Source organism: Pararge aegeria, chromosome 3, assembly GCF_905163445.1.
Source record: "Pararge aegeria chromosome 3, ilParAegt1.1, whole genome shotgun sequence".
NCBI lineage: Eukaryota > Metazoa > Arthropoda > Insecta > Lepidoptera > Nymphalidae > Pararge > Pararge aegeria.
Genome location: NC_053182.1, coordinates 6,684,228 through 6,792,575, shown reverse-complemented (window position 1 = coordinate 6,792,575; position 108,348 = coordinate 6,684,228). Strand labels below are relative to the sequence as shown.

At 34.6% G+C, this 108,348-nt stretch overlaps 4 protein-coding genes across 7 annotated transcripts; 3 read left to right on the top strand and 1 right to left on the bottom strand.

The window, feature by feature from the left end:
- Nucleotides 1–4,798: 4,798 nt before the first annotated feature.
- On the top strand, nt 4,799–10,508 carry LOC120637378 (general transcription factor 3C polypeptide 5). Of its 2 annotated transcripts, none has more exons than XM_039909196.1 (8): nt 4,799–4,991; nt 5,236–5,443; nt 5,733–5,847; nt 6,141–6,435; nt 6,922–7,132; nt 7,753–7,931; nt 9,275–9,457; nt 10,396–10,508. In XM_039909196.1, the coding sequence occupies exons 1-8, from the start codon at nt 4,878–4,880 to the stop codon at nt 10,498–10,500; spliced, it is 1,410 nt and encodes a 469-aa protein (XP_039765130.1). In that variant the 5' UTR covers nt 4,799–4,877; the 3' UTR covers nt 10,501–10,508. The 2 variants fall into 2 exon arrangements, with proteins under 2 accessions (XP_039765130.1, XP_039765132.1); XM_039909198.1 differs by having other exon boundaries at nt 7,753–7,875; nt 10,396–10,497.
- Nucleotides 10,509–13,499: 2,991 nt separating this feature from the next.
- On the top strand, nt 13,500–46,267 carry LOC120636170 (clavesin-1). Of its 2 annotated transcripts, none has more exons than XM_039907514.1 (6): nt 13,500–13,596; nt 17,083–17,325; nt 29,040–29,196; nt 32,105–32,247; nt 42,070–42,231; nt 43,700–46,267. In XM_039907514.1, exons 2-6 carry the CDS (start codon nt 17,098–17,100, stop codon nt 43,883–43,885), a joined length of 876 nt encoding a protein of 291 aa, XP_039763448.1. In that variant the 5' UTR covers nt 13,500–13,596; nt 17,083–17,097; the 3' UTR covers nt 43,886–46,267. The 2 variants fall into 2 exon arrangements, with proteins under 2 accessions (XP_039763448.1, XP_039763456.1); XM_039907522.1 differs by lacking the exon at nt 13,500–13,596 and adding an exon at nt 16,303–16,430.
- Nucleotides 46,268–50,878: 4,611 nt separating this feature from the next.
- LOC120636162 (alpha-tocopherol transfer protein-like) lies at nt 50,879–66,882 on the top strand. The gene is made up of 6 exons (XM_039907500.1): nt 50,879–51,425; nt 58,994–59,088; nt 60,293–60,446; nt 62,929–63,122; nt 63,975–64,236; nt 65,585–66,882. Exons 1-6 carry the CDS (start codon nt 51,248–51,250, stop codon nt 65,626–65,628), a joined length of 927 nt encoding a protein of 308 aa, XP_039763434.1. The 5' UTR covers nt 50,879–51,247; the 3' UTR covers nt 65,629–66,882.
- A 136-nt stretch (nt 66,883–67,018) lies between these two features.
- Nucleotides 67,019–103,792, bottom strand: LOC120636152 (clavesin-1). 2 transcript variants are annotated; one of them, XM_039907489.1, is made up of 7 exons: nt 103,471–103,792; nt 76,366–76,545; nt 74,551–74,645; nt 73,058–73,211; nt 71,645–71,838; nt 70,782–71,043; nt 67,019–69,896 (listed from the first exon to the last, which is right to left on the bottom strand). In XM_039907489.1, exons 1-7 carry the CDS (start codon nt 103,520–103,522, stop codon nt 69,865–69,867), a joined length of 969 nt encoding a protein of 322 aa, XP_039763423.1. In that variant the 5' UTR covers nt 103,523–103,792; the 3' UTR covers nt 67,019–69,864. The 2 variants fall into 2 exon arrangements, with proteins under 2 accessions (XP_039763423.1, XP_039763415.1); XM_039907481.1 differs by lacking the exon at nt 103,471–103,792 and adding an exon at nt 85,253–85,380.
- Between the last annotated feature and the right edge of the window lie 4,556 nt (nt 103,793–108,348).

Here is a 108,348-nt window from a genome sequence, read left to right as displayed (position 1 = left end):
TGGGGCTGGTGAAAGGAGTTCCCGTGGACTGGTCGATGGACGAGCTTGTTGATTCGCTAGAGCTCCCGCCTGGCTGTGGTGAGGTTCTGAAATCAAGGCGACTGAACAGAAAATCTGTCACAGAGGGTGTCATCACTTGGGTGCCTACCCAATCTGTTGTCCTAACCTTCAGGGGGCAAATGCTTCCTGCTAAGGTATATTCATACCACACCTCACTGCCAGTTGAAACATATAAACTTCCAACAATACAGTGCCAGAACTGCTGCCGTTTTGGCCACATTAAAACAATCTGCAGATCTAAGCCCAGATGCTACAGATGTGCTCAGCCCCATACAGGTGACTCATGTTTGGTCATCAAGGAATTATCTACATGTTTACACTGCTCTGGTAGTCATTTTGCTACTGATAAAGACTGCCCAGAATTCTCCAGGCAGCAATCTATTAAAATGGTCATGTCTCAGAATAATAAATCTTACATTGAAGCATCATCTCAGTTTCCTCCTGTCCGCAGGTCCTATGCTGAGATAACAAAAGAAATGTTTACTCCTACTAATGTAACTTCCACCAAAACCTCCTACCGGCAAACAGTTTTCCGCTCTCCTCGTCCCCGAGCTCCTCTAGCAAAGGGCTACGATAAAAAAGCTGTTCAGACTATTGTCGGTGATTACTCCTCATCCCTTCCTAATGGATGCGCTCTCAACAACAATGTTGAGAACCCTCCCTCCCAAGGTAAAATGCTTGAGTTTATCTCCGAATTTCTACTTAGTATTGTCGCTCCATGTAGTGAAATTCCCTTACCGCCCAACGTTGCCAAAAACTTAAGCCAACTTTTTAAACTACTCCAAAATGGGCCCAATAACCCTGCTACAGTGGAACTGTAAAAGTTTACGTCCCAAGAAACATGAGTTAATCTCTCTGATTAACCTTCATAATCCCACCATTCTTGCCATCTCGGAGACATGGTTGAGGCCTGGTTCACGATTACGGGTGCCGGGCTTCTCCTGTTTGAGGGATGACAGGAGTGATGGGTATGCAGGCAGTGCTGTATTTCTACGGCACTCCCTCCCCTACACCCAAATCGCTCTTCCTTCCCACAGTCAACAGATCAATGCTGTTGCTGTCCGTACCCTAGACATATCTTTTGTATCTCTGTATATTCCTCATCCCTCATCTTCTATTATTCCCGAATTACAAGCAATCTTGTCGTCCCTTCCCAGCCCTATCATAGCCATGGGTGATTTTAACACCCACCACACGATGTGGGGGTGCCATGCTAGTGACGGGTTTTCTCCATTGCTGATTGATTTACTTGATGATGTCAGTCTTTGCATCCTCAATGACGGTTCTCCTACTCGAAGGGTATACCCCAATCAGAACCCTAAATCAGCGGTTGATCTCACCCTATGTTCGGCTAACCTAGCATCGCGCCTGACTTGGAACGTGCTACAGTCAACCTGTGGCAGTGATCATTTTCCTATAATTGTTACATTAAATAATAAATCCTTACCTACCCCTAACTATGATCCCCTTTTAAAGTATAAACTTAAAAAAGCAAATTGGGAAGATTATGCCCTATCAGTTGATTGCATTGTAGACACTCTGCCCGATTTGGAAAGTGATGGAAACATTCTGGTATGCTATGATCTCTTTTTAAAATCTCTTATATCTTCGGCCGATTCCCATATTCCAAAAAAACACCCTGTGAAAAATCCGCTGCTTTCCTCTCCTTGGTGGGATGATGAATGCAGCGATTTATTAGGTAAAAGATCTGCTGCAGAAGAATTATACTCAGCCTGCATGACTCAGGATAACTTTAATAGTTACCAAAAACTAGATGCTAAAATTAAAAGATTAGTCTTCAAAAAGAAAAGAGCAAGTTGGACGCAGTTCTGTGAATCGCTTAGCCCTCGTTCACCCTCCACCATTGTGTGGGAAAATATGAGGAGATTCCGTCGCTCCCTGAGCCACGTTGATCCTTCCTCAAATAATCCTTCTGACTGGCTTAACAACTTTGCAGACAAATTAGCTCCACCTTATGTTCCCTATGTGGACTCATTTCTAACTACTACGCCAGCTCCAGCTACGGATGAAATGGATGCCCCCTTTTCCTTTTCTGAGCTTCAAATTGCTCTCAATGGTCTAAAAGATACAGCTCCAGGGGAAGATGGCGTTCCATATTCATTCCTGGTTAACTTAAATGACAAAGCTAAAATTTATTACCTTAAAATAATCAATAAATGTTTGGAAACTGGTTCTATCCCAAACTCCTGGAAATCTCAAATTGTTATTCCTATCCTTAAACCTTATAAAAATCCCCTTAATTCAAATTCATATAGACCCATAGCTTTGTCATCTACTTTAGCTAAAGTTACAGAACATCTCCTTAAAAACCGACTGGAATGGTTAATGGAAAGTAGAAATATTCTCCCCTCCTCCCAATTTGGGTTTCGGAAGGGTATGAGTACAACAGACAGTCTCAGTGTATTAACAACAGATATAAGATTAGCCTTTACAAAAGGAGAGTACCTTGTGGGTGCTTTTCTTGATATTGCTTCTGCATATGATAATGTCCTACTTCCGGTGCTCAGGCAGAAACTACTTAAGCTGAGTGTTCCCTCAAGGATGGTTCATTTCATATGTAATCTGCTGTTTTGCAGATATGTTCTGGTAAAGCATCAGAATAATTCTCTTCCCCCCAGATTAATCTGGAAAGGCCTCCCTCAAGGCTCTGTTCTCAGTCCTCTGCTCTATAGCATATATACCCACGACCTCGAATTGTCTGTTTCTAGTTTTTGTACCATTTTACAATATGCTGATGATATTGTCCTCTATCACAGCTCAGGCAGTATAGAGGAAGTATCCTGTCGTATCAATTCTGCTTTGTATTATCTAGGCCAGTGGCTGTCTGACCATGGCTTGTCCCTATCAGTGGGCAAATGTCAGGCAGTGGTATATACAAAGAAGAGATACCTCCCGAACCTCAACATCTCATTTGAAGGTCAAGCAATCAATCTTGCAGTTAAAGCTAAATTTTTAGGTGTTTATTTAGACACACGACTGAATGGAATTGCTCATTCTGAACACATTATCAAAAAATGTGAAAAAGGCATCAATGTACTACGAGCAATAGCGGGAGTTTGGTGGGGTGCTCACCCCTATACTTTAAAATTATTATATAATGCCTTAGTACGTAGCCACATGGATTACTGTATGTTTGTTTTAGAGCCTTTTAATAAATCAGCTGCTGAAAAGTTGAATAAAATTCAGTATAGATGCCTTAGAATTATTCTAGGTGCAATGAAATCCTCCCCCACTAATGCTTTGCAGGTAGAATGCGTTGACCCTCCTCTATCCATCCGTCGACAATATCTATGTGACCGCTTTATCAGCAAGATGTTACAGCTGTCATCCCATCCTCTTTGGCACCGACTAAGTCAACTATCACACGCACCTTGCTCCCGTAACTCTTCTTCCTACTTGCTAGATAGTTTCCTAAAGTATACCAGCCTTCCTAATCCCCTGACATCTTTCACAATCAACCCACTATATTCAACCCCATTTAAAGCATTAATATACAACCCTTCCATCATCACAGATCTAGGTCTGAGTAAAGGATCCCCAGATACCAATATCAAACTAGAAAAGCATATTAGTCAAAATTGGTCAAATCATCTTATTATATATACTGATGCTTCAAAGCTGTCTCCAGAAGGTTGTGTTGGTGCTGCATGTTGGGTTCCTGTTTACAGAATTGTTTTAAAATTTAAATGCCCTCCCGAGTCTTCTGTGTTTACCGGAGAGGCCATTGCTCTTTTGGAAGCAATCCTGTTTGCACTGTCCCATAACGTACAACAGACGGTTATTCTGACTGACTCTTTAAGCTGTTTAATGTCTATTAAAGAAAACCCCTTTCGCAGCAAATCACGATTTCCCATTATCTTAAAAATCCGGAAGGCTCTGCTCTCTTGCAATCAAAAAGGACTATTCATCTTACTGGTTTGGATTCCAAGCCACTCAGGTATTCCAGGAAACGAGACTGCTGACTCATGTGCCAAAACAGCTGTTGAGTCAGGTTCTCTAGATCATTTTAAAAATTCATCGCAGGACCTATGTACTCTTGCCAAAACATATATGGAAACAGCCTGGAAAATTTTTTGGAATGATTCCAAATTGGTTAAGGGTAAGTTTTACGCTACCATCCAACAAAACATACCAAGACAACCCTGGTTTTGTCACTCTCGAAGTACAAATCGCTGGACTTCATCCACAATTTCCCGATTGCGTCTTGGTCATGCTAGCACACCTGTACATCTGGCCAAACTCCGGATAAGGGACAACTCCATCTGTGAGTGTGGCTTGGATGAGGGCACTATAACTCATATTATTTTTAACTGTCCCAAACTTACCTATCCCCTCTATGACGTTCTTCCTCCCAAAGTCCCCCGTCCTTTGAGTGTTAAATGTTTTTTAATGTTTGTTTTCAGTCCTTATTGTAGATTTTTATGTAAATATATAGTAAGTAATAAAATTAAAGTATAATGTACAAAAAATATCCGTGTTAGATATATATGCATGTGTTGTCTGTGCTGCCTTAGGTTAAAGAGCTAACTAGCTAATAACAACTATTTCTTGGTACAAATTCAAAATTAACTTTTCATTAGTTTCACCGATCAATCTCCTTCGTGCCTTCTTCATCTACAAGACATTGGCGAAGTACCTTGTGCCCAGTTGGCACAGACAAAAGCCATAAACAAGAATTAAATTAATTAAATAATAAACATAGTAGAACTATGATAGGTTAATTTATCTTGAACAGGCATCGGATATTATTATCATATTTTATATCAAAACAGATTTTTTTTTTAAATTAAAATAATATGGATGAATGTAAAAATTTGCATCGTGATCTTTTCTGTGTGTTGTTTCCCGGCATTGTTAAAAATGACGAAAAGGCGATTGATTGTTTGGGAGGTTTGAAGACAATGTCACAGGTATGAGCAGTAAATTTGAATTACGGGAAAATGGGACAGTATTTGGCACCAAAAATCTCGCTGCCGTCAAGACAAATGTCTTCGATCAGTGCATTCTACCACTAGAAGTAGAAAAGTAGACACTGAACTTGCTTTTGACAAACTTCAAGTAGTTCACAATATTGTCCGTTATGGACAAAATCTTTCTTTTCTTCTTGGATGTAAAGAATATTAATGTTTAAGTACATATTGCTTTACTTTTCAGTGCTATTCACAAGCCAATAAAAAAAGACTCTCAATGACTTTCCAACCTGATAATCCATTCATGAGGAAAATGTATGCCGATTCAAAGCCCACTGCTGGTGTTCTGTTGAAGTTAAAGGTAAAGAAAACTAGAACTGGCAATGACATAAAAAGAGAAGTTGTATCAACATCAATAGTTGGTTCTGTGAAGAAAATCAATAAATTTGAGTGTAAGGATAAGTACCTTTTTACTATAAATTTTGTTTTAGATTGCATTTAAACTGTTAACTGGTTTGGTTACAAAAGATATAATTTTATTTTAATATTTAGAGGCCTTTTGGGAAATGCGCTTACTGCTTCCACATCACATAGTATAAATAAGATAAGGAAAATGATCGCAACTCAGTGCACTGCCACCATTAGAGCCTTAAGCCCCAACATTGACTTCCAATTTTGGTTTTCCAAGCTGTGTGTACATTAGTACAGTTATGTTTTATTTATTCCAATATTATGTTTCAGCTATGTGTGACTATCAATATCTGCCAGTGTCAACACCTGTATCAAAATCAAATACACCACAGTGTTTTTTGGAAGAGATACTACCAACTGGAGAAGACCAATTGAAATTTATGGTGTTAGTAATCTTTTTTTAGATGTATAAAATAAATATTTCATGTCATTAATTATTTCATAAAAAGTGTTTGTATTTAGGTAGCATGTTCTCCTCTGCTCAATCTGGTGTGGTCAAAATACCAGCAAATATAATAAATATAATAATAATAGGCATAGTTTCTGACTATATGAAACCAGATGCAGTAGAAATTATGTGAATCAAAACATAAATAGTTTAGCTTATCTTGTTATCTTTTGGATTTTTCTAGTATTTTATATTGTATGTATAGGTATGTGGGTGTTAATTTCTTGCAGAGAGCCAGCACCAATGTTTATCATCCCTTCAAATTTTACACGATCAGACAAACCAATCAACTATTTCTATACAGAGAAGAGGTATCAAACAAAAGACACAGCTAACGATGAATCTATGAGCGCAGATGATGAAGTTCATAAATGTAGAAGTGATCGTGCTTTGCCAATCCCGCGATATATATTTAATATGTCAGAAGATTTGCCATTGGAACCCAATGAATATTATCTAAAGAAAAAAGATTCTCGACAGTCATTGTATCCACCCCTGCAAGGGGAATTTGAAGTTGTTAAAAAGGTAATTTTTTCATCTCAGATTTCAAGAGTGAGAAATTTGACTTTTGTATAATATACTACCTTAATATATTTATATATCTTTAAAACATTTGAAATAATACCAGATTTACCAGGAATATTAAACTAGACTATGTTCATTAACTGTACTTATAGAATTAAAGAAAATTATAAAAGATGTTTAATTTATTTTTTATAATATATATTGTTATTAGTATAATAACAATTAGTTTTATTAAAGATCTTTGTGATCATAAAAAAAAATGTAGATTTGAAGCCAAAGCTTAGCATCTGGTGGCTTTGCCTGTGGTAAGTTTAAGCATTCTGGTATGACGTTGTGTAGAAACAGTTTATTATAACTGCATCATCACTTACCAACAGGTGAGATTGCATTCAAGAGTTCTTGTAGTGTTCTTGTATAAAAAGAAACAAGCACTATTTGTATAACAGTTGCTGTTTCAATATTACAAAATAAATATAATTTTTACAGCTTTTCGATGACAGACCTATATGGTCGCTGAACTTGATAAAATATCAAACCAAAATAAAAATTAACTCACTTAAAGTGATAGTGCCGTGTTTGGCAATTTACATGAAGGAGGGGCCCTGGAGAATGATGTGGGTAAGGTACGGCTATGATCCTAGAAAAGAACCTGGAGCACGGATATACCAGACGTTAGACTTTAGAATGAGGCATGCAGGTAATTTCAATACATTCTAAGTTGCTCTTTTATTACCTACCATTGAACTTTGAGGCAACGTCTGCACAATCACTTAGTTGATAGTCCAAGGACGCATTCCTTTTTTTGTTGGTTTATTTTTAAAATAAAACAATAAACAAAATTTTAAACTTAGAATAATACAAGTCAAGCCTGCTCAGAATGGTGCCTTAAATGCTGTCTGTATTGCCGGCCTTAACAGTCAACTGCCAAGCTGATCTTTTAGGCAAACTATGAGCCAGCTCCAGATGTCTACAGATTTTTCAATTATATAGTTTGGCTTTAAAGTAAGAGTACTGATACTATACTGTCAAATTTGCCATTCCAATATTTTTAATTCTCTTTTGATCCTTTAATCCTGTTGACTAATTTGCTTCAATGTCGTTATTGAAAAGCAAGATAGCAGGATAAAGATAATTTTCTACCCACATCAACTCATTTGATCGGGTGAAAGTTAACTACAATTTACATGGTATCGAAAATACTGGGAAATAGGCACTAGATGGCGCTGTCTATATCCCATATATAAATCGAAGGTAGGAAATCTCACACATCCCTCTGTAATTTGTTCATAGAATTAAAAATTTCTTGACGATTTTCAGCTGGAGTTCATTCGATGGTGATGACTCGTGATCAAGTTGTTCACTGCAAGAAAACTGATCGCGTGAAGAATTTTAAAAAGCACGCAACAGATGCATATACTTTGGATGACATTGTATACGAAGGTGCGGTTTACTTCCGCCCAGGGATGGTTCCATCCCAGCGGCAGGTCTATTATCAGGTCAGATATAAAATATTCTTGAAGGCAATAACTCTAGTAGCTGCTGCCTTACCCAGTAAAATGTATCCTATGTATGCAAACTACATTCAAAATTTTACCAAGATAAGTTAAACGGACAAACTATGCATAGGTAACAGATATGGTTTTTTTTTTCAGCGGGAACTAGCAACTTTTCTCGGATAAATATTATCCTATATCCATCTTCAGTATGCAAGCTGTGCCAAATTACACAGAGATCAATATAATATAATAATTAATATAATCACAGCCTTTATAAACAATCTTATAAATTACATTTCACCTTATTCTACTTAACACTACCAAAATATTTGTTTTATATTTATCATAGGTAGGTAGTATAGTGGCTGAGAACCTAGTTAACAAACAAACAAACAAGCAGACACACGATCGTTTTTTAATATTAGTATGGATATGTACTTGAAAACCGGCATGGCTGAGTTCTCCAAAATTTTCTCAAGGCGTGTGAATTCTATCAATCCGCACTAAGTCAGCGTGGAAGATCACAGCCTAAACCCTTCTAATTATTTAAAGACACCTGTACCCTGTAGTAGAGCTTTGCGTGTAGTACTTTTAGTAGTATTCGGAGCTCCAAATACTACTTCGTGACAGCACATGAAGCTTAAGAACTACGCCTAGCAGGTCATGTTTCTCGCATAACAAGCGAAGTGTTTTTATCTAACCGTCAGCCATTTGTTTTGTCCGTCAATTATTACAGTGGACTCCCGGCAATCCGAATAACATTTTGCAGGACCATGTCAAACTATCGGATAATATTGGATAGAAGCAGGCGTTACTTTGCGGAATTTCATGATATAATATATCCGATAATAGAGTACTTTCTAAGACCCCTTTGGTCCGGATTGATTTACGAAAGAGTAACTTGTAATCCGACAAATTAAAGATCCAATGAGAGATTCTCTATGTATAAAGAGTTTAATCTTGCATTATCTACATAAGCTAATATTGTCAGAAAAACGCAGAATTTAAGAACTATTATTGTATGCAGTTCATTGTTTCAAAAAACACTGAAAACGCCTTACGCACATTTCACTTTACACTCGCGGAATGTTGCTAGCTCACTAACCTTTTCCCATTTTATGGTAAACTTTTAGAAAATTAGAGGTAAAATAATTACTGACAACTGCTAAACGGTAAGAAGTGACTTCGAGAAACACTATTAATAAGGAGTGGTTTTTTATGCTTCAATATTAGTTGTATACACTGTTTCTCTATTTTCTTAATTCTTAGTGCAAGACATGTGAGATTACAGGGGTGGGGTATTAGACTGGGCAGGATTACCGTATGTTATGTTCCTGCGGTAGTACTGCGACGTGGAGCTGCCGGAGGTACAACAGCTGCTGGCGTTGGAACCTCCGCAAGGGTACTTGTGCCATGCGAGACGCGGCTGGCTGCCCCCCGATGCCGACCAGTTGTGCCGGGACCACGTGTTCCGCAGCGTCAAGCAGACATTGCTCGATACACACAAGGCGGACCTGAAATTTGAGGTGATTGTTTGATGCATTTTAGAGACGCCGCTCATTGTCTCTTATTGTCGCCAAGGAGTGCTTTGAAGATACATGGAAGTGCTTCCACAGTAGATTCGTGACAATACTGCGACCAATTTTTCCAGCAACCGATGACTCTAAAGTGCGCGCGTCGCGTGACTACAAAAAGCGTCAATATTTTTGAAATCCATGTAATAAGTCAGCGCTTTAAGTCCCTTAAAGAAAGAAAAAGTTTTTTTCTCAATCAAGCTTCGGAGTTTGACCATTATTTTGACAACCTTCTTAGAGAAATATAAATTGTTGTACTGGCCGAGTACTACATGAGAGCAGTGGCCAAAAAAAAGTTGTATGAAATTCACTTTATGCGTTAGGCTGCTGCGCGCCGTTTCCATTACTTAAGCACTTATATAAAATGCTTAAATAAATAAAATACGCGCTGTGACACTCAATGACACGTGTGGCACGACCTAGTAAGAAGTTTTACCTCAGCATTGTGCTATTTGACCTACCAAGCGTACTTAACAGCGTGCAAATCTGTCGTAACTGATTTTTGAGGAGACTGGGATCCAGCTCAAGTTAGGTCTATGCCAAATTTTGACATGTTTGGTGCAGTGGTTGAGTCCAATTCCAATAGGTAACATTGGCCTAATGTAGCTCGTTTTAGAATCGCATACCTTTACTTCAGGTTTTTGTTTTACAAACGTTCTCTCTGGGCTTTTGAGCCCGAGTTAAACAAATGAAGACAAATTTGAGCATTAACAAAATTTAAGTAAATAAGATCCATTTTACTTATAATGTTCAATTATTCCCTTACTCGAATACGACTTCTTGAATGCGAGTGAGCAAATCTTGTACTTAGCCTTCTGCGGTAAAATTCCTGCGATTTATCAGTGATCTGGCAACACTGTACATACAATCTTTACATAGGATATTATTAGTTCCAGGACAGCAGCTCAGCGGAATCAGAATCTGAAGAAGAGGAAGCGGGTGGTGCGAGTACGTCCATGAACGAAGCAGACGAATCACTTAATATAAACGAGTGAAAACTTTACTGGTTTTATTTTCTTTCCCCCTGATATTTTTGAATTTGAATCCTCTTTGAATCCTTTTAAAAATAATATATATGAATAAATACATTTTTTTGGTACTCAATTATACAGAAATTCTTAGGTCGTCAAAGTAGTAACATAGTTCATATATTACAGCAGACATATAAAATTAAGTACTCCTTATTAAACCATTTCAATAAGGAATTTCCATAGGAACATGTATGTTCCTATGTTATATATTGTATATTACATTTATCTTTATATTTTAAAAACTTAATCTTTAAAAAGAGAAACTGCTGATTTTCTTGCTGCGGGAGGTAATTCTTAACTCAAAATAATTTAAAAGCATTTGTGTACATACGGAGTTTGTACCTACTAGATATTTAGCGTTCCGGTACAGTGTCAGTAGGAAAGTTAAAATTAGTTTGGTATATTGACTCAACGCTATTCTTTATACTTACACTAAACTAAGGCGATTACACATTGCGCTATAACAAAAGCGTCGTTTTTGGTCTAGTGTATTTATTGTTCTAGTATTATTATTAATAAGAACGACGAGAAGCCAATTACACTAAATAAAAAAAAAATATACATTGCGCTATCACAACTGCCTCGTTGATCTAGTGGTTAGCATTTATTTATTTTTATTGAGTATTAACATTAATGAATGAAGTCGCTAATTAAAAAAAAACTGCACAAAAAGAGGAAAAACAACAAATAATCAATTAAAAAGAAAAGAAAACAATTTGAAAGATATAGATATGTTATAAAAATCAAAATTATATTAAACTAGACTATTGGCATATTCGACTATAGATTCTGAGGCCTCGGATTCGATTACATAGGTCGGATCAATCGATGTTTTTAGAATTATCCGTAGGTATACCTAACGGATAATTCGGAGCCCATGCCAATAAAGAATATATTTATATACATGCCATCTCTATCAAACAATATACGGTGTTCGAATATTATGCGAATGAGATAGCACGACATCGGCCGGCTTTTTTAAATCTTATTTTTAATGGCGCGGGTTAGACAATCTCGAATCGAGATTTTTTAGCTTCAATCGTACGCTTACAAACTGAGAAGGACCTCCGTGCCATAGAAAACCACAATAGATCCCGGTAAGTATCACTAAAGTAATATTAAGCCTGCCGACTCGCATTGGAGCAGTCCCGGGACGAAGCTCTTTAATCATTCTTTATTCTGATAGAGGAGGCCTATGTTCAGAAGAGTGGTATTGATAGGTTAACAATTATGAACTTTAAAAGTGTTAGCAAATCTGCCTTTGTATGTAAATTTGTTTAAAGATATATTCGTTCAGACTGATCAAAATTATGCATAATCTGTGGTCGGTATAAGTTAGAGTTGAAATTCAAAATGACAGAAACCCAGTCAAAAAGGAAGGTCATATTAAATGGCGGGAAAATATTGGTACAGAGGCGTGCAGACAGAAGTGTCAAGGGAAGATTGAAAAAGTTATCTCTTTGTTGTTAATTAACACTGTGATATAAGTTCAGGTAGATTGATGTTTGAGTTTATAGTGTGGCATGTTATAATTAGATATACTTAAACGATTAAACGTTATAAATTGAATATGGGGTTTCTTTTAAAGATAATCAAATATTGTCGAGCATTTAATTAAAGTTTAGAACTTATTTTATTAAAGTTGGTAATTTATTTAATAATTTAAGTTTGGTGTTCATTTGGAATAATTAATATCCGTCGACTGTAATTAAAAATTGTGAAGACAGTAAAATTAAGTAACTTTTGTTAAATTGTAGTTGTCGAAAATATTTGGTAAAAAAAATACATAATCTTAGAACTATCTTAGCAATTTATTTATCAAAAATAACCACCCTTTAGTTAAAATGGCGCATACATAGCTAACGCAACGGCCAAATTTAGTCAATGGTTTGAATTCAGACTACCATTGATCTCCCCTAAAGGACAAACAATAGGCTTTAAGTAATTAATAGCCTTTATTTTTAATAACTATACCTACTGGACTTTTTGAAGGCAAAATGCAAAAAAGTAACTTACCATACGTACTTACAAACCTAATCTATCGTCATTATTGTATTTTACTATCTGGACTTTGGAGTTTCGACTGCAAACCATATCTTTGAACCGACAAATACGATTCACTCACGTGAATCATACCTACAATGGTTACTGCTTTATTTTATGTCTACTATGGAGTCACAATACTTACATTATTAATATCCAGTTGTCAAGTACTTAGATAATTAGGGCTGTAACGGGCATCCGGTATCCAGTCTGATAACAGATAGGACCTTTGAAAAATCAGTGAATAGATCAATCATTGAATGTTTTTGTGCTGGCTAGCTTATCAAGAGCTCCTGGGCTCTTTGCCAAGAAAATAATGGGTAGTGCGTTTTTCTCCCAACCTGCATTGGAGCAGTGTGGTGGGTAACAGTTCTAACTTTATATGATGATAGAAGCAGGCTGTGCACAGCTGTGGAAAGTCAAGTCTGAGGAAATTGAGAATTGGGAACTTTTTTTATAGTTACTATTGATGGACTCAGCAGATGACCCATATGGTAAGTGGAAAACACCGACTATAAACAGAGTAATTCTCTGCAAGACATGCAAGAATAACAAGTTATTTGGTTAAATAAAGACTGATTCAAAAAAAAAGTTGTTTGTTTTACTTCCAAAAAATATGCTATTTTGTTGTACGAGTATGTACTAAACTTACAAAACCCCTAAAATTTTGTCGGCAATTTCATGAACGATAAAGACTATCCGGTGTCCGGTATAATTAATCTTACAGTTATTACATTGAACTTTCAATTCTCATTTACTTGTTCGTAAAATTTTGGCTAGCTTTATTATTAGGAGTAATATAATGATGTTTCTTATCTCAATTTCCGCCCCTTGCACGACCTCTTAGTACAAAGAGGCGCTAACGGCTCGAGGGCACAAAGCGGCTGTTATCAAGAGTATATAACCGCTGCGTCGTTGCGCGCGCGCACACTCGCTTCGCTCTTTCTCACGCTGCACGATCGATTTCCCGCCCCTTTGTCTTTACCCCGGCGCGCGAGTTTCCACCGCGCGAGTGAGGTTAGTGTGTGATTTTCATAATATTCCGACAATTAATTATTTTGTGAACAAACTGGAGCGTAGCCTTACCAGTTTATATTGTGTTGTGTTTACTACGTTTATGTGCGTTTAAATATTTTGCAAGTCTAATTGTGAATTTGCGTGCGTATATTATGATTTTGATTATTTATAACTAATTTTTTATAACTTAATAAATATTTTTCTTATTTATACAGCTAGCGACTAGCAGTTTTTTATTATTGGAATTACGCTGGTAGGTAAGATTTAAATATAAACAAATAATCCGTGGCAATGTCCAGTTTGGATAGAATCTGCTCTATTTTATCCGTAGCAAAATTAGAGTTGTTCATAATATTAAGTAGCTATAATTAAATGGTTAGCAAGAAAATAACTGCCAAGGATAAAAAAAATTGCTCATCAGGAAATAGAAAAAAAGGGAAAAATCAACGAAAGTAGCAAAATACATTGTCCGTTAATGCCTGAAAATTGGACACAGAAAAATTTTCATTTTTCGTAACGAACTCTGAATACCTCCTTGTTACGTTGTTGATGGTATATATACAAGCAGCCCAGGGGGCCATGACCGTGGATTTTGGAACGCTCTACAAAAGTCCTAGGTTGTAGGTCAATAATATTGGACGCCAATCGGTTGGGTGATGATGATGATGATACTTTGTTGCGGCGATGATTATGACATACAAACCACTCAAATCGTGGAATTTTATTAAGCTTACAAAAACTTTTTTGAAGAATTTGAAACTTTAAATAAAAAATACTAGTGGTTACCTATCTTATTAATTATAATTAAAGATACTTAAAATGTTGCCATATTCAGTATTAAAAATGTTTTCAATAACAATTCAATTAAATGCATACCTACCTTAGTTAGGCGTTTGAATTTTTTAAGAGGTAAAATATTATGACCTTTTTTGAAAGATAGAAAATTTTTAAGTTAAGTCGTTAACTCAATACTAAAAAAAAACAGTCGTTAAGTTTTTAGTTATCTAATCATGGCCTTTAAAGCACAATGATAAAAACGTGCCATTTATTCATAGTTATTTTTATTTTTACTCTTACTCATAACTTTCAGCTCTAAGGTGTAGTCATTGTAATAAAATACAGTGTCACATACGCAATGCAACTGAAATGTATACCATTTCAGTTGCATTGCGTGATACTTTTTAAAAAATAACAATATTCGGTTGCTACGTAAACTTGTTTGCTTAAATAAGTTCAAAGAGTTCCGAGGGTTATCTGTCATGCGTATATTTACAAAACAAATAATTTTAATTTCCATTCTATCTTCCATTAGCTTTTACATGCATCTTTGTTCGTTTACAATAAGAAACGTGTATTTATTTAAAACAAATAATAATAGTAAATTATATTTAAAACCAATTATATTAATCTTAGTAGGTAACTAGTACCTACGTCAATTTAAAGGCATTAGTAATTCTAAACAAATAAAAATTAAAATACACAAGGTGTGTACTTTCCAAAGTAAAAGTAAGTAAAAAAAATCGTAGGATGTCTGTAACTGAAATTCAGAACATTCAGGAGGAATTAATATTAGCCAATATCTAAAAAAGTAATGACATATCAGCTATTTTATGAGATTAAGAAAAGTGTAATACAAATTAAAATATTATCTGTGGATAAATTAGTGATAGATACCATAGTTTTCCGCGTTCGTTGATACCTACTGATAAGCACATGTTGCGCTATTGTTATTCTTACCTAGTTTAGTAATTAAATTATTTGCTCCTAAAATTAGGGCTAAAAGTATTCTCCAATGTTACTAGTTAGTTACCTATTTTACGTACTAGACTTTAAGACGGGTTTAGATTATTTAAGACGGGGAACCTAAGTTTCGTGCCGTTCGTTTTACATTAATAATGCATACAAATAAAAGGGGGAAAAAAGGAATAGTATAGATCTATGTACTGGGACACCATGCATAAAACAAATATTATCAATGTTTTAGAGAAATTATTTATTTATTATTGAGAGAAAATATTATAGTTATAAATAACTTATATAAAGTTATAGTGTAGCTTTCATATAAAGCCTAAAAAACTAAATGTCAACCTTTAATAAATGAAATCATATTTATGCGTCTACGTGTGAGCGTATGAACGTATGTTTACGCGCGAGTTTTGTTGTGATATCTAGGACCGAACCTTTTTCTTTAGATGCTTTAATCTGTGATCTGATTTAAGCAAACTGACAAATGTTTTATTATTTACTTACCCACTTTATGAAAATTTATATAACATAAGTAAATTTTACTCTATGGATAAAATACTTAAATAAAATTCCAATGCAAAAATTCCATCTAATTTATTAAACAAGTACCCGAGTAACTAACGTATTGGTTATTGTTTTTAATTTGCTTATATTTTTGTATATGTGCCAAAGTATAAACTTTTCCCACATAATCAATAAGTTTATTCCCGAAATAGTAGATCTGCAAATTGAGGGTACAATATTTATAAGTTAAAGTAAAAGTTTGACAGATCGTACAATATTTACTTAACCGAAACACGCCATAAAACCAAGAATTGAATTGAATTGAATATTTACTTAGAAGTTGTGAAATATCTGCCGTTAGAACATTTTTGTTGATAGTTTATAGACTTGCAGTTTTCTTTCTACCGTTAGCTTGTATAGTTATTTTTAAAGGTACGGATTACTTCAGATACCTACCTAAAAAAGCGGGGATTGCGACTCATTAGTAATCTTTGAAAACCAACGTTTATCAATGTTCATTGTTTTAAATAAAAAATGTGTCGAGTTAAGAATAGAGGTCAATACGGTTTAGGTGTGATTACCAGGTAAGCAGGCTTCTTAAAGTTATTCAATTATATACTTCTGACCTAATGTAAAAATAAGAAAACCGTATATCAGTTTTTATTAATAATTTAATACTTATATTAGTTTGATTCTTCCAGCTCTCTTAACTAATTTCTTGTTTTCATGTTTCATAGAACTGATAATAAAGTTGATGCTTAAGACAAAAAGATGAAATAGAAATAGTTTATGTTCAGTTTATATAAAAAATATAATTCTAATATATTCATGGATAAAAAACCTAAAAAAACAAATCGAATTTAACACATATAATTTTGAGATTAGGTACGTAGTATGAAAATTAACATATCTTCCCATGGTCCAGCCACCAGGCGACTGGTTGTAGCTACTTGGGGTTTTAGCCGGTACGAGTCCGACATATCAACTCTGCCTTCCACCACCTTGAGAATGAGGATTTCCCCACGAAAAAAAAAGGTTAGGTTAGGATTGAGTCCACCAATCCGCACTGGGCCAGCGTGGCGTGCCCTTAAGTGAGCCGGTAATGATTTATATGATGATTGATGAAGGTTGATGGAGAGCGAGACGGTCACGATTGGGGCTCAGTGAAGACTCCAGAAGTAACATCTTACTTCAAAGATTAATTAGGTACATCAATTTATTATAGCTTTGTTTCAGGCACAGTGAACAAAGATGACTTCCAATGACTTTAGAATTGAAAGAAATGTGGAGTTGTCAGAAGAAACTAAGGCTATAGCAGAAATAGAACTCCGCGAAACTCCAGAGAGAGTACGCGAAGCTTTAGAAAGGCTCAAAGAGCTTCTCAAAGAAAATAAAGACTTACATTTTGGTGAAGATGACGAGCTACTCACAATATTTTTGCGCCCTTGCAAATGGTATCCGGAGAGCGCTGTGGCATTGGTAAGTACTTTGAAATTTGATTTTTTTTCCTTAATGGTTTTATTGACAGACAGGTCAAACCGCCTGTTGCTGTCACACAGGGCGTACGTACATTATAGGATTTTTAAAAATGTAATGTACATTCTTACAGTTCAAATATATATCAAAATAATGATTTAAAAAAATACATATTAATTTCGTATGTCATATTTATTTTACTATCAATAAAATTATTCAAACCAGATAAAAATCCGCTACGAGATCCGTTAAGAGGAGTTAAAGGATAAACAGACCAACGCGGAAAGCGACTTTTATACTATTTAGAGATACTAAATAGTTAGTTTAGTTTTAGTTATCTAAAATTCTTTTTCTTAAAAAAAAACGAGAAGAGTTGCATATGTTCGTCGGCTCTAACTCAAATAATTTTGATTAGTTTCAAGCTACTTTTGGTGACTTTCAAAAATTCTGATTATTTATTATTATGTTTTGTTTTATTTTTATTGTTATTATTGGCCCAGTTTATGGTACCTACTCTCGTTCAAATTGCGGAATTTAATGATGGAATAGTGTCAGCTAACTTGTGACAATTAAAACCCTGCAAAGATCTTATTTTGTTAACTTGCAAAAAAATAAAACTTTTTTATGCTTGTTAAAGCGGCGATAAATATAATCTATATTACTAAGATACTATAATTAAGATAATATATCTGCTTTTTTTTGTGACGGCCTATTAGCGCAGTGAGCAGTGACCCTGCATTCTGCTTCTGTTATGAATATGAATGTTTTTCAGTGGCTGGGTTTTTATCTGTATATTATAAATATTTATGTATATTATTCATAAAAATATATTTATCTGTCATCTTAGTACACATAACACAAGCTACGCTTTCTTTGGAGCTAGATGGCGATATGTGTATTGTCGTAGTATATTTATTATATTGAATACTTAATTTGCTAATTAATGGTTACATAATTCAAGTCTATTAAACGATTATTACAATATTGAGTAGGACATTAATTAAAAAATCTAACTATACGGAGTACAGCCATCTAAAACATAATTAGAAACTAGCGCGCACTCCGAGAAATGCGTACCTATACAAAAATAAAGGCAATGTTTTGCAAGTGGATACCCAATGTTCTCTTTGCGTAACTTACAAAGAATAATGATGGTACAGTTTGAGCAATGGCTCAATTACGAGCGGTTAACGACTCGTTGGGTGCGACGTACCTCCTTTACGTTTTTAAGGTTGTTGTATGACATAACATCACGATTTTTGACATAGTACGTAGCGAGTTTCAAAAATACGATTTTCTATTGTTAACTTTATCTGAAATCAAAGTTTTAACGGATGTTAGTTGGACGGAAATGCTATGTTGGATATAAAGCTCTCTTAGGGATTTCCACACAGGATTTGGTACCGCTTGTGTCCAGCGACACCTTAATGACGTCTCTCCATATAGTGGGGAGTCGACCAAACTTTTTGTTGGTGCTGGGTCCCCGTTCATGCCTTTAAACTTGAACGAATAACATTAGTCCTTTGAGCTACGTATCCAATTGCCAATTCGTTTCGCAACTTATTTTTCCTTGGCAGTAATAATTCAGAACCTTCTGATACCTGACGATATTTTAAAATAGACAATTTACTATATATAAAATCCATTTACGAATTAGTAGTATTTCTAACAAGATTTAATAGTATAGCATTTTCTATTTCATTTCCTTATTCCAAAAACCCATTTGTAATGTAATAGGTTTCATCTATAAGAATTTTTATTGGTCCTATTTTTGCCGTTCTTATTTTTGACACGAAGATAAACGATTAATTTTATAGTAGGTATATTTATTCAGTTAAAAGCATTTCAGTATTGCTAGATTCAATAGCGGTAACTAAAAAGCTGTTTATTTATGGTATATGTTATATTAATGTGCAAGGACGTCAAACATGCAAATTATATATTTTTCAATGGTGTTTAGAAAGTTGAAGCTTTCATACTTTCTTGTATATTATAGGGTACCAGAGAGGTCCGATTAAGCAAAGTCGGACATAAATTTCTCTCCAGAGGGAGGGGAAACGTAATTTATTATAACACTTTGCTTACATGAAGTTAATTTAAAATGCATAAAACGTGCAGTTAAAGGTCGTTAACCAGTGCAGATAATAGTGGCAATTGTTTGCCCTTATCATATTCATAACAGATAAAGGTGACACTGTATTTCGTCGAAATTGAAAACAGTAGGTTGATTGCAAATAATTAATATCGCATTATTCGATTACTTAATATATAAGTAGGTAAGTATTAACTTATTATATACGTAGGTATAAGACTTCATATTATAATGTTTTAGGTCCATTTGAATAGAAGTAACGAGTGAATATTGGTGCGATTTCTCTAGTACATAAATCTGTAAGTTATTAGTTAGGTTTTAATGTTTTATTAAGTTTTCACACGAAATAAATGAAAAATAAAATTGGCAACCCTAAGAATTGTAATGACTTGGAATGGTTTGAAAACTTGTAGTGATGTGTGTACATTAACATATATCAACCAACATATAACACAATATAATCAATAATAATTCACACACAACCATGTGTTTGTGCATTATTATTTTAATATTATTTAGGACCATAACGTTATAGCCGTTGTCACTTGTCATACCGAGTCATAAGTGCCCCCTTTTTGAGCTCGAATAAACACACAGCTGATGTTGGAAGATAATATTTTGATCAACTCTGTACGGATATTTCTCTTTGAGGCACGAATGTAGGTATGTGAAACAAAAATTTTGAATACCTCATCGGCTTAGAACCCCCTTTCCAGCTAGCTATGTATGAACGAAATACGTAGACATATTGTATTGTTTTCATTTATTTAAAAGTACTTGCACGGAAGTAAGTAATTGATTTCCTTTTATTTATTAAAAATTTTTTTGTATTGTTATTTTTAAAAAAAACATACTTAATATAAAAGGCAGTCATAACTAGGCAAAGGTCAAATTCATAAAAGTACATATTTTACGAGATTATATATATTATGGATCCGGTGAACTTTGAGCATAGTATTAAATATCCTAACATGAGATAATTAGGTACATTGATATTATCACGTATACGTACTTATTTTAGGTTGGTAGATAGGTAAGTAGCACAGATAATAATTTTCCATTTATAATCAATGATTTTATATTATTTAATTAATTTATTGATATACATTTTATTAAAGACAATTTTAATATTATTATTAATAACTTTCATTCAAGATACTAGTAGACTACGTTGAACTACTAGAAGCCTTTGCTGTATTTGCATTTTAAAATAGATACAAGGAGACTATTTTAAATTTAACTTGACGGACGACTGGCGCAGTGGGCAGCGACCCTGCTTTCTGTGTCAAAGGTTCGATTCCCACAACTGTTGTTGTGAAAGTGTTGTTGTTATAAACGTGAATATTTTTTAATGTATTATTTATGTATTTATTATTTATAAAAATATACATCAGTCATCTTAGTGCCCATAACACAAGCTATGCTATACTTTGGGACTAGATGGCGATGTGTGTATTGAAGTAGTATATTTATTTATTTATTTAATAGCCTTATAGGACGCTTCGATTATGAGTCCTAGTTGGTGCAAATTTGGGAATTCATAATTTCTAAGAGGCTTCGATTGTGGCTAGGAAAGATGGGATACCTATAAGTAGTTCTTAATACACCCTAGCCTGTAGCCCTGCTAGCCCTAGGGCCTGCGTCCCGGACGAATCACTTTTCCCGTTGAATAGGTTATCGATATAATCGATAGTAGGTATTAATGAATGAATATTGTTTTATACATAAAAGTACAGAAAGTAGAAAAAATATCGCTTATCGCTACATAGCGATCTCCTCCATGCAACCAATATCGTAAAAGAAAGCTACAGATGAGAGGTTTTTGGTTTATATAAATATATTTACTGCCACCATTTACCATAAATCATTTTATCAAGAGTCTATTTGAGTTAAGAATAGCCTTTTCTAGATAAAAGTTTTACCATTTTCGAGATCGTATATTGTCTTTAGAGCCTAGACATCGCGGTCTTTCAGGTGCTAGCTTTTAATCGAAAGAAAAAAGGAAAAAAAATAGTGTTGCAACATGTTTGGAGAGAACCATTCGTCCCTAAGCGTCTGTTAGGTTAGAGATAGGCAAATGAAACAAATGTCAAAGGGCACTGCATATTATCAGCGCCTGATAACACTATCGACATCGCTCTGTGACATCAGTGAACATACTCGTAAATATCTCAACATTATAATATCGTCTATGTAACGTATTATACATACAAAAACATCATCTTTAACATAAATAAGTATTTTAATATTTGATGACTCCGAAAAAAAAAGTACCTACTCAGTTGCAAAGACATAAGAAATACGTAATAACTACGTAGACGTAATATAGAAATGAAAAATATTACAACAAAGTGACCGTGTTATAATATATTCGTGTGTTATTTTATTGTTGCTGTTGTACTAGATAACTAAATTACCTATGTCACGACGTAACTTTCCTCGATGATACGTCATTAATTTTTTTGTAATTTAGCTTAATTTTATTATTTATGGACTGTGAATAATTAAGTTGACAGAGGTCAAATTATGATAGTTGTTACCTTTACTACTACTAATATTATAAATGCGAAAGTGTGTTTCGTTTCTTTGTGCTAGCTTAACGCCCTAACTAAGCAAACACAAAACAAGCGGGATTTGTAAAAAAAACCATAATAAACGTGTACAAAAAAGCGGGCAATAGCTAGTTTTATTATAATTTTAAATTGCCCTTACTTCCGCTCTCAACTATCACAATAATTATTCTATTGCGATAAACATACATAGTCAAAGCCAATAACTTTAAACAAATTTGTCTATTCTAGTATTTTGAGAGTCTTTCAATCCTCGCAAACAGCAACATCAAGTGAAGCGGCGTGGTGAATGTAAGCTCTATAAACCTCTCTCCTGTGAAAGTAGAGCCATGCACCTTTTATTGTGAAGTTAATTTGCGTCAAATGTTTTTTTTCTTTCGTACCTGTTTGGACAGGCAAAGATCATTGATACAGCCTATTCAGTCGTATATATATATACGACTGAATATATATTTTATAATATAATATAAAATATATTAAACGACAAATAAGAAAAACAATTACCTACTATATTCCGAGACGGTTCTTTATGTGAATGAACTATCTAATATAATATAATTTATGATATAATTCAAATCTTTCAGACATTGTTAATACTACTAACTTAACTAAATACTTACCATAAAAAAAATATAATGATTTGTTTGAACTGCGTGAGTCATTCGGAAGATTTGCAATACTCGCGGCGTCGGTTGCCGTTCTGAATCGTTAGTGAAAATCAACTTCAAGGCTCCTCTGCACAATAATTATGAGTTTCTGATATACTAATGTGTATAAGCGGTGATAGCCCAGTGGCTTTGACTTTACTTTCGGGGGACCGAGTACGAATCCCAGCACGCCCTTCTTTTCTCAGTTATATGCGTTTTAAGCAATACAAAAATATCATATGCTTCAATGGCGAAAGAAAACATCGTGAGGAAACCTGCATGTTCTCAAGCGTGGTGGACTACGGCCTGAACCCCTTCTCATTGTGGGAGGAGACCCGTGCTCGTAGTGGGCCGGTAATGGGTTGATATGATGATGGTGATGGTGCTTAATGTGTATAGTGTTTCTTTAGACAGATTTCAATGAAAAGCAAGCAAAGCTTTTCAGTTCAAAATAAAACGCAGGTTATCTTTGCAACGCCTTTACCGCAAAATAAAAAAGTATGAATTATTACTTTATTTTTTTTTGCGGTCAATAAGAAAAAGTGCGTGCGACCAATAACAAGATTGGCTTAGATCGGCGCGTTTTCCATTTGTAGCACGCAGTAATTAGCACACTAAATATCTCTCGAACTCAATATAGAAGTTTTCTTTGGAAATGCTGTTGAGTGCTGTGACAGCTTTGTCGTTAAATCTGATTATGTGCATCATAATCATCATCTGAATGTGTATCATCAAATAGTTAAATACAATCTTTAACTAAACTTGAATAAGTTCTCTCCCGATGGAGGGTTTTTCCGTAATCACCACGCTGCGCGCTTGGCAGACAGGTTGTTAATCGCACTAGAATGAAGTTGTGGCAGAGATGATGCGGCTCGTTCTCCGTAATACACCCTACGTCGCCTCGTTCGGCAGCTGCGGGAAGATGACTGTTGGTGTTAACTGCATTCTCAACAGGCGTCCCCACACGGACCAAATAAATCAATATGATTAATATAAATAAAATGGATCGATTAAAAACAATTATTTTTCTTAACAATTATTCATTGTAAAGTCAACGTCTCCTGATATGGATGCTCCGGTTTCGGAGCGAAACTTGCGTAGATAACATTGCCGAGGATCTGTTTGGTAATAAATAATAATAATAAATATAAATATACTACGACAATACACATATCGCCATCTAGCCCCAAAGTAAGCGTAGCTTGTGTTATAGGTGCTAAGATGACTGATGAATATTTTTTTTATGAATGAATATATAAACACCCAGACACTGAAAAACATTCCTGTTCATTACACAAATATTTTTCAATAGTGGGAATCGAACCCACGGCCTTGGACTCAGGAAGCAGGGTCGCTGCCCACTGCACCAATCGGCCGTCACGTCGTCGTTTGGTGTGGAGTTTACGGATTTAAGTAATTATAAATTACACCATACAGATTCCCCTGCTGTTCGGGGAGTATAGCAAATAAAGCTCAATTTTCATAATAAAAATACTAACAACTTTTTAAGGTAATTTTATTTAAAACCAAATGTTTATATTACTTAATTTTTTGGACGGCGCGGCGCGGCGTGCTTTAATAACTACAGTGGGCCCTCTATGCACACCACTGCAGTCATAAGTACCCTTTATCCGTTTAACATTAATCATTATTGATTAGTATTACTCAAAATGCCCTCTTTTGTCTTCACGTTGAATAATTTCAATATAAAAACCCCTTCAAATATTACCAAAGCAGGCAACTGATAAAGGCCCTTAGCAATAGAAATAAGTACATCATATTTATCGACCTTAATCGCCAATAATTATGTTAGCTAAAGATAACAAGCAATTAAAGCATCTCTACAAATAAATACGATTAGTTTAGTTACTGCACTTTGTACACTTTTAATGTTATCTTGGTTTATCTTTTGTTGATAAGAAGATGACCGAGGTTTGTCTGATAACCGAGATCCGGTATCCGGACAAATGTATCGATACATCTAAAGCAATAAACAAGGGTCTGCCCATTATTTTGTTTGCACGTTTTAACGTTTTGCTCAATGTTATTTGTTCTTATAAATGGCTAGGCAAATTCCAAATGTAGGCAACTATGGTTTTTTTCCATTTTAATATTTTTTTGGATTCGTCCTCTATGGCAAAAATCTATTCACTCAACTTGTTCGCTTGTTTAAATATATTATTAAAAAAAAAGTGCACCTCTTCATAGTATTTTTATTTTTGTATTTTGTTTTCAGTGTGCTTAAAGACTAGGGACAGCTTGTCTGGAGTTATCACATTTTAGCAATAATCAATAATTTAACATATATTTTGCTATAAAAAATGCTAATATATAACTATGATAAGCGAAAAATAATGTTTAAACGTAAATTTTATTCGTTTATTTTTATTACAGTTCGCTAACCATAACATACTAAGCACATTTTGGAATAGAACTCTACAATTTCACTGCTCCCTTCTTCTTTATAATTTGTACTAAAATATGTTTTTGCTTTTGTATAAACTTATTGAAGCTGTTTGAATATTTATGGTATATAATTTAGTATCTCTTAGTGGTCTGTTGACTGTCTTGTTGTGTTTGGATTACATTTGGACCAAATTTTGGATCGTGATAGCCTATACTTACCTAATTTGAATACGAGACACGTCGTTTCAAAAGTTATGTATAATGCATGTCTTAATAGTAAGTATTTGGACATAACTGAGATTGATGGCAATATTCAGCTCGTGTCCACCGTCGTACCTACCTGTCGTATCTACTTTGAATATGTATTAGAAAAGCTTGCTTTTAGACTTTTTAATCACTGAATATAAATTAAGAACTCTATAGTAACTTTATTAGTTTACCATTTATTCACCACGCAGATCATATTATGTATCTATTGAGATTCAAGAATTTTCAACTCAAAAGATACGAGGAGATCTGCCTTCGAAGTGTAAAGTAGGTACTTATTTCTAGAATCACGCAAGGGATGACAATCCCTACTAATATTATAAAATTCAATGTAAGTTTGTTTGTTACGCTTTCACGCAAAAACTACTTAACCGATCTTCATGAAACTTTGTACACATATTCTTCAAAGTGTTAGAAGTAATATAGGATACTTTTTATCCCGACATTAAGCTCGTCTCCTTTGGGAGAGGGGATGAAAGTGTTTGACGATTTTACACCATAACTCCGACAAATTATTACCGATTTAAATAATTATTTTTGTACTATAGAGGTTATAATATGTGTTTAATTTTGCCCAAACTTTGTGTAGATCTGATGAATGTGGTTGGAGATAGAGGACAGAACTCATCAGCGGACAGCAGCAAATCCCTAATTTAAGGCTTAGCGATACTGAATGCTTTAAAAACAAAATCAAACGCAGATGAAGTCGCGGGCAATAGCTAGTATTCTATAATTAGGCTTTTACTCGTTATGGTTTAAATCTCAAACCATATCATGAAACCAATTTCGCCATCGCTTACGATTGTTGCTGACCAGAGTTTTCGGATTTATTCTATCGGGTATCCAAATGATTTTCATATTTTTTAGTTTGTAACGAATGAAGATTAAATAGCCAAAAATATTACGTTGTATTTATAGTTTTCAATTTACGCATTAACAAAACTTACTTAAATACGTTGATAATCACCTGGTAACACTAGGTTTGGGACACGATACGTGCTCGCTAGTTTATTTGCAATCAGACGTTAACCTGGTCTGTTGGGCAACTAATTCATGCTCGCTACAGAGCTCTGCCTTTTGAGTACGGCAATCGTAACAATTATAAAACTGTTGCATATGGTCAAGGTTAATTTGTATTCGAACGCAAAATGTTTTTAAAGAGCCAAGATACCTATTAAATGCAATGCAAGATGTGGAAAAAGGTATACTTAGTTGCATCTATACATAGAATACTTTTTCTTGTATGATGCCTGATTTGCTCATTCTTAGATGAGATCTAGGGAACAGAAACAAAGTTTAAAAAGAAACCTATTTTATTAATGATCGCTTGTTTACATTATTCAAATTTTTTGTATGTTGATTTAGTTCGCGCTCTTGGTCCCTGTTATCCTAACGTTTAAACCTACGTGCCAGTTTCCTTAGATATTTGTGAACTTTTTCGCTGTATGGTTAAATATTTTCAATAAATCGACTTCAAGCAGAGAGAACCCGTTGAAATACTAATTGAGGCACTTAAGAGTAAGACTGTTGCTACCAATCTGTATACTTTCATAGAATGATAAAAAAAACAAAAGCTATGTTGTCTGAAAACGTAGGTACCTATTTGAAAGTTGAGCCTGCTTTCCTCCCAAATGTCTTGAAAAACGTCACATGAAGAGAGAAAAATACTTGTGCATTGATCATTACATGCGACGGTGTATTATGCATTCGAGCCGCAGGCAAGCGTGATAAGCTGAGAGTTTTATATCATAGCACCCGAGTATCATAATCTACTTTTCTATAAGAGATTTCCCCTTAACAAGATCTCGTAGAAAAGCCTTAAACACATGATGGTCCTTCAATGTAGTTTTACGGGCTTAGATTAATAAGTAATGCGACACTGTGTTAATAAAGGGTAAATATCTTGTCCATAAACAGTGAAAAGGCCCTGCGCACGTCTCACCCGCGGAATGTTGCTAGCTCACAAACTTTTTCCCATTTTCCCATTTTATGGTAAATGTTTAAAACATTAGAGATAAAATAACTACTATCAACTGCTAAATAGTGTGAAGTGACTAACCACCAGTTCTAGTGGAGTGGTATTTGATATTTCAACTTTAGGTGTGTACACCGTGTCTGTATCTTCTCAATTCTGTTGGTTTTACTTTCACCTTCTTACATCTTCTAGGCACAGAAGAAAGGTAAAGGCCAAAATCATAATGAATAAAAAATAGGAATTGAAACATCAAGGTCATCATTGACTTCCTCAATAATTCAGTCAAATTATTCACATGCAACTGGTAGGGACTGACGATGTTTGAAAACGATGAAGATGATATTAACAAAGAAATGATGCTATTTACATGAATGACATCAATTTCCATTGTTGAACATAAAGTTCTTTGTGCGTATAACAAATTACTCACCAGTAGGTGGTTTCATTATTTTCTCGGTTTCCATATCATCGAAAGTAACAAGGAAATGAGGGGCATTATGTGTTTTGCCTGCAAATGTAAGCTATTCAAATATTATGATAACAACATCGGATAGCATTTGTATGAATTGATAATATTTTTGTTTTTGAAACGATCCGAGTTTATTATAACTGATTAACCAACTCCTACAGAGGAGACTCAATCAATGATGATTATGAATTATGATTAGTTTAATTCCACGCTGGATAAAGAAATCAAGATTTCCGGATACTTGCTTGGGTGAAAAAACGTAGTAATTGCACTGAATTTATTTTTATATTGTCTGCGAAAAGGGTGCAACTTTGATAGAAAATACTCCGTGTGTTTCAAGAAAAAAAGTCAGTTAACAGTGAATCCTACAATTAAAACATTCCGTGTATCATAATGGTAAACGGACTTGCTTGCTAAGTTTTGCAATAGGTAGGCGACTTTATTTTGATAGCGATCATAATATTATAGCAATCATAGTAGTCACGCAAAAAAGAAAAGGTTTATGTTGAAGGTCATATTCTTGATAGCTATGCCTACAGATACTAGAAAGTTTCCTAGAGATTTTCCAACATATAGAATTTACATAATATATAACTTACCAATTTGTATATATTCAGAAACAAAAAAAATCTAAACGACTGCGCTCGTTCTTTCGCTTCAGTGTTATTGTCTGATAAAGTGCTGCAATACCTAGCCTGCAAATGCTTTTTAAGTTTTAAAAGCTAATAATCAGTCTTATCCAAAACGATTAAGGAACTCTTCCTACTTTTAAATTTGATTTGAACATTTTGGGTTAGATTGTATTCAAAATTAACTTCGGGTGTCAGCCATTATCGGCATTACATACCTCCTATTTTATAGAAGAGAGGAACATATAGCTTAGCCACAACATTTATCCAATGTGAGTTCGCAGTCTATATAAGGATCTTCAACTTCTACTTGATTTAATAGATGGACAAATTCAAAGTCCGACAGCTTAACATGCGCTTAAAGCTGCAGATAAACTAGTCGGTTGATCACTCATGCAGTTCCTAACTGTACTCAACTCTAAATTCGGGGCAAAGGGCAGGTAGATACAACGCCTGCCCATTTAGACCAGTCTGCAGACACTGAGCTTCTGCTAGTTTGTACATCAGAGGTGTGATGTGGCTTTACCCTATTGGTGCTAATAGAGAGCTTGGTAATATGGCCCTGGTTTCTACGTATGTCCAAACTACTTCATCTTGCATCGACTTCTTTTGTTTCTTATTGTATTAATAACTCTAATTAAGGCAAAATTGATTTGTTTTAGATGCGTCGGGTGGCAGAGTTTAAACGTGACAATGCCAGCCTCCTCGACGGCCTGCTACCAGAACACGAGAAGGTAGCCTTCCTAGAGCACAAAGTTGTGAACGTTTTGAAGGGCCGCGACGATAAAGGCAGAAGAGTTCTTATTGTTAGCGTCGGAGGTAAGTACGCCAAAGTACCCTTTTTGTTTTTCATGTAACTGAAATTATTTTAGACTTTCTACTAATTCTATTCGATACAGCAGTTTTATTAATGGAACTGCAACTGGTAATTGAACTCTGACCTGTGATTATAAAAACTACAAACTGTAAACCTATGCATTATGCAATTATAGATTTGTTGTTGCAAGCTAAATTCGATTCATAGACAATACAAGCTATGACGCATTTCATTGCGTAAACATTCAGTAAACTAAGTTTAAAAATATTCAATTTCCCAATTTTAGCAGTCTTAGAAAATTACTTCCGACACTATTATTGTTAGGTGTACTAGCTCGTGGAAGTTTAGCTACTTATGTTTTTCGTTATCTATCTATCTTCGTTAAATATTCTAATTTAATCGTTGTTAATATGCAGCACAGTATACTGTCCCCTCATAATGTAACCATTGCAGTGCAGTAGTCCCATTTTCTGAGATAAGTCAAGAAAATGATCATCCTCTGAAGTTATTGACTGGATATAACTTCAGACTTCTCTATTAACTTCCCTCTTAGGGGTAGAAGAAAAAAAAAATCCTATTGAACATATTGAAAAAATGAACATATTCTAAAAATTTCAAATTATGATAATGAAAATAATTTGGGTTTCTAGGTTTTCTGGCAGTTAATCAGGACAAGCCCATTTTTGCTTACCGATGTATTAAAGGCCTATTCGAATAAATAATGTTTTGACTTGACCACAATGCGTAGACACCGTCATGAAACAGGTACTAGTAGTAAAGCCTTATTAAAACGAAAGTTAAAAATAGTCTTTAATAATTTTCATTTCTGGAAGTTGTCTTAAGTAAAAATTTACCCATTATGTCCAAATAAACACATGTCAATTTCTTATTCTTTATTCAATAAAGAATGAAATCAATGAACCAAATAATTAACAAGTTAAGCTTTATTATCAGATAAAGTAGTTTTTTATTTTAAGTATGTTTGATTCTAGCCGTCCTCGTGCTTAATCTTCCAATCCAAATGTAGTTTCTCGTTCATGCATACTTAAGGTTTAAGTTTAGCCTCCTTCAACTTAACCTTTTTGCCTTCAGCCAGTCAGGTTTATCAGTTTTGCCAGTTATATAAATTATATTTTCAGCACGAGTTACTGGCAATATTAGTGGGATGTGGAAGTAAACAATGGACATTAAGCTCTATTTACTATACCTACTCCGCGAAAAGCTGGAGAATCGGTTCAGTGTATCATGACAATCACTGTAAAGTATTGTCGAATTTATAAACTCCATACCGATTCGCCTGCTTTTCACGAAGTATAGAAATTCAAGCTTAATATTAATTCTATATCATGGAATTTCGCAAAGTAACGCCTGCTTCTATGCAATACAATGTCAACAAAATTATAATGTAGGTATCAAGTGTGTATGTTTGCAGTGTTCATAAATCTCCATAATACAATGACATGATGACAATAATCCACTTGAATAAGAGCGGATATTGTTTCGCATGATAATAATTATTGATGTCGCTTAGACTTTAGTCGCAACAGGATTCTGTTTGAAAACATTAACGAGAGCAGCATTCATAAATAATTGTGAACTATTGAACACGTTTTATTGAGTTATAGGTAGGTACCTAATGTTGTTTAGTAGATGAATAGATAATAAAATTCACATCTGCTTAACTGTGCATATGATTGCAAACAGTAGATAATTAAAATATTAAGTATAGTGTAATGAACCTTCGTTTGCATAAACCGTCATTAAAATTGGTTGTCAAAGCTTTAAAGCGGAAGAAGTATTTTTCATTCCATGAAATAGGTGGGTAGGCGATTCGAACATTTATCGACGAGAATTGAGATTCGAATTTGGAGATTTAAAATTTCGTTAAACGAGTCGAGTTAAAATTTCGTTACTTAAAATAGAGAAAAGAGACGAATACGATTCCTATAGGGAATGAGAGAGAGAGACAGCTATAGAACACATATTATGAAATACAACTGGGCGCATACGCGATTGTCTTGCGCACGTGCGCAACAAGGCACCAAGGCATGGACATAAAGTTTGAAGAGTAACTAAACAGAGATTTCATTAAAAGGTTTTACTTTTCTTACGTGTACGGTGCTGTGCTTCAAGAGTCTGTACCTATATCCTGAAATAACCATTACTAAACCTCCGATATCTGTCTGCCATTTTGCCTGTCTCTCGGCTATATCTCATTAACCGAAATACGAAGAGAGATACATTTTTTACATTATGTGTATTTCTACTGCCGTTTTAACAGTAAATAATGAAAATAATATATAAGGGCCTTGGTGATAAAAAACTCTCCATCTTAGTCGGTCAGAAGCAGTTTGAAATTCCAAACTCCGAACAACCTCGTTCCCCCACTCCCTACATCTAAGTATCAATAGGCCTTCTTTTGCCTCAATAAACCTAAACATGGCATAACATCAGTATAGTTATGCATCGTTTTGTCACATTTCAACTGGCTCCACCACACAAATGTCGGGGTGTGAAAAAACACTGCATACGTATTCCAACGTTATGCCACGGTTATTAATAATGTTCTTAGTAATTCTAGTAACTAAGGGAGAAACAGCTATTCGTATGTATTATTATTTAGACCAAAATTAAAAAAATTCAAAAATTCTCATAAAAAGTATAATAACTATAAATTTGGAAAAAGTCTACTTTGTCATCATTTTCTCATAACCATCTTACCTGTTCACTGTTTTCGAAGAAAATCCGCAGCTATAATGAATTGAGCAGCAATTCAAAATTATGATAGAATACACGATATTTTTGCGACAGCAATCGATAACTTTTCGGAAGCTCGATGCATTGTTGCCAATCCGCTCACCTATAATCTCCTATATCAATTAAATTAAAGGAGTATTTTCTTCTCCCAAGGTACGTGGGACCCAAAGAAAGTGACCGCAGACCAGTTGTTCAAAATGTTCTATTTGATCCACGAGGCAGCCATGTTGGAGCCCGAGTCTCAGGTGCGAGGGACCGTCGTTCTCATGGACTTCCACAATATGGGGTGGAGTCAGGTATGTAGTCTCATTTTTGATTAGTGTAAATTTTAATAATTTGTCAATAATTCTTCCAAGAATAATGGAGGAAGGGAGGTCGTCTACACGTGGCGAGACATTATGTCTCACCACGCATAGACTACCTTCATACCTTCCTAGCGAGTATTGTAGCTGAGCTTGAGCTTCAGTCCCCGGCGAAGCAATTCTGGCCTGGCCTTTGCTAGCTACCACCCTACCGACAAAGAAATGCCGCCAAGCGTAACAGGTTAGCCCGTTACCATCTTAGACTGCATCATCACTTGGCATCATGTAAAACTGCAGTGAAGGGCTCGATTGAGCCGACTAGCGGTATGGGTTTAATATAACTGCCATACCCTTAACAGGTTTGCCCGCTACCATTTTTGAATGCATCACCACTTACCACAGAGCATGCAGTCAAGGGCTAACTTTTAGTGGATTAACAAAAATGTTGCTTGGTGCAAGCTATTTACACCAAGTAACATGTGCATATAGAAGCGAGCTAACCTCTTAGGGTTATGTTAAATTAAGCACATATAGGGATATGGGCTTTTAATATATAGCTTATCGGTAACTACGTCCGGCATCGTCGCGGAATGCTAAATCGCATGGGTCTTTGTCGGTAGAGTTGTATATAGCCACGGCCGAAGTTTCTCACGGGACTAGATCGAAGAAGATTACGTATTCAGATTAATATAATTATCAATTTCATAACTGCCTCTATGGAACCCGGGAAACTCCAACTTATAAACCCACACGTGCTGAATACTGTGCCGGCGAGGTCGACATAGTTCACTGGAAATCACTTGTTTATTTTTTATAGACTTTATTATGGTTAAAATTCACCGTTCATCATTCTAGACGTAGGTATTAAATCTCAGCACTTTCACTGCGCGTGCGCATAACGCAAGCTGATTGCTAAATAGCCGTATGCATAATGTGTCTTTGCAAACTTGCATCAACTTGTGTTCTTTGTTGGTGTCGATTTTATTTAATTAACTAGGCAGATCACCCAGCTTTGCCCTAATACATGTTATGAATGCGAAAGTTACCGCGTGAAAGATAGACAAACGAACAAACTCTCTCATTAATAATATGGCAAGTGTATCGAGTAGTAGTAGTAGTAGTAACAGTCAAAAGTAACTTTTATCATCATCATCATCATCAATATCAATCGGCCTACTACAGAGCACGGGTCTCCTCGAAGGATTCAAGCTGTACTTAGTCCACCACGCTAGCTTTCCAAATGTGGATTGGGTGAAACATGTCTTTAAGATCATAAGAAATAGTTTGCATCCTATAGACGGCCATAGGATACATTTTATCCCGGGAAACATATGTGAGTTTTTCTTGTTGCACGTCAAGTTCGAGATATTAATTTTTGTTTAAATTTTGAAGGATTGAAATTGATACTCCCCAACTTCTTAGTTAAATTGGTTTTGGTTTTCAAAAAACTATATATTTTAGGCGTAAATCACATCAATTTTATCTACCTTTAGTCAGGTCGAAATAAGATTAATAGCTTTATATTTAATTAAAATAATAATTTCTCGGCTTTAGATTCATTTACTCTTACTCTTCCTCAATGAAATAAAAAAAACAACTTAATTCTTAACACCTTAGCTTTTAGAATGTTTATATGTGTGTATATATTACTTAAAGGTATATCTATATGTTTCATATATCCACCTTGATAGAATAATAAAAAAAATAAAAAAAATGAAAGGGATTGAGGGATTTTAAATACCAAACATAGAGGAGGGCGAAGTCGCTGGCCACCGCTAGTTTATTATATTAGTAGAAATAACCTAAAATGAGAATTTAAGTAGGTATCAGCCGTTTTAAATTGGTTAATTATGATATTTTTATACGAAATATTTTTGGCAGAAATTTTACTGCCTTATAGATTGAAACTGTCGAGTATCTGTTACATTGGCAAAAAAACAAAATGAGTGCTATATTAAGTATGTTTTTTCTTCCGTTTAAGGAACTCTTTTGTGGAAATAATCGATGCCCTTTGGTTTGTTATTCGTATGAATCACTAATCCTCAACAAAGTGATAGGTAGGGCCAAAGTACAAAATTACACGTATAAAAGTATGTACCAATATTAGACACTTGTATAAGTACTTACTTCTCGTACTTAAATGTAGATATTTTAAGGACAAAGATAATACAAAGAGCATTGCTCCATTGTCTCTTTATCGTTTTGTTTTGTTAAACTGTTACAAAATACTTGTGCGCTAAAGATTTATTTCCAACGGGGGCACGTAGGTCTTCTTATTCTACTGAAACTTCTTTGTGAGAATAATTAAATATACAAGTTATTGTATGCAATTACTCACCTGAGAGAGAATCTTCGTCTAATCGAGCACAATATTTTTTTTTAACTCTTTAATTAATTTATAAAAGCGATACTTAATAATAATAATAATTCTAACGAAAACAAATTATAGAGTTTAGTTCCTACATACTTTAGTATTAGGACGTCGTGACCTATATCTGTATAGTTTTCTTCTCTTTGTCACGTAATATCCTCCGTATGCAAAAAGTTAGTATCATTAATTAAAAAAAAATCTGAAGTGAGCCCAGTGGATTTTAGTGCGTGGTCCCGGGTTCGATCCCCGACTGGGGAACTTTGGCAATTTTCATTTTATTATTTCAGAATTTTCTCTAGTCTGGTCCGGTGGGAGGTTTCTGCAAAAAGCAGTTGAATCTGTATGGTGTAATTTATAATTTCTTAATATAATAATTTTCATAATATATCATGGATGTCCGCAAAGTAACGCTTGCTTTTATCCAATATTTCAAGAAGTTATTAAGTATTTTAAAATGAAAAAAAAAACTTTTTATTTTTATACGAACTCGTGTAGAAAATAGTTAATTGTTATTAAATGTGCCTCGCCTCTTACTTTTTTTATTATTGCAGGTTACGTTACGTTAGTTAAGGTTAGGTAGGAAGGTAATCGTGAGAAAAAAAAACAGTGGGAACGGTTCGATATTTTCTTCAGCTTTGCTTCAGAAAAACATGCGTTTATTATAACAGAGTTGCAAAAAGTGTAGAGTTTCTCTATTTTTATTGCACATGCCGGTTTTTTCAGCGTCTTTTGGTCGATTTGCGTGTTTTATTTTATATTATATTACTTAAATACCTATTTACTTCTCAAATCAAAAGCCTAAAAGTCCAGGGCCTTATCTTATTTCCATAAACGGTATATTTTGCTGTGTAGTTTTTCAATACTATAAAAGTTTTCATATAACATTTACTGAAATGATTGTGTCACTTGCTGTAAGTCCTGTCTACATAGGTTGCCTGTAAGAGATTGCTTACAGCAATAAGGCTGCCTTTGCAAGTCTACTTTGTGTACTGTATACTTCTTACTGTTTCTTTTCCTGTATGTTATACGTGCAATAAAGTGTTTCTTCTTCTCCTTAAATTGTAGAGGGCGCAATTTAAAATTTTATTTCGCTTTTGCCTGGGGACGTCTTAGCCTTCTGTGTATTTACTCCTTAGGTTATTGCGTAGGAAGTTTTCAAACAGGATCTGATATCGAATAACCTTGACTTATCTAAACTATTCCTGCCGCAATAATGATTAACAAATTATAGATTACACTTATCATTGAACAGTGACGAAATTTTTAATCTCTACTTATGTTAAATGCATATCACGTAAATAGATATCTGTAATAAATTATAAATACAATTCAATTTATACATAAACAAATCTATGCAGAGCAGACTGTATGGTATAGATTAAAGTATATGATAGGTGTATACGAAATGGTGTTTTTTTTTTATTTTATTTATTCCAATGAGTCAAGACTTCGAGATAATATGCTCTACTTAAGATTTCTAAATACAAAAAAATGATCCAGAAAAATGCCAAATAGATTGAAAATGAACAAGAGCTGGTGGAACTTAATAAAAATCAATATTTCATTTTCCGCCACACGATCTTTTGTTCCTCACAAGTATCTGGTGATAATATTTAATATGTGGCTAATGTTTACCATTCAAATAGTAAAATGTGTGAACATGCATTATTAATTGTCGTTGTTAATGATGTTTTGTCATCACTCTATTTGCTTACAGTATTTTAATCTATCGTAATATTTGCATTTATGGAAAGATAATATAGGTGTATACAATATTATATTTCTATTGAATATTTCCCAATTGAACTTTTGGTAATCTGTATGTTGAAAATTAAGAAGGCAGTAATAAAGTTTCTATTTTGGGGCTATTTACGGTTCTCCCTGTAGAAAAGGATAGCCAATCCTTTTGACCTATCTATTTAGTTTCGTTCAGATATTTGTGTACAGCCAGTGGCGTGCATTGGGTTCCTTACCAGGGTATGCATACAGCAGGAAAATTGAATATAACGGCTAAAATTATCCTCCTATACGGGTTATATATCAATTTTAGGGTATGCAGTGCTTTTGTGCATTTATGAAGTGCACGCCACTGTGTACAGCCAATGTTTTATACCCAGGCCATATTCCTAAAATCGTCCACCAATCCGCACTGGGCCAGCGTGGTGGACTACGGCCTTTTAACCCCTTCTCATTGTGGGAGGAGACCCGTGCCCTGAATTGCGCCGGTAATGGGTCGATATAATGACTATCCAATCGATAAGTTACTAACTACTTCTTTTGCTAAAGTCAATGCCCATTTAAGTAGGTAGGTACATTACGGATATATCTTTCTTGATACTCGATAGTGAATACAGTAACTACTTAGCTCTTTAATTCAAAGGTGTTATATACTCTTCAATTGAGGAGCTACTAGCTACGTTTGAAAAGCCTCAGATTAGCCTTCCCGTCGTATTTGCCATGTGGTTTTTTAAAATGAGGATATATGAAGCCCTGAATTAAGGTCACACAAACAAAAACACTTTCCCATTGAGAATATTAAGGTACTTAGTGTAGATAGATAGATGGATAATAAAATTACATGATTGATCGTTGACCATTGTTTAATTTGTGCTCGTTAAAACATTCGCATTACGAACCTAAAATAAGGCCAATTTGTCAACAAGTCACGTACCTAATAGTGCCTACCCCGTCTGTTCTTTGTACACTATAATAACGCTTAAACGTTATCATTAGACAAATATAAATAGGTCCACTTCCTAATGTTTGATGATCTCTTGGTAGAGCTCGGAAAAGGGTATGAGAAATTGTCTGTATATATTTAAGGTATAGAATTCAGAGCGCCCATCTACAGGAAAATGCAAAGCAAGGCTTTGCCTCATGGGCCATCACGTTCGAGGCTATGAAAATAATTGTGTATTCTTAAGATGTGGAGCCATTTACGATTTTATTTATCTCGTGGCCTGGAGCATATTCCATTCTCAAATACTTACTTAATAAAGATGGATCAACTAATTAATTAAAGTTTATTGTTTCATAATATAAGTACCTGCCTAGCTGTGTTACAACATAAATTATTAAGAACAGTGTTTATTTTTTGATTTCAACTAAATATATTTTTAACAACCAAGATATTTTTTTTATGTTTAAAATAATAATAATCTCGGTCTAATTTAGGGTAGGTACTGTTTATCTACCTATCAAACAACTTCCATTCTTTCTTTACTTCTAAGCTTTGAGACGCAATAGGTAATCAGTGTTAATTTTAATGCAACAAAATATTATATGTACTTACTGTGTTTAATAGCGCCACTTTAGCATGCTTTGTGTTTTGTTGCCTTGAAGTTACTTTATGAATTATAATTGTGTGATGGTACGGAACCCTTTGTGAACGATCCCAAATTGCAGTTGTGTTTTTTTTTTTAATTTTAATATAGTAGATAGTTACTACAAACTATTATTAACTCTAAGGTCCCTAATTGTTGGCTAAGGCCTAAAACATGTGGTATATACCTACCGACTAACGTTAGTCAACACGAATATTTTACGTCTTATATCCATTGGGATTGTCGATCTAGGATGACCTTAATTAAGTATGTAGATATAAAGGTTTCGATGTACATTCAAACCACAGCTCTGTATGTTGCGGTTAAATATCTACATGATTATTTATAGTAGTAAATTTAAATGTACCAAAATACAGTGAAATAATGACCTCTAGCACAAAATATATAAGTCTACTTAGTCCTTAGTGGTGCCATTACTGTTATATCGTGTATAAAAGAATTGGCATCAGCTCTAGATGAAACAAAATTGACATGTCTTAAGTGTTATAGGTACTTTTCAGTTGTTCTTTGTTGAGAATATAGAAAATACATATTATATATTAATTAATTAGAGCTCTTTGTGTCTCGTAAACGTGATTGGATAGCTGAAACAAGGGTAGACAGAGGTAATGTAATGTTTATATTTATAACGGTACCTACTTATCTACCTTGTGTCGCAAGCATTTGTAGAAATTGGAACGTGGTTTGTAGACGCTTACCTAAGTAATTATAGTTTATTTTAGTTGACCAAAAAGTGTAGGCAAATATTATATACAAACTTCCTTTCATTATCCACCAGCTAGGGCTAAGAAGGAAATGGGATTTCCTTTTGCGATGCAAGGACACATTGACAAAGCACACTACGCAATACAAGTCGAAAATATTTGGCTAACTTAAGATAATAATAAACTTATGTACCTACCTACTTATTCAGACATAACACTATATATATATATCTACTCACCTTAAATTTTAAGTAAATACCTTCGTGAAATCTTAAAATTTTAAAAAAGGTTTTTTTTAAGATGGTATTCTGGTTTAACTATGCACAAGAACAAAGAATTAAGATCATTCAGAAGTTAGTATTGAACATCAACAAGATTAATATTGAAGCATCAAAAAACAGTACACTTTAGTAGTGTTTCTCGAAAAGGTGGTTAGTTACTTCACTCCATTTAGCAGTTGACAGTAATTATTTTACCTCTAATGTTCTAACGTTTACCATGAAATGTTAAAATAGTTAAAGATTTTAAACTAAGATTTTCGTGGTTAATCAACATTTATAAAATATAGTTCAACGGGTACATACCACGATAATATTTTTGGATTTGTCGATGCCGATTTCGACCCAGTTGCATGGATCATGGTCACGACGCGACGGGAATCACAAACCAAAAATACTATCGTGGTATGTACCCGTTGAACTATATTTAAGAAATGTAAACATAGTTAGTTGCTACTGCCGGATTTCGAACCCGAGAGGTCTTTGGTTAGACCTGTGGCAGGGGCAATTACACAATTTATCTTTACTGAATTTTTGTACTGGCTTGTAAGCCTACATCAAAGACATGCCACCAACTGATTTTGCTTTTGAAATTAGGGGTATAACTGCTATACCCCTTATAGCTTAACCCTCTACCATACAATACTGCATCATCACTAATCAGGTTTGATTGCAGTGAAGGCTAACTTAGTACTTGTACATAACAAGAAAACAAAATAATCCGTTTAACTAACGTATAGTATAATATACAGGATTGTTGACTGATTAAACGTCTACGTATTTGGAGTTCTGTATTTGCAAAAATACAATTTATCGGTCGTTGTGAGTAGCGACGGTATCTTTATATAATGATAAATTCACTTCAATCATGAACGTCATTAACATACCTGTCTGATATCGAGAGATGTGATTTGTTTTAATATTATATTTTTGCGATAATATAGCTCAACATTTATTTTTTGCTGTTTTTAGGATTTCTTACAGCATAATGGAACAATTAAAAACCAATAGTAACTGTATTTACCTTGGAAAAAGATGGAAACATTAATCAGCTTGCGGATTGGTATACGATAGGTACAATTAGCACTCATCTTCATCATCATCGTTCCAAATACCACGCCCTTGTGCCTCTTGGGTAATTTTTCCACCTCGTGGGGGTCTACCAACGCTACGTTTACCGCTGCGAGTTCGTTATTCCAAAACCTTGGGACCCAACGTCCATCGGTTCTCCTAGCTTTGTGGGCCACCCACAGCCACTCTAGCTTCTTCAAGCTACGTCGGTAACTTAAAGATTCTTTTACGGAACTTCTCATTCCTGATTTGATCACGGGCCGAGATACTCTCAGCATAGCTATCTCCATCGCCCGCTGGCTGATCCTGAGCCTTCTTATGTGACCTATAGTAAGCAACCATGTTGCAGAACCATAAGTCATCACTCACGAATAAACGTACTTACAAATAATTATTGATATCATACGTATACCCGTATCATACGTAATATGGGATATTGGCTGAATTTAATCGGAAAGGTAACGATAATTTCGCCAACAAAAACATTTCCCGTGAGGTTTGACTTCTCACAGCGGGTCTGTACAAAAAAATATCAACTCCCTAACAACAAGTCAGCAAGCTAGGAAAGACATCTGCCAACCCCTCATAACGTCGAATAAGAGCAGTAAGAAGATATTATATTATAATTCAATCAATTAAATAACATCAGTAAAGTATCCCCTAGTCATAATACACATAATTAGCCGGCCAAGTGCCAGTCAGACTTATCATATTCATTAAATATTCACGAGGTAAGAACTACCCAGGGATCTGTAGCGCGATTGTGTAAGCTTGTTCATGGATCATTAATAAACACAATCGGTCGGAGATCGTTATAGACAAATTCGTATTGTATACCTACAGGGACTGTCCATTTAAAAACTAACATCAACAAAATAAATGCAACATGGAGCTAGCTTTATTATTGCACCATTAAAAGTACTTTCATCATTAAAAACGTTGAATTTTAACGATTTCTCTATTCAACGACTTCGGCTGATACAAATATGTCTACTTTGACTTTTAACTTTTAATGTGCAAAGCCAAGAGAACGATTTTTACAGATCATATATCATTAAGAAACGATCTAAATCGTAAAACATCTAAAAATTATAGGATCCCCAAAACTGAACTCTTGAGTGTACCTACATTATTTTTTTCTTATCAAAATACTTCAAATGTAACTTCTTAAATATAACTTAAACTTAAACACGTAACTTTTTACATCAATAAACATAGTGCAATAGACGTACGTATTAAGTTAACTTGTATGTGTCCAACAAATTTGTATGAAATTAGACACAGATGATTTAAACAAAAGAACTGTTGTTAATAACGTACAGATTTATTTATTAGGGATTTACGTGTATTTCTATTAATAACGAGCGGTTCTCCACGTTTTCACCCGCATTAACATAGTGCATAGTATAATTATACCAACCTACCAAGCGCTGGTAGTCTGTACCTCACTCGTAGACGTAAACTTCCCTTCCGCACCTACAAAATCTTCGGTGACGACTACTGCATAGGGAGCCTGCGTTTACGTTATATATACTAATACTTAAATAGATATTAAACACGATAAATAATTATTAAATACCTATTTAAAACGTATTAAAATTTTTGAATATCCACTAAACGGTTCATCCAAGTAACATGCTTGGAGGGCAAGGTCATTCTAGGATTTATATTATATGCCTATTAATGAAGATTGAAAGTTACGTTTTAGTTGTTAAATTATCTACTTATTCTTCTTTCCGATTTGCATTTAAAATACTATTATTACATGCTGAAATCTAAATATTACTACAAAAATATAGCCTATGTTACTGCTGGATAAATTGCTTTCTACTTGAAGGATTATGAACCCTTCAAGTCGATACAAATTATTCGGCGAAATATTAAAATAAATAAATAATATATTAACAACAATAAAATATAGTTTCCTAAGTGCGTCTGTGCGAATTATATTACAATTTCTTTCTAAATATATAAAAAATAGGTACTCTTAATGTTTTTGGTATTTTTTGTGATTCCATGTTAATAAAGTCTTTAAATTGTGTTTTCAGACTATGGGCCTTACACCGGCGTTTTCAAAGCGTCTGCTGACGTTTATACAAGATGCTTTGCCTCTTCGATTGAAAGAGGTGCACTTTGTTAAGGAGCCCATGATCTTCAACGTAGTATGGAAAATGTTCAAGCCATTGATTAGAGAGAAGCTAAAAACCAGAGTGAGTATCAGGTTTTTTTACATCGGTGTATAATAAGTAATACACGTCTCTCGTTATATTATTTGCATTTCATATTTGTCTTTCCATGGGTGTCGTTCGAGGCGATAAAGGGAATTTAGAGATCGGGCAGCAGCGTTCTATGTGCTATTACTACCATGTACCTGTCTGTCAACCTATTTAATTATGGATAAACTCCCTCTTGTTACGAGAGGCCTTTAGTCCAGCAGTGGACTATCCTAGACCATAGATTGTAGCTTTAATTAAATATTAGACCAGGGAAACAGGTAAACAGGGCGGGCAACTCTTGCGATATAAGGTGTGCTAAAGCGGCACATGAAGAGATGTGATATGGACCCATCACTGTGGGAATTTGAAGCAGAAGATCGGCCGCGATGGAGACACTCCGTAAATAAAAAAGTATCGGAGTTTGAAGTTAAAAGGCCCGCAGAGCAAGATGCTAGGCGTAATGAGATAAATGCCAGACCATCGCCGGCCATATATTACAATATAATTGGTGGAGTACTGACGTGCTGTCAATGTGATCGCACATTTAAAACAAAGAGTGGTTATGCCAGTCACTTGAGAGCAAATCAGGTACGCTCATAATAGCTAGAAGGAGTCGCTGTGGTCGGATACGGCCGGGAGAATATACATTTTAGACTCACTAAACCGCATTGGTTCAGTTCTTAAGCCCTATACTCCGACGACCTCGGTCCCATGAGAGAAGAGGCTTGTGCCGATCAGTGGTACGCATGATGAGGATGACGACAAAGCTTAACATTTCGTATTTTTGAAGTGAAACTTCTTTTGAATCGTTGTGATTTCAAACTCGATGATACAAAAGAATAAGTCCATAGAGACAAAAACACATTAATACATAGGATTCAGCCGGCGAGAGAATGAGATAGAACTAAGAACACATTAAACGTTCTCGGACTCCATGTGTTTAATGTGTATTAGAAAGTTTTAGAATAAGTGTGTTGATTGTTGATCAATTTTTTATTTCTGTCAATATTCATCTCCTTGATAAATTAATTTTAAGATTATGCCAAAGACTGAAGTTGAAAAAAATCATGAATAAAAATTAAATAAAAACTAAAAAAACCGCAAATAGTTTTACGGAACGTGTCCGAGAATTTCGTGCACGTTAAAAAAAGATATTTTATGTACTTATAAATATACAGTTCGCATGAAGCGACTGTTTTTTTTAGTTTCAAACTTATTAGTTTGATTTAGCTGACGAATTCGAAATTTTGGTAGTAGGGATTCAAAATATCTCAAACCAGAAGCTTTGAAAGTAAGACTAGGTAGCATTATTCTCTATGGTATGGAATTTCACTAGCCAGTTACGTTTAAGATTGGCTAACTTCTATTAGACAGAAAAAAATGGAAACGGGATCGATCTATGCTTCTAAATGTTTTGAATGGGTAGAATTGTGTGGGTTATGTATTATTTTCCACTTTCCAGATATTTTTCCACGGCTCCAAGATGTCATCACTCCATAAGCACATCCAACCGACTCATCTGCCAAGCGACTATGGTGGCGAGCTGGATGCTATCGACTACTCCGCGGCCGACTGGTACCCGGTCATCAACGATGTACTACCGCACATTCAAAATTGGAACTCTTATGGGTTTGTCAAAAAAACGTAAACCCATGTAGTTGCTGAATTGCCGAGATCAGAATGTTCTATTTATTAGTCTCGGCATATAAAAATAAGTAGCTAGACATTTGCCATAAATGAAATTTGTATAAAAGTGTTGAGGGATTGTTTAGGGTGGTTGACAAAGACAGAAACTATTAATCTTACGTTTCAAATGGTTATATATTTAAGTGAGTACAGCTAGTAGATGCACAGAAATTTTCATGAAATTTTATATGAGTAAAAGTCAACTGTCCTATTGTATGTCATTTTTCGAGTACCATGGATGAGAGATTTGGATTTACTTCGGACTGCATATTGTAACCTGTAAGTGTGTGTTATTTTAAGTAAAGACATTTTATAATAAAGAATATCGTATATTTTCATAAGTAGATTTTTTTAAGTATAAAATTATTAATAAGTATTTTTACCGACAAGTATGATTTTTGTTGATAAAAATTTACGTAGGTACAAATTGTTTTAATTTCATTTTGTGTTTAGATAACATTAATAACGTCTTTATGATTTATATATTAATAATTTTTGTTGGGAACCATTTTAACAACTTGACAAGATATGAGATAAATAAAGAATACTTACTTAATTAACTGCTTCTGTCTTGAAATTCAAATAGTAACTCTAGACACTCGTGGAATCACTTATACATAACACACATCATTGCGAAGTGTTTTATGTAATGAGACAGTGTTGAAAACGTTGATTTTTGGTTTTTATTCAAGTAGCATCTTCAGAGTGATCTTTTTTTTAACTACGAATATAAGTCAATCGTAATTAATGTTCAAATTAGAGTAAGATATATGTTCATTATCAGTTTAAATCCCTATTACTGTATGACTATGAAAGTACCTTTCAATATCACAACCTAATTACATGTTATATTATCAAATACGTAATATATTTTTCTAAGAGCAAAGGATTCCATACACGGGACGAACCATTGCTAGACAATCTGTCGCAAGCAATATAAGAAGCGACGGATTGAAAATATTATGTCCAAATACCAATATCGCAGGCGATTTCGGAGGTCGCATGGAATCTGGAGCGTTTCCACCTACAATTACAATCGCGTTAATGGCTAACGAGCTTTTTGCTATACCATTAACAAACATTCCGTTAATATATTGTAAATTTTACTAGTGCGTCATACACATACCTAATAGTTACATGAGTTACTAACGATCCCGATGCAAACGAGTCATAGTGATTACAAGACCTATCGCATATGTGTGGATAGAAGTTTCGAAGCGATGGATCGCTGCGAATGGGAAAAAGAAAAAGTAGGAGCAAATTTCATGACATTTATATATCAAACCACACCTATACATATATTTTGTTATATTTATGTAATATTATGTTTAGATTTGTCATAACTATGTCTAGATTATACCAATGAATTAAAATTAATATTTAATAAGCTAGCTTCTTTTTTATCAATATTAATGTTAGTTTTATCTTACGAAAAAACAGCTGTGTATACTGAGCTATACTCTTAACCAGACCCTTCACTTTTAGATTTGTTTACAACCGCATTAGCACCAGTGTATTTATATGTCGAAACATCATATTATCTTATGTAACACTTGTTGCTTAAAATGATATATAATTACGGGCTTTTTCATGTCAGGGTCTATCTAGATTTAATAATAAAGTTTTAAGTATGAACTTCTTTACTGTGGCTGTGAGTGAAAACGATGTCTTTCCCATTTTACATTCTTGTGAAACTTCTTCTCGGTCCCATTCAATTTACAGCACCGGCCCTGTGGTCAAGGTAGAAAGAGCATTATCCTTCGGTACCCTGTGGCTTTCTTTTATGACATAAATTGTATTTCAGTTTTTTATTATTTATCAACTTTCATTCTAAGATCTTTGTGCCCCTTAAAAGCGTCATCAAAGTATTTTTTTTGTTTGAAATAGTTTTTTCGCATTTGTTATATAAGTATATGCGCCTTCTACAAAACCCAGTGCCAGCTCTGTCAATACATAAAGTTCAAGTTGTTTGCTATTGAACATAACAGATTATTCTACTTTGCTTGTAAATTTAATTGAAAAATAAAACATTTTTTTGAGATGTTAGTTACTTCATGTTTTGTATGTAGGAACGTTCTATTGAAAAAGTTACATTATAAAATATATGTAAAAGGAAACCTGTAGCCAAATATTTTTGTTAAGGATTTATGGCCGTGAATCATGGGAAGAAATATTGAATAATAGTAAAAATAATTGAATGTCTAGAAAACGAAACTTTGAATCCGCGAAACATTCCATTTAAACATTTTTTTGCTCATTATCTGCCATTGCTCAAGTAATGTAACTTCATAAGTTTATGAAGCATTTTGTATCAGTAAATATTGGTTATCTATGGATTAAAACATTTTTGCGTTTTATTTCAAACCTATATTACGTACCTACTATAATTCTTTAGAGTCCTGTGTTCTGTGTTCCTATTTATCTGTTTAACAATTAACAAGTGCAAGTAAAACTGAGGGCAGAAATTCACAGATTAAAGATTAATTAAAGATTTATTAATTATTATTATTATTAATTTAATTATTAATTATTACCATCGCTTAAAGCCGTATAAATCAATTTTTGTGGACGTTTTGTTTCTCAATTACAATTAGTCTATTATCTGAGATTATAATAGTTATCGGTCACGCGACATCAAGTTATGGTAATCACTTAAAGCAGTATTACCTATGTTAAATAAGCAGTTAGAGTAAAAGTGAAAACTGAAATAAAAACAAACTGCAGCACAGTGATATATAAACTATGCAACAAAAATTTTATTAGTATTATAATATATATCCACCATCATATTATCATATCAGTGTGCCATTATTCCGCACAACAGCTTTTCCCAAGTCAGAAGAACCTCTTTCATTCGACTTATTTTTAGTATTATAGTAATTATTGCAAAGTGCTGCTTTTTATAAGGCTTTTTAAAATTATAGGATCTGACATACAAGTGTTTTTCGATCTATAGTCGTGAGACTTCTTAAATATACGATCTCTTTGCTAGTTCGGATTAGCAGTATGAGATAACCCGTTACTGCCCGATTGGATTTGAAAACCAATTCGGAGGACGCCCCTATGGTCTACTTTGCATGGTGCTGTGTGTGTATGGCCAAAACTCTTGCACGTATGGCTCTCCTTATCAATTCTTGAAATAAACATAAATTGTTGAAGTTCTGGCAGTGTGGAGACTGACCAGTTATCTGATCTGCAATAATAGGCAAGTACTTATCTTCATTTCTAGATAACCGGAGTTGAAGGATTTATTTAAAAAATGAAGTTAAATGGCATCATCTTTTATTTTAGTTTGGTATATATTAGTTAGTGAATCTACTTGGATAAACGCTGAAACAAATGAGGCATTAATCGTTTTCCTGAAAAAAAAGCATAATACTATTCGCTACGTGCAGCGAAAGGTAGGATGTTAATCATCTCGAAGTATATGCCTAGAGCATCGAAGCACCAACTAAGACACCGTAATTCTTCGGCGCGTTTATTGCGTATAGGTGAGTGATCAGCTCTGTGCATTTTAAATATATTTCTAGACGGCGTCAACGCTCTCCTCAGGAGATACCCTGTACACGTCCATTTTAAGACCCAGACGACCATGCATCCCAATCTTCGTAAGCGAAGGCAAGGTCCCTGATTCCTGACGTCATCCGGACGCTGGTCTCATCTGAGGTCAAGGGGGCATACGGACTAACCTCTAGTTCAACGAACCCACCCTCGAGCCAGCGTGGTGGTGGTACCCTTGGATTGAAGTTGCAGCGTTGCCATCCTTATTGATTCTTGGACTTAATTCCTGGTGAGTTTTGGGCTCCCTCTGAAGTGACAACACATTTCTTTATTAACAGCCATATCAGCCAGTGGCGTACATAGAAGGTATGCTAAGGGTATGCCAATGATATAAAATAAATCTCCAGTACGGGTTATAAATACTTAAGGGTAGGCCTTTTATAACTTACAATGCCTATCCTAAAGTTTTTTCTAACTTGTACTGGAGATTCTCTTCATTTTATATCATGTGCATGCCCTGTGCACGCCACTGATATCAGCCATATTACTGTCCATCCGTAAGAACAACAATAACGACATATTCGACCTCGCCTGTAAATTAAATGATAGCAAATATATCGATAGACATCCTTACGCAATACAATAAAATATGTTTACGGAATAAAGAATAGATAGTAAGTAAAATAGGTAAAAATAATAGTTAAAGGTGTTTTGTAATACAATCGATCTCGAAATTAACTATAATCCTGCTACTTTATCCGCATGCGCTGACCAAATGTACCAGCATACGTAAATACTTTGTAGCTACTTCAAAACCACTGGCTTTAAGACATAAAAGTGTATCTTATAAATAAACCACAATAAAGCAAATTATGTAAAAAGAAAAAAAACTTTTAGGCATATAATATTAATCCTTAGAAAATACATTCACTTTATTATTGAAACAATCTAAAACTTGTCTTCACAGTATGTCATTTGGTTCAAGTACTGAAAAATTAAAATTACTAATACATGGCAAGATGTTGATGTTGTGTTGATTCTTACTAGACTTTTTCTCTACAATATTCTACTTAATATTTAGAATGGTATTATTGTGAAGATTAGACATTTTCTGGAAAACTGCTGCCTTGACGAACTGGACAGACATAAGTTTTGTGGTCGTGATAATAAGGAAGAAAAAAGTTAGTGAATTTTCAAGCAGAAAGACAGTTCCATAGGATATGATCTTATATCTCTTAAGAAAGGTCGTATTTAGTTATTTGTATCATTATGTACTTACAACATGTGAAATTTACGTATGAGATACCTACTGGCCTCAATAATAATGCAAGTCAGCAATCGAATAAGGCAGGCCCAACAAAGAAAATCAGTCAGCAATAGATCTTCAGTGTAACATTTTTTTGAAGGATTTCCTCATAACAAAATAATTGTATTTAATCTGGTTCAAGGCATTATAGGTATGAGTTTTAATTAATATCGGTTCTTTTCTTTGTTGTACGAGTAGTAACAAAGAAACAATCGCATAGATGGGGACTACCTACGTACTTTTGATATTATCATTGAATAAAGGAACAACACCTTGCTTGCCTAATAGGAACACTGCGCAGTTACCATATCGGGAGGAAGATGATGGCATTAAAATAATAGCAGTACACAGTTTACAGTTCGTAAGTAAATTACCCATTTTTCGCAATACTTTGCAATACACGAAGAATGCTATCTAGCTTTATGACTATTGCATAGGTCGAATGTGAAGTTACAACACGCATTGCTCTGTGCTCTACAACATTACCTACTAGTACCTAACTGGCTGGGTATAATTAACATTTTTAAAATTTCGCCTTTTTATTTTTATCTATGTTAGACTATAATTATATAGGTGGATAATGTGAAGCTACTTTGAGTTAGGAGTTTTGAAAAATGTTGTAATGGGGCATTTTAATGAAAAGATCTTTTCATTAAAATGCTTTAAATTAAAATGCTAAAAATATGAGAGGACTGGATGTGAGAGTTACGAGTAGAGTTAAGTATATCCCTAAAAAACAATCAGTCATAGAGGTTTTACAGCCAGAACAACAACGTTTGACACTTCGATACCATTAAAAGTATGTCCATGAACAGAAATAAAAATTATTCTCCATACGAACAAAAAAAGGTTTTTTCAATATCTGACCGAGACTGCACTATTTTATGAGACTTCGTCTTTTATATTTTTGCTTATTTCCCAACTTCTTTTCGATCTTAATTTAGGAAAAATATGAAACCGATTAAATAATTCTATCGTCTATAAGTTTTAGCTGTGAATAGTTGATACCCTACTGACAAAGACGGTCAGCAAAGCGATTTAGAGTTCCGGTACGATATCGCGTGGAAACCGAATAGGGTATGGGTGTAATATCACTGTCACACTCCCTAACATGTTAGCCCGCTTACATCTTAGACTGCATCCAAATTCACTCAGGCCGGTTTTATTAACCCACATTGAGCAAATAACAGGTTTTCAAACTGTTAGGTCTTTAACAGATTGACCGATACTTGAGAACCTGTTATTGGATCGATGTCAATAAGTCGAACCTTACAGTGTCGTTGCGTCTTTCACCCGATTTCGTAACGAAACAGGTTATCTCAGTTCGTTGCGTTTTTTATTTTGGCAATGTAAATTCATGTACCTGCCCATTTAATTTGAATCGAAAGTTATAATATTTTATTTGATAAGGTTTGGTTGATCGGTACTAATACTTGACGATCTTTAGGGAATGAGTTCGGGACTCAAACGGTAACAATTTATCACTTAGTCCGTCATATCAGTGCCCGCATTCTTTAACTTTTCTATTCCGTTGCTACCCTGTGGCGACATATTATCTTCATACTATTTATGCGACTGCGGTTATCAAATGATTCGTTTTGTATGAAGGCAGCTCGTTGGCAACCTATCAGAGACATTACGGAATAAGATAGCAACGTAATATTAAACACTCCACGTCCAACGAACTAGAATGTATCTCTTAGCGAGGGTCGGCAGCAGTTCTGGCAACCTAAACTTTTGACACGGCAATATAGAAACCTGGTAGGTTCTGGATTCCAGGATACTTTTTTCCTTCCTTTTGCCTTGTATTTGCCCATGATTGGACAAATGCAGAAGGTCGTAAGTACTATGTATTTAACTACTTATTTAACTAAGAAGTGTATGACTACTCTATTTTCTTACTTTATTTTCTTTAGGTACAGTAAAAATAAACTCTCTTTTCGCAACGCGCTGCAATATTGTTTAGTTTCTTTTCTCCAGATTATTCTAAACGGCTCCTTTTAAACACACGGAAGCCGATATTTTTTTTGTTATTACGTTTGAAATTGTGGTTTTCTCCATATGTATAACGGGTGACTGGCTATGCCATGGTACAATCTCCGTTATGCGCTTAGTTGACCACCGTTTACTAACAGTCGTGCGCGCGCTTCTTAAAGCTTCGATCGCGCACAAGAATTCGCTCTGCCTCCCACTGCCTGCGATCATTTATTACTCTGCAAAGTTTTTAATTTTTTTTTAATATTCTGTAATATTTTGTAACTTACGTAACTTTATATCGCTAAGTCGATTTTACTAAAATTATTATGGAGTGACGAAATGGTAAATCGTGAAATCTGTGCCAAGTTGCTTAACCAGCAAAAGTCCGAGTGAAGGGTTACCGATATTACTGGTCCAGTGGAAACTGATTTTGTGTACGCGTTGACATCATCTTGATACAAATATTCTTTTCGCTCAATACAATTGGCACAGGCTAGAACTGTTTAAAGAAAAACATAGTTACTAGTTATAAGTATAATAATGGGATTGCTGTTTGAATCAGACGGTACCCCGTACGTAATGTGGGGAGACAATAAAATTAAATTAGAAAAAACGCCTATAACAGAAGAGTTTTACGTCAACAAGGCAAAAACTGAACTAAGAGAAACGAAAGAAAATGTAGAAATCGGTCTTAGAGATTTGAGAGAACTGCTTAAACGTGAGTAACTAATAAACGATTAAAACACACTATTATTATTAATTTTATGTACACTTTATCTAAGATAATAATTTTTAAATCTAAAATGTATTCTGATAACTAACTTGGTATGTTCGCGATAATGCGGTAATTAGGTAAATCGTAATTAATATTATGAGACAGAAGCATAACTCATGTTTATTTGTACCACAATTAGAACTAGGTATTCAAAGTAATACTAACTGCTTAATAGGTATATACTTAGTAGAAATTTTAATCCTTTTTTTTTTCTATTAATTTCACTTTGCAGCATTTCGACTTATATGGTTAAAATTAATCTTGCTTTTTTTATTAAATTGTGTATGTAAATTAAACCTACAATTCAAAATTCTTGCAATTTAACATATTTACTTTCGAAAGGTTTTTAACTTTCTACTTTGAAATGAGTTCAGTCGTTGGTCCTCTTTTTCTCTTTTTCAATTACCTCTTCTCGTTTTGCTTACTCCGTGCGTTATATTTCATGGCTATACAAATTTCCAAGAATCACTTCTTTTTTCTAACTCATCGGGTTCAAAAATACGTTTCTTTTACGTTTTTCTTCAAATATGAAACGCTAATACCTATTTTGATGCATAAAGTGAAAGGTCCCTCGTTCGATCTCTCGATAATTTTCTCTACTCTGGCCAGGCTTTGGCAGTGGCCACAAAGATTTAACGTTCCGGTACGATGCCGCTTAGAAACCGATAAGGGGGGTTTATTACAACTCTCATACTTCTACCAGGATAGCCCGCTACCTTCTTACTGTAGACTGCATCATCACTTACCATCAGGTGACAGTGGATTAAAAATGAATGAAGGTATTTTTTTGGCTCTGCACTCTTTCATGCTATAAACTTTTTTTTCTCTGTATTTATTAGCATAGTAAGTAATACAATTATTATGAGGGGATATATTTGCTTGGATTGCAATACGACCTTTTAAAATCGCTTCGGAGCGGCAAGCCATCATTGAAAACACGCTTTGTTAATTTTTGTATGGTATTTTAGGATTATTTGCATGTTCAACATGCCACCTGCTAAAAATTATAATCATGTAATAATAAACGGAGAATTCCACAGTCTTTCTGGGGTTAACCTTTTTTTGTAAGCATCAGTGAGTTGGCCATGTAGATTGAGCAGCCTTTGCAGCCTTTGTAGCCAGGAAAGTTAGACAGTTTGCCGACGCGCAACCAAGAGGTAATGAAACAGCTTGGCTTGTTTATTTTTTCAAACCCCCGACGCAAAAACGACTAGGTGTTTACAAGTTTGACGTGTCTGTGTGTATGTGTGTGTGTATGAGTGTGTGTGTGTGTGTGTGTGTGTTGTGTGTGTGTGTGTGTGTGGGTGGGTGCTATACACTATAATGAAACTCAAATCCGTGACGACCACCATCACGAAATGGCGGATCACATTATTTTATTTTTTTCACAATTCCCTAAATATGGGTAAAGAATGGAAGTGCTTGAAAGTACAATATTGTATACAATAAAGAAAGGTAGGGGTTTTTTTAAATTTTATTTTAAATATTTTTATAGCGTAATTACCTTCACGGGATATTGTTATGTGGCAATGCTCCTTATATAAAGATTATAAATTATATTTATATTTACGAAGCGGTGATAGCCCAGTGGGTCTCATCCTAGAACGCACCTCTAACTTTTACAAGTTTTGTGCGTTTTAATGACTAAAATATCACTTGCTTCGACGGTGAAGGAAAACATCGTGTGGAAACCTGCACGCCTGAGAGTTCTATAATATTCTCAAAGGCGTGTGGAGTACAGCAATCCGCACTGGGCCAGTGTTTTGGACAACGGCCTTAAACCTTTCACCTTGTGGGAGGAGACCCGTGCCCAATAGTGGGCCGGTAATGGGTTGTTATGAGGATGATGATGGCGAAAGGTTTATTTACATGAAATTTACTTCACTACTTTGGTTTTGTTTAAGGAATAATGATTATATACTATACCTAGTAATAACGACTGAAAAGAAGCTTTTTCAAAATATTTGGACCTAGGCCCATGTCAATTTGAAAAATTGACATCAATTGGGTTCTGAGTCCAAGGCAGCTTTCCCACATTTGGAAAATGTTTGTGTGGTGACCTTGAATCATTTCGTTTTCTTCTTTATGTTTCTCTTTATATTACTCATAACTCTTGCTTTGGGCATTTATTTTATTTCTTAATTATAATATATAGGTTTATTAAAAATAAGGCTTAACGGACCCTTTCTTAAGGTCGTCGCTTTCGGAGAACATAAGTATTTCGAATTCCATTCATTTGTCGATGGAGAGAGCTATGCTATGAGTGTCTCAACGTGATCGTGAATGTGGAGATCCGTAGAAGAACTAGAGTTACCGACATTGATAAGCGAGTCGCGAAGCTGCAGTGGCAATGGACGTTGAACGATGGACGTTGGGGTCCTTGAATGGCGAACCCGCACCGGTAACCGCATCGGTAGGAAGACAGGGACAAAATCAAGCGAGTTGATAGGAGCTGCTAGAAACGAGCGGCCCAGGACAGTGGATTTTGGAACTCCCAACAAAAGACCTATTTCCATCAGTAGACGTTAATCGGTTGAATTGATGATAATAAAAGTAAGTATAGAGTATAGATATTCGTTGTAAAATAGAACTTAAAAATGGAAGTGTTCTATGGTTTTAATTTAGAGCCTTTCCTTTTTTAATTGACCCCAATGGTGAATAATAGGGGGATGAGAGCTTATATGGGAAAATTTTAGGTACTTATACAATTTTTTTTTGGTAGAAGGCCTTGGCTAGTAACCACCCTGCCGACAAAGGAATCATGACCGACCAATTAGGAGTATAAATTGCATACCCATAACAGGTTAGCCCACTGCCGAGATTACTTTCAAAGATTAATTTATAATGGAGTAAAATCATTAAAATCACGCGAGAAATCGCAACACGTAGTAAACAATAAATTGCTTTATCTGCAATGGTTCGATACTTAATTGTTTGTTGCGACATCATATCATAAACATCGTATAAAAAGACGCCCTTTTTTTTAGCATCAAACAATAGATAATTCTAATTATTAAAACCTAACAATATCACGTTAGAATAGGTGGTATAATTATAATTGTAATGTCATTACTTCAATTTGTAAAATGGGAGGTAATTAATTAATGATAGGAAATATAAACTATATTTGAAATATTAATTGCATCTTCTTATTTTTGTTTTTATTGTACATTGCGAAATTATCTTTATTCGTTTCTATGAAATATAAGGACCATATAATGTAAATTAATAAGCAAAAAAATAATCAACAAAATCATTTAATAATTAGCGAAGTATATGCGTAACATACGCAGTTGTATAAGTTGGTTATGAAAATAGAGGAATTACGGTCATCATCATATCAACCCATTACCGGCCACTGGAAGGAACGGGTTTCCTCCCACAGTGAGAATAGTGGGTGGACTCCATGCAGGTATCCGCGAAATGTTTTCCTTCGCCGTTGTAATATTTGATATTTAAATTGCTTAAAACGCACATAACTGGGAACCGTGGTGCGAGCTGGGATTCGAATTCGGTCCCCTCAAAGGGAAGCTGAAGTCCTTAACACTTCCTAACTAGCTACCATAGTTTGATCTAAATTCGAAACATGATTAGTAGTTAGTAGATTACCGGCGGTTAACAGAATGTTACTTACGCGGTACTTATTAACGTTAGATGAGCGGCATAGGGCGACAATTTCAGTAACGATTTACTACACTTTACACATACACCTGAAATAATTTCGGAATCGTTATTCAGTGTTTTGAAATACATCAAATAATTGCGATATTAAAATTTGAAATCTTCAAATGTTAGAGCGTGACAACGGGTAAAAAACTGTTTTTTTTTTGAGTAGGTATATAGACAAGTGCTTGACTGCAATCACACCTGATGGTAAGTCATGATGCAGCCTAAGATGAAGCGCGCTTGCCTAGAAGATGCCTATTCACTCTTGATTTGGAGGTACCCAAGGTACCAGGTCTTTGCTGTGCGGATCAGAAAGGAAGAAGCAAAACGTTTCGTACGTATTGATATTACACAGTACTTTCCCCAATAAACATAGTCGGTTAATTAAATGGGTCGTTAGTATCGGAAATAACGAACCAGAGGATGAAGGCGTCCACTTATTGAACGAACTGAAATTACCACCAATTGAGTCTAATCAAGTGATATAAATCTACTTATTCAAGACACAAGAGCCGTTCATTAAAATGCACGTCGCTCAAGTAATGAAATTGTAGTTTACAACGGAATATTTTCTCTTGCCAATTAGATAAAAATTACAGTCCGATATCTGTATAGTCACTCCCCATAGTATGACATTGAATATAAAAATTTATAAATGCTGATTTTTTAATTCGATGCGAAGATAGTACCTACCTACAAAATTTGTATTTTCATAATCGAAGGGGAAACGCTGTAACGCCCTAAAAGGAATAAAACTAGTGTAACTACTTTTAAAGATTATTTTTATTCATACCACAGATACATATTTCGTAACATCGTAAGTAGCTTTACTGTTACCACGAGAGTCATAATATCAACCGATTGACCTCCACAGATGGACATCCTACAGGTCTTCTATAGGGACTCCCTAAAATCCACTGTCCTCCCATCGACTCATTTTATGCCGTCTGTCCAAGTCGTTTGGGGTCTAGGACCCCATCATAACGTTCTAAGTGCTCGCCCGTTATAACGTTATCTTTGCGTCTCGTTGAGCTAACTCCATTTCTTCTACGGATGTCCTTATTTCTGAGTAATTATGTAGCTAACCTGTTCTTAGCTTAACTTCGGTTTAATAATACGGGTCTAAGTATCAATCGGTATCAACACTTAATGACTTGAGAATACGCTTTGCTGGTAGGGTACCTAAGTACCAGCAAAAATAGTGTACTTTGACTTTGTTCTGTTTTAAGAAACAGTTAAAATGACACAAAGAATTAGCAAAGTGGCCAAAGCTTTCCACCATATTAATAATAGGTAGATATGTACGAAAAAGCATCATCATCGTTTTAATAGGATTTTTTTTTGGGTTCACTATACGGCGTAAGCGTACCTCATTTATGTAAAGTAAAGCGAAAGCCAATAAAATTGTTTGTTATTTAAAACGAGTTAGGTACTTTTATAATGAATTAATTAATATTCAAACTTCTTTTATAGCAAATTAAGGCGTCTAAGCTGTTCGCGTACGATCAATCACCGGTTTTTACACGTTTTTTATTTTTTACTCAAATCTACGCATCTTTTCGTCGTATACTCGTATATAATCATTTTTAGGCTAAGAGCGCCTCACAGGTGGGCACAGGAACAATAAATCTTTAGCCTATATATTTATTGTGACACAGGTCTCCTATGTTATAGTAGGAGGGAGGCATTAGGGTCGAGTCCAGCACGGCTAGTGTTTGCTGGAGACAACTTATATCCCCTGACACGGGATATAATGAACGTGTCCACCTGCTAAAGCACGGGAACATGGAATAGGAGAAGTTTAATAACTTTTTCTATCATTTATTGTTGTTTTTTTTTTTTTTTTTTTTATTCTTAACAATGCTGCAATTTGAGGAACCTCCTCACAATACGCGCCGTTTCAAGGACTTAGTACTGCCTTCTGTATCCGACCTTTGATCCAAGAACCAAGCGAAAGCTTTAGTAGTGCTTTACCCCTGTTTATTATTTACACATATATTAATTTATTATTATTTTCACAGTGCTCTGAGAGTTGATAAAGCTGTGGGTGAAGATTAATTTTTAGCCTTTCCCGGGGAGATAGTTGTCTCCTGCCCATGCTAGCCGACGCCTACTTTAGTAGCCGACAACGCCAATTTATGACAGATGGTACCTAGAAACAATTCGGATACTACAGAAAAACACAGTATATTAAGAATGTCCACTCTAAAACGGTAATAGAACCTCTTTGGGGTTTCGCGCATGAAACATTAAACATAGCGCTAATCACTAAGTTATGTTTTCTTATTCTGATGCGCCTGTGCTTTAAAATCCTTTAAAATCTTTAACCTATGGTAAATCACAATTTATGCGTACGAAGTGCTTTAGTAGTTACCCACGACTTCGATCTAGTTCTCTACTAATATTTTTAAGAGTTAAGATTGTTTGTTTGTTTGTACCCAATAGGCTGCAAAAGACCGATTTTAACCATTTTTGAAATACCAATAGAAAGATCAAGTATCACAAAGTAACAAAGGCTACAGTTTTTCTTCATAAAGAATTGATATCCTTGAGATAATTGCAATAATGTAACCTAAAGCAGTAAAATTTTACCTATAAAATTCATTACTTGTTGTGCGCTGAGAAAACTTTTGATGATAAATAAAAGTTACGTACATGATAAAATTATTACCTACAGAAAATATCCGGGTAAACTGACGGTTCCTGTGGGGTTCGTATAAACCCGTTATTAAGGAAGACGAAGACACGGGCAACAGCTAGTAATATAATAAATTTAAATACGTAATTTTTCTATATGTATGATAGTAGTCTGTATATTTTGAAGCCCTGAAACTACATACAAGTCCAATTTTAAAGATATTGCTTTTGTTGTTGTGGTCTTTTTATGTAAGTATAGAAAACTTATAGGTATCTATGTTTATGCTCGTAATGTTTGTAAATTATATACAGCTGTACGTTTGTTTGACATATCAAGGAATCACCCTATTGCAGGTTGAATATCAATTAGATCAGTTGGTACGATTAAATCTCGCCTGCTGGAATAAATAGATAAAAACAGGCGTCTCATCTTTACTACTTACTTATAATATAACTTACTTTACATAATTACTTATAATATAACATAAGATGCGCCTGCCTTGTACCTACTTCCTTGTCTTCTATTCTTTTATAAGGAGATACCGAGGTTGTAAGAATATTGTTATGTAAAGTAATATTGGATAAAATGCCTACCTTCCGATAATTTTATTAGCGTCTCACCAGATGCGGTGAATTCTCAACCTTAATTCTCCTGGCTTCTCGATCCATAGCATCCAAGTCGCCCTGACGCGACGTAAAGATGACTGTAGTACCTATTCCATGCTCGACTAAACTTAGTATTCATTTGGCATGGAAAACGTACCAGGCTTTTATTCTCTAAGGCATTGATATCTTAACTGCGCACAAAAATGCATTTTATAACTTTTTAAACACGTCTTCGTCTTCTTCAATACAGACTAAAAAATTTACGTTAGACGGATACTTTAGTCTTGGTTTTAGCATCAACAGACTTACCGATGTCATACTATTGTAGAGCCTGCTCTAAAGCCAAGAGTAATAATTATAAATTTTACATTTAGCTATGCGAAGGTTAATAGAAATATTATCCGCCAGCTAACCTATGAAAAATAAAACAAAATGGAATATTAAATATAATTATCTATAATAATTGGTTTTAACATTGAAATATTATTCAGACAACATTAAAACCGATTCCGCATTACTTTAATTTTAAAGTAGGGTCAACAAAAAAATGTAAAATGTAAAGTAGACAATTACTTGTAACATTCAATTATTTTTTGTTACAGGGGAAGCGAATCTCGTTGTACCAATAGATGACGATGAATTTTTACTCAAGTTTCTTAGACCTTCCAAGTTTTATGCTGAGAGCGCATTTAAAAAGGTATGTTCCAGCTTCTTTAATCCCAGTAATAAGGCTTGTGTTATTTAATTAATATGGATATGAAGCTGTAATTCGACTAGGCGTCTTAAAACCAGTTTCTTTGACGTCAACTAGCCCGTTTTTATTAACATATCAGTCAATGTTTCATGTTTATTGCTTTGCGACCGTAAGGTTGGGACCTACTTGACAACTGGTTCAAGCAAAAAATCAGCAATAGTTAGCTATAGCGATGATAAAAAACAGTGAGGGAAATTTAAACATTTTTTACCGACTCAATTTGCAAAACACTAATTTGTTTATCTTGAAGACCCGTGTACGTAACACTAACATGTTTCTTCTAATATTATATATTCAAGTAGGTACCAAAGCTCTAATCTCCTACCTTACCTTATTCAACTGCTAGACCCATTGCTATTAATCTTTTACATAGCACACAGCTAAGCCGAAAGAAACGCGATAACGATTTCATGAAACGCATCGAATTTGTTATTTTCATATATTTTTGGATTGAACGGGATTCATAGTTGTAGAATATTTGCCAAATGTAATACTTACTTAAATAACTAATGCTCGTTTTCACTAAACCAAGGAATCGCCTTAGTCGAATGCCTAGTGATTTACGTGATTCCTAGGGAAGAACGTTTTAGTAAATGTCGTGTGATGTCCAAAAAGGTTGGGCGCCGTCTAGATTTACGACACCGTTTCGGTGGATCGTAAAGTTTACGGGACTCGTAAACTCGTAAATTCGGTTTTTTTTTATAATATAAAAACGAAAAATATGATAATACAAGCACAATATACAACACCTTGTGGCATCTTCGACAAGTTAGGTTATATGTCTATTGAAAATCGATTGGTGAAAGATTAATGTATGCCTAGGAATCTTCTTTGATTCGGCGCTACTTACTCAGTACTTCATTATATTTTTTTTAACTAGTTCTCATTTTAAATGAAACAAAAATTCAATCCATTAATTCTTCCAAGTTTTATTTCATTTATTAATTTTCATTTTTAGACGATTTTCATTCTTTGTTCGTATTAAGAACGCTCGCTTGAAGCGTTATGCAAAACACGTTGTTCTGAAAAAAACCTGCACCTTCCTAATCTTTTTATCCACAGATCTTTTAAATTACTTTTAAAGGTATAAATTGCCGCGCTAATAAAACGGCAATCAATAATTTATTTATTTTTTCCTTAATTACAGATACAGGCGTATTACAAGTTTAGATTAACGCACAAGGACTACTGTCGAGATCTTTATCCAAGTGCTGTCCGCCTCGCGTTCGACCACTCGGTCGTGTCCATTCTTTCACCGAGGGATCAACATGGGCGACGTATTATGTTCGTCGAATCGGGGGGTAAATATTTCCAACATATTCGCTATAGCGACCCTTCGCAGGGCATGCAACGTGCCGCAGTATGTCCATAAACCTGAGGCGTAAGTGTTAATCCTCATGTGCCTGCAACCACGCCATTCGAACCGGAACATAGCATTGCAACAATAATGTGTTCCGGAGCAGAAATAAGTACTTCCCTGGAAGACCTCTATTACAAAAAGCTCTACTTCTGTTTGTATTAACGCCTTAGCGTTTTTTTCTTATTTATTATAGAAGAGTGTAATAAGAATGTTCGCTTGAAGCGTTATGCAAAACAACTAGCTCTGAAAAGCTCTCTCTCTCTTTTTATCCAACTAAGGAAAAATACGAATTACCTACAAGTTTTTAAGACATTAATGCCTATGACCCATAATCATCACGCTGGGCAGAGGATTGGTGATGCGCTGCTGTCCGTACTCCGTTGTATTCCTTTGGTTGCCTCGTACGAAACCCGCGCTAAAAGGAGGGGTGGTAACAACTGTACCACTCTGATCTGCCGTCACAGCACGGAATATTAACCAATCTTTGAAATTACTTTCAAAGGGTTTTTATTACTAGCGGTTTCCTTCTCTAAATGCGAGCTTTTTATAATTTGGCTGAAATCACAGACAGTAATAAATTTTTTTTGTACTTATAAATATAAATTATCACGGTCCGGTATTCAAAGATGAAGTGATGTTGCAAAATCGACAACATTACTCCATACAATCATACATTATGACTTCGCAAGATTTAAATGACGAACCAGTTGTGCTTTTGATGTTCAACGCAGACATTACCTAACAGTTATTTTAGATCTGTTACCGACTTAAAATTTTATGAAGCAGGCGTTTGTCTTCTTTATTCTATATACCTACACAACCACCGAGACCTCCGAAAATACGCTTCCTATATACATACTTTTTGGTCCAACATCTTAGGTGCTATCGACATTAACGAATAATTTCTAAGTTAAGCTGAACACACATACTTCCACATAATAATTCTAGAATGGATATGGATAAAGTTTAATGTTCATTGTCCCTTAAAAAATTACCTTGATTTAAGGGAGGATTATTACCCATGGGGTACGGAAACCTAAAAATGACAAATGTCATGTAAGTAAGTACCTACACGTAAGTTCCGCTGAAACCTTTAATAGGTCAATACTAATCTCTGGACATCTAGACTAAATTTTATTTTAATTCCAACCGCAATTATTCTTAGCCCACAATATTATAGTAACACTTTCGTAATTTTTGCTACTTTTCAACCTCAATACATTTTATCTAACAATTAACCCGAAAAACCATTTCGTAATAGAATGGTAATGGTATATTAAGTAAATAATATTTAATGCAAAAATGTGTTTAGAATAGAGCGGTATACACATACTCTAAGCTTCATATTATGGTGAAAAATTGCGTCAAATATTATGTATATATATGAACACTATACCCATATATCAGTAGTTCCCTTGGGAATCTTAGGATAAAAGTTTCAGTTATTTTTTAAGTACTATATAAAATGTAATGTTATTTAGAAAAAAAATATGAAAAGTTTCATGTCATTTCAACGCTTACTTTTCTAATTTTAAAATATTTATTATTAATTCATAATTAAATAATAGTTTATTTTATCCTATTCTATATATATAATTAAATCGTTGACTAGCCTTGACTGCATTCAAGGTTTTTTTGCAAATAGTAGCTGGGAGACGTCAGAAATAAACAATAGAACATAAATATGCAATTTTTGTATGTATGTCTGTTGGTTTGTGCGCGCATCACGCAAAAACTACAGAATGGATTTGAATTCAATTTGGTACATTTTTAGCTGAAAATTGGGATTAAAATAAAGAATGCTTTTCATCTCGAAAAACAATAAGGTTCGTTCGGGATATGCGACTAAGTCGTTGTAGGATTTACTTCGTAACTCCAACCAATACCTTAACCAATTTTTACAATTCTCGTTTCACCGGAAAGCCTGTCTTTAATTCTTTAATATAACGGTTACTATTCGTTGTTAATGATAAAAGCTGAAACCGAAGTAAATTAAATTCTTCTTCAAACCTCCCAAGTTGGTCTTATCTATTTACTGACCCCAGTTATCATAGCTTACCCAGAACAATCTACATTTTTTTACTGCTGCTACTGCCAGCCAGGTCTCGAGTAAACTGTTCCTACCGGAACGCGGACGAAGTCCCGGATCGTCATCAGCTAGTATTTTTATAACTAAGAAAATCATCAAGAAAATTTGCGTTTGAGGAAACAATTTTTCCTGCCCAAAAAAATGTTACGTGATCGTGAACTGCGGATAAACATTAAGTCAGAAATATGGTCAAGAATACATAAAATCATATATTTTTCTCGTTGTGAATATTTATTTTAAAATTTAATACTAAGAAGTTATTATATTATGTTATCTGATCATCATATAGATCAGACTATTCGGCTCAGAATCTTAATACAATTTTTTTTTTCAGAACGTTGGAATCCTCGTCATGTTCCACTGCGAGAGGTGTTTCGCGGAGTGCAGTTAGGTCTGGAATCAGCAATGGTTGAGCCTCGCACTCAGGTCTGCGGAGTTTCTGTCATCTTGGAACTAAAAGGCCTCTCCTTCAGCCAAATTATGCAATTCACGCCCTCATTCGCAAAGATGGTCGTGGATTGGATTCAGGTGGGATTAAAAGTATATTTAATATTATTGATTATAAACATCCGCGTCCACCAATCCGCACTGGGCCAGCGTGGTGGACTGCGGCTTTAACCACTTCTCATTGTAGGAACAGACCTGAGCTCTGTAGTGGGCCAGTAATGTTGATGTGATGAATATAAACATATTATCATATTCAAACAATTAAAAACAATAAAAAAAGTATTAATTGAATGAATACAATTATATTTTTTTGGTTCATCTTTTTATGTATGGCGAGCGATAACACAGGTTACCTTAGTGCGAGTATTTAAGCATTCCTTATATCTCTATGACTATGTCTAGTCCATAAGGAGTTACTTGCTGTACTTATTTTTTAATATAAAATTAAAAATCATTTTATTTATTATATAATCCGTGCTATAAAATAGATATATTAAACCGCTCTATACCAGCCGACTGCTTTGTTGGTTCCTATGACCATGTTTGGCCCGAATCGGGTATCGAACCCAGGACTTCGTGAACCGAAGTCAAATATGCTTACCACTAGACCAACGAAGCAGTTCTTATCACTGTTCAAGAGGCGTTTTTAGTGACCTATTATAATCTTGTTATATGAAAGATGATAGTTCAGTGGATAGGACTTCGAGTTCGAAAAATAGAGGTGCGCAATTTAATTATTACTTGCTTCTACGACGAAGGAAAACATCGTGAGGAAATCTGCATGCCTGAGAATTCTCTATAATTATTCAAAGGTGTGTAGATTCCATCAATCCGCACTGGGCAAGCGTGGTGGACTACAGCCTTAACCCCATTTCATCGAGGGTGCCGTGCCTTGGCCGATATATGATAAATAATCTTATTTCTTGTTTACAGGATTGCATACCGATACGTCTCAAAGGGGTGCACATTGTCAACCAACCATACATATTCAACATGCTGTTCGCTATATTCAAACCCTTCCTCCGCGAGAAGCTGAGATCACGCATTTTCTTCCACGGCACTGATCGAAAGTCCTTGTTGAATCACATAGATGGAGATGCGTTGGTACAGAGGGTAGGAGGGTCCTTGCCTGATGACGGGATATCGGGTGAGGTGATGTGGACAATGATGCATCACTATGAAGAAAGCTTCAGGCGTGAGTACTATTTAAAGAAATTACCTTATATATCACGAAATCGTAAAATAAATCGTTATATTTAACAACTAGCGGACCCTTGCGACTTTGTCAACATTAAAATTTGGTCGTATGTTGTCGCGGACTTTTTTTTTGAACTTTAAAGAAACAATTCTGACAATTCCGATATTTTTACTACATACTACCGTCGTTTGGCGTAACGTTTACCGTTTAAGTATCGCACACATCGGAATCTCTCAAAAAGGATATTTTTTGTAAACGTTACGACCAATCGTAGCGTGATGTTATATAGCCTTAATTTATACTACATTGAAATCGAAACAGGACTTTCTGAGATGAGCTATTAGCGCGTTAAACCAAACAATGTGTAGAGAAAATATGTGTACAGAGAAACCTACATAGCCTTGGTATACTAATGGTATACCGTTGCAACGCTGTCTAGATTTGTCGGCATTAATCACGAGATAAAAGTTTGCAACTACTGTATTTATTTTTCATAAGCAGTGATAAGCTAGTAGATGTGTGGTGATATTATAGTGGGTAAGGCTTCAGCATTCCTTTCGTGGATACCGAGTTCGGTCCCCGGACCACTGACTTTGCGGAGTTATGTGCGTTTTTAATGTAATCAATTTAAATATCACTTTCTTTAACTCTGAGGGAAAACATCGTGTGGAAACCTGCACGCCTGAAAGTTCTCCATAATGTCCTCAACAGCATGTGAAGTCTACCAATCCATACTTGGCCAGCGTGTTCGACTACAGACTAAACCCTTCTTTTTCTGAGAGGAGACCAGTATAGTGTATAGTGGGCCGGTAATGGATTGATGATGGTGGATGGTTTTACCTCTCATGTTCGAAACATTTTCCATAAAATGGGGAATATGTGAAAAATGGGAAAAGTTTGTAAGCTAGCAACATTCTACGGGTTGAAGTGCGCAGGGCTTTTTACTGTTTTTGGACGCAATGCACTGCATGCAATAATGGCTGAATGAGGGTAATGTTCTTAACTCTGTGGTTATCACAGTGACTTGCACGAAGCAACGACAATAGAAAAAAGAAAAGACAGACAATCGTGACATTGAATCATGAGATTTTAGGTAAAATTTTCGTTAGTGTACAACTAAGAAATAAAGTGCCCTGATTTGCCATATCGCCTTCAAAATACATTTGAACCGAATTAGATATCTCTCCGGCAGTCGCGGCCTGAAAACCGTGCCAATTAAAGAGAATATATAAACACTATTAAAAATAAACAAAATTGAGAAAAAAGTCTTTGACACAAATTTAATATATTTTTCGATAGTATCACGACCAAGAGTTTGTCTGTAATGATATTATATTTTTTTCAGGAGCTGCTTCGTACGGGTATATCACAAACAACAACAACAAGTAATATTTTAATGACCAATAGTAATATTCCTATAAATCCGATGGTATATTAGTTGTTGTTAAAGTATTATAGTGATGCTTCTATTTTTTTTAACTCTTACAGGTTTTTCATAATGTATTAGTACCTAGTTAGGTTTAAGTATCGCTGCAATCGGACAGATGTATCTTATCCTTGCATGACATTGCATCGCTCTTTAACATATGTATTGTTGTATCAAAACATTGTAACGTCAAAGTAAAATGAGCTTTATTTATCTCAGTTTTAGTTTTAAATAGTATGGTGGTTCACAAAATATTTGGTATTGGGTAAATATCTTGTAGGTAGAAGTAGTAAAAGTAGCAGATATTAATAAAATGTAGGTATCAAAAGTCAAGCAAAATGTAACTACCTTCATGAAAATTAAATTGAGAATTGCACTGGAAGACTTCTAATTACCTAAACAGTATTCTTTATGATATTTTTGACATTTAAAGTACTTTGAGCAAGCCAAGGAAGTTGAAAGATTCCTTTTTCAAAGAAAACATTACTAATCTGCAAGCAAGTTTTGATTATTAGCCTATAAAAGCTCGAGCACTTACACCTACAAAGACATACGAGGGTATAGATTTGGAAAGTGGGTACTATAACACGAGATACCTACACAGTTATCGATTTAGAAAAATAATTTTTCTTTCAAGAAACGCTTATTTCAGTTTTAATAAACAACTACCTAAAGAAAAAAAAAGCCGTCAACTCCTAGGTACAATGCCATCAAATTATTACATTTAGACGCGTGTGTGCATTCTTGTTTTAATATTATCTATAACGAGCGGTCTTAGCGTGATAATATATAGCCTTCCTCAAGAAATGGGCTATGCAACACAGATAGATTTTTTTTTTTAATCGGACCAGTTGTTCAGAGATCATCGCGTACAAGTAAACAAACAAATTCTTCAGCTTCAGGTGGTCACCGCTTATTTTTGTATGAAAACCTCACAGTTATTTCTGTTAAAGTATTCATCTCAGAAAATAGATTTTAACCGTCACGAAAAGGTACTATTGTACGTGTACCCCAGCTGCATAGTCCCCTTTCTTACCGGTAGACTTTTGTATACTTACTTGGTTTACGTATAAAAAATAAAACAAAAAGGCGTACATATAATAATTAATGTTTATCTAATAAAATTTGTACAAAATAATAATAATAATTAAGTTATATTCTTGAAATTTATAAACATGTGACTATTTTCATTGACGTATTTACGAATAAATCATATATATGACGTATTGTATAAATCTGTGATAGTAAATTAAAATAAAAGCCTTATTAAATTAGAATAGAGACATATTGTGACACGTTAATAATATACATAACTTAGTTTTTTTTAAAGGGTATTATTTTTAATGTTGTAAAAATATTGTAAAAAAATTGCTAAGTCGATAAAGAAATAATACGAGGGCTGTGACCTATTGGTCTATTTTAAAAACTGAAAACTTAATTCCAATTGGCCAAATACAGAATTTGATAAAATATAATGAATAATGCCCATTCAATTATATTGCTTGATTGCATGTCATGTGCGTATTTTTAAATGGTTTATCTATATTTACTTACTTATATTCTATAAAATATCAACCTTTATAAAATATGTCTGTAAAAAAATAAATATATTACGAAATACATAAGCTTATGAGTGATTTCTTTTTCTCTTAACTAAATATAGATTAAAACCCTGTCACGTAGACTGATATATATTTATTTAAATATATTCTGTAGCCTTTCTTTTCATTTAAATTCATGTCATCGCGTTGTTAGCTGGAATCTGAAATTTTATTTCAATACTCTAGGGACCAACTCAGTTTGACCACTCCATACAAATTTGACTGATTTACGTTATTTCAGTATTGTGATATGTTATATCAGGGCCTCACTTCTTGTTCTGCTTACATAATATTCATATTTTAGTACACTCATACCTCCAATTTATTTAACAAATAATTTAAATTTGACCCTTTTTTGTATGAAGAAGCATATGAGTTCAAGATCCTGTTTTATTTTAATTTATATTTGATATCTAAAACTTGCTATATATTTTAACACCCTGTTTTAGCGGGATAAAAAGTCCGTCTCCAGGATGAAAGCTTTATCTGTGTCATTTTCCATCCAAATCGGTGCTGTGATTGCACATAGGTAACAAACAAACAAATCAACCGACACGATTTCACATTAACTATAATAATAGTACAAGTCAAGTAACTGTCAAGATACTACATTAAAACATACATAATACATAATGTTGCTACTGTGTTTTATTCCTATGTTAATATTACTAGCAATTGTTCATTCGAATATTTTTTAACAAAATTGGAAATTTGTTATATGCTTCCAAATCTTTCCGTAAGACTGATTAAGACCAATAAATCTTAACATTATAATTATTTCATAAGAGACTAAAGGGGAGACATTTATGATTAAATTACTCTTACACTAACCTGGCAAAGCTTAGAAGAAATCGTGCAAAATAGAAATAATAATATCACAGCCCTTAACAATTAGTAAACAAAAATGACAGAATTAATACATCAACAAAGGTATTCTCCTATGTTCCCTAGATAAAGTATAAAAACCTATATTAAATATTTAGTATAATTGCTGCAGAGTACATCGTTATTAAGGAAAGGCAAGTGATGAGCTTGAGCTAAGTTACCACAAATCCGCAAAGAATAAAAACAAATGAGTCACGGCACATGTCATGTAAAATTTTATTTAAATAAAAATTAGAGTTTTGCTGATTGTAGGTGCTTAACGACATAATACAAGTAGAAGGGATTAGCGAAGAAGCATATGACCGATTGTTTTGGAACTTAACCAAAACACCTATACAGCTTACTTAATAGTAGCCCATTACTAAATTTATTTGTGCATAAAAATGTAACAATACATAAAAGAGTTCTCTAAGCTTAATCCGGCAGTGCAGTGCAGTAGCAGTTGGTTTGTGCAATGGCTTTGGGAAACAATAGGGAACAATTGTAGAGAGCGGAACCACCAAACACACAGACTGCTTAAATTTAAAAGAAAATCCATAACTCGACTATGAAGAGAGTAGCTATCGCCACTCATCCAAATTTTATCACAATTTTCACCACACTTATTGCTAAGTTGTGCTTACAAAACTTCTTTTACTTTTCAGTTAGTTATGGTATTAAGGCTATAATTTGTTAAGAACCCTATAATTTCTTGAGATTTGATCATATATTTTTTATTGGTCGTTTTTTTATTTACTTACAAAACTTAAGAGAATATTATTATAATACTTAAATATAAAAATAGTATATTGAACTAAGGCTATACTTATATTTCATCTAATAGTAAGTACCTAACTCATCATCGTAAATTCGAGACGATTCATAAAATCTTAAAGTAACATATCACATTTCCATAATTAAATTAAATTAAAGGGACCATTAGTACTCAGATTAAAAATAAATTACCTGTATGAATAAAAATTTTGTCAGAATTTGAATGTGCCTACTCCAAAATAGAATATAAACATTATTGTAAAACCTTATGTAACTATGTTAACATTGTTACAAAGTGTTACAACCAAACAAACTTAATTGCAAACTTTTGCTATAACAACGTACTAAGCGCATAATGATTGTACCTATTACTATATGTTTACCATCGCATCACCATCTCGCATCACTAACACCAGGGGAGTTTTGATTGCCCACATGACAGTTTGGTATGAGTCGATGTTCTAACTGATCAATCTACATCTCCTGACTCCGCCATGCCTCCTCTGAGCTACTCGATAATAGCGAAGTGCGGGTTTGACACAGCGAGAAACCATAGAGCAAAATAAGAAGAGGCAGAAGAGTAATTTCGTCTACCTCTTCTTAACATCGGGAGATCGATTGTTATAGAATAAAATCGACAATGTGACAATCAAAATACTTTTTGATTAGCTGATCTTTCCACTATTTCCTAAATTCGTATGCTGAGAGAGGGAAGGTGTCCTATAACTCAGTCAATAACAACAAATTATTGTGGGAATTTTGACTAGCAATTGTTTCGAAAAATTAAGTTTTACCCCGTAGGTATTGCAAAATTGCACTTACAAGTTTTGATGTTTTACAACAATGTTTATTGATTTGTTTGGTAACGGCACCTCTGATGGATACTGTTTACATGATAATCTTTAATTTTGTACTGGTCCCTAAAAGTAGTCCAATAAATGCTTAGCCTAGATTCCTTATTCATTTCTTCCGATATCCGTAAGAGTTAATGGCTGAAACAAAAATAGATTAATTAAATTCAAATCAGGGAAACATTTTATACTCAATTTTTTTAAGAACAGTATCTGTGATGACAAATAAAGTTCCTATTAGTTTTGCGCATATCCCACAGATGACCAACAACCTCATATCACAGAGGCGTGGAGGTCTAAGCTCTAAAACCCAGTCTACTATCAGAGAGGTGTCATGGCCAGCATAGGGATACTGAAAGGCTGCAAAATACTATTGGCTGGCCTGTTGGCTGGCCTTTAATTGCCTCGGAAGTAGGAGAAAGATCTCCTACTTCCGAGGGACCGTGTACGGACGCTAAGAAGGCTTAGCGTCCGTACGCGGTCCCAGCGCTGATAAGAAGATGACGGCTTTTCTACGAGATCGAAGCCTTTTTTTTCTTCATCTATATTTTCTCACATTTGAAACCTTTCCTAGAGTTCCACGAATATCGTGAGACCTTAATTAGCCAAATCGTTCAAGTCGTTCTCGAGTTTTAGTCACACTAATTATTAACAGCAATTCAATTTTGTATACGGCGTGTGTGAAAACCGAAATAATATATCACAGGCTTTAAGAGTAACATTATGCACTGCCTCTGAGACTTATCTTTGAAACTGAAAACATAATAGTTTTTTAGTAAACTTTATACAGAAAGAAATCAGATACAGCCGTAACATCTAATGCAAAGTTTAAATCATGTGACTCCTGTCAATTTATTAGGTACCTACGCGTCGCGTAGCGTAGGTACAATGCACGTATCGGTATTTTATCTTCAATAGGGTTTTCATACGTTATTTCGTTATTCGTTTACACTGGTATATAGATAAAAACACTATTTTAAAAAAACGAATGGGCAATGGGAATGTCAATGTGACTGGGCAACTTACCGGCAAATTCTTTATCGCAGATCAATAATAGTTCCAACCATTGCGGTCCGCTGACGTTAGGAATGCTGAGCGTGCCTCCATAGCAGTCCGGTAGGAACTTGGGAGTGATATATTTATACAGTTGCTCTCGGTCACTGCCCATAAACACGATGCGGGATCGCAGCTTCTCTTTGAGCAAGGGCTTGAACAGTTGGAAGATCATGTTGAAGATAAACGGCTGGTTGATGATGTAGAAGCCTTTTATTCTTAGCGGGATACTCTCCTTAAATAAAAATAAAAGACGTATTAGAAAAATATTTAACCAACATTTCAAGAGATACTTATTTTCCCACTTTGTTCAACTGCATATACTCGTAAATCCATATAAAAAGTAGAATAATGTAAAATATATTAATTAAAATAAATATTAATAAATTGAATACCATCAAATATTTTCCAGTTCCAAATGAGACTTTTTCCCAGTAGTTTACCTGATTCTGAATCCGTGAGTTGGGCGTCAGGGAAAAATGTATTACGAGTTCAACGGTTCGGCAACACGGTTGTTTTAGTGGGAATGTGGGTTGCATTTTAGTGGATGATAACAGATTTTGAAATTGAAGTTCCTCCGGTCATTAACAGAGAAAATATCAAAAATTTGTATAAGGTACCTAGAGAGGCACATAATGTACTCGTACATGCAACTGACGTAATACAATCAAACTTATAAAGTTATGCGAACCAGTACTGGGATTACTAAACGTAGGGAATTACGTTTGATTCTTTTAGAAAAGCTTGGCAGGTCTTGGCTTGGATGTCATCTGCAGACGTAGTTATTACAGGATGGCGCGAGCTTTATCATTAATTTAAATGAATGATGAAATTACCTGTAACCAGTCTACAATTCGCTTAGCGAACTGCGGCGTAAACTGCCAGACTTGTTGCATAGAAAGGCCGTCCATATCAAATATTACGACGGCGCCGCAGATCTGTGTCTCGGGCTCCAACATAGCTGCTTCCAGAAATAGCACGCAGCCTTTGAAAACCTCGTCCAGTGAGCATTTGTTGTGGTTCCATTTTTCTGTAAGCAGTAAAACCAGATTAGTTTTACCTTTAATTGCTTAAATGCTGATCGATATTCGCCACGTATGTTATATATATAGCATTTTTACTGGGGTTTGCACCAAACAAAGTAAGTAATAGGTAAATTCACTCACTCATCCAGAAAATCATAATATAGAGAAACTCTGAGTTGAGAGTGGGGTTCAGAATTAGAGTTTTTACAAATTCACTCAATCATTCGGAAATTCAAAATATGAAAAAATTTAAAGAATATATATTGTCAAATAAACTAAATTATATATTTTCTTCCAGTAATTGCAAATTGCTCTAGTAATTGCTTTTCTATCGCCAGTCACTTTAGCAACGTAATTATTGCACATTTAGGTCCGTAGAAAAAATCATCTACTACCTACTTTAAAATATAAATGTAGTAATTTATAGGTAAAGTATTTTAAAGGCACAAAAACCTACACACATTGCGTTATTAGGTACAACATCGTATATTTAAACCGATATACCTATGCATAGTGTTGAAATATGTAACATCTAACAATAACACGAAAGCCATATACTACTTACTTAATATCTGTCATTATGAAAACAAATTACAAAATTATGAGGAATGATGAAAAAGAATAACAGTTTTATAGTCATTAGTGATGTAAATTTAGTACTCAGGCGAAATGCACCTTCTTTATTTGTTTTTTAATGGACACGACATTATATAACGCTTAAGAATGATCTCAATTAAAATGGTATATTTTTGTTTCTAATTTGGGCTCACGAATAAATACGGAGGTTATTAAAACATAATATTTGGTTAAAATGAGGATGGATGATGTCGATATAACCTTGAAGGATTTTGCAACCTAATAGGTTGAATAGGTAGATGTTCGTAAACCGTTAAAATAATTTGCTGTGTATGCAGGCATTCGTCCAACAACTTGTTGTTGTTTTAAGTGTATAATTATTAATTTATATCATATAAATTCTAAATGACAATGTGAGATGGCGATAACAGAAAAGTACACCCGGCTAAGTTTGATTTGGGCTTCTTCTCCAGGGCGCGTTTAGAACCCTCGTAGCTTTAGTTTTAGGTTTACGAATATGGTTATCACCATCATCTCACTACCAGTTTTCATGTAATGCATGCCTTTGAATTTATGCAGCAGTGGACGTCTATCGGTTAAGACGACTATGATGATGACGTTGATGATTGTAATTATAAAAGAACTTACTGCCTAATTCAAGAACAAGAACTCTCCGGCCCAGCTGGTCCCTATTAGGCAGGACGCGCAGAACATTCTGTTTGAAGACGTTTTGCTCTTTGCTAGGCGCGAGGCCTTCATAATGCTTGTGATGCTTTACTTTGAATGCGTAGTACCTCTTAATCTGAAACATAATATTATTATAATTATATTTTATTTACCGTATCCGTTTACTATCTACAATAATCAATCATCAATAGACTATAAAAGTCCACTGCTGAAGTAAAGGCCTCTCCGAGAGGAAGGGTTTGAACATAAATGACGATGACCGGACGGGTTGGCGAAAGCATTAGATGGTGGTGATAGATGATTATTTACAATCATCACATGAACCCCTTACTGGCCCACTACAGGCCACGGGTACCACTCCTACAATGAGAACGGTGTTCAGCCCGTATTCCACCACACTGGCCCATTGTGGATTGGTGGACTTCACACGCCTTTGAGAACATTATGGAGAACTCTCAGGCATGCAAGTTTTCTCACGACGTTTTTCTTCACCGTTGAAGCAAGTGATATTTAAATTAGCCAAAAAGTACATAACTTAGAAAAGTTAGAGGTGCGTGCTGGGATTCCAACCTCGGCCCACGGAAAGTGAAGCTGATGTCCTAACCTCTGAGCTTCAATTATTTACAAATAAAAATAATCAAGGTACTGGAGAAATGTTCACAAAAACATGCATACACATAAATTGTAATCACTATCCGGTTGTATCGGATTATTGCAAATAAGGCTTATATGTTCATATTGATACGTTTGGGGCTGATTTTTCAATCGGTAACAACTGTCAAAATGTTTATTCCCTAGTTAGAGATTATATGACAATTGAGTATAGCACTATTTTATTCATTTTTTTATATTTTTAATAAACAAATAAATAAATATAATGGGTAGTAACCCGGTAAAGAAAATAAAGGAATAATAAAGAGACCCAAAGATTGGAGTAGAATACAAAAGGCGGCCTTATCGCTTAGTAGCGTTTACTGCCAGGCAACCTTAGGATTAGGACAACATGAGCGAGAACAAACAGGTGGTGTAAAATTTTTATAAACCTACATTCAAATAACTAAATACGAATACATAAACTAAAAATATATAAATATAATATTAAAAATAATACATATAAATAAATATAACAAATAGCACTTGTGTACAAAAAAAACTCACTATTCTGTTACCTATAAGAATACGTTGGGCCTAAAACAGCTTTTATTTTTGGGATAAAAATTTATATTCAGTTAACGTTTTCCAAAAAACACAATTTCTCAAAGCACTCACGGGTCACTTAAGTACTTGTTATAGTCCGATTCAAACTTTATGACTTCTCGAACTTCGTGCGTTTCGATGCGCAGAGTTCAACATTCGGTATCAGCCAATCTGCGAGAAGCTACACTCGCAGCTAACTTCCGCGACGACATCAAGTTTGTATCGAACTATAACAATATGCCAATATGTTTTCTTACCAAATCATATGCACTCTGCGGGTAAAATTTGCATGGTCGCAGAAACCTGATAAGCCATGCGTCTCTCTCTAATGGCACCACTAATTCTTTGTCCGCTGGAACAAAAACAACATCCAAAATTTTAATACATTCATTACCATTTATGCATGCCTTTGGAAGCTGGGTAAACTAAGAATGTTTACTTGTTCAAATATTAATACAAGATTTTTAAAAGCATGTGGCTATTAATATTTATGTGTCAATAACATTTTTGTTAAAAAAACAAGCTATAGAGTTCATCTCCTCTTCATAATATACACTCATTGTATTGTGTCATTTACAACGACTAAAGACTAGGTACCTACCAATTGTATATCACATTATGTATGTCACTGACATAGTTATTATGATTGGGGTGCTAAGCAAAAGGGATAAGGGGTACATCATTCATAATAATAAAAAAAAACCACTACTTTTCCTATTATTCTTACTATTAGAGTTATGAATGTACAAAGTTGTCATTAAAACTGTTTTTATTAACATTTTAGGTCAAATGGGGTCACAGATTACTATAGCAACATAAACTTTTATATGGATACCGAATTATCCAATAACTAACTGTACTTAGGTAACTTATTGTAGGTACTGTACTTTTAATTGTAACTCAATAATTGAAATTAGAATAATTTCTAGAAATTGAGTAGATATCATTAAAAAATTCTTTAGGTATCCGTATCGTCATATCAATCTTTTTAGCCCTAAAGATAAAGTTTGATCAGGTAATTAGTTACTTAACTTCAATGCAATGGATGGAGTTAATACCTATTTGAATGGTTATGACGAAATACTAAAATCGTATTCCTTGCATGCACTATGCCTTAGCAATGTCTCACTTGCAAATTCTTGTTCTTATACCTACCCACGTCGTGATTAACAATTTACGTTTTCTTATGTGGCTGATTAACAATTGAAAATAACAAAAGACTAAGTATTTCGTAACCAGAAGAGAGCATTTTGTAGTAGTTATTGGCCAAGAACTTTAGACTCGTACCGCGTACGTGTAAAACGTTTCAAATTCGCGGAGATTGTGTTATGGATATAATATATTATCCTTCTCCATGTAATGATTGAACTACATTATCTTATCCTAATATATATATATACTGCTGAAGAATTTGTTTGTTTGTTTATTTGAACGCGATAATCTTAGGAACTACTGAAAAATTATTTCATTGTAGGATAGCCCTATTTAATGGCACTATAGTCATTACACTGGGTATATAAATTATTACTAGTATAATATTATTATTATTAGCTATTTCTTGCGTTCTTCGTCCGCTTTTACTACCAGTATGAACCGTTTGTTTTATACTGCAATTTTCCCATCAGATGAAATTGCCGTGTATGGCTAACTTGTAGTGGTAAAAAAAGAAAATAAACCGCAAGCGTCCATTTGTTTTCCGAGTCATGCGCCTTGTCATACCTACTAACTTCGGAACTCGTTGATTAATTTCTGTATTTTGATAATACTACGGATTTCTTAATTCTTTCATAATTACGTAGGGAAACGAGATATCATAGCTGTTCTTTTCGTCGTCAACTGATAGCTACTTATTTCTTATATCATTTTCTTGTATGCCTTTGGTTGCCTGGAAGAGATCGCTATTTAGCGATAAGGCCGCCAAATTGTACGTTCTACCCTTATTGTGCTGTTGTATTTGTATCTCTGTAAATTTTCTCTGTGGTGTACAATAAAAGTGTATTCATTCATTCATACATTCATTCATAGCTGAATGCTCTTACAAAACTAAAAAAAAAAAAACCAAATTAATGTACCTTCTAGCAAACTTCTTAGTTCTTCCACAGCGGGTTTGACAACTTCTGGCGTTTCTCGCAATTCACGTCTCGCGATTTCCCGGACGGATTCTCTGGGCTCCTCGAGTTCGAACTGCAACAGGAAGTCGCCCAACTGCACACCGGGAAGGGTAGTTACGTCAGACAGCATGTGTTGCGATACTGGAATATTAAAATAAGAATTATTATTATTTTCGATCTATCTATATTCGATATTGAAGTCGAGGATAATGGATGAGGACTACTCTGCGCTAAGTGAATCTGCTTTGCATTTTGATTGCGAGGAATAATCATATATTGTAATCATGTATTTTCTAGTATATAAATGAAGTTTTTTTTTAGTTTGTGAAGATATGTAAGATATATAGTCATTAATGCATTTCGTAGTCCTCTACTGCCTCTAAACGCATTTTATCCGACAAGTTTATCCTGTAGACATTAAGGTCGAGGATAAAAATGATTATAATAACTGAGTTTATACACTCGAATTCGATTGCGAGGTAATGAAATCGTGCTATTGTAAGTAGATTTCTTGTTACTAAATTATTAATTAAACCATTGATGAAACATTAGGCTTGGGTCTGAAGCCTAAACCTACAGTAAAGTTTTAATGAAAATTACTACACAAAATTTTTAATGAAACTGTAAAAAAATTGTATACAAGGTTTTCTTTCCCTCTTACACTCCCTTGGTTGACACTTTTAAGCGCAAGAGCGAGAAAATCCGCTTTAGTCTTCTTACACCAACTATTACAATTTGTATACAAATAAATAAGACTTTAGAACGAAAAGAGAAAAGCCCATATTAGGTTTGTATAATATGTATTTCACAAGGCCATCGATATACTATAGCTATACAATTTATTGTTATTTTTTAATAATTCAATGCATTTATAAGTAAGTATGTAATGTTGGTTGGTACTTAGTAGATTATGAGGTCATATGCTCAATGGACCGCTGACTGGTGCAATACTTAAGTGTAACTAACACATGATAGAAACCGATAGAAACGCTCGACGCCCGCATACACCTTTTAAATGCACATCCGTACTATATATTTGTATTTATTTTCTAGAATTGCTTATAAGGGAATTAAGGAATTTTCTCGCGCTACATGACAATTGATATTTTTTGCTCGTATCCAGGGAAAAAGGTATACGTACAATTTTCTAAATACTGATCAGTACTAGTAAGAAGGTCAAGAACACACAGAAATTCACACTTTCGCTTTTATTACATTAGTAGGTATTAGTTACCGTTGAAAACAGCTCTATAAATAACAGTTCACAGAAGTACACTTCTCGATACAAAACCTTATTTTTGAATAGGTAGATACTATTGAAAACATAAAAGTATTTCACGAAATTTTGTAGAGTATGCATTCTTTAGTTTATCCAAGTTTGTTCTTAGCCGAATATAAAATATTCCGTTCGGAATGCGGATTCCAAAAAGATTTTTGAGTATGTGTACGATAGCTAGTGAACTCCATAGCATGCTGGTTCCTCACTATTTTTTCGTTTACTGTTTAAAGCAAGTGATATTTAAATTGCTTTAATTAATAACGCACATAACTCCGAAAAGTCAGTGGAGCCTTGGCTTTCCCACTAGGCTATCACCACTTCAAGATCATTGCATTGTTATTACTCTTTGAGGATCAGTAATATGCATATGCTTGAGGATAGTAAATAGTAATATGAGTAAAATAAAAATAAACTTTATTGTACACCAAAACATAACAGCTTAAATGAAAATAATTAGAATCAACATATATTACGCACGTACAACAGGCGGCCTAATCGCTACAACGCGATCTCTGTCAGGAAATTTAATAAAGGACAAGTTAAAAGTTGAATTATGGTGTACAAATTAATTAAATAATAATTATATTAAATAGACCAGTACATATGCTTAGGACACACAATCCAGTTAGGTATAAAGAGGCGAACCACCGAATCAAACTCGGATGGGCGGCGTTCGGGAAACTACGTGACATCTTTGCGTCCAAAATCCCTCAGTGCCTGAAGACCAAAGTCTTCGACCATTGTGTGTTGCCAGTGATGTGTAACGGATCTGAGACGTGGTCGCTAACCATGGGCCTCATAAGAAGATTCAGAGTCACACAGCGAGCGATGGAAAGAGCTATGTTACGAGTATCTCTACGTGATCGAATCAGAAATGAGGAGATCCGTAGAAGAACTAGAGTCACCTACAAAGCTCAACGAGTCGGTTGATTTGATGATGATGATGAAGCAGAAGTCGCCGTGTTAAGGTTATGGTTGGTTGTCATTACACCGGCAACCAGACTGGAAGGGTGTTACCCTTCAGACTGGAACGCAGCAATGTGAGTTTAGTAGTAAAAACACGCATGGCGGTCGTACTTCCTCAGACTAGCTCTGTCACAAATAGCCATTTAATACCCTCAATACTTTTAGATAAATTATTGTACAAATATTTTCATTGAATATATGCAGTGTAAGTTCCAACCATAACACGTTCTGTCTTAATTATTATATTTTAGGTTCCCGGATTTATATTGCAACAGCAAAGGAAGAGAATTTTAAAAGAATAGGTATTTACTTTTGCATGTGATGTTAGGGCCTCTAGGGTATTTGATTTCTCTCAGTAAAAACTATGACAATGGTTTACTCAAAAACGTCTCAGACACGGTAAATAATGTACCTGTAATATTGTAAATATACCGTATAGAATTGTCTGGTTATCGCGAATTAGGTACCTAAAGTAATTTAAACTTCATTGTAGATAGCTCCACCTTATAACACCCTTCATTTAGCGTCAGGGATTATTATATGTAAAATTCTAAAGGTAACTTTTTTTGCTTCCTTGCGTAACTGGAATTTTTACCCGCAGAATGCAGTTCGCATTCGCGGTACCTTTCCATGTAGTATACCTACCACATGGGTAGTTCATTCGATAAGAATGGCAGAAAAAACTGACCCAAAGCGCCTAACAAAAAAGTTGGGCACCGTCCGTCCCTACTAACCGGTTGTGAAGACGCATAATGTGCAAAATATCGTTGTTGATACCGTATTAAAAATTAAAAACATTATGAATCAGAAACATTTGGAAAAATACAAACAACATCTTGTAAGTTTTTTTTTTCAATTATGCATTGAAGATGGAACAGGAAATGATCTTATTGACTCATTAGGAATAAAGATAACCGACTACATCAAGGTTTATATTTTACTTGGGTACCTACATATACAGGAAAAAAACACCAATACACACAGTATTTGGCATTGTCCGTGTCAATAAAATCAAGGTTATTTCTAATAATGCCTAAATAGCTACCTATAGAAGGAAATTAAAACAATACGTGAATCCTTAAGGCGCAAGCCACAAAAATATATAATGAAGTCGCGGCGTTGCTGACAGGCAAGGACGTCTTGCTGTTCTTAACGTGGTGAGGTGCCTCCTTTACCCCAACGAACAGTTGTTTGTTGGCGTTTAGGGTGCTGCAGTTGCATCTGCAGTTGCAACACATATAAAAATCAAGACACAGTTGATGCCTTTTATAATGTTTTATGAAGGGCGTCAACTCATGCGTTTTATATGACATTATATTCCATATATTTGTTACAGTCATTTTATAAAGTGGGTGAATAATTAAACTTTTGATAACAATACATTCATATTGGCATTAAATTGATTAGGCTTTTTACAAATACGCTTATAATTATTATTTAATTAATAAATAGTTTCCAAGAAACAAATAAAATTATATTTGATTAACAACCAATGTTCATGATATTGAGTTGGTGGGTATTTCGATATAAATACGGGTGCATTTTCGATACACTTCATCCCCCCGATGTCGTAGAGCCCTGGGGCTCTTCTCATGGCGAGCTTTAACGCTCGGCCCAATACCCTGGTGACGCCGTAGCAACTCCTCAGGTGGTCAAGCAAGTGTCCATCCGAAAAAGAAACGAAAAAGATACACTTCAGTCCTACATGGACTCGGACGATGCAAATATATATCTATATCATATTTTATATGCAATTCTTTCAAAATTTCGTCCAACGTGCGACCAATTACCAGAAGTAAGTCATGTAGTTGGTCACTCACAGAACGCAAAGTTTAACACTGGTAAGGATGCAGATTCGACCTCAAGGCGTCCGCGCCATGTAAGACTCATGATCTTCCCATGTCATCTTATGTGTGGCTTGCGCCTTGATGCATACTAATGTGCATACTGTCAATTTTGTTTTATTCTGTTGCCCGTGCTCCATGATTAAAGCTTGCTCTATTTATATTTACTTTTAAACACCTACACGTTGCTCATATCTATAATTAGATATCTCTTTACAAGGCCAACGCGGACTAAGGAACAACGCGGCCACAACGATCTGCGAGTAGGTTCTGCTAAAGGGTTCATATTGTTAAAAAACTAAAGTAAAGTTGATCCCACGACTTTATCGCAATCTGTTTTCAGGTGGAGTTTTTGCTTTTTCTGGGCTCTTGAAAATTTCCTCGTGATAAAAATTCTATTTAAGTTCCAATTTATATTAATATTAGTTAAATAATTTTGTGACGGAAAGGTAAAAATATGCATATTCAAGAACACAGACAGATATTCTAGCAATATAATTACGGATATACCCTGACGCGATCTATTATCCGAGTCATTAATTAGTGTCACTACGCCCATTCATACCATGACTTGAGAAATTCTTAAACGTGACCAGACAGGTAAGTCCCAATTAACAGAAACCACTAGGTTTCCTTGTTCTCCGTCATCAGGTAATGAAGGTATACCGATATAAACGTATGAAGTATTTAAATAAGGACGGTCACTGATTGGATGAATTTCCTTCCTCACGTCTCATTAATATGTTTTGGAAGATTTACTTAACATCACAATTAATCAATTTACTTAATCACGACAAAACTGGATATTGGCTGGAAGAACCTTCATTCAAACAACTTAGTAAATAGTAAGGATAATTTTTTCGATATAAAAATACCGTTTATTAATAACACTCCTTTTGGGTTTCGGATAGAAAAAAAACTAATTTTTGTTAATATATGCTTAGAAAGGGTGTAATATATGCTTAAAAATTTATATATATTAGGCTCCGAAAGTACTGGACCGATTTCGCCAATGGTTTATAACGAAGAAATTAGAATAATGTAAACCAAAGTAGAAAATCTTTTCCTATAAAATTCATAATTTGGCGTGCGCTGAGAAAAGTAATGATACGTAAAAAATATGCATTATATAAATAAAGTACTCATTATTACTTACAATAAAGCCCGGGAGGGAATATATCTAACTATCATAGTTCAGTCGTAATAGCAGCTCTTGTGTTCTAAAATTTTATTAGATCGCTTTAAAATCATAAACCAGTTATTATACATAAAACTATCTATTTTAAAGAAGTTATGCTTGGCGGATCACACTTTAAAACGTACAAATAATAGATAACATAGGAAATAACCATTTTGTTATAGTTGGATTTATTTTAAGTTTTGAAAAACTATTTCAGGTATTTATGGAAATTATTTGAGTGCAGTGCAAACGGAGAGTACTTTACAAAATAATGAAATAACGCAACTACTAGCACATTTGCATTGTTTTGAAAAGTTTTTATTTCATTTTACAGATGCATCCTAAACATCGTCTATTATGTCTTCATCTACAATCCACATCCATGTTTCGTTTAAATTACTAACCTGCCTAACGATGATTACGGGTTCATAATATTTTAAAGCAATAAAACCAAAACTGCTTCTATCTCTCAACAAAGTTTTGAGGAAAATTACATCACAAAATGACTTTATAATCACCACTGTGAACACTGGTGATTATAAAGTCATTTTGTGATTTTAATTGAGCAGAATATAAAATATTAATCCGTAATGAAACAAACAATATAAGAATCTTCCAATTTTTTTTGAAGTTCTCGATACCTCACCATTATCAACCAAGTTAAGGTCACGGGTCTCCTCTCGAATGAGAAGGGTTTAAGCCGTTATCTACCACGCTGGCCATGTGCCATTTGGTAGACTTTACACGCCTTTGAGAACATTACGGAGGCTTCGGTCTCCCATTCGGCTTCCCCGATCGGGAGGCCGAAGCCCTAATCTCTAGGCTATCCGCTGATTCATTTAAGCGTGAACTCGAACTTATCGTGAAAATCCAACTGCTAAAATTATGTGCCTACTTCTGGAAACGAGAATAAAAAAAATTAGATCTTTGAAGCCTATCATTATTAAAAAAATTATCTTGAAGTAAATACAAATGAAAATAAATAACGACTATCTATGCAACAAAAATTAGAAATGTTCACATTGTGAACATGTCGAAAACTAACGTCTTTATTCGTTGTAAAAAAAAAAACAGCGAATATTACTTACGAGAACGAGAGTAAGGTCGCTTCGCCTGAGAGAGCTACATCCAGTTACACAAGAAACCACTAGAGTTTATTGACCTGGATAACGGAGAGAAGTGCACACAACAAAAAGAGAGCTTACTGCCAAAAACCTCCAAACTTAAAGCTAGTATTTATATAGTATTTGACAAAGTAGGTCCTACTTTGTCAAATATAATGTTAATATATATAATTATGATTTAATGGCTAGCCAGATCTTCTCCGGATTTCCAAAGGCAGGTAAATTTTATTAATGGAAATTATATTATAGAGCTGTTTTAACGCGGAAAACACGCTTAAAGGTTTTATTATAAATAATAATTATTAGAGTGTTCAATGCTCCCTGCATTGAAGTTTATATGAAAATCCTATGGGTTTATTTAGAGTAGACATTCTCTCAGTAAGGGCTTAACTTATTAGGTATCCACCTCTAAATTAGTGGAATGGGGATCAGAAGTTTCTGTGTTTGAACTTAGATATATTTTATGAACTCATTTAGTTTATTCATTAATATATGAATCATTAAAATAACTTTTACTGTAAAAGCTTTATTTAAAATTTTGAAAAATACCTATTAAAGTTATAGAATAGGTAAAGAAATTAAGTAAAAGCTTTCAAAAATTTCGGAACTGAGGAACAGAAAGGAAGAACATATCAATGCGAGCTATTTATTTATGCGAAATTGTAGGATAAAGTTACGAGCAACCGTCGTCGTTGGTGATAAATAATAAGAAAGTTGAAAGTTCCTTAACCTTTCTTTGTGTAGGAGGTATCTTGACGTCATATATCGGATCATTATATGCATTTTATGGACAAGAACGTCAAGACTAGATTGTTATGGTAGTGAAGTAAGTATTGTAATTAATTCAATAAGTACAGCTTCCCACTATGCTCACCTTTTACGTGTTACGGAAATAGGTAGACTGGTTCACGATATTGTGAACATGTATGGAAGAAAATATATAGTTAAACATTTTCTATCTAAACCTATTTTATTTTTATAATTTATTTTTACGACAAATAGGTACCAGTTGTGTTATTCCTTTGGATTTTAGATATTTTTAGGTTAAACTCTTATATCTATATGCCTACTCCATTTTTGTAAGTTGTTATATTATTTGAACAATCTCTTCATTGCTTTTTAGTATAAAGATTAAATTAAAACGCTTAAGAATAAAATAAAAGGGCTTTTTTAAATTTTCAAAATATGCTTTACAGTAAAGAATGACGAAAAGTTTTTCTACATCATAAGACAGGTGAGAAAAAATGGACTAAACACATACCTACTTAACAGGTAAGAGAAAAATGAACTGTAGGAACCTACCTATATGATATATACCTTATTTTATTTATTAAAATTAATTGTTTTAATAATTTCCTTAACACCCTCTGGAGACCTATATTGGCCGACTGTGTTTTACACATTTTTGCTGGTAAATAAATATTTAATTGAAATTTAACATTAACTTTTAATATAATAGCACATTAATCTGTTAAAATCATATATCACTGCTTAAAATATATTAATAAATCTCCTATAAAATTAGCGTTTTGTTTGTTACACAAAGTCGGCAGTAATGACTCGATATTATAGATATATAATTATTAATTATATAATTATCTTAAAACTTTAAATCTTCAAATTAATGAGCTTCGACTGGACACATCTGATGTGGGTTGTCAAAGCGTTTGGTAGGTAATTGGTCTCTGGTTGCAACCTCTGGCCAAGGTTATTCTAATTTCTAGCACTGCTTAGTCACAATTCCCTCCCGTAGGGAAATAGCTAAAATACATCACTGTTTAACTTAGTTACACTATCAAAATTCAAACCACATAACATTAATTATATATTATAATAAACACACATATTATATTATATATACTCTCTCTCTCTCTCTCTCTCTCACACACACACACACACACACACACACAGATGCATATATGCAGACACAACCGTCAAATATACAACATGCTTACGAGTCAAATAACAATAAGAAAATTGAACTAGGTACTGACCTGACCTAATTCTTATTGTATTCAGCAAAAAAAAACTGCTTACTCAATGGAATGCAATGTAAAGTATTTTTTTTCCTACAATAGGTGGTAGGTACTTATGGTCACAGTTCGTTTATCGTAACTACAAGTTTTTTTTTGCGAATTTCACTCAATACTTATTAAAAAAATATTCTAACTAATTTTTACAGTAAGAAACATTATTTGTGAATTTGATCTGTTGAATAATGGCAAATAAAAGTTCGTAGTTAAATATTATACGGTAAAGTGCTTATTATTTAATTTTATATAAAAATAAAATTATTTTTAAATAAAATTGATTATAAGTTAAAAGATGAATATGAAAATGTTTAAAAACACATCACAATCCAAATGAAGGTTTTTAACTTTCTGTAGCCAACCTGTCAAATATCCCATTAGCCCTAAAGGCATTTTAATTTAGTTCGAACAAAGAAAACACTCACTTTTTCCCATTTTTTGTAAAGGCGGTATCACTTGAGCTTTACTGGTAAACAAACGGACAATCGGATCGCACTGTTTCACCAACAGAGGCACGCCTGCGACCGACGCGAGTATACTACTGACGCTGCTCACTCGTCCGAGCAGCCCTATATACATCATACCTACATTAGGAAATACGCACGTGCACTCATCTAATATATTTGTTTTGATTGTGGTTTGGTTTGCATTAAGTGTCAAAAGTTTAATTTTAGCCTGTCAGTAGCATTCTGGACACCTTTTCCAGCTCCCACCCTCTTTATTATTATACTCTAAAGGCATACACGTCAATATAATTTTCCGTATTAAATATTCTTATTACTAAAGATCTGAAGTACTTATTGGTATAAAATATTGATGTGCAACCTGTGTCCTTGGCCACAAATTAACTTAACGTTTTCTCCAAGGAAATTAAATCTTTTTTTTTACGTATGGTGGCGTTTGAGGACAATATAAAATATAGGTATGATAGGAGTAAAAGACCGCTTGATGTTTAAGCACACAACATAATAAACTATAATTAAATATATGAAGTTCTTTCCAACAAAAAAATATATGTTATTTAGTTCTGACCATATTTCTGATTTACTGGACTAAAGTATAATTTATTCAATTATTATTTAAAACGCGAAATTACCGTTATATGATCATTAATTGGTTGTCCGCGGTATTCTAAAAAACTAGTTTTAGTTTACACTAGTTGTTTACCGCGACTTCGTTCGCGTAGTTGTTGTGTATGTCTGTATTATAATCTGATCCCCGAACTATGCAGAAAAACTTGAGATGTTTTACTTTGTAAAAAACAAAAACAAATCCTTGGTAACCGTATATTTTTCCTATATAAAAAGTACCCCACGTGCTATTCCGATTCAGACTTATTATAATTTAACTCTGCGTTTTTTATCCATATATAATTCAGCCGTTCTGTCGTCAGAGAGTAGGTAACACACAACCATCCAAACTTAATATTTCCAAATATTTATCCAAAGTTTATAATATTGGATCTTGCCCTGTAGTGGGCCGGCCACTACAGGGCAAGATTCTCCTCTCAGAATGAGACGGGTTAAGGCCGTAGTCTACCACACTGACCCAGTGCAGATTAGTGGACTCCACACACCCTTGAAAATATTATGGAGAACTCTCAGACATTTAAGTTTCCACGCGATGTTTTCCTTCAGCTTTAAGGCAATTTAAACATCACTCATATTTAAATGTATTATATTAAAACTCCGAAAAGTCAGTGGTGCGTGCCGGGGATTAAACTCGGTCTTCACGAAAGGAAAGCCGAAGCCTTACCGAAAAACAGTGGCGTGCACTTCATGCACAAAAGCGCTGCATACCCTAATTTTCATAAAACAGGCAACTTAGGAGGGTTCTGACATTTAATGCCATTTTACTTTTTTGTGCCTACCCTGATCCAAAATCCTGTGCACGCCACTGCCCACAAAGCTATTACCTCTTAATAGTAGGTATAGATAATAATAAACACCGGTCAAGTGTGAGTCAGAGTTGCGGAAGGAACGATACGTATTATTTTCACAGAATTTACCACCACATAATCAGTTAGTTTATATAAATGAAAAAGGCGATAGACTGAATGATCTATGAACGCACAGCTCCAACCACTTCAAACACACTTTTGCATTTATAATATTAGTTAGGGTTAAAAATGAAATTTAGAAATGATTCTGTGATTCAGAACATTCAAATTAAAAAAAGGCACAATAAAAAACCGACTTAACTAACTAAAAATCAAGAAATAAAATATTTTTACAACATTTTTAAGTCGGTGCCAAAGTAAAATGTAAAATTAACAAGTATAGAAATACTTTACATTTTCTATAAATAGTGGGTAAATATTCGCCCCTTTCCAATTATCAAATAATTGCTTATCTGAAAGTTGCTTTTATAGACCGCGGTGCATACAACGAACTAAAGCCGACGACCCGGAGCGATTATTTTATATGTTAAAAGACAAACTTATTATTACTGTCTATTTCATACAGTTCCAATAGATTTTTTCTCAAATACAACTTTGTTTTTAAAGCTAAAGAAAATCGAATTCTTACGTAAATGGTTTTGATGCACAATACACGATTGCCTTGCCAAGCCTATTATTTAGAGCGGTGGTCTCCTAAGTTCAAATTGCTCATATGATTGTCAACCATCGTAAGGAAAACCTCCCAACCTTTGTAGTAAAGTAGTAGTTCTAGAGCTATCCTCGACAGAGGTCTTTCGAGGAAGTAGGTACTAACACCCACCATGCATATAACTGCCGCCAAGCAGTATTACTTTGAAACTGTCTGCACCTACGCCTCAGGTTTTTAGATATAGGGCGGCAACTTTTAGGACGTGTTCCTTGCCTGCCCTGCGAAGTGGTGTGCTATTCTGGTCTGTGGTTGTATAGGCGGTGGGTTTCTACTAACCATCAGTCAGGTCATGGCACGCTAAAAGAACAACTTCGTTACAAAGTTTGATTTCACTTTCTAATTTAAGGTGGAGTGATAACGTGGAAATTGGCAGACAGACAACAAAATTATCCTATAAAATACCAGAAAGGTTCCGTGTTTCCAGTTTAAAGAACGGAATCCTTAAATCATCGCTGACGTCACATAAGTAGGTAGAACCCAGCTGCTAATTAGCAAAAAGCAGCTGGCACTGTACTGACGTCACTTTGATAGTTCATTTTTTACGATCTGCTGGGGTATTTTTTAATGATCTTTCAGTTTTTATATGGCTGTCATTTAATCACCATAGTTACTTTTTTTGCGCTGATAGCTAGTTCGTTTTTTGTTGAATATTTCATAGGTTCATTATAGTTTGTTTGCACAAAGACTGTCAATCTATTAGCCTTTGCTAATTTCACGATGCTTACGTTTTTATCGACAAAAACCAGCAAATTACCAATCTTTGTACTCCAAAAAATGTCTGGTTTATACAGCTGTGGCTTACACCCTACCGACAAAGATCTGCCGCCAAGCGAATTAGCGTTCCGTTAGCAAAGAATTTAAGAGAAAAGGTTTAATTTAACTGCCATACCCTAGGTTAGCTCGCCACCATCTTAAACTGCATCATATCTTATTACCAGGATATTGCAGTCAAGGGCTAACTTGTAGTGGAATAAATGGAAAAGTATTTAAAAAAAATGTACAGTTCGTTTGGATAAACCAGAAGAATGTAAATAGACAGGCTTGATATTCAAGGATAAAGAATGCAAAAACTACCTATGATCGATCCAAGAAACGACAACGACCGTTTATTGCCATCTTGTTGGAAAAACCATGCTGCCAAACGATTTATCGTGCGTAGTAAGTAGGTTACCTACGATGTTCTGTGGTTCCGGTATGATTATGCGTAAAAACCAAGGGTTGTAGTTCTATAAAATATTCTGTGGTAATGTGCAAAACCGCAATATCTATTGGACCTTCGAGGTATGGAAGTTTTTCAATGTTAATGTCCCCGTTACTTGGCACTACAGGGCATGGGTCTTTTTCAAGAATGCGAAGGGTTAAAGGCCGTAGTCCGCCACGCTGGCCCAGTGGACTGGTGGATTGGTGGACTCCACACACCTTTGTGAACATTATGGAAAACACTCAGTATGCCTGACAGGTTTCCACGAAGGACGATATTTTCCTTCACCGTTGAAGCAGGTGATATTTTAATTGCTTAAAACGCACATAAAATAAAAAAGTTAAAGGGGTTCGAACTCGGCCCCCGAAAGTGAAGTGGAAGTTCTACCCAGTGGGATAATCACAGCGTCAAAGGTTTTTATAATAGGGGTTAATTCCTACTTTCTTGAAATTATAAAATATTTTTCCTAAGACGAAGAAACAGACAATAAAAATACTAACAGGTGTTAAAAGGTAGAATAACCCATGAGGCAGAGTGGTGGGGCTATGCACTAGAACCCTCTCTTCCATGAGAGAGTAAGTGACCCCATCAGTGGGAGGTTACTAGGCTGATGATTTTATCTCAGACCGACGTCTCTTCACTGTAGTAGGCGGCAAGTTTTCTAATGGAGTTTTAGATTAAATTAAATTGTTACTATAGTTAAAAGTAAGTCCAAAACGATCGTATGCTGCACAGCTTCTACATTTAAAAAAATCCTTAGTTTTTAAGCCACATACTAATTTGAAAAAGAAATTGTGCTACTCAGAGAAACGTTTTTATAAAACCTTTCGTTTTGTCAGCGCTATCAAGTGTCGAGTACAGTTTTAGCTGCGCCATCTATTGCGTAGTAGAAATACTATAATAATACTAACATGCTTCTACTAAAATACAGATGGCGATGAAAACAAAGGAAATTGTTACTCAATCATTATTACCATGAATGTGCTTTATCCTTTTTTTCCCCTGGGCAAATGGACTTGGACGGTATCTACGGGGATGCCCAGAGGATATGTCAAACTCTGACGACTATAACTCTCTGGTGTTACCACTCGCCGCTTGGGGGCGGAGCCTGGTGAACGCTTTTGCACACAATCGCGAATCGCCAGTGGATGTCCGCCGCAGTAGGATTATTACTAATGTTTCAAAACCAAACATCTTAGACACTTATGGGCGTATCAACAAAGCTATATATTATAACGTTTCATTTACATTCATTTAATTCATTTACAGTTATTACTACCACTTCAGAATAGGGCATTGCAATAGAATTGCACAACAAAGTTATATTTACTAATATATTTGGTAATCAAACTTGGTTTACTGTATTTTATATTAGTGATTGGGTGGCGGTTTGCGTGGTGATGTGTGCATGAACTGCATCAAAATTGTTGTAGTGATATTTAGGTAAATGGTATAATATAATAAAAACAAATACGCTAAACATTGTAACTGTTATTATATTATCGTGATCAAAATTATGTAGCTCAATGGGTAGGATTTCAACTTCACTATCGGGGGCCGAGTTTGAATCCCAACTCTAACTTTTCTAAGTTATGTGCTTTTTAGGCAATTAAAATATTTCTTGCTTCAACGGTGAAGGAAAACATCGTGAGGAAACCTGCATGTCTCAGAGTTCTCCATAATGTTCATAAAGGTGTGTGGAGTCCAACAATCCGTACTGGGTCGGCGTGGTGGACTACGGCCTTAATCCCTTATCCTTGTGGGATTTAATTTTTTAATTTACTTTTTTATTAGTACCTACAGAAAACACGTTATACGTAAATTTTTTATAAGAAAAACGTTTTAAAACATTATTTTATTGGTACTGAAAAAATCAATAATTTGTTAACTTATTGATTTTTTTATTTTTATTGACAAGACAACTGCAATAAAAAAAGAAACTTTTTGTTAAATCAAACATTTCGCGGTTTGTTTCAGAGCTATTTTCACGTGATCCGACCTACACATAAAGTTGTTTCTGCGTGCGCGTGCACCTGACCTAGACGCGCGAGAGGTCAATGCGCTCGCCATAACGCGTTCAGCATTCTTCATTTGCCTTGCACTTACTGCATGTTAGCTAAGAGCTTTGGTCTTAGCGTCATTGCGAAAGCTTTGACATTCATACTTAGTTTAGGCTTTCCAGCTAGTAGAAGGTTTACAGTAAGGGTTGCCAACTGTAACCTGGTATACAGAAACACGCCATGACAGTGTCACCCCAAAGTAAACCGTTAGCACTGGGATGCCATGACACTCGTACACGCCACTGAGGTTTAGTGGGTATTGCTTAAGTAGAGTCCCACACACCCACCTATCCGGTGGGATCCGTTATTACACTAAATTCCTATTGCCATAACCAAATATTGATACTATTTTAAAAGTTGGTAACCCAAAGCCAAACTCGGCCTTTCCTGAACACAGTCACTTTTTACGTAAAAATGTAGATTAGATAAAATTATGAAATATAGTTTATTAACGTAAAACACGAAAAAATGCCATTTCAAAAGTAAAAATAAATATACTTTTTTTTTGTAAGTTGGTATTATTTAATTATTGTTATACTTATGCGTCTTCGTCTATGCAAATTCGTCAAAAATCCCTCAGTGCCTGAAGACGAAAGTCTTCGAACAGTGCGTGTTGCCAGTGATGACCTATGGCTCTGAAACATGGTCGTTAACTGTGGGCCTCATAAGAAGGCTTAGAGTCACTCAGCGGGCGATGGAGAGAGCTATGCTCGGAGTATCTCTACGCGATCGAATCAGAAATGTGGAGATTCGTAGAAGAACCAAAGTTACCGACATAGCTCAACGAGTCGCGAAGCTTAAGTGGCAATGGGCCGGGCACATAGTTCGGAGAAAGGATGGACGTTGGGGTCCCAAGGTGCTGGAATGGCAGCCCCGTACTGGTAAGCGCAGCGTTGGTCGACCCCCAACGAGGTGGACAGACGGCATTAAGCGCGTCGCAGGTAGCCGTTGGATCCAAGCGGCTCAGAATCGTGGAATTTGGAACTCCCTACAAAAGACCTATGTCCAGCAGTGGACGTCTATCGGTTGATGTGATGATGATGATGATACTTATGTACTCTGCATTTCAAAAAATAAATTGGCAACCCTATTATTTTTTTTCGCCACAACGAGTCAAAATACACTCTGCGAAGGTTTTATTTCAATGCAGATGCACCCTCCGGATATGTTGACTTTAAACGTTGCTATTAAGTTATTTGAAAGCCAACCACTTCTGAGAATGGTAGCAAAGCCTGCTTGAAGCATCAAATCAAGAACTCTGAACGAAACCATGATCCAACAGAACAGATGAGCATATAAGACTTAAGTGGAAGGAAGTTCCGGCCTCCATCTCCGAAGAGGTATTTTCATCAGATACTATATTTGAAATTTAAATGAGACGATCCCCTTTCAAAAATGAAATCAATATGTAATCATGAACAGAAGAAGAAGATGTAATCCTGCGTCATCGCAGGGCATGCCTTTTTCTTTTAATTTTGCGCAATAAAGAGCTTACCAATCTATCTATATAATTGAAGTCATTATGGAAAATAATGAAAGTCATGGAATAAGTTAAGACACAAAAACAAAACTATTATCATACCTAAACAACAAGTATAGTTTACCTATCCCGTTAACGGTGGTCGTATATACACCGTTACTTAGAAGCCTGATGACACGATCTTTGAAACGATAATAATATAAGTCATTAATTATAACCAGTTAAAACTTTATTTTATTTATGTAAATATGTGTAGGGACTCTTCATCTGTCTGTCTGCTACTCTAATAATAGAGCGCAGCGTAGAGTTTGTAGAACGCGTTTAGTGCTATCTGGATTTGGTAAATCCGGTTTTTAAATAAAACGCTAAGCGTGTTAAATAGCGGATAAAAGTTCGTATGGTAAAAACGTACTTATCGGAAGTTGTACACGCTAACCTGTAGTATAATATCTACCTACAGATTATTATTTATGTTTCACTGCAGTCAATTTTGGAAACGTTAAATTTTTTTAAGCGTCTTAGTTTTCTAGGTCCCATACAACAGAAACACAAAAGTTAAGGGAGGAGATCCGTGCCCTTTAGTGGATGGTATAGTTATGGTGAAGTTCAAATGAATACTTTTGATCCGATTGAGATTAACAAGTCAGAATAGTACCACGTAATACAATTTGGGATCACGCCAAAATGATTGGGTTATTGAACGATCACACGTGGTGGTGTATCTGTAGACATTAAAATAATTGCTCTATTGTGTAGCTAAAAATAGGTACACACGTCTTTTGACATTCATTTCCATATACCATGTACGATCGCTATGTCATCTTCTTCTTTTTTTCTTGCAATTTTTGATGCATTCTACGAGTCGTCATTAAATTTTATATTATTACTAGCGGACCCCAGCGCCATCTGTCGGGCTAATTTGTGAATCTAAACCATCCAGGGTGCCACCCAAACGTTTACCAAAAAAATCATTCAAATCGGTCCAGCCAGCAAGAATATATAAGATGAAAGAGTTCTAGTCTAGACCTGGAGGTGTTAATTCATAATTGTCACATTGAATCTATTAAAATACTCAAAATGGTAGCAGTATAGGCAAAATAATAAAGCTAAAAAAATTACGGCACTTGATGTTCGAGAGATAAATAACTAAGAAAGACGTACTACTAGTTTCGTTACGCATTTTTGTAACTTTGTCTGTCTTCTTATGGAAAAACTCTAATTGAATCGTATAAACAACCATACAATCATTTATTTTACAATACGCTGTTAAGTAACTACATAGACTATTAGTAGTTTATGTTATTTCAATCTTATTAAGCTGTTCATACTCAGGACATTACCTGTGGGGTGTAGCGCGATTTAATAATATATATATATATATATATATATATATATATATATATTATAATCATAAGGCTACTATTGGAAAAGCGTGATGGGGTTATACAGTATTCATATATTGAAAAGCTAAAGACAAAAGAATAGAACAAAATAAAGACAAATGAAAAAAAAAGTTGTATATACAATTTATTAAGAAAATAAAATCACATATGACATCAGCTAGCAAGAGCTATTATTACGTTAAAAATATTGTAATAACATTTTTTTTATTGTGGCAGTAACAAAGGTCTGATTATGGAATGTTGGTGTTATTTAATTACTTTAATCTCTTACAAAAATCGCAGTGAATGCTACGAAGGAAACTTTACATAACATTTATTTAAAATATTATGCCGTCTTTATTTCGTAATTTTTGTATTGGAAATGACCTTCGACACCAATTTTTGAAGTAACTTAAGAGTTTATTTATCAATTTTGCCATTCATTATTTGTTCATACAAATGTAAATTATAAAACATAAAATTCTTAATCCTTGGCCTTATAATTATGTGTGTTTGACACTGTCAAGAATATGCTCTATTTCACATTTCTTATTATTTAACTAAAAGAATGAAAATTTAGATAAAGTGTATCATGTCATAATTAATGACTTTTACAAACTCTTATTCTCTTACACAAAAAATAAGTAAATTGGAAGAAATTGGGTGATTGCACTCAGTGCTCCTTTGTAATTTGTACCTTATTGTGTGCAATAAAGAATTAAAACAAAATACCCACCTCAACGCTTCGCTTATGAGGCGTGCAATAAACGGTGATAAGCTGGATGTACAAAAGTTTTTATATTCCTGTATACTATCTGACCCTGGTAGCAAAGTTTTTTCAAGAGATTGAGCTAGATTAGTGAACTCCACACACCTCCTGGATAACTCTCAGGCATGCAGATTTCCTCACGATATTTTCCTTCACCGTTGAAGCAAGTGACATTTAAATTATTTAAAGTTAGCAATACGCATTAGCATAAAATACAATTGTGTCTGAACTACACTTGAACCCTCATTATTGTCAAAGATTCAAGATATTATTAGCATATTACAAGCCGTTTACCTTGGTCTTGCTTCTGACACCCTCAAAATGCGAAATGCATAACCCTAATATTAGCGGTTGCCGAGACTTGGTCCGCGCTTTTTTATTGTATTCTAGATATCTCCATGCAAAATTTCGCCAAAAAAGACCTGTTAAACCGTGCATAGGTTATAAAGGCAATGTTTAAATCCATCGTGCTTTTTCGGGATAAAATATATTATTTCTATCTCCAGGATGTACCTAAGCTTTAAATGAGCCAAATTCAATTAACATAAGAAACAAACAAACAGAGATACTTTCTAATTTATAAATGTATACACACCTTGACGTGTATTACAATAATAATTTGAATTCCTAGAAAAGGTGGATGAGTTATGTTTTCTCTAGTGATAGTACGTAAACTTTACCTTTAATTTAAATATTATATTCCTATTGCTGTAGTTCGTTTAAATTATGTACACCGTTTACACTGTGTATCTTAATTATTTATCGATAAATTATGTACGTTTTAGTTTTTTAGCTTATATAAAAATATATTAGTTTTATGTTATGTTTATTATACTCTTGGGTTTATTTAGTTTATTTAGTAGTATTCATTTATTGCTGTTTATTTTTTTGCTTGTTTGTTGTATTATTAAATTTAAATTAATAATTAAATTAAAATATTAAAATGTGGTCAGTGGAAGGCTACGCATATCCATGGTGTCACCTGGTACAAGGTGCCAACTGAAAATCAGCGCTGTATGCTCCCACTGGTGCATGCAGCACAATGCTGAGCTGGCACCTTTTTCTAGGTTGTGCTACATATAACATACGTTGTGTCGGTTATGTGGTATATAAATTTTTCTTTCTTTCTTTCTAATAAGATGAGGATGTTAAATAGGGTTATATTTGCATGAAAATATGTTATTTTTAGTTTCGATTTCATTGGCATGCACAAGCTTTGATTAAATATGAAAAAAGAAAAATTGGCGCACCTGTGTAGCTATTTAAATTTTAAAAATATATAAGAGTCTGTAGTTTTACCACAATGTCCTAATCAATCATAAATCAGTTATAAGGGAATTTTTTCTCTTACTTTTCCTCACTGAATAATGGAGCTACTTTAATTACAGATAGACACAGTAAATGCACACTGCAATATGGAAGTGAATGTCACAGGAGGGGTTTATATTTTTAGCAACAAAACAGAGCTGACGTCATCACACGTGACCGTTTCATAAGCGTTTTGCTTTTAAACTAGTCCAAAAATAGCAAAGTTCAAAACCACCCTAATAATAAAAACACTGAGGGGTTGATGATTGAAGATTGGAATAAAATTGCCACCACCCTCCTCTTCCCGCGGTTGTTTGCTTGTTCCCTCTTCCATCGACAGGGGTCTCTCGATGCGAACCCATGGAAAGGGTCACCCTGATCAGTTACCCTGAGCCCCCTACAGGGACTCCGACTTCCGAGGACGTTTTCGCGACGTTCCCGCGGTTGTCGGACGAAGGTCCTCTGTAATACTAGATGATACCAACTAGTATTACGATCACCAATCCGTCTTCGCAAAGTGGTGATTATGAGCAAATCCCCCTATTCAGAGAGGCTTTTAGTCCGGCGCTGGACTATTATTAGTAGGCTTTTGATGATTATTTAATCACTCAAAAGTTAAACCGAGCCGCTTATTTATTAATGACTAGTTACCCGCGGCTATGGGCGTGCTGCGAGACCTAGATAAAGACAGCAAAAAAAAAACACTACAGATTTAGCTTTAGTATTGATTATTGAGTGCCTTCCGAAACAAATTTCAAAAGGTATTGTTAAGTTTTCTCTTGATTTTGAGTAGTACATTTTTATGAGTTACTAGCGTAACTAGCCCGCTTCGCCGGGCTAGATTTTGCTTTATTTTATATTAAAGCTGTATTTGACAGTTCAAAAATAGGAGTGCTCCGATCGTCACCAAACCTTATGCCCTTAAAGTTTCATTGAAATCGGTCCAGCAGTTTTGGAGCCTATAAGGAACATACCCACACACTTTCTCTTTTATATATATAGATTATAAGCAGTGGCGTGCACTTCATACATGCACAAAAGGACTGCATACCCTGAAATTTATATATAACTCCGAACTCGTATAAGAGAAGAATTTAAGCCGTTTCATGCAATTTTCCTCCTGTATGCATACTGGTAGGAAATCCAGTGCACGCCACTGATTATAAGTATATCTACATAGATATAGATAAACAAAGAAACAATAGAATTTACAAACGCTCGACTTCCAAGTACGACGTGCAACACCTTTGACCAATGGTGGAAATGATTATGATGATAAATCACGAAAAACGTTGCGCAATTACTTTAAAAATCTTTAGCAGTAGTAGAGCTATTTGTGACAGCGCCTGGGGAAATACCTTCTATGGCCGTGCTTATTGCCCATCCGCTTGGTCCGTCAATTATTACATAAAAAAAAAACACCGCAACATCCATCTCAACTATAGCCAGCTATTGATCAATGTAATCCGTAGTCTTCGAATTGAATTTAGTAGTGCAAGGATATCGTAGTGATCCACAGAATAGCAAGAATAGAACAGCACTACTGAATTTAATGTGCCATCTCAATGTTTTACCTATATTAAATTGAGTAGATAATAATCTCGGGCGTTTTACTTGTAATGTACGTGTAAACGCTATATAATATCAGCAGCCCCAACGATTACCACCGACTTACCATAACCGAGAAAACAGAAATTTGACATATTAGTAATTGATTTAATAATTTACCTTACTATAAAATTTACAGCACGTTTTTCTGCAAAAAATAATAGAAAAAAAACGTAAAAATTATTATTGTTTGTAACTATAAGTCGGCGTTAATGTCTCGACATCGTTTAAGATTGTTTTGGTTACTAAAGCTAATGAAAAAACTGCGTAATAAGTATTGACAACTAAACAAACTAAATAATAACCAAAACTAATAGTTGTATTGGAGTTTGGTCAGCTAGCATCGGCTCCTAATATGAGGGAAGAGTTCAAGTGGCTCATTAATAAGGGTGATAACAATAAGGTGTTGATATATAAGATTAATATAATAACAAAACAATACTAAGCATCATTAGCTGTAATCTCGAAATATGTAATCATTAACAAACGGCCAAAATAAAATGGGACTGATGCAGTCACGTATTAAAATAGTTTATCAGTCACGAATTGAGACGTTATCTTCTCAGATAAATTAAAGGTTGATAATTATTTATTTTATCTACATTTATATCTTAAAATCCTGATTAAAATTTACAGGAGTGGATAAAATTGATTTCGTAACAAAATAATACTCGAGTGCCCTTTTTTTTTTTAATTTAAATCAGTACACCCGCTATTGCCCAACCAAAGAGGTTTCTCATCTTATATCTAACTGATTTTATAAACAATTACTTATAAAGTTGTCTGTTTATTTACTAAGGTCACACATATTTTACTGGGATCAGATAGCTAGTATGCTACTGGATATCACTATTTTAGGAAATGGAAGCTCTTTAAATTCGCTAAGTAAATGATATCATGATCTCACGGGTATTCTCCTTTGTGTATATTCTCTTGATTATATATATATTTTAAACAATATTTGCAGCTTATAATTTTTTTGGTTGTTTACCTTTCATATCTTTTAAAGTATTTTTGAGAATAAGATACTTACTGTAAAAACAATGAGAATCTTCATTCAATACCCAAGAAAACAGTTCTTTTGGATACGGGTACTTATTAAAATATAATAAATAGCGGTGCTAAGTATATGAATAATAAAAACCAAAAAGCGATATTTTACTAGATAATAATACCTTGAGTTTGCCCTATGAGGCAAATAAAATTTTATCTACGTACACATTCATGATTCAAATGCTGCAGAAACGCAAATATTAAATGAAATGGAAACTATTTATCATAAAAACTAGGTCGGTTCAAAGTTTAAACTTTGTGGGCGGTTATATCAAGTATTGGTACCGATATCGTGATTAATTGGACAAAATAGGCCAGAGAAGATAATGTAAATGTAAATGTACCTATACACGGAATATGCTTATGGTCAGGCGAATTGTCTTTGCTTTGTGGGAATATTAGTATATTTCATATTAAATACATATTTATGTTTTTAAATACTTAACAAAGCAAATATTTTGTATTTGTTTTGTTATATTTACCCTTTTATAAAAATTTAGGTTTTTATATATATGGCGGACTAACATCAAGGAACCCAATAGCAAACCCTTTCATTTTATATTATAATTAAACTCTTTCATTGCAAAATGTAAATGGAATAGATTACTGGCTAATTTCCGGAAGGGTTGCCGTAACCCATTTCCCAGCGAGAAAAAAAATAAAAAAGGGATGTTAGGTGTGTGATTTGTTGGACTCATAGATTGTTGGACTGAAATGTTCATGAATCTCGATATTCCACAAGTCGCGAGTAAGCATTAGTAAGAATTGGTCAAAATAAATACAATTCAACAAGTCATCTAAGTAACAGTTTCCTGTTAAAATATTTCCGTTTTTTCGGCGTTGCCCTCGACGAACTCCGTCGACAATGTTCCGGCTCGACGCTCTTCCTCAATTTGTCAGCAATTTGCTTTTGTCATAAATTCTAATAGATCATTGACACTTATGGTTGCGGAACGAACTCCTGAATGTAATGGGAATGTGAAGTAAATATAATATAATATTTTACACTATAGCTACCCGTACCCGAGTAGAGTTGGAGAGTGGGCTAGCTGGACTTAGTATTAACAAATCAAAGACCAAAATTATGCCAATGGACAGGACTGGTCAGCTTTCTAGAATTGGAGAACTCCCGGACTTGGGATTTTTCAGCGAGTTCGTATAACTTGGGTCATTGCTTTCGGACCATGGAGGAAGTGAAAACGACTTTAAGAGACAAATTCAAATAGCTAAAGGTGCAATGACCATATTAACAAGAATTAGGCAAAACAGGAAGGTATCCGACACCAACAAAAAGAGACTAGTCCAAACATTAGTGTTTTCAATCTTCCTCTATGGTTCTGAGGCATGGACAGTTCGAACAAGAATATTCTTAGCTAATTCGGTCACATTGCCCGACGCCTGGGTAGTCATCTAGATAAGCTAATAATGGTAGGTAAAGTTGAGGGTAAAAGATCACTTAGCTAATCACCTCGTTCCTGGTCTGACCAGGTAAAGTCGCTCCCTATCACATAAGCTATCAAAAAGGCCGATGATAGAACAGGATGGAAGGCTGTCATAAAAAACGCTACGAAGGAACTGGTATCCGGACATTTAGTAATTAAGTAAACGACTAAGAAGGAAAAGAAGATTAGTGATATTATAGTGACGAAATTGGTGTGAATTGCGTGGGGCTATTAGATTCATTTCTAAGCAAAATGTTCTATATAATATATTATCATAATTTTTATATTTGTTACTCGATTACTCAGCCAATAAAAAACCGATTTTGATGGTTCTTTTTTATTTAGTTCGTTATACCTCAGAGGTGGTCTGATTTTAATTTGGTGAAGATGATGAAATCGAAGAAACTCGTTAAATATTATAGGCACATCTTTAGGAATTTGAGTATTTTGTAAAGGAACTTTTGCATCTTCTTTCAAAAAGCACAAGACCAGGGATGGCCTACGGAACTATACTTTAATTAGTGTTAAATGGCTTGCGCTTATATGGCTGCTAAGCGTTTTATGCTCGTCACCATAAAAAAGCTGACAGAGAAGTGCTGGGAGAACTACTCGACCATGAATTCTAATTTTTGGTGGTTGCTCGCGTTTTTCTAATTTAGGCGGTTGCTAGCGTTGCGGGCGCATTCCACAACAGTTGTCTGGGTTACCGATTTGATTGTATCTGGCCATTGTATGGGTGAACAACCTTTCGTTATATTTCCCTTAACCTGTCCTTGCACTGCCAATCGATGTGGCCATAAAGCTTCAAACGTACATATTCATATTATTATTTGTGCTGCAATGGATATATCCAAGAAAACACAAAAAAAATAGAATACAAAGGTTGGCCTTAACACTTAATAGCAATCACTGCCAGGTAATCTTAGAATTAGGAAAAAAAGTAGAACAAACTGCAAGTGGTACAAATTTATAAAAATAAACTAATATATTTTTAAATAATATGCTTTACATAGTTACACTTTATATAGTTAGTAATATTTATAATAACTGCCTCATTGGTATATTGGTAATAATATTCGATTGCGGATCGCGGGTTTAAACCCTCGGTCGGGCCAAGTATTGGGTTTCTCTATCAAAACATTCTCAGAGCAGTGCCTCGGAGAGCACGTTAAGCTGTCGTTCAAGCACCCGAACGATTTCCGTTCGAGTCCGATCTGTCATCCCATCGTGGAGGGAATACAGAGAGCACCTGCGCACTCATCTGTGCACAAACACAGGTGTACTCTGTCGGCATATGCCAAAACCTAAACTACAAGTGTGCCTTCCAGCACAGTGAATATATAAGCTTAAGATATTTACTGTGCTCCAGTTTGAAGGCAAATTGGGCCGACCCCATATGCCGTAGCTTTATTTTTTTTTTATCAATACATAACCGAAATACACTGGGCCTACCCTAGACTCGATTAGGGAAAAAAAACAGATTTATGTTTATATAGGCACTCTACGCGCAATCAATAGCATTAAAAAGTCCACTGCTTGGCTAAAGGCCTCTCCTAAACTGAGAAGTGGGCAGAAGGGTTTGTGATCGCAGTAAATGGTATTAGTAATATGGAGGACTTTGCTGCCCATTCTCCGTTATATTCCCTCAGTCGCCCGGGACACCACAAGACACCCGGACCAACTAGAAGATAAGAGGTGGACAGCTGTATCTGATTTTGACGTCAACACTCAATACGTCACGGCTCTTACACGTTTGATGTCAGAAATAATTCCGATGTCCTTTATTTGTATAATAGTTGAAAGTTATGCGTGTAGCGTACTTAATTTAAATGATTTATTTAAATTGAACCAAGCCTGGAAGTTATGAATCATTGTCAATGTATCATCCAAACATAAATACAATTGACTGCATGTATTGGCTTAATTGAACTTTTGACTTTGATTCCGGCGCATTGTTCCATTTTGAATCACTAATAAACAAAAATGTCACAATACTGTGCAATATATGCAAATGACTTAGGTCAAATATGAAATCTATTGGAATATGACCTTATTCATTATTGTACTTAAGGGCTATGAACCCAAAGAGTTTATGCTGTACCTCTTCACTCCCTTTACTTATCTGTCTGTATTTAATTTCTCGTCAACCGTAATAAGTAAAGAACTAAATCAAATTATTATTATATTCTTCACCAGTTTTACGGCCGTATATATAAAAAAGACAATCAAATTATTATATAATATGGGACAAACAGAATCCGTGTAAACGACTAATATTGAAGCATAAAAACCACTCCACTTTAGAGTTTTTTCTCAAACAAACGGTATTCACTTCATACCATTTAGACATTGAAAGTAATTTTACCTCTAATGTTCTAAAAGTTTACGAAAAAAGGAAAAATTAGAAAAACTTTGTAAGCTAGCAACATTTCGCGGGTGTAAACTGAGAAGTGCGTAGGGCGTTTTCACTGTACTACATACAATAATGGCACACTGCACAACATAAAAAAATGGCCGAATGAGAATTCTGTATTTCTTAATTTTGTGATGTAGCATTTTTGCAAACTTTGTTAATCTTCAAAAGATATCCATAACTGAAAAATGTTTGTGTGATGAACATTAATGTGTGTCTGGGTGTTTAGATGTATATTATTGATCATCAGTTATCTTGTTATCCAACACAAGCTACGCCTTTTTTGGGGCTACGTGGCGATGCGATTGTATTTATTTATTTGTTTAACTTTTAGATGATTTTCAGGATTTATTCTAGATTTGAATTTTTTTTTATTGTTTAACAGCAATTTGGGAACACAAGTTTGAATGAAATAATTACAGAGACAAAGCGGTTATTTCATTGTAACACTTTAAACAAAAGGAACTTTTGGGCTGAAGGCAACCCTGGGGTAGTTGAAAGCATTGCAGCAATAAAAATTAGAATAGATTCACATCGCGATCCAAGGCCGAAATAAAAACATAAACGAGATGTAACGTTAAAGGCAATGAAATGCTCTATCTATCTCTATTTTGGAATTCCAAGGTTTACTAATAGACGAATTATAGCACTTTATTATGTTTGAAAGCTTGTTACTCTTCCACGCTATAATTACTAAACCTGAGAATGGAGATTGGTTTAGATTGGACCTGAATTAACACAGTAGCATTTTAACTCGGAAAATTCAAAAGTTCCTGCTATAATAACTAAGTTTAACGAATTCCACGTGGAGAATCTTCATCTATAAGAACCGAGGATAATAATTGTTATTCTATTATATTTTATTACTATCTGAGAATGTTTTGACTTTAACTTTTCGTAATTTTGATACCTATAGTAAAATATTATATGATAGATTTTATCTATTCTTTTTCGGTTGGAGAGGTAAAAATTCTCTACTGACTTCTGCCTTGTAGCGTAACCGAATCGCATAGCCTAAAAAAACACCCCCCAAATTTGTGAAACGTATTTATTTGAGCAATTTTTTTTATGGAGATATAGATACGCCGGAGATTCTACTGACGCTTAAATATGACGTTTGACAGATATACTCTTTCATTTGTCAGGAAAGTTATATAACCATTGATAAATCAGATCGTTAAGAACGGTCAAAGCGTCCAACTTACTCTCAATTTAAGATCGGTCTTAATACAGTCAATCGCTTGATGCTTTTCAGCTTTTCAAACTAAATTCAAGCCCTGCTTAAAGGAGTGTAAGCTTAAATTCATAAATAACTTACTTTCTGGCGTCACTTCGCGTAGAATGACTTTGGTCTGCGCTTCAGCCGGCATTGTGAACACGCTGTATATAAAAAGCTCACGAACGAAAACACCAATGTTACAAGCGAATATAACGTTTAACGTTTTGTTATTATGTTACGGGGTTTTCTCACTTTAAAAGTGAATTTATCTCACTTTTCCACAATCGCGTAACGATATACCGTAGTACGGTCACGGACGATACAACTGTATTTGTATAGAGGCAGCGCGAGACTGGTAGAACCACGATCGGTAGCCGTATAATAGAGTTAAGGAGTAAGGTTTCGAGCGCATATACCGTAGTTAATACGATCGCGTTTGTAAATATTTGATTTATAAGCTCGGACCATTGATGCGTTTGCAACATGCGATAAAGCACGCGTATTATAGTTAATAATGGACCAATGATGGAGAGGTTTAGTTGCGACATCTCTTATCAAATGATAAAGTTGGTAACTGGTGGACGATGATGATGAGAAATCTTATCGGATTTCTTTGTTATTGTCTATGCATCTGTCCGTGTCTACTTTAGAGCTTCTTTATACTTTTAAAACTAAAAGTTCGTCTGTTTGTAGTGGACTCCATTACCGGTCTATGGCCATCCATCATCTATCCATTCTGCCATCTGACGGGCAGTCCGTGTATCGTGGCGCTCTTGTTGGGCGTCCGTACCCGAAGGGTGCTAAACGGAATTATTACTTACTACTAACCCCCGCTTTCCATTTGTCCGTCCGTGCATCTGTCAGCGGGCTGTTTTTGATGTTTTCTATTACCACCATGATAACAAAAAATAAGATTAATAAGCAGGACAGTTATATTATTGAATCCGTACCCCTGGCGGTTTTTGTGCGACATCGTTCCAGAACGCTAAATCGCTTGGCAGAACGTCTTTGTCGCTAGGGTGGTAACTAGCCACGGCAGAAGCCTCCTACTAGACCAGATCAGGGAAAATTCTGAAATTATAATTTCAGATTTCGTCCCTGCCCAGTTTCGAACCAATACCTCTCACAAGAGCACCAAGCTTACTACTGCGTCAGGGAGGTCTTTGCTTTGTGTGGCACAGAAGCATTGCTGTTTTTCGGTTTAAAGGGCTTGGTTGCAGGGGTAATTACGGGTAGGTATATGAGGTTAAGCCCTACCTACGCCTCAGATGGATAGACAAGGGGCACTTTGCAGGACGATTCCCTCGCATACCCTGTTAAGTGTTGCTCTTCATATAGGCAAATGGCCTCTCTGATGGGGGCCCCCATGCTCCCACCAGAGAGGCCATTTGCTTGGTCGATCAAGTGGGGCCTTATGCATATGTAATATATATCTAATCAATCACCATACACCGAATACTTAATTTAATGGCTTCTTATTGCTCTCAAAATTGTAATCATTCGTTAAACGAAATCAAAATATACAGACCTTTTTGCTTTGTTTATTCTGAGAAAAATCAGAAATCTGTGGTGAATTGTTAATTAATACAAGAAAAAAGAAGTAATAAAATATTATTAAGTTAAAAACGGTTTTGTGCAACACGAACGTTGTACCTCACTTTAAGGTATACCTATGTATGAAATCATCTTCCATGCAGATTCTTATGATAAATGAACGTTTAATTTTATCAAATTAATAACAATTTATGGTTTTAATTTGAAAAATAAATATATTCCACCAAAATCTAGAGAGAGGCCTTCAAAACTTTCATACAAAAAACAGTCACTTATTTCTTGAGAACGTATTTAAAAGTTTAGCCGATTTTTCCTCGCAAGTGTGATGAAAATCGTCGTATGAAAAGCGTACGGTACATTGCTTATTACACTCTCGGCTTCTTATCGCGCTCGCTTACACAGGTCACGCGCCTAATGCCGCCTTGACTGTATTTGGAAATTTATTTTATTTTATTTCATTTATTAAGGCCCAAACAGTATACTTAATACTTCAAAATAGTACAAAGAAAATAACACATACACTAATTAAGTAGCCGCAAATAAATCTAACGAAATACATTAAAATTGACAGCAAACTTATAACTTAATTATAAAACTTTAGAATATGTATAAAACACATATTATTGACAGATAGTGTAAATAAGGGAATACCCTTATTAACAATATCCATCAAAGTGGATATGTGAAAACATAAGTAGTACTTTTACGTAGAACAATTAGAAGTTAGAAATTAGAATAAAGATGTTTTTTTACTGAGCAAGAGTAAATAATGTAATGTACTGAACTTTTTGTATAACATACTATGACGATGTTGAGTTGATAAAAGCCTATTATTATTTGTAAATTTGTCGGTGTATTTATTTTATTCAAATAAATAATTACACATTTTCTTCTAGGTAAAGAAGTAATCCGTCCGCGAGTCTCAACTGTGAATGGCAATTCAAAAGTTTTTTTTTGCCATCAAATCGATGTTAGCTGACGTCATAATAACAACCTTGTGCGTCATATTGCACCTATGCTATTCAAATGGTTGAATGGTGATTTAAAAAAAAATGCCTATTTTGCTTATAAAAATCAGACGCAGAAACCAGTTCTGTGATGATCGCTATTGAATTTTTAAACTCGATTAGAGCTTATTTTAAAAGGATACGAGAAGCAAAAATACAAAAGAAATCCTTTTAAATGGGACTTTGCTGAAATGTCATTACTATATAATCATTTATTATGAAACCAATAAAAGAACGATAGTAGAAGTAGCATTATTATATTAATAACAATATACAGTATATTTATTATTATTTTCTAAATATCTACTAGCATCAATATTAAAATTAAAAATAACATGACCAAGACGTTATTATTTGTCTAGCTTCCCTATAGCGACGGTAAACTATGACTTTAAGCCGAAGTATATCATATCATAATATGTCTATACACACGATGATTATTTCGTCCTACAAAAGTGACCCAGTAAATCTGTCCAACGTCTACTTCGTAGTTCGTATCCTATATGTATAAATGAGCGTTAAATTTTATCAAATTATTCACATTTCATAGCTTAGTTTAGACATGTTTCAAATACGAAAATATACCCTTTATAATATTTTTAATATAGGCTGTATGCAACGAACGATGCTGGCTGTATATCGGTTTACCTTGGCTCGGGAAAAAAACTTACATACCTAATATTTATACTAGTATGCTTCTTTTTGGCAACTTTGTGTTCAAAAAAAACCTACCTACCTAGTAAGAACAAGTACCTAACAAGTATTTCACATTAGCGAGAGTAGTGAACCTATTTATTCCATATTTTTTAACAAGGTACCTTATGGTGAATAGGAGTTTAATAAACCGCTAGAACGTTAGGTACAGGCAACTGACCTATGTATTTTAAATCTGGACAAAGTATCCATTAAGATGCCTCGGGAAAGTAGAAATGAATCCTGTAGAGGCATAAAATTTTCCTTCTTTTTATGAATCTATTTGTACAGTAGTACACAACGCCCATTCTATTATTTTTTTTAGATAAAATCTAATGATTTAATGATTAAAATAACTGTTTTCATGAATAATCTATATACATTATTGTAATACTAGTATCAGCCCATGGCGTCAGCAAAAATAATTTAATCAATGACACTAGTTTGTATTTTGTTTCATTAATAAAATAAGTGACATCTCTTGGCGAGTAGCAATATTAACAAAACAACTACTACAACGATGATTGGTTGTTGCACAGTGCTGGCATAAACTACTAGATGGCGCTCCAAGTTATATGTAAGGTTCAGCGAAAACTGTGAGGCAAACTGTGCGAGCACGGTTTCTATATTATGTTTAATTATATCGTCCTCATCCCTTTTAAATAGCAATATATATTCTAAAGAAATAAACGATGAAACAATTTAATAAAACTTGAGTTGGATTAGGGACGATATAATATTATGAGAAAAGAGGTTTGATTGTGCTCGTGCAGTATTACGCTCTATATGCTTTTAACCTAAAATATTGCAACTAATGATCAAAAAAAAAGCACATGGAGATCGTTTCAAAAAATTATATTAATTATTTTTTAAGAACACAGAATTAGTAGTTTTTAGTTGATAGTTTACCTACCCACCATTTTATTATTTTTGAACCCATTAGGAAAACCTGGGATATAAAAAGTACATGATGAAGTTTCATAGAATAAGAATGGTTAAAATTAAGAGAAAAACCACCGAAAACTTGTTTATTCGTGATTTAATTCTTAATAATATAGACATGTTACGGGTAATGTGAAACTTTTTGACGGTCGAGTCAAATGAAGCTGCTTACAAACTCAAATAAATAATTGGTTAAAGGCAAGTCCAACGTCCAAGAATCGAAGGCTAAAACAAAGCAAGAAGAATACACATATATCGAAGAATACCTACCTATAACATAAGCGAGAGAAAGCCAAAGGATAGCCTAGATGCGTCCAATGGTGCTGGAGGCCTGCCAAGCGCAAAAACGTGTCAATCTTATGACAGCTAGGGGTAAGAATCCGATTTTCCTCCATACTAACGCCTGCTCTTATTGCGGGCATGTAATGCGTCGTGGGAACGTGGGTTTAGAAAAACTTATTATCACGGGAAACAACGAAGGCAAAAGACAGAGAGGTATGCCACTAACCAGCTGGCCAGACTAGCTGAAGGTCCCCTGGTGCAAATTTGACACCATTGCTAGGTTGGGCTCCGAAAGAAGCCGATGGAAGCAACTGGTCCCCACAGCGTTCCACCCAGACGATGCTCTTTAGCAAAGAAGGACCGACTACAGAAGCGACCTAGACTAGCTGCTTATGTTTTTCTCATTGATTTTGACTTACCGTATTTCGTGGAACGAAATGTAATGATTAATCTATTGATTTAAAATGTAGGTATAACTTAGTTTTTTAAGAATAAAAGT

What these genes read in the sequence shown, in the direction of transcription:
- LOC120637378 (XM_039909196.1), top strand. Translation starts at nt 4,878, where the DNA reads ATGGATGAATGTAAAAATTTGCATCGTGATCTTTTCTGTGTGTTGTTT. An exon ending in AATTTGAAGTTGTTAAAAAG is followed by an intron (nt 6,436 to 6,921) that starts GTAATTTTTTCA and finishes TAATTTTTACAG; the next exon opens with CTTTTCGATGACAGACCTAT. An exon ending in AGCGGCAGGTCTATTATCAG is followed by an intron (nt 7,932 to 9,274) that starts GTCAGATATAAA and finishes TTCCTGCGGTAG; the next exon opens with TACTGCGACGTGGAGCTGCC.
- LOC120636170 (XM_039907514.1), top strand. Translation starts at nt 17,098, where the DNA reads ATGACTTCCAATGACTTTAGAATTGAAAGAAATGTGGAGTTGTCAGAA. An exon ending in CGGAGAGCGCTGTGGCATTG is followed by an intron (nt 17,326 to 29,039) that starts GTAAGTACTTTG and finishes GATTTGTTTTAG; the next exon opens with ATGCGTCGGGTGGCAGAGTT. An exon ending in GAGAGAAGCTAAAAACCAGA is followed by an intron (nt 42,232 to 43,699) that starts GTGAGTATCAGG and finishes TCCACTTTCCAG; the next exon opens with ATATTTTTCCACGGCTCCAA.
- LOC120636162 (XM_039907500.1), top strand. Translation starts at nt 51,248, where the DNA reads ATGGGATTGCTGTTTGAATCAGACGGTACCCCGTACGTAATGTGGGGA. An exon ending in TTTGAGAGAACTGCTTAAAC is followed by an intron (nt 51,426 to 58,993) that starts GTGAGTAACTAA and finishes TTTTTGTTACAG; the next exon opens with GGGAAGCGAATCTCGTTGTA. An exon ending in CTGAGAGCGCATTTAAAAAG is followed by an intron (nt 59,089 to 60,292) that starts GTATGTTCCAGC and finishes CCTTAATTACAG; the next exon opens with ATACAGGCGTATTACAAGTT.
- LOC120636152 (XM_039907489.1), bottom strand. Translation starts at nt 103,522, where the DNA reads ATGCCGGCTGAAGCGCAGACCAAAGTCATTCTACGCGAAGTGACGCCA. An exon ending in ACTAAGAAGTTTGCTAGAAG is followed by an intron (nt 74,646 to 76,365) that starts GTACATTAATTT and finishes TTTTTGTTCCAG; the next exon opens with CGGACAAAGAATTAGTGGTG. An exon ending in GAATTGTAGACTGGTTACAG is followed by an intron (nt 71,044 to 71,644) that starts GTAATTTCATCA and finishes TTTTTATTTAAG; the next exon opens with GAGAGTATCCCGCTAAGAAT.